Source organism: Saccopteryx leptura, chromosome 5, assembly GCF_036850995.1.
Source record: "Saccopteryx leptura isolate mSacLep1 chromosome 5, mSacLep1_pri_phased_curated, whole genome shotgun sequence".
NCBI classification, from domain to species: Eukaryota; Metazoa; Chordata; class Mammalia; order Chiroptera; family Emballonuridae; genus Saccopteryx; species Saccopteryx leptura.
Genome location: NC_089507.1, coordinates 55242664 through 55386842, shown reverse-complemented (window position 1 = coordinate 55386842; position 144179 = coordinate 55242664). Strand labels below are relative to the sequence as shown.

At 37.9% G+C, this 144179-nt stretch overlaps 1 protein-coding gene, 2 long non-coding RNA genes and 1 pseudogene across 4 annotated transcripts; 2 read left to right on the top strand and 2 right to left on the bottom strand.

Annotated features, from left to right (window-relative positions):
• Nucleotides 1-37380: 37380 nt before the first annotated feature.
• Nucleotides 37381-98932, top strand: RASSF6 (Ras association domain family member 6). 2 transcript variants are annotated; one of them, XM_066385183.1, is made up of 11 exons: nt 37381-37622; nt 49754-49852; nt 69879-69957; nt 74036-74172; nt 81415-81512; nt 82888-83072; nt 87901-88002; nt 88727-88778; nt 94377-94495; nt 94598-94695; nt 94797-98932. In XM_066385183.1, exons 1-11 carry the CDS (start codon nt 37435-37437, stop codon nt 94870-94872), a joined length of 1233 nt encoding a protein of 410 aa, XP_066241280.1. In that variant the 5' UTR covers nt 37381-37434; the 3' UTR covers nt 94873-98932. The 2 variants fall into 2 exon arrangements, with proteins under 2 accessions (XP_066241280.1, XP_066241281.1); XM_066385184.1 differs by having other exon boundaries at nt 37406-37536.
• On the top strand, nt 86412-86488 carry LOC136407235 (small nucleolar RNA U3; annotated as a pseudogene).
• A 13258-nt stretch (nt 98933-112190) lies between the features above and the next one.
• LOC136405709 (uncharacterized) lies at nt 112191-126328 on the bottom strand. The gene is made up of 4 exons (XR_010751560.1): nt 125767-126328; nt 123399-123490; nt 120188-120414; nt 112191-112434 (listed from the first exon to the last, which is right to left on the bottom strand). It is a non-coding gene; the product is annotated as an uncharacterized lncRNA (long non-coding RNA).
• An 806-nt stretch (nt 126329-127134) lies between these two features.
• Nucleotides 127135-135473, bottom strand: LOC136406019 (uncharacterized). Its single transcript, XR_010751609.1, has 3 exons — nt 135363-135473; nt 131837-131967; nt 127135-127896 (listed from the first exon to the last, which is right to left on the bottom strand). It is a non-coding gene; the product is annotated as an uncharacterized lncRNA (long non-coding RNA).
• Between the last annotated feature and the right edge of the window lie 8706 nt (nt 135474-144179).

Sequence of the window (144179 nt, the reverse complement as noted above, 5' to 3'; positions counted from 1 at the left end):
CAGAGCAGCAGGCAGATGCCCAAGCAGATAAAAGTAATGCCTTAGAAAGTCTATTAAATGGCTGCTTTATGCACAAATGTATAGGTCCAAGGGCAGGTGCTTAGAAATTGACAAGCACCATGCTAAGTGCTGCGTCCATTGAATCCTCACAGAAGCTCTACAAAGAAGAGTCCACTGATTTCATTTTACAAATGAAGGCAATGAGGTGTGGAGGGATAAATGACTTGCCTAAACCACACTGCTTATAGTTGGTGGACCTAAGGACTGAATAGCTGCTCAGTCCAGAGCCCATGTTTTTTAGCTCAATACTGCCACTTACAGGTGAAATGAGATATCACTTTCTACAGGGATAAGGTTTAAAATGGCAAGTCCTGCACTGCACCTATTCCCTCTACTCCCCTCATCTGAAAGGTTTCTGATTTTCCTTTAAGAAAATACCTATAGCGGCCCTGGCCAGTTGGCTCAGCAGTAAAGCGTCGGCCTGGCGTGCGGGGGACCCAGGTTCGATTCCCAGCCAGGGCACACAGGAGAAGCGCCCATTTGCTTCTCCACCCCCCCCTCCTTCCTCTCTGTCTCTCTCTTCCCCTCCTGCAGCCAAGGCTCCATTGGAGCAAAGATGGCCCGGGCGCTGGGGATGGCTCCTTGGCCTCTGCCCCAGGCGCTAGAGTGGCTCTGGTCGGCAGAGCATCGCCCCCTGGTGGGCGTGCCGGGTGGACCCCGGTCGGGCGCATGCGGGAGTCTGTCTGACTGTCTCTCCTCGTTTCCAGCTTCAGAAAAATGCAAAAGAAAAAAAAAAAAAAGAAAAAAAAAATACCTATAGCAACCTTGTAGTAGCCATGCCATAGCCATAGGGTTTAGGTGATTTATCCTCTCCCAGCTCTAGGCGATGATGAATCTCAGCATACTCTCACCCCTTACCACAAAGGTCAATGCACCAGCATTCAATCTGTGTAAAGAACTGGAAATGTCATTTGCCATTGTGAAAAGTGCCCCTTTCTACCCTGGAAATGGACAGAGAAGCATGTAGCCCTGGCTGCTGCTGGCTTCCGTCTTTTGATCACATGGCCACATCCGGGCTGAGGAGAAAACCAGAGTGAAGAGGGACAGCCACAACATTGACCAGAACACGTCTGACACTAGATCTTCCCTTGGTTTTATGATCCATGAGCCAATAAGGTGACCAATTGTCCTCCTTTAGGGAGGACTGTCCTTCTTTTGTAAGTTCCATCCTCCCTCGAAAAGTGTCCTCCTACATGTCCTCCTTTTTGATATTGGAAGACTAATCTGTAAATGTCCGTATTCGATCAATGCACAGTCGATCCATTGCGTGTGATGTGACATATTTGTATTTGACATGACGATTTGTCAAGGATCAGTACAGTGAGGCAAGACGCGATTGTGAGAAGCCTGTTCTCCGCATGGGAGACCTTGAGAGAGCGCGCAATATACTGAGCACACAAATGGCTTTGTGTACTTCTTACTGAAACAAGGCATGGCACATACAACATTGTAGACTCATGATTATTTCTTTCTCAGTGAATATTCAAACATAGGTAAGCACAATTCACGTTTTATTAATTCATTATTTACTTAATAATTTCCAAATACATATAATTTTATTTACTAATATTTTCCCGAAATTCAGTTTTAAAGTGGAAATCTAACCTCAAACTATATCTATTAATAATGCATTTTGATTAAATAGTTGCATAAAACAGACTTTTTAAATTAGAAAATGATAAATACACCCGAATCTCACTTCAAATTAGTGGTTTTGTTTGATTATTAGTTTTACTAAATGAGCACTTTTTTCTTACAATTATTATTAAAAAATTAATAGGCATGTAAGTATAATTACAATATAAAATATTACAAATGTTTTTATTATGCATTTATCATATTATATTGTGTTATTGTTGCAATGAATAAAATGTTTCTTTTATTTACAGTATTATTTTTTTCAATTTATTTTTGTCCTTTTCATTGTAAAAAAGTTGGTCACCCTAATATACATTATTGATTAAGTCTCATTGACTCAGATTCTCTCCAACAGAAAGCTCTTAACTCATATATAGATTTCAAAACTGTAAACTTGGGTATATGAAATAAATTTAAATGAGGAATTTACTTTCTACGAAGTAATAAAAGCTTTATTGTGGGCATCTTCCCGAAGACAAAAGAGAATTGTCTCCAGGCAAAAGTAGTGATCAGATCATTGTTATACAGCTCATCTAGATTTTGTAATTTAACATTCACCGTAATAGGTTTATAGGAATAAAGGCATTCACACTGACTGAGTCAATCACACTACTATTCACCAACTTGTGTAACTGTGTGAAACAGGTTTTTGCCAAACTCGAGGACAGCAAGCCTCATTTTCTGAGAATTTGGAGGGAATGATATCAGTCATATGTACCTTTTAGTCTGAGCAGGAAATGATGTTGAGAAATAAAACATGACCAGACTGATTGTGTCTCATTTTGTTCAAAACCATTTCCCCCATGAAGTTTTCCTCAGGAATTCAGAGAATTAAAGTACATATGCAAAGCATGACTCAGGCTCTCTACTGACATCATTTACTGTTACTTACAAAATTTGGGCTCCCTACATTTGGCTACCCTACCATAGCCCTTGCTGTAGTAAGAGACTCCCCTCCAAACTATGTCCCATTTATTCCTCCACATGTTTCCCGCCTGCGTCTCGTCTTTCTACTTACTGGTACTTGGATCAGCAATGATCAAGTTTGGAAGAAGTCTCCATGTTTCAAAATGCCATACAAGTAATGGCAAGAAGCGCAGCAGCCAAACACAAGCTGGATCATCATCTCTCCATAGGCACATATATTTGCATATAAATGCACATATATGCACATGTATGCATATACAGTGTGTCCATAAAGTCATGGTGCACTTTTGACCGGTCACAGGAAAGCAACAAAAGACAATAGAAATGTGAAATCTGCACCAAATAAAAGGAAAACCCTCCCAGTTTCTGTAGGATGATGTGGCAGCATGTACACATGCGCAGATGATGACGTAACACCGTGTATACAGCAAAGCAGCCCACGGCCATGCCAGTCGAGATGTGGATGGTACAGAGGAAAGTTCAGTGTGTTCTGTGGCTCGCTAAATTCGAATCCGTGACCAAAGTGCAACGTGAGTATTGGCGCGTTTATAACGAAGCACCACCACATAGGAATAACATTACTCAGTGGGATAAGCAGTTGAAAGAAACTGGCAGTTTGGTGGAGAAACCCCATTCTGGTAGGCCATCAGTCAGTGACAAGTCTGTAGAGGCTATACGGGATAGCTACCTAAGGAGCCCTAAAAAATCTGTGCATGATCCCACATCGAACTGCACTGAATAGGTATGAAACTGGGAGAGGAGAGTTTTCCTTTTATTAGGTGCAGATTTCACATTTCTATCATCTTTTGTTGCTTTCCTGTGACCGGTCAAAAGTGCACCATGACTTTACGAACACACTGTATATCGTGCCAAGCATTTAATAAAATTTATGTTGACCTATATTTTGGTTGAAATAAAGTATATTGAAAGTTGAAGAAATCAAGATAAAAAAATAATTTGAAAGTTAGGGACATTAACCTGGAAGCTTACAGGAACATAAGTCAACCTTGCCTCCAACATTTCAGCCAAGTTAAGTAGACGTGACTAATAGGGTGAAGATGTTGTCATGCCCTCACCCAAGGCAACACTGTATTGGAACAAGTAGACAGTTTTGCTCATCATGTGAGGGAGAAAGTACACCGTGGGGAGGGGCATCTCACCCAAATGGCATGGGAAAGAAGTTGTTTTAGAATTTGGGCTTGTATGAGGTGATTTGGAGGAGCTATTAGGAAGCAAGGCTGTGCACTAGATTGCATATTGTCAGGAAGTGTGACAACTTTATGGGTGGGTATCTTACTAAATCTTATCTAAGGAAAGACCAAAGAGGCAGTAAGTATTCAGATTAGCCAGGATAGAGAGATGTTTGATTACTGTTGTTGCTTAAACCGTGTTCGTGACTTTGTGTTGAGACGTGACTATGAAGTGGTGTTGTCTAGGTCTTGATTCATCACCAGGTGGCTTGTCTGACATCCTGTTCTGCGAAATTATTTCAAAAGGAAACAGTAAGTTCTCACTGGGAGCGCCAGGCCAACTCCGGAAAGTGTGGGAAAGTTTTTCTCTTTCTCAAAACCATACACATCTTTGGGGATCTAATCATATAAAGCAAATTTTCCAAATAAACAATAAAAGGTCCAAAAAAAACAGCTTAAAAGCATTGTAAAGTTATAAAGTAAGGGATTGTCTTATCAAATTAATAGCAACTTTCATTAGAGCAAGTTGATGAAATTTCTTATCATTTTTATTTAAATAAATAGATATGTTTTAGACTTTGTCAAATTTTATAGAGAAACTTTCAAGAGTAGCTGAACAAATGATCTTTATACCAAGAAAAAATAGGCAAAATTTTAAGAGTTTACAAATACCTGAGCTGGAGGTGTTTAGAAAACATGAACTCTAGGGAAATATGCATTCTGATATATGCCACAGCAAACTTACATGACCCTTTTGAAAAGTAATGAAGCCATAGAAGATGAGAATTACAAAATTATACATGTGGCATGACCAGGCAGTAGTGCAGTGGATAGAGCATCAGCCTGGGATACTGAGGACCCAGATTAAAAATCCCAAGGCTGCTGGCTTGAGTGTGGGATAACTAGCTTGAGCGTTTGGTAACTGGCTTGAGCATGGAATCATAGACATGACCCCATGGTTGCTAGCTTGAGCCCAAAGGTCGCTGGCTTTAGCCTAAGGTCATTGGTTTGAGTAAGGGGTCGCTGGCTCCCCTGGAGACACCCCCCCCCCAGTCAAGGCACATAATGAGAAAGCAATCAATGAACAACTAAGGTGTCACAATTATAAGTTGATGCTTCTCATCTCTCTCCTTTCCTGTCTGTCTCTCCCTTGCAAAAATATTTTTTAAATAAATAATTAATTAATTATACATGTTCTTTGAGTTAGTAATACTGACCATGAGACTTTTATGTAAATATTCTTTTTTTTTTTTTTTTAACAGAGACAGAGAGAGAGTCAGAGAGAGGGATAGACAGGGACAGATAGACAGGAACGGAGAGATGAGAAGCATCAATCATTAGTTTTTCATTGTGCATTGCGACACCTTAGTTGTTCATTGATTGCTTTCTCATATGTGCCTTGACCGCGGGCCTTCAGCAGACTGAGTAACCCCTTGCTTGAGCCCGTGACCTTGGGTCCAAGCTGGTGAGCTTTTGCTCAAACCAGATGAGCCCGCACTCAAGCTGGTGACCTCGGGGTCTCGAACCTGGGTCCTCGAGCATCCCAGTCTGATGCTCTATCCACTGTGCCACTGCCTGGTCAGGCTATGTAAATATTCTTTAAAAATAAAAAAATATATATTTTAAAAATGCTTAAGATGTTATCCTCAAATTACTGGTAGTAATTAATGTTTAAGAGTATCCAAATTTTTAACAATAGCAAATACTTTAGATAAACTTGCACCTAAACCTCTTAGTTCTTTCACTAAGTCATAACCTATGTGGTCATTACGGGAGCTGCCATGGCTCATCACAGTTGTCCTTTATTGAATCAAATAGCTCTTTATACCTCCACCTTATCAGTCACTGGATGTGGACAGGACCCAGCAGAGTATGACCCCAGGTAAGGTGACCGTGCAGCTGAGACAGTCGCTGAAGTGTCGGAGCTGAAGGCCGTCTGCTAGCAGTGCTCCAGGAACTGGGCAATGAGGGAGACTCTGGGCCACAGCTCGTGTCTGCTGGTCTCGCCCAGCACTGCTGGCGCCCACTTCCTCAGATGCATGTCGGGCTCAGAAGTTCTTCCAGGATTCTAGGGGTCTCTTCCTGGGAAAAGTCAAGTGGGAAGAACTATAGTCCCCCTTGCTACAGAATTGTCTGGAATTTCAATGGATACTGTCTCCCTCCTCCATTATCCATTGTAGATTTCCTTTCTCTTCAGCTGGCCTCTGATTGCATTAGAGGCATCCAGGTGACCTGATCCAGAAACTTGCCCTCAAAGAGCCTAAGGTCCTGATCTCTGCGGCCTTCTCTGTCCAGGGTTGCTACACGTGTTTGTTTACCATCAACACTGGGCAAGAGAGTGCCAAGAGGCACCTAAATGGATCACCTGAGTTTGACCCACTGGTACTGGATCCCATATATCATCATGCCCAATCAGAGAACACACTTCCCACAAAGAGATGGAGTCAGCCCATGACTGTGTGCTCCACTGGTACTCACCCCGCCGTCTGGAACCAGAGAACTCTCATCATCCTCAGTAAATGTGTGAGGGTGGGAAAGGAGGTGGCTGTAAGCATGCTTCATTTTAGCAAATAAAAACATAGTAGGTGCTCAGTAAATATGAATTGAATGAACTATAATTGTGCCTTATGTTTTGAAAAATAAGGAATTTTTTATCATTGACATTCTTACTGCTGTTTCCAAATAGCATAGAAGCAGTGGCCCTCAACCTACAGAGAGATGACTGTATATTAGATGATACAGATTTTTTTAAATTTCTATTATATTCAATTATATATTCTATTTTTATATTTATATTATGTTAATTTTTCATAGGGTTTCTAACACTCCTGTACTTTCCACCCCAGTCTCCTGTCTGCTGGCTGGAGAATCAGGTTGATTACTATTCTTCAATGAGTTAGGCACAGTTCTTTCTAGTTCATGTATGCTAGTATCTGAATGAACTTGGGCAATTTATTTACTCATTACAAATCAAAAGAATATGGAAAAAATAGTCAGTATTGTGGACAGCACGATTACTTTATGAACAGCTCAGGTGGGAGCTCAGTTCTAAATCCACAACCTCGGCCGTGTAATGAATCAGATGAACCTCAATCTACTTTCCATTCTAACAGGTCGTTCATGTTAACAGTTCTCATAGTGCAGCCCCAACATACACAAAAAAGCTTCAGTTCTCCCACCAGAGGGCGCTACAGTCTAATCCCTGAGATGTTGGCGTTAACTCCACTGCACTGCGGCTGCAAAGAGATATTGCATTGTATTGTATTGCATTGATTTCTTGCTGTATTGTACTATAATGTATTGTATTGAATTGCATGACACTATGTTGTATAATATGGAATTATATGGTATTTAAGTGGATTGCCTTAGAGAAAATGCATTCTATTTTCTATTGTATTTTTAATTGATGCTCATAATTGTCATTTTCTTAAATAAGGTAGCTAAAATTGAAGCACAATATGCATAGTTCATCTCAGGATTCTTAATCAGACTCATGTAGAAAGAGATGACTCATTTATAGTTGAAAGGACATGAGTGATTCAATCTTTTGAACCATTGTCTATAGCAAGTAGAACATTGCTTGCACACAGTAGGCACTGAGGAACATACTTCAGTGAATTAGATGTAATTCTATTTCATGTACATTATTATCTGGGTGAACTTGGGTAACTCATTAAATCAAAGATTTCTCAAAGTGGGTTCTCTGATTATTTATGTATTCAAATTGTCTGGGTTTTTATTTAAAATGTCATTCCTTAAACTACTTTAGATCTACTTAATATATCAGCACTCCTGTGAGCTGATGGTGACGTAGAGGGGAATCTGCATTTTAATAAGCGTCCCACGTGTGTACTGAAGCTCCAGAAGCACTGGCTTAACCTACTCCTGCTCTCAGTTTTCCCACTCTCTTCATTTGAGGAATTAATGAATTAAGCAAATCAATCCTTTGGTAGTACAGTCATCATCAGCCATAAGGGATAGAAATGTCCATCTTTGTTGTCACAAAAGCAAAGCTCAGCCAGAGAACAGTGAGACTTGAACTTACCTCCCTCCTGTCCATCACTTCTAGCCCCTTTCTCACTCAGCCATCAGCAGGGGCCCCAGATGTGATGCGAGGGTCCAGCAGTGAGAATGAAGGAGGGGTTTGCTCCAAGCCAAAGAGAAGCAGCCAACAGCCGAAGTCTGATCCCTGAGCCAGCAGCGTACATGCCTGGGGACATGCTAGAAATGCAAGCTCTCAGATTTCACCAAGGACTTCCTGACTCAGGAACTCTGGGACTGGGCTCCAGTAGTCTCTGTCCTAAAAACTGCTGGGATGATTCTAACGCACCTGTCTGAGGTGCCCCAGGGGGCCAGCTACCTGGAGAGCTAGAGCCACTGCCCTGAGTCCCCTGGGCCCTGGGGCTTCTGGGTAGACCATGGCCACAAGGTGGAGCCTCTCCCTCCTGCACAAAACAGCATCTTAAGACCCTTTGGGAAAATCTCACAGACCCATAAGTAATTACTAAAAACACTTCTCTAAACATAAGTGCTTATTTATTCTCACAATAAAACTTTGAAGCAGAAAAAGGAGAGTATCATCATTTTGTTAATGAACAACCAAACAATGTGAAAAGGTTCAACTTTAAGTTGAGGGGAAATAGTATTTTTAAAATTCTTTATCAGAGCATACTGTCTGTTAGGCTAAAAGTTTTCCCCCCAAAATATGGTATCAGCTTAAGATGTTCACATAAATAGGTGGGAATAGTACTACTCAGCTTTATGCTTTATGTGTTTGGCAAAATAGTTCATCAGCAGCAAAATCACTCCCTTCTGTAATAGAGAGCTTGCTGCTATAAGGATTCATTAAAGTAGAATGTAGCACGTGTCTTACACCTAATAATGTCGTCTAAAGTAAGTATAATTATTAACAAATTCATTCATTTGTCAATAAACCAACAAATATTTTTTAGTGTCTGCTGCATTTCAGGCACAACCAAAACCACTAAGGTCCCAGCCGTTAGCAAAAAAATAAAAAATAAAAATCCCTGTCCTTGTGGAGTTTATATTTAAGTAAATGGAGATAAATAATATACAAAAAAGAAGCAAATAGTCATACATTTCTTGGAGAAAATAAAGCAGGGAAGGGGACAGGTGGCCTTGGGGTGGGGATGGGTTTGCAATTTTAAGTGAGTTGGTCAGAGGAGGAATCCTTACAAAGGTGATAATTCAGCATAAACCTGGAACAAGCCATAGGTGCTTCTCACCTGGGGAAAAATGTATGTCAGGTAGAGGAAATAGCAACTGCAAATACACCCTAAGTGAGCTTCAGGAGGCCAGTGTGGCTAGAAAAAACCAAGCGGTGTGGAAAGCATTGGGAAAGGTAGTGAGTAATGGAATAAAGGACCACAGTGAGCAAAGTCTTGAGGACCATTTTCAGGGCTTCAGCTTTTACTTGGAGTGAAATAAGGAGCCACTTGAGTTGTTTCAAACATCCTCAGTGGCATGATCTAAGGGCGGGCTGTGTGGGAAGGCAGAATGGAAGTGACGAGTGATTAGGTTTTCCAAAATCCATGGGTGAGGCAATGGTGTCTCCAACCAGGTAGTAATGTCAAACTAATAATTGAAACACCCTAGATATATTCTGAATACACAACCAATTGGCTTTGTTTATGGTTCGGAAGAGGTGAGAGAGAGGAGTTGAGGCTGACTCTGTTTTATGGTCTGAATGACTAAAATGATAGACTTAACATGTACTAAGATGGAAAAATGCAGTTGGGGGGACTGTTGATCAGGAGCTGCTTTCAGACATTAGGTTTCAGATGGCTATTGCCAGCCTTACGATGAAACTCTCAGGCTTACACATCAGCCTCTCCATAAAGAAGCCCTGGCCCTGGTCGGTTGGCTCAGTGGTAGAGCATCAGCCGAGCATGTGGAAGTCCCGGATTCGATTCCCAGTCAGGGCACACAGAAAAAGTAACCATCTGCTTCTCTACCCTCTTCCCCTCCTGCAGCCATGGCTGAATGAGCAAGTTGGCCCTGGGCACTGAGGATGGCTCCATGTCCTTGCCTCAGGCACTAAAATAGTTCTGTTGATGAGCAACAGAGCAGCAGCCCCAGACAGGGGTTGCTGGCTGGATCCCAGTTGGGTCGCATGCAGGAATCTGTCTATTTGCCTCCCTGCCTTTCATTTGATTTAAAAAAAGAAAAAGAAGCCCAGCAGCAGTGGCCTCAGATGGTTGCAAATAGGATTTGGGGAGAACGATATGAGAGGACTGGGTTCAGATCCCCTATGGAAATCTAGAAGCCCTTGGAAAGATTTTGCTGGGGTCAAATTCTAGTGCTGTAGTTAGAAAGCTCATGCAAGTTAAATAGGGGTTACCATTTATGCCATGCTGAGCTACAGTTCACCTGCATGAAGTGTCCACATCTCCTCTCACAGTGCTTTCTGAGTTAAGACAAGAAAAGAAAGGAATGCAGCAACTCCAAAGAAAATGCATTGAAGTCTATACAGTGCAAGGAGCCACGAGCAGGTCAAGCAGTAACAGTGTAGAAAGAAGAAACTGGATATGTGCATTCCTGAACTACAGCTCCAACATCACTGAGCATGGCTGTGGCAGCCGCAAGATCCCCGGTCTCTTAAGAATAGTGAGGAGTGGCCCTGGCCAGTGGCTCAGTGGATAGAGCATGGCCCCCCTGTATGGACGTCCTGGATTCCATCCCCAGGCAGGGCACACATGAGAAGTGACCATCTGCTTCTCTCCCCCTCCTTTCCGCCTTCTCTTTCTCTTCCCCTCCCATAGCTCAGTTAGTCTGAGCATCAGCCTCAGGTGCTGAAAATAGCTCAGTTCTTCAGCATTGCCTGGATAGGGTTGCTGAGTGCATCCCTATTGGGACACATAAGGGAGTCTGCCTCACTATCTCACCTCTTCTCACCTAAAAAAACTATTTTAAATAAAATTTTTTAAAAAATGAATAGTGAAGAGCCTGACTGGTGGTTCCGCAGTGGATAGAGCAGACCCAGGATGCTGAGGGCCCTGGTTCCAAACCCGAGGTCGCCAGCTAGAGCACTGCCCATCAGTTTGAGCACAGTGTCACTGGCTTGAGCCCAAAGGTCCCTGGCTTAAAGCAGAAGGTCGCTAACTTGAAATCCAAGGTCACTGGCTTGGCTTCAGAACCCTAGTTAAGGCACATGTGATAAGCAATCAACGAGTAACTAAAATGAAGCAACTATGAGTTGCTGCTTCTCATCTCTCTCCCCTCTCTCTAAAAAAAGGAGGGGGGGGGAGAAACCAGACTCAATGTGAGAGCAAAGGTGGATTTAACGATTTAACAACAGGCACACTGGGCATGCGCCCAGGGCCCCAACTTCTGTAGGGCCCTGCAAAACCCCAACTTTAGACTTTTTTCTAGTGGAAGGGGGGCCCAATATTTTCTTCTACTCCCAGGGCCTCAACCAACTTTAATCCACCTCTGGGTGAGAGACTAACAGAAATAAGGGAACACAGGAGCTATAGAATAGTAATGAAAATGGGAGTCTTTAAGGTTCAGGTCCTAGGGACCTGAAGTTAAAAAAGCCAACCCAGGTCCTGGCCGGTGGCTCAGTGGGTAGAGTATCAGCCTGGCATATGGACATCCTGGTTCAATTCCCAGTCAGGACACACAGGAGAGGCAACCATCTGCTTTTTTCCCCTCCCTATCCCCTTTCTCTCCCTCTTCCCCTGCTGTAGCCATGGCGTGATTGGTTCAAGCATGGCCCCAGGCACTGAGGATAGCTTGGTTGCTCCAAGCACATCAACCTCAAGTACTAAAAATAGCTTGGTAGCCTGACCAGATGGTGGCACAGTGGGTGGTGGCACAGTGGATAGAGAATTGAACTGGGATGCAGAGAACCCAGGTTTGAAACCCTGAGGTCACAGGCTTGAGCACAGGCTCATCCAGTTTGAGTGCTGGCTTACCAGCTTGAGTGCAGAGTTGGTAGCTTGAGCATAGGATCATAGACATGACCCCATGGTCGCTAGCTTGAGCCCAAGGTTGCTGGTTTGAGCTCAAGGTCGCTGGCTTGAGCAAGGGGTCACTCACTCTGCTGTAGTCCCCCTTCAAGGCACATATGAGAAAGCAATAAATGAATAACTGAGGCGCCACAACAAAGATTGATGTTTCTCATCTCTCTCCCTTTCTTCCTGTCTGTCCCTATCTGTCCCTCTCTCTATCCCTCTGTTTCTATTTAAAAAATAAAAAAGCTTGGTACTCAATTGAGGAGCCACTGAGCCACTTCACCCGCAGGTGTTGTAACCAAAAACTACAGAATTAATATTAATATTTTAAGAGGCTTGGAGAACATTTTATTAATTTGGGTTAAGGTGTGCAGAGAAATTGTGAGAATAGTCTCTGTACTGTGTGATTGGCATAGTCAGGATGGCCCTTGGCATTGTATTGTAAATGCAAAGGGGAGGAAAACATGGATCCCCAGACATTCGACCACACCTGTGGGGAAAGGGGTGAATGGCTAGCCAGGTGCAGGGAGAGAAAAGCCAAAATAAACCTTTTCTTATAACTATGAGCCATTTGCGGGCATTTGTCCCCATGGAAACTACGTCTCCTATGTAAATGTGTGTGGTTAACACGTGTGACTCTGGACAGAGAGATAGCAGATGAACACTAGATAATATAGGAATGCCTTTTAATATGTAAAAAGATATCTTTCTGCCATTGTGTTGACTTGTAAATTTTGTTTTCTCCAAAATGATGTATGGCTTGCAAACTGAATGTGTTCCTATCATGTTAAAGGACATATGACTATAACCAATAGTGGTAAGGGGCTCCTAATTACAATTTTTGCTTCTGTACTTCCCACTTACAAAACTATAAAAACTAGGTAGAACAAAGGGCTGGCGCACTCTCCCTCAGATTTCTGTTTGGAGTTGCTGTCGCTTGGCCAAGCTAGACCATAAAGCTTTGGTGTGTAATCGACAGACCTTGATCGTGTCTTCAATGTTTCGGGTCCCTCCGGATTAGGATTAACATCAATCATTGGCTTCAGATGGCGTTGCCAGGTGGATCCTGGTCAGGGCGTCTGCAATAGTCTGCCTCCCTGTCTCTCCTCTTCTCACCTAAAAAAAAACAAAAAAAAAAAAAAAACAAAAAACTCCAGCTAACCCACTACTTCTGAAACACAGCTGACTTGGAGTTTTGAGGTAAAGTGCTGTTGTGTTAGTTAATCCTTTGTCTACTGGAAAACATATCCTGAATTTCAATCTGGAAAAGTTCTGTCTTCTGCACGTCAAGGTGGTTGCAAGACCATGGTCTGGACACAAGAAGCTAAACTGTCTGCAAAATGATGCAATGAGTTCTCAACGCCCATCATTGCTTTCTGCCTCTTTTTCTCTTCCCCAGGCATTCATTTTTCTGAGGTGGGTGACGAGGGATGGGGCAGGTAAGACTGATGTCAATTGAAGGACATAAAATTGTGAAGAGGGAGAAAAGCTGCCCTCCAAATACCCCACCTGTTGGGCAAATAAGTTTGTAAAATTTGTGTTATTTGATTTTGCTCACTTTTATTGTTAAAAATGGCTGCTGCCCACGTGAATGGTGCTGCCAAGTGATACTGCTAATTACCTTTCTGCTTGGGAAGGGCAATTATTATGCTAACATTGCTGAGGAGGGATTTCGTGCCAAAAAGTTTTAGGAAGAAAGGAGAAGAAGAAGAAAGCCATGTTTTTGCAGAATTTGTGCAGAGAGGACAAGGGAGAAGGTGTGCAGATGGGGAACCAGAGGTGAGGGCTTTTGAGAACTCTGCTGAGACTAGTGGGAGCCTTTGATTCTAGAGGGGAAACCAGAGAAGATTCTCCTGGTTGTGGAACTGGAGAATAAGTGAGTGGGTTTTGGAGCCCTGTGTGTTTGTTTTTACTCGCCTGCCAGTTGTGAGGCCAGAATAAAGGAATGACCCACCAGTTTTTGGCTTTGCCGTTTCTTTACCGTCTGTCCGAATCTAATGAGAACCTGCCCCTGAATGGCCACAGTGGCGGCTGTGGCCCCTGGCCTTACACCATCACTCTCTTTTCTACCTTATGCATTAACTTTTATGAAAAAACAGTCGTCCCTAGAAAACTGCTATAGAAATGAAAACATTCTGCCTTTTGTCTAATGCCCTGAATAGCTAAAGTATTTGAAAACTCATTAAATTCAAAGCCCTTTTAATTGTATACAACACCCTAAGAAAATTATACCCATCTTGATACTAATATCATAAAAACCTTGTGTGTCTGTGTTTGTTTGTAGATGTATATGCGTGTGCGTGTGCATATGTCGGAAAGGGGGAAGAGACAAAACCGCTCACCACTTCAGGCAATAAAATAATAGCTAATACTTAAACACGTATGCCTTGTGTCAGGAACTGATCTAAAGGTTTTGCGCATTCCCTGTGTTTACTTATCTAATCCTCACAACAACCTTATAAAGTAGATGTTACTATTTTCATCATCCCTTTGCTGCAGAGGGGGAAACGGAAATAGAAGTGGAGACAGGATTTAGAGGAGGCTATAGATGCTATAGTCCCTGGGCTACTGGCCTCTATTGCTGGGCCCCGTTTGAACGGCACCCAATGGACAGAGGAGACCACCTAAATCTACATTTCCATTCAGTTTTGCTGCTACTGCTAAAAGAGATTTTCCACAGTAGCTTCCTTGTTCAGACCTTTGCTTGCAGGAACATGCTGGGAGGCTGGAACCCTTGCCTAGAGAGTAGAAAATGACAGATTACAGGAATGGAATGTCACATTTCAGGACATGTCTGGAGAAAAAAATTTAGAACATTGAGTTTTTCTACTCCTGCACTCCTTCCTTGCAACCATGCTTTTCTGACATCCCTCTTCTCACTGACAAGTCTCTACATAGTCCACGACTAAAAAAATTTTTTTAAAAACACCCTACTTTCTTCCTGAACTACAGGTCTGCTGGGCATTGAAGGGACTGTCCTGTATCTGTCTGCCAGGGGTCAGCTGTAAGGGCAACACTACAAAAATGCTAAAGGAGTTTGACCTGACATTACGTAATTCAAGAAATATCTTCATCAGTGCACATGAAAACAACAACGAGAATGGCTATCATCAATAAATCAACAAACAGCAGTGCTGGTGAGGATGTGGAGGAAAGAAACCCCTCGTGCACTGCTGGTGGGGGTGCAGATTGCAGCAGCCCCCGTGGAAAACAACAAAGGGGTTCCTCAAAAAATTAAAAGTAGGACTTCCTGATAATCCAGTAATTCCACTTGGCATACATTCAAAAAAATCCATTTGCGCCCCTATGCTCATTGCAGCGTTATTTACAATAGCCATGATATGGAAGCAACCCAAGTGTCTATCAATAGACAAACGGATAAAGATGTGGCACATATGTGTAACGAAATAATTCTTGGCCATGAAAAATAAAATAAAACCCTACCATTTGCAACAACATGGATGGACCTTGAGGGTGTGGATCTAAGTGACATATGGTAGACAGAGTGTTAGGTTTGGGTCCAGGGCTCCTCTAAATTCTAGACTTCTTTAAACTCAAATTGCCCTCACCCAAACCCCCACTGGGGCAGCTTCCCCATTAAACATCTCCCTCACCCCACCTCCCCTCCCCTTAAGCAACTCCCCCCACCCTGGGAAGGTTCTGGGAAGTGTCCTTGGGACAAGGCCATCAGGAGGGACCTAAGGATTAGGAAAGGGAGACAGTCTGTGACCAAGACCACAAACCAGGATATGCTAATCTGGGCATGTCTAGGTGCACCAGACCTCACCTCAGCAAATGCCTGCAACAATCCCTATATCAGACACCCCTTCCTGTAGCTCTCCGCTGATGCTACTAGGGCCTCAGCCCACTAGGGTCCCAGCCCGTCTGTTTGCAGATGCATAAATACTTCTTATAAAACTCATAAGGCCTCATGAATCCCTCCTTTGGCCGATTACACATACCATATGATTTCACTTGTATGTGTAATCTAATGAACACAATAAAAAAACAAAGCAGAAGCAGATTCATAGATACAGAGAACAAACCGAGGGTCACCAGATGGGAGTGGGGTTGTAGGGCATGGGTGAAAAAAATGTAAAGATTAAGAAGTACAAACTGGTAGTTACAAAACAGTCACGAGGATGCAGAGCACAGCATAAAGATTATAGTCAAGAATAGTGCAATAACTATGTATGGTGCCAGGTGGGTACTAGAATTATCTGGGACTGCTTTGTAAATGATATGATTGCCTAACCACTATGCTACACACCTAAAACTAATATAAAATAATATTGAAAGTCAACTGTAATAGAAAATTATTTAAAAAAAAACAATTAAATTAAAAAAAATATTTTCATCTCTGCAGCAATTATGCAATGATAACAATTTGCAGCCTCCGTTTAATGAGTAGCCACTGTGGGTTGGGCAGTATCATATACTCTCAACAACCCCACAGGAATTATCTCCAGGTCGCAGACCAGGAAATGGAGGCTTCCGCATTCTCCTGCCGTCCTCTCTTTAGCTACACTGCAATTTCCTCAGTCTTTCCATTTCCCCTGCTCTCTCTGCCATCTTTTTTGTTCCTGCTATTCCTTCTATCTATAATGCTCTTCTCCCAATCTACCTAAAAGTATAACACAGTTTAGAAATGATATGTGTGTATTATGCATTTACTGTTGTTTTTAAATAATATAATCTCCCACTTGATACTCTGAGGTCCACAAGAGCAGGGATTATTCGTGCCTTTGCTCACTGTCAAATCATCAGAAATTTGTGCAACACCAGGAACTCAATAAGATAGGTTGCATGAATTAATCTTCCCTAACTGTCAGAGCTACAAATAAGACCACGTTCTGCCAGGCTCCAATTGTACTGTGCTGCCTCCAACATATTCATGACATTTTAGGAAAAGAAATAAACCTTAAATTAATAAACCGCTAAAGAGAGCCAAAGAAATGGAGCTTGGCAAACGACAGAAGCACAGTTGTAAAACTTAAGTCGTAGGCTGAATGACATTACAATGCCTTTCATATTTGGAATTCGTGAAGATACCCTGCCTTTCCACCTGTCTTCTCTCCCAGTTCTCTCTCCATCTATCTATCTAGAAATTGGTGGTTTCAGTTTGCACCACTTTCTCTACTCCTCCTACCCAGACAATTTTACTGTCCTCAGTCTAAGTTTGTCACTTAGATAGATATAGATTTAGATATAGCTATATATCTAGACAGACACGTCTATAATCTTTCTGGAAAAGATTAAAATGGGCACCTGAGTCACAATGGAAAATAAAAACTTCAAAATTTTTTTCTAAAATTTTTTCTTTGTCCACAGTCTGCTTTCATTTTTTTCTTAATTATATCCCTTGGTTATAATTTGAAACGTTAGTCTTGGGAACATCATTCTGTCACTTTTTGAGATCTTCGCCCTTTCCTGCTCACAATAACTGATATTTATTGAGCAACTATTATGTGCAAGGCACATAGCACTTCACTTACATCTCCCTATACAATATGACTGCTAAGGTCTCTATCAAGGTCCTCATTTTACAGATGGGAAAACTAAGGCTCCAAGAAGTTAACTGCCTGCGATGACACATCCAGTATGGAGCAGGACCAGAGAATTCAAATCACATCTGATCCTAATGTCTCTATGTTCTTTCTGACGCACTTTCAGATGGCTAGAATGTTTAAACCCAATTTGAAAGAACTAATAAAACCCCCAGCGGCAGGGGCAGCTTGAACTTCCTGAGTGCAGAAAGGGCAGACGCCAAGCTACACTCACCTTTCCAATCACTGTCTCGGTCAAACTTTCTCTCCCCCCCCCCCCCGGCCCCCCGTCATCCTCCTCTCCTCCCTCTCCTACATAAAGAAACCTAAGAGCACTTGACTAAACAGTCACCTGAAAAATGGCTGTGACACTAATTCTATATTATCTCTCAGAAGAAAGATAAAAACTAAAAGCCGTTTGAGTGCCTCCTCTGTGCCCAGTGCATTCCAAATGCTAACCCGTTTGCAACAATGCACAGATTGTTACTCCCATGTCGTAGATGAGGGAGACTTGGGCAGGTCAGGAAACTAAATCTTGGGATTAGTGATGAGTTTTTTATTTTTTCATCATGAACGTTTTCTGGGTAATTTAATCCACAGGACCTTTAAACCACCAGCTAAAGGCCGATTACTCCCAAATCTAACACTTCAGGTCCTACCCACATATCTCTTTGTTTCCAAACAGCAATTCTCATTTTTTTCAGTGACTGCACCCCCATTACACCTTTCAAAATCATCGAGGACCCCAAAGAACTTTTGCTTAATGTAGATTATATATTTACCATGTTAGAAATTAAAACTAAGAAAAAAATTTCAATTTACTTGTTAATTTATTTTTTAAAAAATCATCTAACTCATTACATGTTAATCATATAACATATTTTTTGAAAAATAACTATATTTTCCAAAATAAAAAATACTGGAAAGCACCATTTCCAAATTTATACTTTGCAAATTTATTTGCTATACAGCTTAATAAAAATCATCTGGATTCTCATATCTGTTTCTGCATTCCATCTATTTAATATTGACAAAACTAGTGCCATACACATAGAAAGTTGGAAAAAGAAGTGTTCTAGCCTGACCAGGTGGTGGTACAGTAGTAGAGTGTCAAACTGGGACATGAAGGACACAGGTTTGAAACCCCAAGGTTGCCAGCTTCAGCACGGGCTCACCAGCTTGAGCACGGGGTGGGTGGCTTGAGCGTGGGCTCGTAGACATGACCCCATGGTCATTGGCTTGAGCCCAAAGGTCACTGGCTTGAGCAAGGGGTCACCTGCTCTGATGAAGCCCCTGGTCAAGGCACATATGAGAAAGTAGTCAATGATCAACTAAGGTGCTGCAACAAAGAATTAATGCTTCTCATCTTTCTCCCTTCCTGTCTGTCTGTTCCTAACTGTCCCTCTCTCTGACTCTCTCTCTGTCTCTGTCAAAAGAAAAATGTTCTAAAAGTTTCTCCTGTTTAAAATTTTTTTGGTAGTTGTAGCTATTCTTTGTTGATATTACCCCAAAACTCAAGTGGTAATTTCTTTTTCTTTTCTTTTCTTTTCTTTTTTTGTATTTTTCTGAAGTGAGAAGTAGGGGGGGGGGTGGAGGCAGACAGACAGACTCCCACAAGTGCCTGACCAGGATCCATCTGGCAAGTCCACCAGGGGGCAATGCTCTGCCTTTCTGAGGCATTGCTCCATTGCAACTGGAGCCATTCTAGCACCTGAGGCAGAAGCCATGGAGCCATCCTCAGTGCCCAGGCCAACTTTGCTCCAATGGAGTCTTGGCTGCAGGAGGGGAAGAGAGAGACAGAGAAAAAGGAGAGGAGGAAGGGTGGAGAAGCAGATGGGCGCTTCTCCTGTGTGCCTTGGCCGAGAATCAAACCCTGGACTTCCACACTCTGGGCTGACGCTCTACCACTGAGTCGACCAGCCAAGGCCTCAAGTGGTAATTTCTTAAAGATTAGTTGCAATGTGAAATCTGAAACTATATCAATGGACTTTTTATACTCTGTTATATCTACTAGTCTATTGTGAATTTTTTTTTTTTTGTACTTTTCTGAAGCTGGAAACAGGGAGAGACAGTCAGACAGACTCCCGCATGCGCCCGACTGGGATCCACCCGGCAAGCCCACCAGGGGGTAACGCTCTGCCCACCAGGGGGCGTCACTCTGTTGCGACCAGAGCCACTCTAGTGCCTGGGGCAGAGGCCAAGGAGCCATCCCCAGCGCCCGGGCCATCTTTGCTCCAATGGAGCCTCAGCTGCAGGAGGGGAAGAGAGAGACAGAGAGGAAGGAGAGGGGGAGGGGTGGAGAAGCAGATGGGTGCTTCTCCTGTGTGCCCTGGCCAGGAATCGAACCCGGGACTTCTGCACGCCAGGCTGACGCTCTACCACTGAGCCAACCGGCCAGGGCCTATTGTGAATTTTGAATGTATCTTTTACTCATGCATGATTTTGTTGAAATTTTGTATTGGTCATTTGGAAAATATTCATTTACTGAGTTATGCAGATCATCTAAATGTTAACACATTTCATTACATAATATTAAAAAATCATGTTTATCACTATCACCACTGGTCTCATCAAAAAACTGTGAAATATAAGAAAATTTCTTCTAAATAATCATAAAAACATACTCAAATAACACATAACACATGCTCAACATCATTAGTCATTAAGGTATTAAAACCACAATAAGATAACAACACACATCTAACACAATGGTTAAAATTAAAAACTTGAAGTCCTGGACAGTTGGTTCAGTGATAGATTGTCGGCCTGGTGTGTGGATGTCTCAGGTTCAATTCCTAGTCAGGGCACACAGGAGAAGAGACCATCCCTCTCCCTCCTCCTCCTTTTCCTCCTCCTCCTCCTTTTCTTCTTCTTCTTCTTCTTCTTCTTCTTCTTCTTCTTCTTCTTCTTCTTCTTCTTCTTCTTCTTCTTTCCCCCCCCTCTCTCTCCCTCCCTCCCTCCCTCCCCTCCTGCAACCATGGCTCAATTGGATCGAGCATATTGACCCCAGGTGCTGAGGATGACTCCATGGAGCCTCCACCTCAGGCACTAAAAATAGCTGACATGGCCCAGATGGTCAGAGAATCGGTCCCAGACAGGGGGTGTGGGGTGGATCCTGGTTGGGGCACATGCAGGGGACTGTCTCTCTGCCTCCCATCCTCTCACTTGGGAATAAGTAAGTAAGTAAGTAAATAAATAAATAAATAAATAAGAAAAAAATCATATTAAGTGTTGACAAAGATGTGGAACAATTACAATTTTCACATGGACAGAATGGGGGGAAGGATCATAAAACTATTTCTAAGGATGATGGACATGTTCATTATCTTGAGTGTGATCATGATTTCATGGGGTATACATATGTCAAAACTTGTTAAATTTTATGCTTTAAATATGTGCAGTTTATTATATATCAATTATGCTTAATAAAAGTCAATATTCAATACAAAATGCAATGGTCCAACCTGGAAATTAAAGAAACATACTCAGGCCTGACTAGGTGGTGGTGCCATAGATAGAACATCAGACTGGGATGCAGAGGACCCAAGTTCAAAACCCCGAGATCACCAGCTTGAGCACGGGCTCATGCAGCTTGAGTGGGGGCTCACCAGCTTGATGATGGGGTTGCTGGCTTAAGCATGGGAACATAGACATGACCCCATGGTCGCTGGCTTAAGCCCAAAGGTTGCTGGCTAAAGCTCAAGGTCACTGGTTTGAGCCCAAGGTCGCTTGTTTGAGCAAGGGGTCATTCGCTCTGCTGTAGCCACTGCCTCCCCCACTCCATCAAGGCACATATGAGAAAGAAATCAATGAACAACAACTAAGGTGCCACAATGAAGAGTTGATGCTTTTCATCTCTAATCCTTCCTTTCTGTCTATCCCTATCTGTCGCTCTCTATGTCTGTCTCTCTCTGTCACACACACACAAAAAGTAACATACTTAGAATATTTCTTTCTCTTATCTTCCATACTGCATATTGACAAGTAATATAAATTATAGCTATGAAATATAGTTATAAATTATCTCCATTAGTACTATCATCACCTGCAAAGACAAGACGATTGGTGAACAATGGCTGGTACCTGATAGAGGATCAATAAATATTTGTTAAATAAAAGAATCAATTTTCATCAGAATCCTTAGCAATTTTAAGTAAATGAATGAACTAAGTAAAATCACTATGGTTACTTAGAGCGTCCTCCTGGTGTGTGGAAGTCCCAAGTTTGATTCCCAGCCAGTACACACAGGTGAAGCATCCATCTGCTTCTCCACCCTTCCCCCTCTTCTCCTTTCTATCTCTCTCTTCCCCTCCTGCAGCCAAGGCTCCATTGGAGTAAAGTTGGTCTGGGTGCTGAGGGTGGCTCCATGGCCTCCACCTCGGGCGCTAGAATGGCTCCTCAAATGCAGCGGAGCAACACCCCAGAGAGGCCGAGCATCTCCCCATGATGGGCATGCTGGGTGGATCCCAGTCAGGAGCATGCGGGAGTCTATCTGCCTCCCCCTGCCTTCTGCTTCTCACTTCGGAAAAATTTTTAAAAATTAAAAGATCACCGTGGTTACTATACAATTGTAGTTTCAAGACAGACAGAATATAGTAAGAAGGAACAGATTAGTAGCTGCCTGTGGGTAGAGTAGGAGTGAGCAAATACAAAGGGGCCTAATGAACAATGTGGGGTGATGGGTATATTCTTCATCTTGGTTGCAGTGTTACAGGGTATACATGTTCATTAAACTCAAAATCATACACTTAAAATGGGTGCATTGTATTATGTATGAATTGTGCCTCAATTTATTTAAACAGAAAAACTAGGTCATAATACAGAAGAAATTTGGGAACAATACTAGGTTTTAAAAATTGTTGCACTAACAAAAAATACCTGCAACAAAACTATAGAATATTAAATATCAAAAGCAAAGACTATCTGTAGAAATTAGAAAAAAAAATTCGTAGCTTAATGAAAGTGGTTCACACAAAAATTAACCCAGGAAGGAGCCCTTAGTCCAAATAAGGTTTGCTCCAGGGGTTGCATGTTGTGGTTGTAACATAAACTCAACTATATCTTGTTTCTAAAATTATATAAGTGCCTATGCTTGGACTGCATAACCCGCATGTAGCTGCAGTTATTAAGGGTGAGGTAGAAAGCAATTGTGGGTTCTTCTAAGAAAAACAATAGTTGACAGTTTATAACATTTTTAAAAGTTTACCATTGTGTATGAGACCTTTTCAATGAAAATATAAATTTAAAAAACACCACTTTGTTACTACTGAGCCAAGTGTATGCTGTAAGCAATAGGATGGTTGGCAAAAACATGAGGGTGGGTGCTGTCAATAAGGTGGTCCTTCAGCAACGGGACAAACATGAAGGGGCGAGTACAGAGCTCATCATCTACAGTCGGCATTCATGGAAATGAAGTTACTTGTTTCACATTCATATGCCCATAATTTCCCAGAAAATTCAAATTTCACATATTCTGTCTAGGAATCCGACCATTTTGCTTTTTTGTTTAGAAACCTTACATCTCTTACCTCTTAAAATCTATTGAAATACCATAAAGTACTGTGTTTCTTTGTCACTGAATTGTGAAAGTACATGTGTTTTTAAATCTCTCTCTCCTGTGGCGGGGACACCTAATAGAGTCCATCTTAAAGCGGAAGGGTTTATCTCCTGGAGGGCAGAGGTTGTCTTACTCCTCTTTGCACGGCCATCTGCACCTACCCGGCACACAGTAACTTTGCATTTTTCTTTTTTTTTCTAAAGAAGGCAGACTGCCACATGTAGTGCCTCATTTCAACGTGTCTGGAGTCTTGGAATTTGCCAAAAATGGACCTTGAGAGTTTATTAGGTAGCTTTAGGAGGAGAGCCCAAAGCCACCTTTATACCCTTGACTGAAGAAAAGTCCTCCTCTATCTCAGAAGGTGGTCCTCTTTGACCAAGAGGAGTGAGTAGCTTTTGGAGGGATGGACATGGAGTGGTGAGGGAGAAAGGAATACCAACAAGCCAGCCAGATTAGCAGGGTCCACCCTGGTGACCAATGCAATGAGAGAGGTCCTCACCCAGATCTCAATCATGTTCCAGAAAATTTTCAGTGACTAAGCTAAATTATTTCCACTGGCCATTACACTATTGAAAAACAATCCATATTTCAGATAAACTGCCTCTTAGAGAAGAAAAAAAAATGCATTAGAAATAGAAATTATTCCATCACATCTCAATCAATATAACTATTTTTCATTGTTCAAGCCTGAAAATTAGTTGTGTGACATCTTTCTCCATCATTAGGACAAAGCATAGCTCTATTTAAAAGCCAGTATAAATACAGAATATACAATAAACACAGAAAGATGAAGCTTTTATTTATTGATTTTAGAGAGAAAAGAGAGAGAGAAAGAGAAGGTGGGGGATACGCAGGAAGCATCAGCGCATAGTAGTTGCATCTCATATGTGCCTTGACCAGACAAGTCTGGGTTTCAAACCAGCAACCTCAGCATTCCAGGTCAACACATTACCCACTGCACCACCACAGGTCAAGTTAAAGGCGAAGCTTTTAAAAAAATTCTGCAACTACCTAAAAGTTTTTTAAATTACCTGTAACAGCATTGTTTTAGTTAAAGTTTTGGGGAAATTTTAAAAAGGAATTTCTCATTCCTTAGTTTATTTTTCTTACAAAGAATCTTTTGTTTTTTTAATCAAAGTTTTAACATCTTTGTTTTTATAGGAAAGAAATTACATGTTCCTTAATTTAAACAGGAAATGACAGTTGATTCTATAAGCTCAAGATAAATGTTGGGACTTTTCCCCAGATAATTAATCTTATAATTGTTGCAATTTATTAAGATTTCTACAGCAAAATTCCCAATTGTAAAATATATATATTTATTTTAAACTTTGCGTATTGGAAAAGTAATTTATCATGTTGCCTGGCTCGCTTCTTAAATCAGTTTCCAGTGATGTTTTCATTGGGAGTCCCCTCAATGTTTAGAGCTACTCTGCTTCCTTCGACTCCACTCAGTACATAGCTTGGCTGCAAGTACAGCCTCAGTGTAAAGTCAGGATAGGCCTTGAAACAAAGCGCTATGCGTGGCCCACAGCAGCTGGGCCACATAGTGCTAGAATCAGGCAATTTCTTTTACTCCATGTTTTTTCTTCAGGTTATAATCATCTCTAAATATTTTTCAGGAGTGATTTAATGATCTGTAGAAATGACCCAATCTCAAGGTAACACAATTTTTTTTTCCTTTTATTTTTTTCTCCTGCTTTTCTATTCCGTTTCTATGCATCATTACCTCCCTGAAGCAGAATTATGTAGAAACACATTGTGATACACATATTTTTCTTTTTCCAATTCACAACATATTGGTATGTACTCACATTTGTGTATGCTCACACGTGTTTGTGAGAAAAACACACTAGCTGTATCAGTTAGCCTGTGCTCTAAGTGTAAAACATACATACCAAAATTTAGTGGCTTAACACAACTAAGGATGCAACTCATAGTTCTGTGGATTGTCACTTTGGACTGGGCTCAGCCGGGCAGTTCTGCTGCTCTCAGATGGACTCATTTAAGGGTCCTCCATCGCTGCAGCTTAGCTTAGTGGCTGTGCTTTTAGGCTGTTAGCTGGAGCAACTGGGCCAAGGCCTCACCCTCCCAAAGGCTAGCCCGGGCTTGTCTGTGCAGTGGTTCAGGGCTGTAAGAGCAACAAGAGGGTAAGCCCAGTGCACAATTGATTTTAAAGCCTCTGTTTATATCACCCATTGACCAAAGCACGTCACGTGGCCAAGCCCAGAAGCAGTGTAGGGAAGTTCTTCCAAGGAATCCAGGGAGACATGAGCAATCAGAGCCTTTACTGCAGTCAATCCAGCACTCACTTCAATGCACTGAAAAAAGTCATGAAACAAGAAAAACATTAATTTTCTTCCCTGGACATGAGGTCATCAATTACTGATGTGGATTCGCCTGCTGGCCTAGGAGAAATCTCTAATGACAATCATGAATGTTGAAAATACCAAATATAAACAAAATCCTTATGATCCTAGAGTGAGCAGCTATCTATGGCATTACAAGGCTAGAATAATCAAGAAAAGTTTATACATGGTACTCGATAAAAGTGTTCTTTCAAATCATCAAAAAGTATGATCTGTATTTATATACTCAACACACATTTATGAAGCCACCATTCATGAGCCAATGTTGCCTAATCCTCTTGCAGGGGCGTGGCGTTGCTAGAGCAGAACCGAGAAGTCAAGGCCCTCTTCTAGTATGTTTTTTTTTCTTTTTTTTCCAAGAGAGAAAAAGGGAGATAGGGAGACAGACTCCAGAAGGAGATGTATAATACATGGATCATCCAAAGCAATAAATATGCATTTAATAACAAATGAAACAGTAAAATAAGTTTAGATAGTGATAATTGCCTAAGTACGAGAAAACAGACGACTATGATAGAGGAAGACTGGAGACCTTATTTGGATCACTCATGGAAAGCCTCTCTGAGGAGGTAATATTTGAGAGAAAAAACCACAGAAAAATGAAAAGAAATCAGCTGAGCCAAGAGCAGAGCTTTCTCAGCAGAGGCAACACAAAGTAGAAAGGCAGTGAAGCAGGGACCAGCTTGGTCTGTTCCAGGAATAGAACTCAATCCGGGGCAGCAGTACTAAACCAGGAGGTAAGGTCAAAGGGGTGGGAAGGGGCAAGGTCACATGGACTTGGAGGCCATGGGGCGGAGTTCAGATTTAGATTTTTATCCCAGCTGGGGTGAGGGGGGTATGGGTGTGATCAATCAGCAGTAAGGTTTTCAGCAAAAGAAATCAGAAATGCTATTGTGGTCTGATGTTTATTTGTAGAGATTACACTGGCTATAGGTGAAGAATGGACTGTTAGTAGGGCAAGAATGGAGGTAGAAGCCAGTTAGGAGGCCATCTGCGATATGTGAGCAAGAAGTGATACTTCTTGATCTAGGGGGTAGTGGAGATGCAGAGGCTAAGGCAGAACATCAGGACTTGCTGGGAATGGAAGGAGGAAGCAAGGGAGCAAAAGGAATCAAGAGTGGCCGACATTTGGCCTGAGACAACAATGGGCCTGCCAGACTTAGTACTTGCAAGTGAAGTTTGTGATTTATAATTACTTAATAAATGCTACTTAGTTAATGGACTAGTAATTTAGTAAAATTAAGTTAGAGTTTGATATCCCAGTTTTTTAACAATATAAAAGTCCAGATAGGTTGAACTGCTAAATTTAATAAATAAATAATAGCTAAATAAATAAATTAGAAGGAAAAAGAAAATGTAAGCATATGTATGTATATATATATATATATACTAAAAATAGGAAAGCTTTTTTAACATTGTGGTGTAAATAATAAAGAAAAATACTAATGAATTCACTATTTAAATGTTTAAACTTTTAAATGTCAAAATCTATGCCATACATTTTGGGTCCTCCCAACCCAAGGTCTCCATTGTAATTAGTCTTCGCTCCACTTAATACAACAGATTTTTACTTATTATTTTTATTTTTTTCTTCTTTATTATTCCTTTTTTTGTCCTTTTTTATGGTTCCCTCTTATCCCTCTCATTATATCTCTTAGTTGACCATCACTCACAAGCAAATCATCTTATGCTTGTCTAAGATTTTCTTCCTTTTTTTTTTTTTTTTTTTTTTGCATTTAGTAGGTCCCTACTCCCCTTTTTTTGCCCCTTGAACTCTTCACCCCAAATCAAGCCCTCCATTATAGGCACGATATTTCCCTGAGGAGGGGAGAGGAGGGAAAGAGAAGAAAGAAAAAAAGGGGGAAATAATAAATTATTACTGTTTTTTTTTGTGGGGTGTTTTACCTTTTTTTTTTATTTTTTTTTTTTACTCTTTATTAATTCTAATTAGTGCTATCAACAAGACCACCCTCAGATGCCAATAAGAAAGAGGAAATCGAATATTATGGATACAAAAGAAAGAGAGGTAACACAAATAGATGTGGAAAAATCCATGGAGAAAAGACTTAACATATTGGAAGCCTTGGAGCTAAATGACAGAGAATTTAAAATAGAAATCTTAAAAATACTCAGAGATATACAAGAAAACACAGAAAGGCAATATAGGGAGATCAGAAAACAACTCAATGAACACAAAGAATATATTACCAAGGAAATTGAAACTATAAAAACAAATCAAACAGAAATGAAAAACTCAATTCACGAGCTGAAAAACGAGGTAACAAGCTTAGCTAGCAGAACAGCCCAGATTGAAGATAGGATTAGTGAAATAGAAGACAAACAACTTGAGGCACAACAGAGAGAAGAAGAAAGAGACTTAAAAATAATAAAAAACGAGAAAGCCCTACAGGAATTGTCTGACTCCATCAGAAAGAATAACATAAGAATAATAGGTATATCAGAGGGAGAAGAGAAAGAAAATGGAATGGAGAATATACTCAAACAAATAATAGATGAGAACTTCCCAAGCCTATGGAAAGAACTAAAGCCTCAAATTCAAGAAGCAAACAGAACACCGAGTTTTCTTAACCCCAACAAACCCACTCCAAGGCACATCATAATAAAGATGACACAAACCAATGACAAAGAAAAAATTCTCAAGGCAGCCAGGGAAAAGAAGAGTACAACATATAAAGGAAGGCCTATTAGATTATCATCAGATTTCTCAGCAGAAACTCTACAAGCTAGAAGAGAGTGGACCCCAATATTTAAAGCCCTGAAAGAGAGGAACTTTCAGCCACGAATACTATACCCATCAAAGCTATCCTTCAAGTATGAAGGAGATATAAAAACATTCACAAATTCAGAAAAGATGAGAGAATTTATCAACAGAAAGCCCCCACTCCAGGAAATACTAAAGGGGGTTTTCCAACCAGATTCAAAGAACAAAAGAAAACAACACCACAAGTAACAGCTCCACCAAGAACACAATAAAACCAAACTTAAACTGTGACAACAAAGGAAAAAACAGGGGGAGAGGATGGAGATTAACAGTAGCAAAGGATGATGAAGTGCAGAAATACTTATAAGATAGGGTACTACAATGAATATGGTAGGTACCCTTTTCATTACTTAATGGTAACCACCCTAGAAAAAACCACCACAAAAACACTTGACTTAAAAAAGGTAGCAACAGAGGAAAGAAGTATGGAACACAAACAAACAAAAACAAATGATAGAAAAACAAAAGAGAAGAATCAAACTAGATACAAAACTAACAGAAAGCAATTTATAAAATGGCAGTAGGGAACACACAAGTGTCAATAATTACACTAAATGTAAATGGATTAAACTTACCAATAAAAAGACACAGAGTAGCAGAATGGATTAAAAAAGAAAATCCAACTATATGCTGCCTACAAGAAACACATCTAAGCAACAAGGATAAAAACAAATTCAAAGTGAAAGGCTGGAAAACAATACTCCAAGCAAACAACACCCCAAAAAAAGCAGATGTAGCAATACTCATATCTGATAATGCTGACTACAAGACAGAAAAAGTACTCAGAGACAAAAATGGTCATTTCATAATGATTAAGGGGACACTGAATCAAGAAGACATAACAATCCTTAATATATATGCACCAAACCAAGGAGCACCAAAATATATAAGACAGCTACTTATTGACCTTAAAACAAAAACTAACAAAAATACAATCATACTTGGAGACCTCAATACTCCGCTGACGGCTCTAGATCGGTCATCCAAACAGAGAATCAATAAAGAGATAGTGGCCTTAAACGAAATACTAGAACACCTAGATATGATAGACATCTACAGGACACTTCATCCCAAAGCGACAGAGTATACATTTTTCTCTAGTGTACATGGAACATTCTCAAGAATTGACCATATGTTGGGCCACAAAGACAATATCAGCAAATTTAGAAAAATTGAAATTGTACCAAGTATATTTTCTGATCATAAAGCCTTGACACTAGAATTCAACTGCAAAAAAGAGGGGGAAAACCCCACAAAAATGTGGAAACTAAACAACATACTTCTAAAAAATGAATGGGTCAAAGAAGAAATAAGCGCAGAGATCAAAAGATATATACAGACAAATGAAAATGAAAATACGACATATCAGAATCTCTGGGATGCAGCAAAAGCAGTGATAAGAGGGAAGTTCATATCACTTCAGGCCTATATGAACAAACAAGAGAGAGCCAAAGTAAACCACTTAACTTCACACCTTAAGGAACTAGAAAAAGAAGAACAAAGACAACCCAAAACCAGCCGAAGAAAGGAGATAATAAAAATCAGAGCAGAAATAAATGAAATAGAGAACAGAAAAACTATAGAAAAAATCAATAAAACAAGGAGCTGCTTCTTTGAAAAGATCAACAAAATTGACAAACCCTTGGCAAGACTCACCAAGGAAAAAAGGCACAGGACTCAAATAAATAAAATCCAAAATGAAAGAGGAGAGATCACCACAGACATCATAGATATACAAAGAATTATTGTAGAATACTATGAAAAATTATATGCCACCAAATACAACAATCTAGAAGAAATGGATAAATTCCTAGAACAATACAACCTTCCTAGACTGAGTCATGAAGAAGCAGAAAGCCTAAACAGACCAATCAGCAGGGAGGAAATAGAAAAAACTATTAAAAACCTCCCCAAAAATAAAAGTCCAGGCCCAGACAGTTATACTAGTGAATTCTATCAAACATTCAAAGAAGACTTGGTTCCTATTCTACTCAAAGTCTTCCAAAAAATTGAAGAAGAAGCAATACTTCCAAACACATTTTATGAGGCCAACATAACCCTCATACCAAAACCTGGCAAGGATGGCACAAAGAAAGAAAACTACAGACCAATATCTCTAATGAATACAGATGCTAAAATTCTAAACAAAATACTGGCAAACCGAATACAACAACATATTAAAAAAATAATACATCATGATCAAGTGGGATTCATCCCAGAATCTCAAGGATGGTTCAACATACGCAAAACGGTTAACGTAATACACCATATCAACAAAACAAAGAACAAAAACCACATGATCTTATCAATAGATACAGAAAAGGCTTTTGATAAAATACAACACAATTTCATGTTTAAGACTCTCAACAAAATGGGTATAGAAGGAAAATATCTCAACATGATAAAGGCCATATATGATAAACCATCAGCCAACATCATTTTAAACGGCATAAAACTGAGGACTTTCTACCTTAAATCAGGAACAAGACAGGGTTGTCCACTCTCTCCACTCTTATTTAACATGGTGCTAGAAGTTCTGGCCAGAGCAATCAGACAAGACAAAGAAATAAAAGGCATCCATATCGGAAAAGAAGAAGTAAAGGTATCACTTTTTGCTGATGATATGATCCTATACATCGAAAACCCGAAGGACTCCACAAAAAGATTATTAGAAACAATAAACCAATACAGTAAGGTCGCAGGATACAAAATTAACATACAGAAGTCCATAGCCTTTCTCTATGCCAACAATGAAATATTAGAAAACGAACTCAAAAAAATAATCCCCTTCACGATTACAACAAAAAAAATAAAATACCTAGGAATAAACATAACAAAGAATGTAAAGGACCTATATAATGAAAATTACAAAGCATTGTTAAGGGAAATTGAAAAAGATACAATGAGATGGAAAAATATTCCTTGTTCTTGGATAGGAAGAATAAATATAATCAAAATGGCCATATTACCCAAAGCAATATACAAATTTAATGCAATTCCCATCAAAATCCCTATGAGATTTTTTAAAGAAATGGAACAAAAAATCATCAGATTTATATGGAACTATAAAAAACCCCGAATAGCCAAAACAATCCTAAGGAAAAAGAATGAAGCTGGGGGCATTACAATACCTGACTTTAAACTATATTATAGGGCCACGATAATCAAAACAGCATGGTATTGGCAGAAAAATAGACACTCAGACCAATGGAACAGAATAGAAAGCCCAGAAATAAAACCACATATATATGGTCAAATAATCTTTGATAAAGGGGCCAACAACACACAATGGAGAAAAGAAAGCCTCTTCAACAAATGGTGTTGGGAAAACTGGAAAGCCACATGCAAAAGAATGAAACTCGACTACAGCCTGTCCCCGTGTACTAAAATTAATTCAAAATGGATCAAAGACCTAAATATAAGACCTGAAACAATAAAGTACATAGAAGAAGACATAGGTACTAAACTCATGGACCTGGGTTTTAAAGAACATTTTATGAACTTGACTCCAATGGCAAGAGAAGTGAAGGCAAAGATAAATGAATGGGACTACATCAGAATAAAAAGTTTTTGCTCAGCAAGAGAAACTGATATAAAAATAAACAGACAGCCAACTAAATGGGAAATGATATTTTCAAACAACAGCTCAGATAAGGGCCTAATATCCAAAATTTACAAAGAACTCATAAAACTCAACAACAAACAAACAAACAATCCAATAAAAAAATGGGAAGAGGATATGAATGGACACTTCTCCCAGGAAGAGATACAAATGGCCAACAGATATATGAAAAGATGCTCAGCTTCATTAGTTATTAGGGAAATGCAAATCAAAACTACAATGAGATACCACCTCACCCCTGTTAGATTAGCTATTATCAACAAGACGGGTAATAGCAAATGTTGGAGAGGCTGTGGAGAAAAAGGAACCCTCATTCACTGTTGGTGGGACTGTAAAGTAGTACAACCATTATGGAGGAAAGTATGGTGGTTCCTCAAAAAACTGAAAATAGAACTACCTTATGACCCAGCAATCCCTCTACTGGGTATATACCCCAAAACCTCAGAAACATTGATACGTGAAGACACATGTAGCCCCATGTTCATTGCAGCACTGTTCACAGTGGCCAAGACATGGAAACAACCAAAAAGCCCTTCAATAGAAGACTGGATAAAGAAGATGTGGCACATATACACTATGGAATACTACTCAGCCATAAGAAATGATGACATCAGATCATTTACAGCAAAATGGTGGGATCTTGATAACATTATAAGGAGTGAAATAAGTAAATCAGAAAAAAACAAGAACTACATGATTCCATACATTGGTGGAACATAAAAATGAGACTAAGAGACATGGACAAGAGTGTGGTGGTTACCAGGGGTGGGGGGAGGGAGGACAGGGGGAGAGTTAGGGGGAGGGGGAGGGGCACAGAGAACTAGATAGAGGGTGGCGAAGGACAATCTGACTTTGGGCGAGGGGTATGCAACATAATTTAATGACAAAATAACCTAGACATGTTTTCTTTGAATATATGTACCCTGATTTATTAATGTCATCCCATTACCATTAATAAAAATTTATTTAAAAAAAGAAAAAAGAAAAAGGAAAAAAGAAATCTATGCCATAAATAAAACTAAAAGACAAACAATACTGGAAAATATAATCACAACATATATGATGAAGAGTTGATGTGCTTAATATATAAAGAGGTCTCATAAATCAATAAAGAAAAAATGAACAAAGAGTATAATAAACAGAAAGTAAAAACACAGGGTAAGTCTAAAGAAAGAGTTTACTATTACAAGTAATCAATGATATACATATTTAAATAGAATATGAGCATTTTTTGACATGCCTATTGGCCATCTGTATGTCCTCTTTGAAGAAGTGTCTATTTAGGTTCTTTGCCCATTTTAAATTGGATTGTATTCCCGGTGTTGAGTTTTATAAATTCTTTAGAAATTTTGGTTATTAACCCCATTTTAAATGTATGATGTATCAGCAAATATGTCTTCCCATTGTATGGGTTGTCTTTTCATTTTGTTGATGGTTCTTTTTTTTTTTTTTTTTTTTTTGCTGTGCTATAGCTTTTTAGTTTGATATATTCCCATTTGTTTATTTATCCTTTATTTAACTTGCCTGAGGAGAATTTATAATTACTTAATAAGTGCTACTTGGTTAATGGACTAGTAATTTAGTAAAATTAAGTTAGAGTTTGATATCCCAGTTTTTTAACAATATAAAAGTCCAGATAGGTTGAACTGCTAAATTTAATAAATAAATAATAGCTAAATAAATAAATTAGAAGGAAAAGGAAAATGTAAGTATATGTATGTATATATATATATATATATCTAAAATTTGTCTTGGCAAAAATATTGTTATGAGAGATGTCTGAGAGTCTCCTGCTTATGTTTTCTTCTAGGATTTTTATGGTTTCATGACTTTCATTTAAGTCTTTTATCCATTTTGAGTTTATTTTTGTGAATAGTATAAGTTGGTGGTCTAGTCTGATTTTTTTGCATGTCCCTGTTCAATTTTTCCAACACCATTTATTAAAGAGACTGTCTTTACTCCATTGTATGTTCTTGTCTCCTGTATCAAATATTAGTTGACCATAAAGGCTCAACATCACTAATCATCAGAGAAATACAAATTAAAACTACAATGAGATATCACCTCACATCTGCCAGATTGGCTTTCATTAAGAAATCAATACACAACAAGTGCTGGCGAGGATGTGGAGAAAAGGGAACCCTCCTGCACTGCTGGTGGGCATGCACACTCATGCAGCCACTGTGGAAGACAGTATGGAGATTCCTCAAAAAATTAAAAATGGAACTACCTTATGATCAAGCTATCCCACATATAGAAATATGTACTAAGAATCCTAAAACATTAATTTAAAAAAAGATATGCACCCCCATGTTCATTGCAGCATTATTTATAATAGCCAAGATCTGGAAAGAGCTCATTAGTGTCCATCAGTGGACAATTGGATAAAATGCTGTGACACATTTTCACAATGGAATACTACTTGACCATAAAAAGAAGAAAATCTTACCCTTAGGGACAGCATGGATGGACTGAGAGATTATTATGCTAAGTGAAATAAGCCAGGCAAAGTAAGACAAGTATCATATGATCTCACATATATGTGGAATCCAATGAACACAATAAACTGAGGAATAAAATAGAAACAGAGGCAGGGTCACAGGGAACAGATGGACAGCTGTCAGAAGGAAGGGAGAAGAGGGAACTGGATCAAACAAGGTGAAGGAATTAGCCAAAAAAACATATAACACATAGATACAGACCACAGGGTAACAATAGCCAGGGGCAGGGGTGGAGGATAGGGGTGGAAAGAGACTTTGCATGGGGTATGGGGGCATGATGAGGTGTGCAGATGCTGTTATATTGAGTGGGACACTTGAAACCATGTCAACACAATGAATTAAAACAATTAAAAATTGGCCCTGGCCAGTTTCCTCAGTGGATAGAGCATCAGACTGCTATGCAGATATTCTGGGTTTTGATAGATATGTGTATTCCAAACTGCCCTCTTGATGTTTTGCTTATCTGTCTGACCTCACCCTACTGGACTATCGCCCTTGAGACAGAGGAATTCCAGAAAGCTGATCAACCTGCCCCAAGAAGGAGCATTCCAGAAAGCTGAAATCCTAAAACCGTAAAAGGGAACATACCAGAACCTTTGACCCAGTATCCCCTCAGGCTTTCCCAAACACTATATAACTCAACCATAGTCTGTAACCAGCGCTTTTCTTCCCCAGAAAAGTGCCGGGGCAGGGTTCCTTTCTTCCTTTCTTCCTTTCAATAAAGCCTGTTACTCTGGTCTTTCAGACTCCCATGGATTCCAACAGGTTTGATCCCCAGTCAGGGCACACATGAAAAGTGGCTATCTGCTTCTTTTCCCCTCCCACTACCCCTTCTTTTCTTCTTCCTCTGCTGTAGCTAGTTGCTCAATAGGTTTGAGTATCAGCCCCAGGCACTGAGGATAGCTTGGTTGATTCAAGTATGGGCCGCAGATGGGGGTTGCCAGGTGGATCCCGGTCGGGGCGCATGTGGAAGTCTGTCTGTCTGCCCTCTTCTTACTTAAAAAATTTTTTTTAAAGAATATGATTTTTTTTTACATTTGTAAATATTTAAAAGAATAACCTTTTATTAGTACCATAAGAGTATAAAATTGACACTTTTTTGAGAGAAATTTTTTAAAACATATTCCCTTTCATCTGCCAACTTTATTTTTTTGAAATGTAGTTAAAAGGCATAATCAGGGTTGTGTGAAGTTACATATAAACATTTATTGGTGTATTGTTTATAGTAATATAAATTTCCACAATAAGGAACTAATTAAATAAATAATGGTATATCCATATGGTATAATATAGTGTAGCTAGTTAAAAATCACACTTCAGAAAAAAATTATGACTGACATATGGTAAATTGTTCATAATATGTTTTATGTGATAAAAGCAGGTCATAAAACAATAAGCCAAATGTAGTAGCAGTTTGGTAAATACCCATAAAAGAACTATGTCAATGAAGACATTCACCAAATTGTTTCTAGCAACTACACTTGAGAAATAAAATTGTAAGTGATAGTTTTTCCTCTACACGTCTGTGTGTTTCAGAATTTCCACTTTGTATAGGTATAATGATGTATTTTTATATTACAAAATAAACATTACATTTACAAAAGGGTTAGTACTCAAAAACAAAAGGAGTCATTGAGACTCTAAGGGAAACCAGTTGCAAATCAGAATAAAGGTTTCCAGGATGTTTGCATAAAAAATGCAAAACAAAGTTTCCCTGATACTGATAGTAAACAAATGACCCCAAAGAGTGCAGACACTGGAAAGGAGCCCGTATTTGAACAATGATGTCCTGGAGCCTACGTGCTGAAGACACTGCGGGTCCTGTTCATCATCATTCAAAGGTCAGCCCACAGCAGCAGTGGTTGTGATGCCAACATAGCAATCAAACCAATACTCACAAGTAACACCAGGTCACACTGTCTTCATAAATGAGGTGGTACAAGTTTTGATTGTGACCCAATAAATCCATTTGCCTGCTTTTACTAAAATTACCCAAAGAATGATAAATCTGATTGTTTCTGATCTCTATGTACCATAAGTTAGCTAGATAAACTGACTGACTTTTTGAAATGCTGTATCTAGAAAACATGTGACCTGAAAATCTTGAGTGACAATCAATCTGTACATTTAACAATTGAACATTCAGGGCACAAGATATCAACTCTGCCTACTAAATTCATTGCAGGAATTATATTTAATTCCTTTTGACGGCTCCAAGGTTTATCCTTAAGAAACAACTTTTTTTAAAGATTTTATTTCTTCATTTGAGAAAGAGAGAAAGAGAGAGAGAGAGGAGAAGGAAGCATCAACTCATAGAAGTTGCTTCTTTTATGTGCCTTTACCAGGCAAGCCCAGAGTTTTGAACTGGTGACCTCAGCATTCCAGGTCGCCACTGTATCCACTGAGCCACCACATGTCAGGCAAAAAAAAAAAAAAAAAAAAAAAAAAAAAAAATATATATATATATATATAATAATATTTTAAAAAAATTATTAAAGTTGCTTTACATAGGAAATGGGTAAAGCACCAATGATATAAAAAGCACTTTGTATTTCCTCAGCCTCTGTCATATGAGTGTCTCTAAGTTTGTGATGCCCTCCTTTTCTCCAGACTGTTCTTATTTAATTTTAAATAAAAATAAAAAGCTTTGGCATTTTGGTAGTTTTCAAAGAGGGAACTCGTTTTTGTTTTTGTTTTTTCCTGTCATTGTCTTTATCTATTTCTTTTTTTAAATTGAGGTGTAATTGACATATAACATTATGTTAATAATGTTGTTAATAATATCAGGTATACAGTCTCATGATTCAATATGTGTATATACTATAAAATCATCACCATAATAAGTCTAGTTAACTAAACCTTGATGAGCCTTCTTGAAATTGAAGATACTGAGGAAAATCCCAAAATCCAATTAAATAGGTAAAGACTAAATTATTATTAATTTCCTCTTTTATACTTTATTACAATGGTTTTCAAATTTTGATGTCTACCTGATTCTTCTGAGAAATTTATAAATTTCCCTATAATCTGGATAGATTTAGAGATTAGAATCAGTTTAATTCGGTGGTTAAAGCGTTCATCAGAATGTCAATTCACTTTTCAAAATATATGACAAGGAGCTAGGAGAGTTTCTAATCAGCTGATCCTAAGGGAAAAAAAGTAAACACTCCCAACATGCACTGAGGCACAGGGAGTGGCTCAGGTTTCTGACACTTCCCTGCGGTGGTGAAAAGAAGTAATAATTAACAAACAGCTTCTTGGGCTTGATGACCTTGTGCGGAGGAGGACTGCTGGGAGCAGAGCCCAAGCTGCGCTCAGGTGAGCGGTGGCGCCCCTCCTCCAGCGCTTGGCACGGACCTCCGGGACAGGTGAGCGAGCTCCGACTGTCCCGCAATCAGTTTGTGAGCGAGCGGAGAAGCAAACTCTCCGAAGCAAGTTCAGCCCAACAACTAAGGTAAAAAGGACTTTCTGCTCACAGCATGAATAACAAGTGAAAATGAGGGTAGGGAAAAGCGGAGTCAATAGGCAGCCACGTTGATGGGTTAGAGCAGCCTGAAATCCGGACATTACTTTTCCTATTGATTTTTTCCGAATGCTCTTTCCTGACCTAAGTGAGGAGGGGGGAAAGGAGGGAGGGTTTGGGGCCAGGCGTGGAGGTCAGTGTGGCCACTGTGCCCCTCCTCCTCTTCTCCAGGGAAATAGTCCAGTGAGCGCTTGACCTGGAATTGTGCTTACTCCCCGGAGGTACTAGACTCCTGCATGACATCCTCCTTTCTCTGAGTGTTCTTAGGGTTACGATATTGTATTGAATCAGCAGGCATGAAAGGTCTTTTTAACTGAGGCTTCAGCTAAACTTTTATTCATTTCCACAAAGCTGCAGAGACGTCTCCCCAAACCCCTCAAAATTTTTTTTGAAAAGAATGTCTCATATAATTTAAGAACGCACCAAACAATGAAAGAATAATTGTAACTAATTCAACGGAAGACCATGAGTTAAGGATAAAATTTTGAGGCAGCACAGCCACAGGATCAGGTCTTCACTTTGCCACTTAGTATTAAATATTTTGCCCCTTAGCAAGTTACTGAACTTATCCAAACCTCCGTTTCTCCTCTATAAACATGAGCATCCTGACAGCATCTACCAATAGGGCTTCAGTGGAAATTAAACACTTAGCAAGTGAAACCATATGATATAGAACCATATGGTATATAGAACCCTATGGTATAGAACACTTACTAAGTGTTCTGTAAGTGGTACCTTCCACTAGCATTAAAAAATTAGCTGCTCTGCTAGAGGGGTCATATCAGGAAGCATGAGCCAAGCAGCGGAGACTAGACGTTGTAAAGGTACTAGAGTTAAACTGGTTTCCAGAGAGCGGGTCCAGGACTTGGGAGCAGATCGCAAGTAGGAAAAACATTACTTTTCTTAGTAGCAATGAAATTATCTGGCTACTTGCCATTGAATAGAGTAGATGGTGGCAAATTCCAATTTATTTGCTACTCAGTCATTTTAACTTTAGAAAAGTCACATTTATATTCACTTGTTGTTTCTAAAAATAAATTATAATTTAAATAAGAGTTACATACAATCCCATATCGTGAACCCATGATGTTTGAGTTTAATATTATTAGAGAGATAGCTGGTTGAGTAGCTTGGAGATAATCAGACCATAGAATCCATGTCCTTACATTGTAGCATACATTGTATTATATTGAAGGGATGTAGATTCTCATTTGTGTTGATGGTCAAGAAATAAAAAATGATACCTGTTTTTTGTTGGTCCTTGCCTCTTAAACTTACATTGTAGGCACCTGACCTTATTTTATGAAATTTCATTTAAAGGGCATTTTTGTTATTACTGCTGTTAATTTTATTAATGTTGATGACTTAGAAGAAGAGACAAGCTTGGTAGCTGTGACTAGCAAAGCGTTTCCATTGATGAAATTTTATCTTTTTATTTTATATAAAACATTTAAGTGATTTGCAGTTAATCCTAGCTTAATAGCATCATTTTTGGAACACTGATACTACCTGATGTTTTTTACTTTATTTTTTATTTTAAAATAGTTGGTATACAATCTTATATTGGTTATATTAATTTCAGATGTACAATATAATGGTTTGACATTTTTATACCTTACAATGTAATCACCCCACTAATTCTAATAATCATCTGTCACCATGTAAACTTATCATAATACTATTGACTGTAGTCTGACCTGTGGTGGCACAGTAGATCAAGTAATGACCTGGAACGCTGAGGTCGCCAGTTCAAAACCCTGAGCTTGCCAGTCAAGGCACATATGGGAGTTGATGCTTCCAGCTCCTCTCCCTTTCTCTCTCTCTCCCTCTCTCTCTCACTCTCTCTTTCTCTTTCTTCTCTAAAATAAATAAATAACTAAAAATAATTAAAGTTAAAGTGTGTTTATAATATTATTGACTGTATTCCCCTTCCCTTTTCACCCATCCTTCCCACCCCTTCCCTTGTAGTAACTTTCTCTTTGGTCTTTGTTTTTATGATTCTGCTTTTGCTTTGTTTCATTCTGGATTCCATATATAAGTGTAACTATACAGTATTTATCTTTCTCTGCCTGACTTATTTCACTCAACATAATACTCTCTAAATCCATTTATGTATCATAATAGGCAAGATTTCATTCTTTTTTTTTTTTTTTTTTTTTGCTGTATAATATTCCATTGCATATACTGCGGTGAGCAAATGTAGGCTTACAGCTGTTTGTATGAAAAAAGACATGCAGGTTATGATGATCACGATAGTAAGTAAACTCTGTTTCGCCTATTCACAACTGTAAACCTACTTTTGCCCATTGCTGCATATACCATATTTTTATCCATTTATCTATCAATGGACATGATTCTTTATTCAAATTATAGAATTAAAATTCTTCAATGCACTTATAATTAGATATTGACTGGGGAATTGTGGATAGAATTCTAAAGCCAGCCAAGCTGAACTTTACTATATTATTGTCCTTTAGAGTCTGATTGCATTTTATGTGGTTTAGCTAAAAACTTATAAAAGAACCAAATTCACTTAAAGTAAATTTTAATACCGGTACTTACTAAACATTTTTCAAAGAGAAAATATGCTTTTATATCAAATAGATATTGTTAGAACTTCTTAAACCAAGTTATTTTATTTATTTTATTTTATTTTATTTTTAGTGAGAGAGACAGACAGACAGACAAGAAGGGAGAGAGATGAGAAGTATCAACTCATAGTTGTGGCACCTTAGTTGTTCACTGATGGCTTTCTCATATATGCCTTGACCTGGGGGTCTTCAATTGAGCCAGTGACCGTTTGCTCAAGCCAGCAACCTTGGGCTGCAAACCAGTGACCATGGGGTCATATCTATGATTCCACACTTAAGCCGGTGGCCTTATGCTCAAGCTAGATGAGGCTGTGCTCGAGCCAGTGACCTCAGGGTTTTGAACCTGGGTCCTCAGCATCCCAGGTTAACACTCTATCCATTGCATCACTGCCTGGTCAGGCTGATTTTATTTCTTAATAGGCATATGTCTCAACAATGTACAGTAGCCTTAATTGAGGTAGATCTACTTAACCATATTAGAGATTAATTTGAAGTTAATTTATTTAACCACATAACTGGGGATAAATCTTCTTAGTTAAAATCTGTTTTAGTATACATAAGTTTTTCTTCTATTTCTAATGCATATAACATTTTGTGATCAACTATTCGATGTTGAGAGAGAGAAAGAGAGAAAGAGAAATGACCAACAGGGATTAAGAAAAAAAATCACTTTCAAATACATTCAAAATAATATAATATGTATATAACATATCTTTTTAACGTATAATTAGAATACTTATAGCTGATATTTGTTTTAACTTTCTAGAATGAGAAGCATACTTTACTTTTAATTGAAATGGAAATCTAATACTAACAGTCAATAACTTGTATAGATTCATTGGTTACAATGCAGATAGAAAATTTAGAATTGTTAGAGATATATGGGCTTCATATAAAAGTTTAGGTTTTTAAAAAATATTCAATTATGGGTAAATTGAAAACAACCTCTGAGAAAGAACATCTTCTGAATGTTCTCTCTTTGTAGTCAAGTCTAGGGTTAGAGAAGGTTAAGTTCTATTACAAACATGAATCTTATGTCTTTCAAAGCTATAAAGTATGGTGATTTCATCAGTTCAAGTACCAAACTTCTCATAGTTGAACATGAAAGTGTGTTATTTTAAGTGATGCGGATGTTATTTTAGTAGTTGAAAGGGTTGAAGGACAACTTCTTTATCATCATTATCCTGACCCTAGTAAATTGAGCTCAAGACAAGAGAATCCCAATTCTTTTGCAGCCAACATATGAACAGGAAAGATGCTTGTGAAGCCAACCTTAGAATCTCTTCTTGGAAACTTAGGTGAAGTAGAAAATCCTTTAGCTGTACCACAGCAGCAATTTCAAAAGATGCATTCGCAAACTGACAGCTCCCTTCCAGACTGTGTGCTGGTGAGATGCTCTGAGTCCTGACATGGCTTAAATCTAGCTTGCTTCTTCTACGGTTCTTGTTTCCCTTGCTTCCCTGAGGGAACTCTGGGGAGAACAAAGCACATGACCTTAGCACCGTGTAAATATGCAATGGAATATTAAAGGCTTGGCACTTCAAATTAGATCCTACTGAAATTGAAAGCAATGGCATGCTCACTTAGAAGTCTGGTTGTTTAATCCACATCCTGTTTAGTCCTGTCTTAAATTCAAGCACTATAATACATTTTTGTTTATTTTTTTTATCTCAAAACAAACATTTCCTAACTGCAATCAATATCACTTAATAAAATGATAGGTTTTATACTCCAACTCTTAACTTTTACCATCTCTGAAAATGAGACACATTCTTTAGAAAAGCTATGGAGCCAAATGTTTTCCCCAAACCATAATTCTCTTGACTCTTTTGGATAATGCATAGAATTATATTTTTTTTTCTCATTTCCTTTAAGCGAAATATATATCTAGATCTTTTCTTCTCAACTTCAAGATTCCAGGTCAGAGCTTAAAGAAAACTTAATTTTTTTAGAGCTCTATTTTGGAGCTGAATACATATTTGTAATTTTCCATTGCTTCTTCAAGCCAAAACATTATTTTTTAAAAAGAACTTCATGTGTTCAGCCCTGAATATAATCTTACTTCATAATTGAAATATGTACTTGCTATTCCAATGTATTACTTTCTTCTTTTTTAGTTACTTTTATGGTGTATATGTTCTTTGTATATGATTTTTAATATACCTTCCCACCCATGTATTGAATATATTCATTATTTTATATGTATTACCTATGTATTATATATATATATATGTATATATATATTCACTCTAGGTAATACAAAATTGAAATAAGCAATAATTCTATTCTAAAGGAATCAGTCAAATTCAGTAAAATATACTAGTTAGAAAGAGAAATCAGTAAGTAATTAGAAAGCTACAGATATTTTCTTATGAAAGTTCAGTGGCAGGAAAAATTCTCTTTGGCTGGAGAACCTAGGGAAGTTAGCAACTGTTTTTTTTTTTTCTTTTAGCTTATTGTAAAATTAGGACCACATTGATACTGTATACACCCCCGGCCTCAGGAACAGTGGTTACAGATAGAGATATAGGCTACACTTCCTGTGGTTAGCATGAGAGTCGGCCCAGAAAAGGAACTCATGAAATATTTGTTGGCTATACAAAGGAGTGAACCAAATTTTCCACTTTTAAATAAGTAACCATTTAATTAATCCATGCTTGGGCCTAGAAAGGTACTTTAAATGACTGGCTCATTTGCATTAATTGCAGCTTGGATTCCCCTTCCATTTTCTGGCTTCCTTCTGGTAACTGGCCAGTGAGGGCAAGCCCACATCTAGACAAGACAGAACAGGGAGAGGTGAACTGCTGATTCTCTCGGACGCTCTCAGGTCTCGCAGTGATACCCACACCCAGGATTCCCATTGTGCCTTCTCAGGCTTCTGCTCTGTCTGCCTGCTCAGCCCTGTTCCACCTGCCTGGTCTCCTTCCTTCCCTGCCGAGCCACCGAGGCCTGTGTGATCCTAGAGCAACCTAGTACTCTCAGAACTGTTTCTTTCTCCAGAACTTAATTGCTGACCTATTTAATTATTATCTCTTGAGCTCCATTCTGTCTGGAAAAAAAATGAAAAAATAAATAACTGCACTTAATTAAATAAGTAATCTTATTTCATACACAATCTAATTCGATAAGCTCTGGCCCCAGGACTGAAGAGCTCTCCCAATAAAGTACATAGATCTGTAACAACTGCCCTCCTCCTCAAGTCATAGTTTATTATAGTCTATCAAAATAATTGTGACTACCCAAAGTAAGAACTCTAGTCTTCTATATCTATAATTTGGGTTCGTAAATCCTTCATCTCTGCTAATTATGACCTCTGTTCTTCTCCTCTTAAGCTTTTTGAGGAAACCAGTTCAGACACTTAAATCCACCAAGTCTTTATAATTTAAAAAATAGGCACAAAGGCCCAACCAGGTTCTAATATGCAGTGAATCAAAGGTTGATGGGAATGGAGAGGGAAAACTATTTGAATTCATAGATTTATTTATCACTTCAGCAATTATTATAAAATGAGACTTTTGCCAAATCACATTTTTTGCTTTTCAGGTATTTAGACTTTTTGCATACTTTGCTTAGCTAATTTTTAGCTCCAGCCACGCTCAACATTATTTTCTATTCAGTTAGGGTATACTGCTTATGAACAAAAATTTTATCCTGTTTTTATATTCTTCCCCAAATTCCATTCAATTGTCTTTCCCCTGAGGTCTAAGAATAATGTCAGAGCTTTGGAAATCCTTTCACCCCAGCTGAAATCTGCTTTGCTTCAGCATAGAACATGAGTTTCCCAAGCTGTTGTCTGTCATCTTTAATGATCTTAGCTCTCTTATGAATACAAATAGGAGGCCAATCAGGAAGCCTCTGCAGTGATTCTCTAGCCCATCACAGTCAGTCTGCCCTTTGTGATGGTAAGAGGCTCCCATTGGTGGTTCTTCAGTTCCAAATACCTTCATCAACCTCTAGCCTCAGCTTAAATATCATTTAAACTAGGAGGTCTAGAAAACTTGTATAAATTATTTTTAATCCTTTGGGGCATATGTGCAACTTTACATTTAGTCAGTCACTCAGCAAATATTAATTGAATTTCTTCTATGTTCCAGGCAAAATTCTAACAGCTGGATGTGCACATATACATTTTTTTAAAAGCCCCTATTGTAAGAAATTAATGTTATAGTTAAGAAAGACGGACAATGTAAATAAATAAGATCCTTTCAGATACTGATATTAACTAGATGAAAATAATGTGAGAGTGACAGGGACTTGCTAGGGAAAGCCTCCGAGAGAAAGGTACGTGGGCTAAGATCTGCATGATGGGAACCAGGAGGTTGAGTGACAACCAGGGGAGGGGCATGGAGGGAGGAGGTGTGTGCTCCATCTAGTACGAGCAGCCAGTGTAAATCCCTGAGACAGGAATGAGTTTAGTGGGGGATTAAGAAAAAGAGGGAAGACCAATGTATATGAAATGGAATCAATGAAGGAAATGATGAAGACAGTGAATAGTGAAGAGATTGACAGAGTCTTGTGAGTCGTCGTAAGGAGGTTGTATTTTATTCTAGTTCATTCTTGGAAGCCTTTGCAAGGTTTTAATCATGGAATGACAAAATTCGATTCAATCTTTAAAATTATCATTCTAGATGCTATGTGAAGAATGGAATGCTGGTCACAGTGTGGATGTAGGGAGACCAGTCAGGAGGCTGATGAAATCATCCAGGAGAAAGATGATTGTGGCTTGGCTCAAAGTGGTAGCTTTAGAAATAACAGCTCTTGAGTTCAAGTTGCATATGGAGCTACAGTCAATAGAACTTACTTCTAGATTGGAATCTGATTATGATGAAAGAAGGAAAAATAAGATTGAGTCTTAGTTTTGGTGCTCAATTGGGCAGACAGAGAAGAATGGTGCAGGTGGGAATCCTGGAGCATGGGAGGGAGAAAGTCAGAGGTCTGGTTCAGCCATGTAAATATTGAGATGGCTGTTAGACATCCAAAGAAATGAAATATGCAGTGATATGAGTCTGGAGCTCAAGAGAGAGGCTGGACTGGAGACGGATTAGATGATCTGGGATGGAGTATTGATAGAGAGGATGGTCAAGGACAGAACAAGACAGCATTTTGTATCTTTTTTAAAATTGATTTTTTTAGAGAGAAACAGGAAGAGAGAGAGAAAGAAACACACACACACAGAGATAGAGAAAGAAATGGGGGAAGGAGCAGGAAGCATCAACTCGTAGAACAGGCAAGCCCAGGGTTTTGAACAGGCAATCTCAGCATTCCAGATCAACGCTTTATCCACTGTGCCATCACAGGTCAGGCAGCATTCTGTGATTGTTAGAGAAGTCTACAAAGGAGACTAAAATGTTGAGGCCTATCAAGGAGCAAGAAAATAAGGCAGGTATTTTCTTATATGGTGACTGCTTTAAACAGCCTTAAGGAAAAGAGTGTTCCAAAAAGAGGAAACAATCAACCTTGTCAAATGTTGCTTAGGGACAGAGGCAATAATGAGAGAAAATGAACTGTTGGAATGTAGGAGGAGAGGTACAAGGATGAGTAAATTTTAAAAATAGATGGTAAATAATCTGGATTCAGGAAGGAGAATGTGATGTTTAGACAGCAAGGTGACCACTGGGGAAATCTTACCAGGTTATCTCTTTTTTGTGGGCAGTTAAAATGACAAATATAGGGGCAAAATTTAGGGTTTAGAAACAAGAGCAAGAGCTGTGTAACCAAACAACCCAGACTAATTCCTGTGAAAGAGTAACTGGGCTTTGCTGGGTTCACAGAGCATGCTGTGTCTCTGTCCCAAGGAGCCTAAACTGCTCATGTAGCTTCTGACATACAGAGTTAATGAGCTCAGTTTGCTGAACATTTGACCCTTCTGGCTTGAGTCCTCTGCATGAGATCCCCTTCCTCCAAATGATGTGCTATGAAAGGAGATGATATTCCCAACCAGAGGAGCACATTCTTTCTTTGAGCAAGGCGATATGAGTAGAAAAGACATAAATCAATAGTAACCATGCGAGGTGGAATGCAGAAGACGGCATCACCACAGTGTAGATAACAGATAGGAGGTTGGATAAGGTCTCCCTTGAGCGGGGATGAGAAGAAGCAGAAATCTGGACCTGCAGTGACAAGGGCCCTCTTGTGCAAGGGACTTGGTGGTTTGAGATGTCATTAGACTAGAAGGTCTGATGTTAAAGATAAGCTTCCATTTTGAGTTTGAAAAGGTAGACTTGGGTGGAATTGCAGAAAACCTTAATGTCAGCTTGAGGGGTGTAATGGTGTATTGCTAAGAATGAGATCCCAAGAAGGGTGTGAACAAGAAGATGAGGTGAGATCACAATGGTAAAAGCATAATGGGAAACTCAAGTATTCAGCTGAGAGAGTATTAGGATATGCCTGGTGAGATGTGCTCATAGCTTCCAACTAGATGACAGCATTCCAAACTTACAATGTGCTATGAGGAAAAATATGCATCATAAATTTTGTGAAAATAGCTTTTCCTTATCCTTTTCTTTATTTTTGATTTTGTTTTATTTCATTATTTTATTTTGTTTTGGACTGCTGTTATCCTGGAGAATAAAGATACTTTACGTCTGTTAACCTTACCCCAACCATAATAATTTGATTCAGAAGGGAGAGGAGGAAATCCCACTCCCCCTTGTTTTAAAAATAAAAAAAATGATCTTTTCTCTCCAGCCTACCTTTTTATTCTGGCTATATCCCTTATGATTCTATAGGCTTGAAGCAATGGTAATTAAATATTTAATTTCTGCAAGATAAAATGACTAGAAATTATTATACTTAAAATCTCTGGTCATACCTTAATGCCATTTATGTGAAGACCTAAAGGAGGATAAGGAGGATATTATTCATGTCTGACCACAGTTTCCAGAGCCTGAAGGAGACTTCAAAGATGTTATACTACACTTAGTCAAGACTGCAAGTCTGAGCTTGATCTTAGCTGCTTGAAAACTGAAAATTGTGTTTGCGGGAATGGGTAGGGCTCAGCCAGTTTGGATTGTTGAATTTCTGTAATAGAAGGAATATGTTTCCATGAACTGACTTTACAAGAGAAAATTCTTTCCAGTTATACTCCAAAAACATTTACCAAATTGGCCTATCCTTCCTTGCGTTGGACCACAGCTGCTGTAGTTTTTCAGTGGATGTAGTATAGCTTTCCCTGGTCTTCACACCTCCAAACACCGCCCTAGAATCTCTTCCCTACTATAGTTATGTGGCATTCTCACTTTGCCACAAAAATTTCAATGATTGCAAAATACCTCTTTGGATCATAGAAGGCTTTGGGATTTAGTATCTTAAAAAAAATAACCCTGAGCTGCTAAGTAAGCAGAAGTTTAAAATTGACTGAATTTTCTACAAGTTTCTGAAATTTTTATTTTACAATACAGTAACAACAAGACATCTTAAGTTTTTTTCCATAAGTTTCTGGAAATTTTACTGCAGAATATAACCTGCAAGGCTTCAGAAACATTATTCCTGCACTGCAGAAGTCTTTGTGTGGCTTCTTTTTAAACTTCTCAATAAAATGTAAGCTCTGTAGCAGCTTTATACCCCCGCCCCAACACACCTATGCATTTACAGACAGACAGAACAGGAGGATAATTTTTTTTTTTTTTTTTTTTTTGCACTTTTCTGCAGCTAGAAACGGGGAGAGACAGTCAGACAGACTCCCGCATGCGCCCAACCGGGATCCACCCGGCACGCCCACCAGGGGCGAAGCTCTGCCCACCAGGGGGCGATGCTCTGCCCCTCAGGGGCGTCGCTCTGCCATGACCAGAGCCACTCTAGCGCCTGGGGCAGAGGCCAAGGAGCCATCCCCAGCGCCCTGGCCATCCTCGCTCCAATGGAGCCTTGGCTGCAGGAGGGGAAGAGAGAGACAGAGAGGAAGGAGGGGGGGGGGGTGGAGAAGCAAATGGGCGCCTCTCCTATGTGCCCTGGCCGGGAATCGAACCAGGGTCCCCCGCATGCCAGGCCGACGCTCTACTGCTGAGCCAACCGGCCAGGGCCAGGAGGATAATTTTTAAATCACTAAAATCTAGTAGTTTCATGGCTGTGGATAAATTGGAAAAAAAAATGAATGACATGTGTAGATGGGGTTATACTGAGTTGTGCACTTGAAACCTGTATGGTTTGGTGAACCATGTCATCCCACTAAATTTAAAATAAATTAATTAATTTAAAAATCCTTAGGGTGCTTTCCAAATCAAACATCGAACTTTCAGAAATGAAATTCATTGTAATAGGAGTAATGCAAAATTTGGACATACTGGGTACACTCGTTACCAGGAGAGTAGCTAATGCAACCATCAACTGTAAAGTGATTATCAGCATAACTTTGATCCAGGATTTCACTTATAATTTTGCAAATCATTAGCATTGATCATGCACTAACACTGTGGTTTGTATGTACTGTCAGGTAAACACTGCTCTGCCCTGTCTGCGTTTCTCTCTGCCTCTCTGTCCCACAGTTGTCAGCCACTCAAATTGATTACCAAGGGAAAGGCCACTTGTGAAGTTATATATTTGTGGCTTACCTAATATTTATTCCTATATCTTCTTTATCATCTTTCATTAGAGATCATCAAAATTAAAGTATAAGTTTCTCTTCCTTTATTACTCTTTTCCCTAAATTATATAAAGAATATAATTTTCAGATTAAATTGAAAAATTTTATCAAAAAAAATAAAATAAATTTTTCTCAAAAGCATATATTGAATAATAAAAACAAAGGGAAATACCTAAGCATCTTAAAACTTAAATGGATTGGGGCTGTGTAGGGAGAGACAGAGGAAACAGCATACTATTACTTCTCCCAAAACAAATGATCTCATGACAATCATGAAAAAGAGGTTTGGAAGATGCCACTTAGAAACTCACTCAAAGTGAGTTGGAGTTAAAACTCTGAACTCTTAAGCCTATTTTCTTACAACTGAAGAGTTTGGAGAACATCTCATTTGCCCTCAATATTTATTCCCTCGGACATAGAAAAACAAACCCTTTAAAAAGAATTTTAGCATGGACTGATTTATAGAAAAATAAAAAAAATTTAAATCTGTATAACCTTTTCCACATTACAAAAAAAACATTGGTGAAAAGGAAGAAAGTAGAGGCCTTCAAGATATTCAAGTCTTGCCTCAAGGACCCGTCCCACTACTTACTAAGTGTTTGAAATGGAGGCAGTAACATCCATCCCTTGCTGGGATGGTCTGAGGGTAAATGAGATGAGGTCCATCAAATGGCTCACATTCGGAGTGTAAGTTCCATAGCGGGCACATGATAAAAATCTTCTTCCTTTACTCCCCCAACCCAACCCTCATGCCTGTACGTGCAAAACTACGTAAACACTCCCCCCGAATACCTTCACACACTAGGGACACAACAGAAAGTTTCAATTTAAGTCAGAAACTAATTTTCAATGCATCACAGGAACATACCATTAATATTATTCTAATGTTTTAGGAACTCTTTACATGACCTCAGAAGAAGGGAAAAGGTGACCAGGATGGCTGACCCGTGCTCCTCTTGGATCTTCGTCAACGAGAGGACGTTCCTTACCGGGTAACTATACCCTGTCTTATATGTTACTCCAGACACCAACCATTCATAGATTATACCCCAGCACTATATCATTCTAAGCTTGATAGATGATCTATAAAATTAATAATATGAATCACCGTTTGAAACATTAAATAAGAAGTTGAGTGAATAGGCTCTTGAAGACTGCTAAGCCATAGCTTTTCATAAAACAGTCACTCATATTTCATAAAGGGTGGTCTAATTTCACTAAGGGCTAAATTTCTATTTTAGCAGTTGGTACAGTTCTGAGGAGCAGCATTGAATAAAGGATCTAAGTCCACTCATAGATGATTTATGCAAAGAATTTGCCCAGGAGCCCAGCACAAACTTTCCTGTCCTCCTCTCTCTCCCTTGTCCTCAGGATACACTTCATTTTTATTGTTTCCCTCTAAACATTAGGTTATGCAATATATGGCCAACATCCAGCAGGTTTCTTATACACAGCAAAGAGCATCTTATGTTGCTTTGGGAATAATAGAGTAGGGATTTAAAAATTACAAGCGAAAAGATGAGAAGTGAACTTTGCTGAGCTAAAGCAGAGCCGAGGAAGGGAAAGATGAGGTGGTGAGAGAAAAAGAGTGGCTCTGGAAGGAAACAAAGCCAGATAAACGAGAGAGACAAGTGATGGCAATGAAGCCGGACTGGGAAATGGGAAAGCAGGGGGAACAACCAGGGTCAGACACGGAATTAAAGCCATGGTTGGAGGAGAGCGCAAAGTATAAGAAGTAGAGAGAAGACGTAGAGTAAAAGACCGTGGATTCATTTATTCACTCATCAAATACTTATTAACTGCTCCCTATGGACAGTTATGCTCTTGATCCTGAGCATTTAGCAGTGAACCAAACAAAGCTTTTACCCTCAAGGGTTTGCCTTCTAAAAGAGAAGTAGAGTGCTCCCTCCTTCCCCACAGTTTCACTTTCTGTAGTTACCTGCAGTCTGAAAATATTAAATGTAAACTTCCATAAATAATTCATAATTTTTAAATTGTGCATCATTCTGAGTAGTGTGATGAAATCTCACCATCCCACTCTACCCTCCCTGAGATAGGACTCATCCCTTTGTCCAGCATATCTAGGCTATAGAGATAGGCTCCCCACCCTTTGATCATTTAGTAGCTGTCTCAGTTATCAGACTGACAGTACCCAGTGCTTGTGTTCAAGTAGACGTTATTTTACTTAATAATGGCCCTCAAATGCTATATTGCGGTTCTGGGAATTCAGATATGCCAAGGAGAAGCTGTATATGCTTCCTTTAAATGTAAATGTTTCCAATAAGAAAACAAAGAAATTTTTATGCTGAGGTTGCTAAGATCTATGGTAAGAATAGATTTCCTATCCATGAAATTACCTAATTTATAAATTAAACTTTACCATACATAGTATATATATATAGAGAGAGAGAGTTTGATACTGTCCACAGTTTCAGGTATCCACTGGGGGTCTTTGGAATGTATACCCTATCAATAAGGGAGACTAATGTACAGTCAATCTGTTAACATAAATGAATAACAATATATATTATCAGATGCTGAAAGGTATGAAGAATAAAAATAAAGCAGGAAAGGGAGTACTGAATGCTGGGAGTGAAGACCAGGCAGGTTGAGATTTTATGTAAGAAAGTCAGGGAGTCTTCAGTAAGGGAGTAACATTAGAATAAAAACCTGAAGGGGTGAATGAGCAAGCTGTGCAGGTGTCTGTCTGTCTGTCTGTCTGGGGTTATACAGGCAAAAGTTCACAGACCTGAGGCAGGCACTGCCTGTAAGGGCAGAGGAAGCCCGTGGAAGAAGAGAAGTAGGAAGGACTGTAGAAATTGACATTAGAGACATAATGGGGCCAGACGTGGAGGGTCTCATAAGCAATTGTGAGACTTCGTCTTTCTTACTTACATGATAGGAAGCCATTGAAGGATCTTGAGTATGTGGGGGACTGGATCAGTCTGGCTGTTAAGTTACAAGAGGAAGAGACAAGAGGAGAAGCAGAGAAACTATCGAGGAGCTGACAGTCCAGAGGAGATGTGGTAGTGCCTTGGACCAGGTAGCAGCACGGGATATAGGGAAATAAAAGGTCAGATTCTGAATATATATATTTTAAAGGAAGAGACAAGGGGATCCCCTGAAGGTTTAAATGTGTGTTGTGAGAGAAAGAGAATAATCAAGAATGATTCCAAGAGTTTTGGTCTGGAAGAATGGAGTTAGAATTTTCTGACGTTATAAAAACTATAGGAGGAGTGGGTTTGGGGTAGAAGACCAGGAGTTTATTCCTGGACATGTTACAATTGAGAACGAGTAAGATCAGTAATGGAATAAGTGTAAACAGAGAAGATGCAAGATCCAAGGCTAGAAAAGAGTGCGATAAAGTAGGAAAAATAGGAAATAAGAAGACAAGGCAGAAGTATGTTGGGTGAAAAGTAAGCAGAGTGACTTTGGAGACTGAACAGAGCGGTGAGCAGTTCTGTGGTGGGAAATATAGTATATATTATATATACCCCACTATATGTCTCATTCATAACATATACATATACACGTATGTATGTGTCTATATGTGTATGTATATGTTTTATATATATATATATGTATATGTTATGAATGACATTACTCTGAGGTGTCAGGGTAACTGAATGAATGAGACCACTTCAGGATATCAAGATAACTAAAGCATTGATGGAGATACAAGAAGAAGAGGGAAGTTGAGGAGTTGGTTAACTGAAATGAAAAACTGAGAAATTTATTTTTTTTAAATATTAGGTACGGATGACTGACAGTGAAGGTCAGAGAAGGTAGTCTCCCCATAAAAAAAGGGACAGAAAGGTCCTAGAGACTGGTATGAGATGGGCGTGGTGACAAGCTGAGCATTGCTGAGAGGACCTCAACATTGTTGACAGGAGAGATGGCAGTTTGGGGAGAGAAAAAGGGAACAGAAAAGATGAGAAAAGAACCGAATGATCTGCAAAAGCAGCAGGAGACAAAGGAAGTTCGAGGTAGATAGATGATGGAGAAGACAGGAGAGCTTGCGAATAAGAAGTAAGAGGCTCCCAAGAGAGTGACAGAGGTGAAGAATGGTGTAGGAGCCCAGGACAACCCCCAAGAAGGTCCCTTACCACATTTGCCTCCTCCCAGAGAAAATTACAGAAGGAAGAGAGGTGTTTCCATGGCGATATCTCGGGTCCACCACAGTGTTCCTATTTGCCTGTATGCTTTCTGTGCAGTGTAAGTTTACCCAACCAGAAAAACAAATTACCACGCCAGGAGGAAAGTTCAGGGAAGGAGAAGTGCAGAGCGTAAGAGAAGAATGTACCAACCTACAGATCTATTCTCCTGTTGTTCAGCTCTGCATGACGCAGCTCAGCTCATGAAATCATGACTCCCATCTGCCCCAGCCAGTAGATTGCTAAACCACCCCTGGGGCCCTGCTTCTCAGATTACAACCTCTGAGGTGACAACCGTTGTCCCTTAGTCTACTTCAGCTGTGACACAGCAGCTCTACCTCTGAATTCCTGAGAAAGCAAGAACCTTTCTCACTCAAACCTTTAGACTTACCATTATGATCAGATTAAAATATACTCTGAACAAAGATCAGGTAACCTCAATCCACAGTCCCCTGTCTGTAGGCCCTGGCATCAACCTCTCCTCCTGACAAGATCTCAAGGCCAATGTCGTAGAGCAGTGGTCCCCAACCTTTTTTGGGTCACGGACCGGTTTACTGTCAGAAAATATTTTCACAGACCAGCCTTTAGGGTGGGATGGATAAATGTATCACGTGACCAAGACAAGCGTCAAGAGTGAGTCTTAGACGGATGTAACAGAGGGAATCTGGTCATTTAAAAAAAATAAAACATCATTCAGACTTAAATATAAATAAAATGGAAATAATGTAAGTTATTTATTCTTTCTCTATGGACCGGTACCAAATGGCCCATGGACCGGTACCGGTCCGCGGCCCGGGGGCTGGGGACCACTGTCGTAGAGAATCTGCTGTGCCCTTCCTCACGCCTGTCTGCTCTTAGGAGTATTACGTTCTGGCTAACTCCCACCGTTTGCATGCGTGCATTTTCTCTTTACTCCCTAGGTGCTTTATTCTCCTGGTCCTTTCTGGAGGACAGTTTCCTTCCACCTTTATAGAGCTCCCAGTTCAGTTCTAAGAACATTTATGTCAGTGTCACTGGAGCCATGCCCAGCCAAGGGTAGCTTCTAGCCGAACTCACCACGTTCTCTTCTTTTGTTCATCTGTGTAATCACAGTATGAAAATCATTAGTGTTCATTCACATAGATGCGTATTCCAAACAATGGTAGTTACCAAGTCAACTTCTGTTTCTTTTGTAATCTTTTATTGTTTCCCAGTCTCAGCTTTTCACTTTATCCATGAAATCACCCCTGAACTGCAGTAAGATTTTTATTAGCCTGTGTTAATTACTTTTTATTTGTTCTTTTAAACTACTTATTTCCTAATAATGAAGTCTGATTATTTTGATAAGTTATTATATTTTGTATATTTTTATTTTATATAATTATAAAAGCTGAGACAATATAGGAATATACAGATTGAAAAAATAAATATCATCCATAATCTCACTACCGAGGAAACATATATACCGTTTAATTTTGTTATATCCTCCATATTATAAGGATTCTATTTGCCATAGTTAAGATCATACTTTATTTTGTTTTGCACACTTGTGTAAAACACACTTATGTTAGAAATATTTTATATACCTTTCCAAAATATTAAAAAACCTTTCCAAAAATGATTTTAATGGCATTGTAGCAATCAATGACACAGAAGTTTCATAATATAATATAATCATTCTTTTCACTTTAACCTTCAAGATGACTCCAGTATTTGGCTGCACAAGGAATAGTTCATAGAAGTGTAATTACTGGATCAAGGAGTACAAATAAATCTAATGTTATTGCTACCAAAATTAGCTTTCTAAAAATGTTTGATGAGTTTTCTCTCTCATCGACAGCTTACGTCTCCTGACTCATCTTGACTGTCTCATAACAGATGCTTGGCTTCCTGAGAGAGGCTGTAGGCCCCTTGAGGGGAAGCACTAAGCATCTTTTGCATCCTTTTTCCCAAGCTTTGAGTCCTGTATGATTTTAGATGAAACACAGATAATTGATTTTTATTTGAACACTTATGGAAAATATTAGAAAAATATAATTAGCACGTGAAAATTTTTATTTCACAAACATTATTGCTCATGAAAATGAAAAATTACTTAAAAGAGGAGTCAATTAGAGAAACATTGACAACAGATGATACTTGGAGTTAGCCAAAATTCATGACAGCAGTACGTGAATAATTAGTCTGAACAGCGGAGCCACAGCTCCAAGCCAGAATGTTTTAAGTCACTTTTCTACAAAATAGCCTTAAAGTCAGTACTCTGTAATATTTTTTACCTTTGAAAATAATTTTTTGTAAATACTGTCTAATAATTCTAATAACCAGGCATATAAGCGGAGAAAGAAAACTAACAAAATTTGAAAATCTATATGCCTTACCATTTTATAATTGACCTGTAGTAATGTATGTCACAATGGAACAATTAGGGGAACAGGAGCAAGGAGACCTTGATTCTTGTATTTTGAGAGAAAGAATTTGATTAGGAGACAAAGTACATCAAGTAAAGGAAGAAATTACTTGCTGTGCAGGAAGAAAGTCAGAGAAAAGGGGAACTTGGAGTGAGGTTCAGGGGGTTAGCCCAGGACGAGCTGCTGCCGCCCACTGCTCCCCTTGTTGTAAGTCTTGTGGGGTCCCTTAGTGCTTCGAAGAAAGAGAGGGGCAAGAAATGTGCCTTGTGGGGAGAAGAGGAAGAGGAGTGGAAAGACTTGGGCGTGCTCCTGGAAGGGAGAGCACCCTGGGCCCTCAGTCCTAAGGGATTTTAAGGATGGGGATTTTAGGGGAGCTCCTAGGGGAGGATCTCAATAGACTATTCAACAGCTTTCCAGGTGTGTCGTTTAGGGTCATGGTCTTCATTGATTGGTAGGTGCCAAGGCAGGGAGGGGGTCAGTAGTCAGTGCAGCTGGTCCTGAGGTCAACCTGGCTTTCCTTTGTCTGGTTTTGCTGTTTCTCTGGGCCTGGAGCTGAATGCTTAATCTGTATTCTCCTGCTTTCTTGTTTATTCTTCCTCTAAGGGGGGTCTAAAACCACATGACTAGTGATATGCCAGGGCAGAAAAGGTCAAGGGAGGATCCAAATCCAATGACCAGTGATATAAATCAGAGGTCTCTGCTGCATGGCCACCTAAGGGGGGAAAGGTCACCCTGGGGGCGAGATCCTTGTTTTCCCAGTTTGGCCCACAGTGCTTGCTAGGCGCCTGGAGGTTTCCACCCTGGTGATCTTCTCTACCTGGCCCACAGTGCTTGCTCTGCTCATGTCTAACTGCCTACCACAAAACTATTGTACATGTTTGGGGGAGGATATTTCCAAAGAAGGATCCGTGATTCTAGTGACCGTTTTTTTATGTGTCATATTTTTAACTGACTGAATTGAGGCCTTATAGTTTTTCTTCTCTAACCCAAAGGCTTTTTCAGGCCTTACAATTCATGTGTTAATTAGAACCCCAGAAGGTAAAATAAAATATTATCGCGTTTATACAAATATACATGGCTTGAAGATAATACCTCTTGAAATATGGTCCATGAATTACCTGCCTCCCAATTAGATTTTTTGTTAAAAAATGAGGATCCTGGGTTCCACCCAAGACTATGTCGGTGATTCTGATGCATAGTGAAGTCCAAGAACCACTGACTAGAGTGGGAAAGGATTAAAGTCTGAGGGTGTCAGACCACCTGAAATAAACAAAATTCCTGGAGCCTGGGGAAATCTTTACAAAGTAATAGCCAGAAATGACAGTGTCACTGACCACCTATGGTATCCGGCGGGTCACAAATCTGGTAAACACCTCCATCCATTTATTCACTTAACAAGTAATTATTCAGCTTCCGTGCTCGACTAGTCACTGTTTTAGCAAACAGGATAGAATTACCAACTTATTAAGGGATTTTTATTTTTCTGCACAGAAATAATGGAAATTAATAGGAAAACAGAATCTGCTTGATAGAAAATTTAGATTTAGCAGATTTCACGAGCTTAACATATGATCAATAAATAAGATGTTTTAATATTAATAGCACAGCAATCAATATGAAATTTATGTCTTCCTACTGGATGAGAATTCCCTGAGTTGAGAAATTTCCCCGGGTGAAAGGTGTTGGCGTTAGTTAGCTTCATGCTTAGATGACTTAAGTTTCCAGTGGCTGTTTCATTGCCTGGGGTCATCACTACTTTGTAGATTCACATTGTAAATATTCTAAGTGAGCTAAGTTAAAAATGGAAAAAAAAAAAAAAAATGGTTCCACATGGTTGCTTTTGAAGTACTTTGATTTCGGGTCTCAGACTGAAATAGGGCAGTTTAGAGGTGAGTAAATGCCAACCCTCTGCTTGAAAAAAGTGCGAATTCAGTTTTAGAATGCAGATCAGATTTCCCTCTCTCGGAACCTCTTAGACTTTTTCTCCTACTTAGGAACCTAATCTAAACCCTTGCGGCTGCAGCTCTTCCAACAGCAGCCCACAAGGCACGTGTACATTCCTGTCCTTAGTAAATAACTTTAATTAGTATGATGTAATAAATTTGAGCAGAAACTGCATTATTCCAAACAGTTTCTTTTTCCAAGCTTGTCGGCCAGCACCCTTTGCTGAAACAAAGGAGCCAGCCTCCTGCGCCTCTAAGCAGCAAGTCGGCACAAAGAAACCAGTGTTCAGAGGCTGCTCCTACCTGGCCGGTAAAGCCGGAGGGCAGTATTTGCCCAAGTTCACGGCCAGGGCCTTCTCTTGAGCAGAAGAACTGGAGCGAACACTGCGTGCCCCAGCATGCCCTGCAGGCAGGCTTATCAAGAGAGGGCACCATTTTCCTGACGTCCACTGGGCTCTCGTCTTTGATACAGGATAAGGGAGCCCATGCTCTCTGACAGATTTTTATAAGGAGTTGGGATTCTAAAATAAGCCAGGGACAAAACATTTGAGGCATGTTTAGGACCATTCTTTTTTTTTTTTTTTTAAGAATGAGAACTTTTTTCTATGTGGAGATTGTTCTTAAAAATTTATTTTAAAATTCTTATTTTTGTTTGGTGAACTAGCGAAAACAGAAGAAAATTTTCATTAGAGTAAATTGCTTATCACATCTGTTACTATGTCACAAAAATGTCAATTATATGTGAAAATGGTCATTTAAAGCTTTACTTATAGCAAGTTGTTTTCAATGAGTATATATTGTGAACAGTCATTAAACATTTCAAGATGTCTATTATTTCCAATAAAATGTATTTACTCCACATTTACCCATTTTATTACTTCAATCCATTAATAAACAATAAGATCATCTATCTGTCCAAAATACAGTGAAAATATATTAATAGAAAATCTGATAAAATAAAAATCCAAATATTCTAGAAATATAGTAATTTATGGAGTTTACTTGAATTTCTGGATATTTTTAGCTATACTGGTGGAAGATTTTTTTTCCCCTCTAAAATAGGTCAGGGATATGGAAAATAAAATTTTCCATATTTTATTTCCTAAACAAGTAAGTACTGAAAGAGTACTTCAAGCCAGAAGCTGTCCTAGAAGCTGGGGTGTGAGATTTTGAGCAACAACAGACAAGGGTCGTTTCAAGCTACAGATCTCCAACTTAAGCCTTCATCAGAATCACTCGGAGAGCTTCTTCAAGACTGATGGACCGCAGTCCCAGAGTTTCTGATTCAGTTGGTCTAGGTTGGAGTGGATCATTTGCATATCTAACAAGTTCCCAGGTGGTAGGGATGCTACTGGTCTGGGAATCATACTCTGAGAACCACATGTCCTAAGGCCTGATAAAAAACTGAGGGTAAGTGTTCATAAGGACAGGAACCCAGTTTTAGGAGAGAATAAGCACCAAGCTTAAACAGGGGTGTTTCAGAGTATGAAGGAAGAGGGAGCTAACAAGTTTAAGAGCGTGAATAGGAGAGCATTCCTGATACTGGGAGTCAGCCCAAATCTTGATGGGCAAGAGGAGCATAGTTCCAGCAAGTGAAAGGTACCCAGTGTGGCTGAGGTGCAGGACACAGGGGAAAGCATCTTTTTGAAAGGAGGCTAAAGAGAGAGACCAAGCAGGACTTTACATATTGTGATAAGGATTAGGGGCTTTATCCCAAGTGAAATGGGAAACATTTAAGGATGTTAAACAAAGCGATACTGTAATGAGATGTGTTCTATATAATCTGTATAGACTAGAGTGTGGAGAATAGTTGAATGATGCCCAGAAGAGAAACAAGGAGTTTGCTTAATGTATTCTTTTCAAATGTAAGAAAGATCAGTGGTCAAAGTCAGGGCAGCATTACAGAAGGGGCGAGTGAGGAAAGCCTCGTCTTTAGCTCACAGTCACAAGGACGACCTGGAACATCACTGACCACCTGTTGTGTTTTGGGCACTCTTGTAACAATCCCAAAAGTCCAAGAGGCTGGAAAGCATTATCAGTAAAACAACCGAGACTTCATTAACAGAATGGATAGATAACATCTCCTTATCCCAAAGGAACAAGTGGCATCAGACTCTGAAGTCCATGCAGGCATCCTAACAAGCACAAACCCCCTAGCTGTTCATAACCAAAGGATGTTATTTTACAGCCAGCCTGCATCTGTTCTAATAATGACAGGTGTTGCATAGCTCAACTGTGTGTAGTTTTCAATTAGCTTGAAAAAAAATCAGTAAGGCATGTATTAGAAAAACCTGAAGTGAAAGTTTAACTCATGGAAAAATGAGAAGCAAGACCCCAAAAGAAGTTAGATACCAATCTCATTGCTCTATTCCCTCATGTCCATATCCAGCCCCACAGCGAGTCCAATCAGCTCCACCTCCACAATCCAACCACTTCTCACCATCTAGTCTGAGCCACCAGGATCTCTTGGCTGGACAACTGGAACAGCCTCATATTTGGTCTCCCTGCATCCATTCCCTCCCAGCAGCTAGATGTTTCCTTTACAGTGTAAGTCACAGCATCTTGCTTGAACCCTTACAGGTTTGTAGTGCAGAATCCTTACCATAAGGAGTTTCTAAGGCTCCACATGAGCTGGTCTGGAGGACCTTTTGACCATCATCTTGAACCACTCTTCCTCTCTTTTTCTCCTTCAAACCTGCCACGCTCAGTCCTGCATATAGGATGTGGCACTGCATCCCTCACTTGGAACACTATCCTTGACTCTTCATGGCTGACTCCATCACTGAAGTTTCCGGTTCATATTTCAGGCCTTCTGGTCAACCTTTCTATAATGTCCTCTTCCATGCACCACATCACATGATGTTGTGTTATTGGTCTCACAGCACTTATAATTATGTAAAATTTGTGGGTGGAGCGCAGAGCGCATTCCTAGCAGCTGCGGCTGATGCAATGCTGTGAGAATACTCCAGCTCCCAGAAGCCTCCTGGGCATACCCAGGAAGGAAGCTCGCCTGCTATAAGGAGGTGACTTAGCGCCAACCACGCAGCTTCCTGATCTTTTCAGCCATTGGCTTTGAGGAACATGCTGTAACACCCTATAGGCTGAACCTGTGTATATAAGCTAGCTTACTTCCTGAATAAAGTGGATCTGCGTCACTGAACCTGGTCCCCGGAGTCGGGTCTTTGCATCTCCGTCATCCTCACACCCGGCAGGACTTGTCCACAAAAATTAGCATATTTCTTTATTTACTCTTCTTTTTTCTTCCATTGCTTCCACCAGCGAGTAAGTCTTATCTCTGCAGGTGCCTCATTGGTTGTATATATCGCAGTCCTCCTAACATCTATTATGTTGTGTGTTCCGTAGTAATTCCTCAATAAATTTTGAGTGGTTATGAATGAGTGTGGGGATAATCTACCTAAAAAAAACTAAATCAAGAAGTTATATTTGGATTTGACATGTGTTACCCTTAAATACTGATTCATATCTAAAAGCAAGGTGATTATCTACATTAGGGCTTCTCTCTATGTTTGTGTACATGCAAATTTCCTTAGGATCTTCATTAAAATACAGACTCTATTTCTAACAAGATGTCTCCCAGGAATTCTGACACTATTTGGATAGGAATCACTCTTAAATCATATGATAAGCAGGACAATGGCCTGTCAAAGATGTTTACATCCTGATCCCCCAACAATGAATATTTTACATGACATGGCAAAAGGGAATTAAGATTGCCAATGAAATTAAGGTTGCTAATCAACTGAGATTAAAATAAGGAAATTATCCGGATGGGACCAGTGTAATAATAAGGGTCCTTAAATGTAGTAGGGGAGCTATCTGAGAAGAGTCGATGTCAGAGTTTTTCTGGTGAGAATGACTCAGTGGCCGTGGCTGGCTGTGAAGGTGGAAAAGGGAGCCGGAGCCAAGGAATTGGGCAGGCCCTGGAAACTGAGCCACTGAGTGTGTAGTCATTTCTAACAGCAATAATAGGAAACTAGAACAAACCTTCTGCCAGGAATGTCTGAAGGAACAGTGTTCTCCCGCCCCTGGCTTCAGAAATATAGGGGGAGGAGCAGAAGTGTTAGTGGGCCGGTTACATGTAACTACCCTAGTTTAAACTGGAATGACCATCCATTTCAACCTGCAATCTGCCAGTAGAAAAAATAATATTACATTGATTGTCAGTACTCTAAGATCTAAAAGAATAGATTTCCAAGTGTGATTCCCTAGCCTGGCAGCATCAGAACTACCCAGGAACATGCTAGAAATGAAAATGATCAGAACCTATCCCAGACTTAATCAAAAACTTTGAGGTGCCACTCACAGCCTGTGTTTCAGCAAGCCCTCAGGTAATTCTGATGCTAGCTCCCGTGGTAGAACCACTGACCTACCGTAAGTGTGTTCACCATGTGTTTCATGTTACCCACATGTACAGGGACACGCACTTTTTTTTTGTAGCTTTCACAAGTTATTATCTTGGGCACGAAATGTTTACCTATTCTCTCCAAAATAATCAGCAACTATAAGAAACAGATTCTGTTGCATCAAAGTGGAGGGAGTTTCAAGTCCCTACTGTGGATTAGAATAGAAACATATAAAAAATAGTACTGATGTGTATATGGTGTTAGGGTTGTGAACCAGAGACCATACTTCTCTGTGTTTCACGCCAGACAAGGAGATTATCAAACACAGGCTTCCCTCATCCTTCTTCCCTGTTTACAGACTTCTTGGCCTGCTCCTAGAAAGGCAGCCGCAGGTCATAACAGAAACCAAGGTCTGATATGGAAGCAGCTCACTGAAGCCACCAACAAGGATAATAGAGTTTTTTTAAATCTCTTTCTTAAAAATCTTTAGAAGCCAGACTATAGAGAGAAAGGGAATCGATAAGTGTCTTCCCTCATCTGAGGTTGCTGGAAACATGCTAGTGTGTTAAAATATCAAATACTGATATTTACCCTGATAAAGAGATTCTCTTAGGAAATCAGATATCAGATCTAAAGCACATTCCTGTGTTCTTCAGAAAACTAGCACTTTAATAAATGATACAATACTCCTTTGCCTCTCCCTTTTCATCCCCCCTTCCATGTCTTATCAACAGCTAATGACATTGTTCTGGGTAGCTAAAGTCTCTCTCTTATACAGTGGAGTTTTCATATTTGGGTGTTTTCTTTCTTTTGTATCTACTGACTAGCCATCACTTCAAGTTTCTTCTTAACTGTAAAATTATTCCTTAATCTTTCATCTTGTTGCTTGTGTCTGGTTCTAGAGGACCTGAGAAAAGCTGACACTTCTGTCCACAGTGGCTACTGGGCCACATTTTACAGGGGTGACCTTGAGAAGGTGAATGGCCACAAGAAGATGAAAGCTACAAAAATCGCCAAAAGCAGCCAGAGGGTGGTTGTGTGGTGGAGGCAAAATATCTCTGGTCATGTTACCTTATTGGTTCGTTTCCTAATGAATTTCATGAAACTCCCAGATCCTTCTCTCTCTCTCTCTCTCTCTCTCTCTCTCTCTCTCTCTCTCTCTCTCTGTTTTCCCTTCTAATTTTAAAATTATTAGTTGTCAGTACTGAAGAGGAAGTTAGAGTCTTAAATAGAACTGCTTGGAAAAACAAAGCAAACAAATGACAGGCGCCCTCACCTCAACCAGCGGCAGCAATTAATGGTACCTTCGCAAAGTTGCTAAAAATGTTAGAACTTCTCCCTTCAGAGGAAGTCAGGAAGATTTAGGCACATTTGGAGCTCCCTGATAATTGAGAGTCTGCGTTTTTACCTCAGTCAAGATAGTCTTCCACTTTCCAGCGTCTCAGTTTTCAAACTGTGGCACCCAACCCCTTCATTTGCAATGGAAATGTGAGTAACCTACTTTGCTAGCTGGGGAAGGGCTCCAAGCAAAGGTTGAAAGGCGTTCCTTCCTCATCATCTGAGCCACGAGTCGAGGCCAAAGGCAAAACTGACCTGGGGTTGTGGCTGCTTCTGGAAGAGGGGCTGCAGAAGTCTGCGCTCTTAATTTCAGGATTCGAGTTGACAGTAATGGAGGATAAAGTGGGTTAAGAGAATTCTGCTCCTGCCTGCAGGCATCAGGAATATGGAATGATGGTTTGACTTGGCAGGTATCAATGATAAGCCTATATTTATTCTGTTACCCTATTTCCTGGTTCCACGCTCCCCAAACATAGAGGCATTTATGCTATGTTTTTATGGAAGTAAAATTATGAAAACATTATTAATGTATTATGCTCTTACAGAGAGTTTGAAAGGTATACAGAACTACAACACATAAAATAAAAAATCAAAACCTTAATTCCCAGCAAATGATCAATTTCTTACTTTTACATGTTCAATTCATAGTTATTTTATAAAAACATACAATAAATTTAAATGAGGTGTTGTGTTTTTTTTTTTGAACCTGACATGAACTTGTTAATCTCATTACTAAAATTTAACGTTATGAACAAAAACATCAGGGGAGACCTTTTTAAGAGTAAAGCAACTGTATAAGAGAGCAAGTTAGCATTTTTATTCTGCCTCAGGTTTTCGTAGCTTTGAAAAGACTCAAATGTTTTAGGTTCTTTCTCTTAAATAAGGCAACACACGCAGTGGACTTTTGTGCTAGTGCTCTGTCACAGTGCAATCCAGTGGCTGCCTGGATTGGAGCGTGATCATTTTTCAGCAGGACTCCAGGAGTCAAGGGAGCAGACCCAGGAAGCCTCGTCCTGGCCAAATATGCCTTTGGTAGCTACTCTGCATTGTAGTTTCCACCAAAGTTTATTTTGTGTCATGTGGCTGTCTCTGAAATTTGTGTTAGAATACAGCATCCAACAGTGTTTCCTGTTTGCCTTCAGTGAATCCAAACTGTCAGAATCACTTAGCAGGGAATGGGGCAGGGTTTTTTGGTTTCCAAGAAAGTAATCTGACATCCACCTAATCGTGCCATAAATCATTAGAAAAACAAGAGAGAGAATTCTTATTACAACTAATATTTGACATTCATTCTATCTACGCAGGGCATAACTCATTTCCGCACATCATGCTGTCCAATGTTCATACATATTACAGTTTTATAAAATAAAATTTGTTTGTCCTGGGCAGCTAAATAGCATGATGAGAGTGAGAAACTCATTTCTTGCTAAGTCTCTTATTCATGACAAACATCAGACTGTGGGTAATTCCCATCTGCCGAGCAGCTGTAATTCAGGCCACAGAGTGCAAAGTGCATCTAAGCATTTTACACTGAACGCTGGGTCCACTATTACTCATGAAAACTGAGCTGGGAGCCTTAAAGGAACAGGAGCCCTGGGTGCTCCTCTGCGCCTCCCTCTATACCTGTCACCTCCATGTTAAGTCTCTCCCTGGCTAGCACTCTTCCAGGAGCTGTGATGACTCATTCTGGGTGTCCATCAGCATCTACCGGTGTTCTCTCTCTGCATTGCCAGTGCACAGTGCTGGTCTCTGTCCTGGGGAAGCTTAGGATTCTGTGTTCATTTAGTCAGATGTCCAGCTTACATGGTAACCTGCCATTCCTTAGTTTTGTAAAAACACTATCCAGATTATATACTGTGTCATGCTTTCTAAAAAACATTCATATCTTAGAAAATCAATTTCTTATGTATCACATGTGACGTGTATAGGCTGTTTGAACCTTGCATGTACATCTGGGGTATCCCAGTGGCTTCTATATCATGAGAAGATTAGATATAGACTCTCTTTTTTTATCAGCCATGTTACAGCTTTGTTAGGGCAACTGAACAGTTGCTAAGCAGTCTGGTTTTGCCTGGGTGAATTCTTTGGGGGCTGAGATGGAAGGGTGCTCTCTTATCTTTTTGGGAGGTCCAATATAACATTTAAGTGTATCCTAAAAGTCTATCACAGTTACCATTGACAAGTCACAGTGTATATTATATCAGTGTCCTCTTTCCTGACTAGGGACTGCCTAGATAACAGTTTGGTGATTACCTTTGGATTTTCTAAACTACATAATCTCTATACTTATTTTAGATCCCTTTCATACTTTAGACCAGTGGTAGTCAATCTGGTTACTACTGCCCACTAGTGGGTGTTCCAGCTTTCATGGTGGGCAGTAGCAGAGCAACCAAAGTATAAATAAAAAGGTAGATTTAATTAGAGTAAGTTGTTTTATGAAGATTTATTCTGCCAAATAGCAAAAATCCGACATAAAGTACTTGGTAAGTAATATTATTATATGCTTTAACTTTGCTGTAACTCTGCTTTATAAATTTTATAAAGTAAAGTTACTTCCCTACTTTATAAATCACCATTACTGTGGAACCGGTGAGTGGTTAGAAAATTTTACTACTAACAGAGATACAAAAGTGGGCGGTAGGTATAAAAAGGTTGACTACCCCTGGTTTAGATCCATCCATACACGTGGGACATCTGATCACCTCTGTGTGAAACAAAGCCTTGCTCCTGCAGCTCTACCCCAATACTGTTGTGAGGGTCCCACTCATCTTGTTGCATCTTGTCCTATCTTGAAATATGTTTCCATAAGTTCCTTAGTCGCCCTTAGCATCATCATGACTTTTTCTCACCAAGTACCTTCTGTAGCTGCCCATTGACGGTGGGGTTAGTTCTAAGCTTCTTAAAATGGTTCACAAGGTTCCTGTCTGCTTCTTCAGCTCATTGTTCACCACTTCCCATTTTACATGTTATACTCTTAGAATCCCGACCTGGAACTTTCTCCACAGCTATAGTAAAAGCTACATGTCCTTGCTAGTATTTAGTTTGCCTGGTAAGCTCTCACACTCTTCTGGTTCAATTCTTACCCTCCGAAGTTTGCTGTAGCTCTAGTCCTCTAAGTTCTAGTCCTCTAACCCACCCTCAGATTATGACTGAGGCCTCTTGATTGTGCTCACACAGTGTATGTATGAATGAATGACTGTTAGCACAGGTCTTCTGATCAAAGGACATAATTTGTATCAGTCAGTGATCAGTTTGATGATAACACTTCAACTTCTTGTGCCCCTAATATCTACAAGTCAAGTTAGAATGTTACAGGCTACATCTTATTTCATGTTGTATTAGACCCATTTTTTCATCGGCTGTATAAACGAATCATCTTCAAAGTTCCTCTGGTCAGGTGCATACAATTAAAATGTGATGATCTTTTAATATTTGGATTGCACTCACCACTGCTAGCATTGTTTACCTAACTTCTGAATTCTCTTTGCTAATTCCTCACTTTATTGCACCCTTAACTTACCTAATTTTATCTCAACATTATTTTACTGAACTCTTCTTCCACATGCCAACATCCTTCAAAGTGCCTTAACAGTCAGAAAGATCCTGCCTGTGGTGAAAGAAATATGGAAGACTTCTGTGGTATTCAGTTACCCTGTGTTACACATGGTTGACAGGTTGGCCGACTTTCTCTGTATAGGGCCAGATGATACAGAATTTAGGCTTTGCGGGCCATCTGGTTTCTGTCACAACAACTCAACTCTGCAGCAATATCAGGAAAGCAGCCATAGACAATAAGCCAACAAATTAGTGGGGCTGTATTCCAATAAAATTTTATTTACAATAAAAACAGATGGCCCGAGACCACAGTTTTGCCAATTCCCTGGTCATTTGGAAGCTTGTTTCTGTGGAGGAAGCTATAATCAGGTTTTGTTCAGACAGAAACATTTTACAAATAGTTTGTTCCCAGAGAATAATCTTTCTAATTACACATAATCCTGAGGTAAATACTTTGAAGGATACTTGTACTATACCTTATTGGGCAGTTTTATCAGAAACAGAAGCTGAGGGGATAAGATTATGTAAAAGTTCATTTGCTCTAATAACAACTCTCCCAGCTCAGCATATCAGGAGTTGCATCCCAAGTGAACTAGAAATTTCTGTATAATGCCCTGGTACTTAATAATGAGAGCTATAAAAATGTTTATGAACTTTATCGGTATTATAATTTTTAGAAAATATCCCACAGCAGTGATTCCAAGGAAACAAAATCAGTGTGCTCAGTGATATTTAGAACAGAAATACGTATTAGCACTAAAATCCTGAGGTAATCCAGTTGGGAAGTAGAGCGATAGCATGCAGGAATTCTGTAGATATTTTTTATGTGGTGATTGTGTGAAGTGTATTGATCATCGGAAATGTGCATATGAAAAATGACAAGGGAGAAAAGTGAAATAGAAAAAGAATGTTTATATAATCTTACACATGTGAAAAATAATATGCATGAATCCTGTCATTCAATATTCAGTATTTATTTATTTTTAAATTTTCCCATTGATTTAAGAGAGAGAGAAGGGAGAGAAAGAAAAGCATCAACTTGTTGTCCATTTAGTTATTCCACTTAGTTGTGTACTCATGATTGCTTCTCCTTTGTGCCCTGACTGGGGATCAAACCCAATATCTCGGTGTTCCAGGACTATGCTTTATCCACTAACTCACCGAGGCCATGTTCAGTATTTATTGAATAGCAACCTACTCTGAGCAAGTCTCTGTTCTAAGCACTGCAAAGACTGCAATGAATAAAACATCAAAATTCCTGCCATCATGGAGCCAAGATTCTTATGGAAGAGAGACAGATTGAGGATCAAAGGGATTTTAGTGATTGATATATTTGGAAATTTAGTATCATGAGATTTCTCCCTTATAAAACATTATATTAAAGAAAAAAGACTTTTCCACTTTCTTTGCTATATTTTGTTTTCTTAGCAATAAGATTTTCTCTGAATACTTCATTTAACCAGCATTTGCTGAGTTCTTACTATGTGCTAGGTTCTTTTCCAGCCACATGAAACATGGTGTGACCAGAACATACAGACATGCCTATTCTCAGGGACCTATAGCCTAGAGAGGGAGACAGACTGCAAGACAATATTATATACATAAGATTATATATGTTTATGTATATTATATTATATTATATTATAATATTTTTGAGAATATATAATTATGTATATTACAAGAATATAATATAAGTAAAATATATACAAGGTTAGATGGTGACTAAGGGGCAAAGCAAGGAGGAAATAAGAGTTTGAATGTTTGAGAAAGCCGACTTCTAGAATGAATGGTCAAGAAGGACTCCTTGAGAAGATGACTTTTTGAGTCAATATTTTTAAAAAGTGGGAATGTGCTAACATTGCGATGGTGCTGGCTAGGGGAAGATCATTCTGTTCGATGGATGGGCAAGGGCGAGGGCCCTGAGGTGACTGTGCCTGCAGTGCTCCAGGTACTTCAAGGAGGCCAGTGCTTGGGGTGTAGTGAGTGGAGGACAGAAAAGTAGGAAATGAGATCAAAGATGTGACTGCAGACCAGATCCCATCTGGTTTTTGAAGGAAGGATATTGGGATTTATTTTATAATGGGAAGTTCTGAGCAAAAGAGAGATGTTGAAACCATAAATATTGGTGTTGGTGCTGCCTGTCACAACTCAGCCAAGTAAGTAGAGACAGGGATTTAATCTTTATGGGTGCTTTATTCAGATGGCTGACAATCTGAGGAGATAGGGTTATGAACCCTAAAAAGCCATCTCACTCTTCTCATCTCAGCCCACCTTTTTTTATAAGGAGAAATAATGATAGGTAAGGGGTTGTGGAAATCAAGGGGAAAATGATTAAATAAAAGTTGCATTCCAGAGATTTGTTAGTAATTTTTTATCTGCCTGTTAGTCCGTGGGCAGGTGTTCAGTTCCTAGAGTACAAAGTCTCTGCTTGCAGGCCCCTGGGGCACAGAGGTGGATTGCTTGCAGTCCTCTGGGGCACAGCTGAGTTCCTGTGGGCCAGTTCAGGTATCCCAATTCCTGGAACAAAGCTTTTATTTGCATTAACCTTTAAGCCGGTTGGTTATAACTAGAGCTACTGTGATTTAGCTAAAATTTTAATTCTTGAGTTCCCCCATCAATAATGATCAAGTGTGCGTTAAAATAACGCCTGCTGTTGAGAGTAGACAACAGATACAAGAGCCTTTAGGAGACTGTTGCAATAATCCAGGTGAGAGACGATAGCTTGGACCAACAGAGTAGGTAAGATAGGCATTTTGAGCTGCAGCGGCACAAAGAAAGGATGGAGGTGTGGCAGGAAAGAGGAGCATCATCCCCCCCCCTCCCCCAGTCAGAGCCCACCTGCACAGAGGAGCAGATACTCCGGAGCAGTGACACCTCCGGAACCGTTGCTCTATCCACCCTGGGAAGCACAATGTCAGGCAATTTACTTCCCTTGGGTTGGTTAAGTGTAGCAAAACAGGAAAGGAATATAAAACCAACTATCTATTTCATTGCTGCCTTCTGCTGTAGCACACTCTCTTCACTACTTTTATCTTCAGTTATTTTCCCTTCTTTGGATATTTATTTACAGATTATCACCTTTAATGTGTATTTCTGTCTTAAGAAGCCTTGAAGTTTCAATGACCTTCAAGTTTATGTTAAAATAATCGATCAGTAAAGATTCCATTGCTCCATTTCCTTTTATCTCATACCTTTATGAGCTGGAAACAGCATTATTGCCTTTCACCATTAAAGAGCCTAAGTCTGATTGTAACTGAACGTACTTTTTTTTTTTTAGGGAACAACTTAATTCTTTATTGAAGACCTATAACACTTTTTATGCAAACCAGGAAAATCTGCACATTTCATATGGACAGGTAAGTCCATCAAAGAAATGAAATACAATTGATTCACGAAAAAAAATTCCATAGAGGTACCGAAGAGTCAGGATGAGTTGGAGTCCATAAAACAGCAGTACAAACGGTCTGTGAAAAACAGTTTAATCTTTAACTTGATCCTAATTTTTTCTGTATCACAAAAATCCCAATCCTGGGACATCTATGATTTCCTAAGCACTTTTGGGAGGATAGGAAAACATTTAAAAATAATTCTAATGAGATATTTTCTTTCTATTATACTTTTAAAAGAGTGTATGAATATATTTTGAACAGCCATTCTACTAGAAATCTATGCTAATACTTTCTTACAAATGCACCAGGATATGTACAGAAGGATGTTCACAGTAATATCATTTGTAAAGGAAAAATTTCGAAGGTATCTTAAGTCTCTATCCATGGAGAATTGCACAAATAAATCATAACATATCTATAAATTTGATTTGGTTGTTAAAATGAATGAGTATTAAAATGAATGTACCATGTCATAATAATACATTTTAAAATGCTAAAGAAACAATTCAGGAAAGTCCTGAAGCTAGAAAGCAATTTTAGGGATGCAGCTGGCAGGCCTCTCTACACACTGACCTTGATCTCCTCCTTCCTTCCTTCCTTCTTTCCTTCCTTCTTTCCTTCCTTCCTTCCTTCCTTCCTTCCTTCCTTCCTTCCTCCCTCCCTCCCTCCCTCCCTCCCTCCCTTCCTTCTTTTATTTTCTTTCTTTCTTTCTTTCTTTCTTTCTTTCTTTCTTTCTTTCTTTCTTTCTTTCTTTCTTTCTTTCTTTCTTTCTTTCTCCTCACTCAATCTGGTATTCTGATGCTGCTTGCTTCCCATCTTTATATTAAATTCCTGGTCCCAGAGAACATTATAGTTTTCTAATATCTGTTTTAAATATTCAAATTTGATGGTAGAGCATTGACTTCAGGCCACCATGATTTGGCTAAAATCTGCAGTTGGCACAGAAAAATATTTACAAACCACTCTGATGTGTACTAGGGAGCTGAAATAATTTAATTCAAGTGAATATTTGAATTACCTTCCCAAATGTAATAAAATACAGAAGAATAACTAATCCTTTAAAAAGAAATAGACCAAAATTTAAATTATTTTAATATTGACCTATATCTTAGATCTCTAATATCTGTAATTATAAAAGTATAAAATTTAGGAATAGATCTAAACTTTAAAGAAAAATGATTTATATTTTAATTCAATAGTTTCCACAAAATCCATGATAATAAGAAGTTTTCTTTAGGAACATGTTTGAATTTTGATGTTATGAACATGAACATATCAGTTGAGACAGGCCCTTTCCAAATTGTAGATCAGGATATAATTTGCAATATAAAAGTTATTTAATTTTTAAGTAAGATCATGTGTCATAAAATTTTTAAAAATTATATGAAGTAAATATACAGTGAGAATATCAGATTCCCATCTTTACCTATACTGGTCAACAAAATTAGAATCCAGTATTTTCTAAATCATCTGCCTTACAATGATGGACACTGTGAAAAGGGGCAGTTAATGGAGGATAACATGTAGCTTTCTTAATCTCCAATCAATTCATTAAACAAATATATTATATATTGTCTACCAGGTGCCTGACACTGTTCCAGAAGCTGGGGATATAGTGATGAAAAAAACTAGACAGAATGTGTTGCCTTCATGCTGTTTATGTTCTAGTGGACAGACAAGAAACCGAAGTAAGATGTAAAGTCTGTCTGATGGTGACAATGGCTGTGGAGAATATCAAAGTGGGGGGAGAAGCAGGCTCTGGAATCTAAGTGGCGTGGGGAGGAGGAGCATTTGACTAAAGACTCTGAAAAGGAACAAACTTTGCAGAAATCTGTGGGACACACATTTCAGCAAAAAGAACAGTCCGAATAAAGGTTCTGAGTCTGGCGAGTGTAATTTAGGTACATCAGGAAGCCAGTGCGGTAGGAACCCTGTAAGAATGGGAATTAGTAGACAGTGAAGTTAGAGAAATAACTGAGAAAGGAAAGGCCCAAGAAGGTGTAGGGTCTTGTAGATCATTGTGAAGACTTTAAATTCTACTTGGAATAAGATGAGAAGCTACTAGTGAGTTATGAGTAGAACAGTTTCATTATCTATAAGGATTCATTTTAAAAGGATCTCTCAGGCTACTGGGAATATATGGAAGAGCAAGACAAGAATGAGGTAGATCAGAAAGAAACTTTAAATAATCTAGGTCATCAATGACAATGGCATGGAAAAGAACCATGCTACCGGATGTGGTGAATGTGGCCATTTTAGGGATACATTTTTCAGGTGGAGTTAATAGGATTTGCATTGTATGTTGAGTATGAATGAAAGATAAACAGTGACTGTAAACCTCTTAGCCTGAGCAACTAGAAGGATGGAAGTGCTATTTACCAAGCTGGGAAAGACTGAGAGAGGAAAATTTATATGGAAGAACTATCAAGAGTTAGTTAGGAACAAATTAATTTTGATGTCAAATGACAACTGAAGTTCAGGGCTGAGGTTTGGGCTGGAGATACAAAGTTAGCAGCTATTTGTTGAGAGAGGGGCATATAAGGGGCCTTGAAATCATCAAGGATATTTGTGTTGATGGAGAAGAGAGAAGTCTAATAATTGGGACAGAAAATTATGTAAGTGTAAATAAGCCTTCAGGGTTATTTAATTAATCTGCAAAGAGATGTTTTCTGTAATTAGAAAATATTCTGATATTCTTTCCATGATAGTTGGAGTATTTCTTCTTAAAAGCAAGAATTATATAACTTCAGAAGAGCAGTTAGTCTTTGAATGTTTGAAGTAAGGGATTAACTGAATTACAATTAGGCAAAGAAAGGATGCTATACATCAATAATTGAAATGTGGTATCTGCATCATGTACTGCCATTTCAAAGAAAAAAAAAATTGTTTGGTTGTGAAAAACAACTGATTGGTAACCTGACCTCTCAGCAATCTGAAATATGACCTCAAAAGTGCAGAAAGGGACAAAACTTTGTTTCAGGAGTGACTCCAAAGTAAGTTTACCAGCCAAAGGAATAATAAGGAATAATATTCATTGATCATTTATTACATATCAGGTCCTATGACTTAAGGACTACTGTGATGTTTATTCTTCCAGAGAAGCAGCCCAGGTTTAAAGGTTTCAGCAACTTGTTCAAAGTCACACAGCTAAGAAGCAGCAGACTCAGTGTTCAAACACAGGTCTGTCTGATTCCAGAGTCTGGAGTGTTCACTACACTTTCAAATAAGAATTGAGTCATTTATGTTTTCTAATAATTTATTTTTCATAATAACAGTAGTTATTGTGATGGTTGGAATATGACTCTTAGTTTCTATATTTTCCAAATTGCCTATAATGCTAACACATTACTTTAATAACACAAAGACGTATATATACAAGAGAAAAATAGATTAATAAGTTCTATGGGAATGCGCTTTGGTATTAATACATATTTATATCCACTAAGTAAGTAAATATTTAATAGATCTTTGCATGGAGTTTCCTTCTTTTGTTATAATATTTCCAACTTAAAATAAATTATTCAAATGCTATTGGTTTTTTTCAAAATGACATTTCTGTCTTATGTTTTACACTGTTTTCATTTACATTATTTTACTCATTTTGCATAATAACTTTGTGAATTAATATTTTCCTATTCAGAAATGAGAAAAGAACCATTAAATCTCTCAACAGTTTTTCTGATTTCCAGATTAGCACAGTTTTTAATTCTACTTAAATGTTAAGTCAAACAGAATTAGAGAATTAAAATTCCACTGAATTGAATAATCGTAGAGTTCAGAAAGCATTTTAACACACTGTGCCTTCTGATGGGTATGTCATTACTATTATGACTTACTTTGCTGGTTATAGCTATTTTCAAATATAAAAGAATGTTTTAAAAAAAGAATTATTTTGTAGACAAAATTAAAAAGCCAAACAAGCCCACTTGAAAATTTATGTTTTAATTTGTTAAGATGTCTTATTTAATTTCTACATCTTCAGTTAAAATATTTACCTTCTACAAATTACAAAAACAATATTTGAGATGATTGGTTTCTTCCCTAGACTGAAGATGGAAAACTAATTGTTGAAGGAATGTTGGACATTTTCTGGGGAGTAAAACGGCCTATACAGCTGAAAATACAAGATGAGAAACAAATCTCTTCTTTTACTGTGAAGTCACCAGATGTTTTTTCCAAAGTGTAAGCTATCATTCATGTTTTTAACTCTTTAGATAATCTTTATATTTACCTTTATTTATGCACTCTTAAGGATGGGAGCTCCACTAAATGCTTGGATACAATCTCGTTTAATCCCTCAGCAATTTTATGAAGTAGGTTCAGAAACCAGAGCTCTGAGAGGTTAGGTAATTATGCAAGATCTTCAATCACTATGTAGCAGAACTGGACTGAACCTCTGGTGTACAGGCTTGAGAGCCTGTGCTCTTGACCTTTCTGTTATATTGCTTCTCTCCTAGAAAACTGAATTTCTTCATTAAAAAATAAAATGTAAAGGCAAGATTTCATTAGCTCTAGTCTGATCTCACACACACACACACACACACACACACAAACACACACACACACACACACAAGAGATGATAAAATTTACATTTCTCTTCTAACAAAACTCATTCTGCTTTCTGGAAAGGAATCTTAATTATACTCCCCCAGTTGTTCTGATTCTGTTCAAGGTACAGCAAAGTGTGTCTGAAGCTAAATAAATGCACAAAACATTTCTCTGTGTGGGCTTATGCAACTGTACTTTGACTAAATTGGGCTGATTTTCTCAATATCTTTTACAATCTTTAGAATAACTCATAGTCTCAGAAGAAATCATATGTATACATTTTTTGCATTTTTTTTCCGTTTTCTTCCTCCCTCTCTTCCTCTCTTCTTTTTAAATTATCTTTTAATTAAAGTATAATTGGTATACAATGTATTAGTCTCAATGTACAACATAGTGATTTGACATTTATATATCCTGCTGTGTGAACATTACACTAAGTCTAGTAACGATCTGTCACTGTGCAAGCTTATAATACTGTTATTGACTGTATTCTCCTTCACCCTTTTCACCTATTCCTCCATCCCCCTCCCTGCCCGGCAACCATCAGTTTTTTCTTTGTTTCCATGAGTCTGTTTTTGTTTTGTTTGTTCATTTCTTTTGATTTTTTTTTAAATTCTATTTCTGACTAGTCTTCCAAACAAGCTGAGGATTGCCAGTGGGCAAAGGATCCAGGATTTAGGAAGAGTAGAAGACGAGACCACAGGTTTAGGCAGCCTGATGAAGCCCTGTATCTTTCCCTTTCAGGGATGACTGATGGGGCTGTTGATTCTGAGTGAGTAGCAGCATTACTGAAAAGGAGAAATTTCCCATGAGTCCTACTTTTAGAAAACCGTAGAAGATATGAATTTGGCAAAATTAGCTATCATTCTTCATATTACCTAAGAACTCACTGCAAAGTTCTCTGAGCAGTCAGTTCCTCTTGATGCATTTTAATGATTTGATTCATAAAAACTTGATAAGAACAGAACATTATGGGAAGATGTCAAGGGAATGCAGTAAGATATTGTGTTATCACATTAAGTCATCATTGTTTTGAATATCCCAAGATATTTTTTAATGTCTCAATTTAAAATATAAGAAACTTGTTCCTAGAAGTTCTGAATTTTGGGATAAGCGTCAAGAGCCCAAGTAGACAAGGTAATAATGATGCCTCTCCATATACTGTGGCAGATTATAAATTAATATCCTCATAATGTATTCCCACGGGCTCCATTTCCATTTTTTATCGTTTATCAGAACATTGCTGTGAATCTAACAGGAATTATCTCCTTTGGTTTAAGATTGAAAAAGAATTCCCTAGAAAACTGTGCTTGATTTTTACTATAGTAATGAGACCTATGGGAGAATGTCTGAGGGCACACTCACCGTGTATCAGATCTTTCTGGTGGATAAGAATTATCAGAAAAAGATCCCACCCCTCTCTTTCACCCACACAAGAGCAAGATTAGATTCAGCTGTGATTAATTAGCCAAGAATCTTTCTTGGGAACCAACTGAACACTCATCAGAAAGGTACAGCATAATTAGGAGTGTCTATTCTCTGGCCTCTAGTTTCCTAGTTGGGTTCATAGCTATCTAAGGTACTAGTCTTTTTTCAGTCCAATCCCAGACACTCTCATTTATTTAAATACTGAGCCTCAAATGAAATTGTGAAAAGAAATGGACTATTCTCAGTCTGTAAAATTTCTCTCATTTTCCCTTCCTCATGCTGGGTTTCTATGAACAGGACTTACATCTCTGCTGTCACAGGATCACAGATTTGATATCTCCAGCAGGTTAATGTGGAGTAAAGAAAGTGGAAGTTGTGTAATCAGCTGCAGGAAGAGCTGCCATCTTGTCTTTCAGTTCACCCTTTGAGAGAATCATCAGTTTGTCATGCTTGTTTGTTTCGATTATGTTTGTAATGAGTCACACTGAGTCAGCGTCATGGGAGTGGTGGAAGCATAAAATAAATCCATTTGATTGCTTGTAATCTTTTATGGAATAAATTCCATGAATAGTACTTTGATCTCTCATATCTGGTCCAAGTATTTTCTTTCAGAAATTTTTATTTAAAAAAGACAGCCTTATTATGTTTGCTTGTATTAGTTTTTATTTCTGCTTTTCTTTTCCAAAGTTAGCTTTGGCACATTTTGGACAAGTCATGGTGGATGAAATAAAGAGCAGAAACTGAACAGGTGTACATTTGAATAATATCAGTAGTGTTTTTTCTTTTTTACAATATGAGTGGGAATTGACTGCATTCTATTTGTTTATCAAATTTCTACCACTTTTTTTATTTTGCAACTCATTAGAAAAGCTCCCACAGTTTAAATTTGCTAATAGCACACATTCTGAAGCCCGTTCAGAGCTATGCAAACAGTCTCATACTGGGGCAAGTTAAACTACAGTATTTGATATTTTGTAAAGCTCTAATCAGTTTTCTTTGGAAAGCTCTGGGGAACTGCCCTCAAACTTAGTCTGCATAGTTAGATATGGTGATACTTCAAATTGCATAACGCAGAGCTAAAATTGGTGTAGTCTCCCAGGATGATAAGAAGGAAAAGAGGTTAAGCACTGCATATATTGAGCTATCTTTGTCTCCCTGTAGTAGTGTGACACCACTAAGCAATAAGAAGTGAGGACAGGTGTCAAGTCAGCCAGGGTTTCCAAGAATTTATACCACATCACTGGGCCCGCATTCTCAGCCATTTTCATCTCCCCCATATGAAATAACATCAGGTTGCTTTGCCTGTTTAGTTTCTGATTTTCTTTGGTATTCTGTTTTTTCAATTACTACCCCTTTTTCTATAATAATTATATCTGAGTCCTTTGTTTATTAATCGTCTATAGATTGGGGAAAATAAATAATCTCATCTAACATAAGAATAACTAGAAGATTCTGACTCGGGACCTAAATACTTCTCCTCTGAGTTAATTTTACTACCTATAGTTCTTGGACATTATAACATTTGCTTTGACTGGCTACATGCTAGATAGTAGAGTTCACTGAGAAATTAATTAACAAATATATTAATATTTTTTCTCTCCTTCATAAGGCTATTTGAGGCTCAAGTAATACAAAAATTGTAAAAAGACTTCAAAAAATTCAAAGATCAAGGGAAAAAAAGAACTACATTTATTCATATTCACCACCACTAGTATTTTTAAACTTTTATTGATTGGGGTGACATTGGTTAATAAACTATATAGGTTTCAGGTGTACACTTCTATAATACATTATCTATATATTATATTACGTGTTCAATACCCAAAGTCAAGTCTCATTTCATCCCCATTTATCCTCCCCTTGACCCTCTTCTACCGTGCCCCAACCCCTGGTAATCACCATATTGTTTTCTGGGTCTATGAGTTTTTGATTTTTGGTGGGGTTTTTGGGGTGGTTTTTATTTTTTTTGCTTAATCTCTTCACCTTTTTCACTCAGCCCTGTAAACCCCTCCTCTCTAACAGCTATCAGTTTGTTTTCTGTTATCTATGAGTCTGTTTCTATTTTGTATGTTAGTTTATTTAGCTCATTAGAGTCTACGTATAAGCGAAATCATATGATGCTTGTTTTTCTCTGACTGGAGTATTTCACTTAGCATAATACTCTCCAGATCCATATATACTGGTACAAATGGTAAGAATTTTTAATTTTTTTATAGCCCAGTAGTATTCCACTATGTAAATGTACCACATCTTATTTATCCACTCATCTCCTGATGGGCACTCGGGCTGCTTCTAAATCTTGGTTATTGTGTACGACGCTGCAGTGAACATAGGGGTGCATGTATTCTCTCAAATTAGTGTTTGTTTTTTTGGATATATTCCCAGAGGTGGAATCACTGGGTCATAAAGCAGTTTCATTTTAAAATTTTTGAGGTAACTCCATACTGCTTTCTACAGTTGCTGCACCAGTCTGCATTCCCACCAACAGAGTATGAGGATTCTCTTTTCTCCACACCCTCACCAGCACTTGTTGTTTGTTGATTTATTGATGATGGCCATTCTGACAGGTGTGAAGTGATATCTCATTGTGGTTTTAATTTGCATTTCTCTGATGATTAGTGACATTGAGACTCTTTTCATATGTCTGTTAGCCATCTGTATGTTCTCTTTGGAGAAATGTTTATTCAGCCCTTTATGAACGTATCATTGGCAAATATGTTCTCCCGTTCAGTGAGTTGTATTTCAATTTTGTTGATGGTTTACTTTGCTGTGCAAGAGCTCTTTAGTTTGATGTAAACCCATCTGTTTAAGTTTTCTTTTGTTTCCCTTGTCCAAGGAGACATAGGAGAAAAAAATATTGTTATGAAAAATGTCTGAGATTTTACTGTTTATGTTTTCTTCTATGATTTTTATGGTTTTGAGTCTAACATTTAAGTCTTTAATCCATTTTGAATTTAACTTGGATATAGTATAAGAAGGTAGTCTGGTTTTATATTTTTGCATGTATATGTTCAATTTTTCTAACACCATTTATTGAATAGACTGTATTTATTTCATTGTATGTTTTTTCCTTCTTTGTCAAGTATTAATTGACCATAAAAACATGGGTATATTTCTGGGATTTCTTTTATTGTTGAGATGTCTATTTTTATGCCAGTACCATGCTGTTTTGATTACTATAGCTTTGTAGTATAGTTTGACATCAGGTAGCATGATTCCTCCAACTTTATTCTCCTTTCTCAAGAACACTGTGGCTATTTGGGGTCTTTTGTGGTTCCATTTAGATTTTTGGAATATTTGTTCTACTAATGTAAAATACACCACTGGTATCTTGATATGAATTGTGTTGAATTTATAGATTCCTTGGGTAGCATGAACATTTTATTGATATTAATTCTTACCCATGAATATGGTCTATTTTTGCACTTATTTGTATCTTCTTCAATTTTTTTCTCCAGTTTCCTATACTTTTCCAAGTACAGGTCAGTCTTTTACATCCTTAGTTAAATTTATTCCAAGGAATTTTATTTATTTTTAATGCAGTTATAAATGGAATTAAATTATTAGTTTTTCTTTTTAAAAATTTATTTATTGATTTTAGAGAGAAAGGAAGGGAGAGAAAAACAAAAACATTGATCTGTCCCTACATAAGCCTTGACCAGGGATTGAACCCACAATGTTTGTGTTCTAGGACAATGTTCTCATCAACTAAGCTATCTGGTCAGGGCTTAGTTTTACTTACTGATAGTTTACTATTGGTGTATAAAGATACAACTGATTTCTGAATATTTATTTTGTATCCTGCTACTTTACTGAATTTATTCATCAGTTCTAGTGGGTCTCTGGTGGAATCATTATGGTTCTCCATATAAAGTACCATGTCATCTGCAAATAATGACAATTTTACTTCTTCCTTTCCAGTTTGGATACCTTTTATATTTTCTTTTTGTTTGATTGCTGTGACTAGGAGTTTCAGTACCATGTTGAATAAGAGTGATGAAAGCCGACATCCTTGCCTTGTGCCTAATCTTAAGGAAAATGTTTTTCTTTTTTCATTGAGTATGATGTTGGATGTTGGTTTGGAATACATTGCCTTTATTATGTTAAGGTATGTTCATTCTATAATCAAGTGAGAGGCAGGGAGGCAGAGAAACAGACTCCTGTATGAGCCCTGACCACATCCACCTGGCAACCCCCATCTGGAGCTGCAGCTCTGTTGCTGGCAATGGGACAACTCTAGTGCCTGAGGTGAGGCCAGGGAGCCATCCTCAGCACCTGGGGCCAACTTGCTCATTTGAGCCATGGCTGCAGAAGAGGAAGAGAGAGAAAAGAGAAAGAGAGAGAGAGAGGAGGGGTGGAGAAGCAGGTGGTTGCTTTTCCTGTATGCCCTGATGGAAATCGAACCTGGGACTTCCACATGGAAATTGAACATTATGACTTCCTTTTGGTCATAAGGAAAACAGACATTATGAAAGAGAATCATAATATGACTAAGACTGGTCTTATCAATAATAGTATATGTTAACCTAGAGTGATCCAGGAATATCTTAGATATGTAATGGTCCCCAGGCCATCATGAAGTAGATATAGTACTTGTGATTATGATGATGATGATAGTGAAGATAGAGATGATTATGATCATTTAACACATATTGAGTGCTTACTATGTGTTGGGCACTGTTTTAAAAATTTCATGCAAATTAACTCAATCTTCTCAACCACCTTATCCTAGCTCATACTGTTATCATCTTCACTTTATAGAAAAGACACAGAGAAAATAGTAACTTGTCTAAAGCCAGATAAACAAAATAAAGATGAGAGTTGGCCCACCTGGAAAAAATAAGCAGTTGCCCAGTTTTATTTATCCTGGACTTTAGAATGCATTGACAATTGTTAGTATCCCTTGTCAATTATAATTTTCTAGAAAAGAAGTTTCTGTACATTTTCCTCCTTTTAAATTGCACTCATCATAGTAAGTAGTCAAGGCCTTAAAGATAGGCACCAAATGTTATTATTTTGGAACCACTTTCCTAATAAAATGCTTTGAAAAAGGAAATATAGGAACTCAGTTCAAGTTGGAAGAATGAACACTTTTATACCTAAACTGTCTTAAGTGCATTATGAGATCTCTGTATCACAATGGATTATGTTGTTTTCTCCTAATTCTATTTGTACATATGTTTTACAGAATCATACTGCCTTGTGTTCCAGCGTGTAACCGATTTATTGTGTCAAAATATGATCAAAATAAGTAAAGTATTTAAAACACATGATGACCACTCTGGTATAATAAATATTATTGCAATAATGTAATATTGTCATAAATCAGGGTGATATATGAACCTACAGAGGCCCGCAGTGCTGACATAAATACTGTAAGTCTGAAAAGCATCATAGAACTCATATGAATGGAATTGATGTCACTTACAAGGTTTATTATTTTTCAGGGGAATGACACGCTGGGGAGAATTTGATGATCTTTATCATATTGGTGACCAGGACAGGACCCAGATTCCAGAGTCAGAAACAATGAATTCCCAGGAAGGTCAGTGTCAAACTGTTATTAATGAGGAGACTTTAAAGTATGAATCACAAATGTTTCTCTGAAATGTAACGTTTTATACACTGCTACTTAATAAACCCATTTTTTGTTTTGTTTTGTTTTGTTTTTAAAGGGTCTTAAGCACACAGTAACTTAAATTACTACAGTTCTGGTATGATGTTTAAGAATGTTACTTGGCTATATAAAAATATGATGATTTAAAAAAATTACATCAAGTAACTTACATTTATTAGGGTAGGAGATCTAATGGTTTGAATAAAATTTGTGTTCATAAAGTTGTTCAATACTTTCCCTAAAAATTAGGATAATTTATTATACTCAGTAGCTTTTTATGTTAAGCAATGCCTCTCAGAGTGAACTCCCCATTTTCTTACAAGTTGAACATTTTAGTTATATTGATAGATATTTACATAGTATTACTTCTCAGAAAAAAAGCAGATACAGTATACTGAGGTCAATATTTATATTGATGTAGTTGTTTCAAGCATTTGTTTTAAAAAGAGAAAAATATACCTGAACATCAAATGAGTTTCTATCAACTACCCAAACCAATGGAAAATGCTAGCTCCTATAACAAGTGATGTCAGTAGTCATAATAATAATTATGTGATAGTAATGATATTAATGGCTATCATTTACCAAGATTCTACCAAGTGTCAGATGTGATATATTTTACATGGATTTTGCGTTTTATATGTAATATATAGAGATCTACAAAAGAGGATGACTGAGGTGTGGGTTATATTGCTGGGTGGTGATAGTACCAAACTGGCTTTAGACTGAACAAGGATTTTTATTGGCTTTACCTTCCTGAGTTGACCAACAACTTCCATGTTGCTTTAAAACAAACAAACAAACAAACAAAAACCTTAAATTCATATTCCTCTGCTGTCACTGTAACAAACCTTATTTTATAATATACATGATATTTCTTCCAGGATTCCCTAATCCTTGTTTTATAGCCTCTGGACATCTTTTAGATAAAAATCTTTTCAATTAGCCCCTTTAAAAAAAATTCTCATCTAAACCCAGGGGAATCTCAATATTTTGACACCAATGATACCATAATGATTTATTTGTATTTGAGGATCAGTACTAAAGAAAGGTGAACTATCTCTGGCTTATTTTATCATACTCTAATTACAATAGAACATTATTTAAAATCTCAAGGTAAAATGGAACAGAAGTGCCACAAGCAGGTCTTATTCTTACACAAAAACATTGCTACTTCCCTGCTATTTAAAAGCATTAGAGTCCATTGCCTCGGTACTTATTAAATATATATATACAAATCCACCTAGGATGCAACGAGGTGGGCAGCTAAATGATATGGGTTTATCATCTTTATTCTTCCCAGATTATTTATCTTATCACAGCAGCACTCTGAAACCTCATGCAGATGAAGAGCCAATATCTCCATTGCTCTATAGAACCATGAGTGAAGCAACCCTGGTGAGAAAAAGGATGAAGCCTCTAGTGATGGACAGAAGAGACAGACAGAAACAAAGAGCCTCTATTAACGGACACTGTTATAACCATGAAGTGAGTTACAATTCTATTGGTGTCATTAAAATAGCATTGTCAGCCTTGACTGGGTGGCTTAGTGGATAAAGCATCCACCCGGCACACCACCAGAGCTATTGATTTGACCCCCCAGTCAAGACATATGAGAAGCAATCAATGAATACACAACTAAATGGAACAACTAAGTGAAACAATTTGTTCATCTCTCTCTCAAATCAATGAAAAATTTAAAATAGTGTTTTCTATTATGCTAACAATACCATTCAATTCTTTTTAAATAGTGATAAAAAGAGTAGTATACTTAACATTTATGGAGTACTCTCAGATATTAAACTGTTTTAAATTGATTTTTGATGAATTATCTTATTAATCATTATGACAGTGATGAATTGCGTACCACTATTTCCCCTACTTTACATAGTTAAAGTTAATTGAGGTTCACGAAGGTTAAACAGTTTCTCTTAGGTCATTCTGCTTCTACGTAGTAACTTTGAACTTTCACCCAGCTCTGTCTGACTTCAGAACCCACATTGTTAGTCACGGTGATAGATGAACCCTAAGTGGCAGGTACTGTGTCTAGCACTGGAAATATAAAAATGAATCAGTTGATACCTGTGCCAGAAAGGAGAGTAGGACAGGTCCAAGAAACCAATACGTTGACAAATGGCATTGGAATAATGTAAGTGCTAGAATAAAGTTTGATTTAAAGTACATTTGAACATTAACATTTAAATAACATTTACTTTTTTTTAGTCCTATTTACAACAATAAATCAAATTTCTCATTGTGTGGGTTCCCTTCCTGGTCTTGTATAAATACACATCATTTTTTATTCAAGTATAGCTGTAGTTTAGATATACAGATATGTTCTGATTTTTCACTGAATATGTTTTAAATTTACATGCGCCTTTTCATACATTTTGTAAGACATTTCACTTTACTGAAGGTAGAAAATGTGTCATTTTTCTAAAATAAGTATTTTTCTGTTCATATATTTTAGCAATTATCCATCTACTTGTTGAATAAATATTTCAAAAGCACTTACTCTGAGCCCAGCACCATTCTAAGCCCTTTAATACAAAATATGAACTCATTTCTCTTAAGCTTTTTCCTATAGGGCTTTTTACCTTATTTCTTCTTCCATCTTTGTGAGGGTATCATTATTGTGCCTTTGGTACTGGTGTGAATAAACCGTTCTTTTGAACTTTTTGTTCAAGTTAGATATTTTGGGGGGTTCAAGAATTACCATTCTGGCCACAAAATAACTTTGACAGTCCCCAACAGATGTGCGACTGTGGATTGCCCTGGTTTCTTCTCCTTGGAATTATGCTGTGTGTGACTGTCCTGTGGGGTGACTTGTGTTATAGAAGGCTAGGAAAGCCACATTGTACAAAATGATTGACTTCCTAGATGGGATCCCCTGTGCTAAGAATAAAATGGCACTAAGTTGGCCATGTAGCATAGTGGTTAAAGGATTCAGTTCTTCTTCTGTGATACAGCTTGATGACCTGAGCTCAAATTCTTGCTGAGCAATATCAAAACTCTTAGCCTTAGTTCTTTCATTCTTCCTACTTTAAAAGTTGTTGATGGGATTAAATAAAATAAGGTGAGTTAAGCACAGGGCCTAACACAAATGAAAGAACTCAATTTACTTTGGCTTTATTGTCGATTAATAGAGATCAAGCTGAAACTATAGATATTTCATACAGATATCATTCACTGCAACTCAATAACTAGAAAAACAAACAAACTAAAACCCTATGCACTGTATAAGTAAGTTGCAATTATGAACATGTATAAACTTAAATTGATACCATCTTTAAATATGTTTTTATACCATGAGATCTCTTAATAATGCCAGTATTGTTAGGCTGTAGATAACACACACATTAGAGGTTTACATTGTGATATATGTAGATAAGTTATGAGTATGACTTGACCTGTGGTATATCTCTGCCCATGCAATTAGAAATGATTTTATAAGAGGGTTACATTATGTGTTTTGGCCAACAAAATTGATATAGTGCCGGATGCACATGTAGTTCTCCAAGGCTTCATTGAACTCATAACTACTGCTTATAAGTGCCACAGTGACTCATTCATGCCTTACAATGTCCACAAACATTGAATTTTCTCATGCTTAACAAAAGTTTATTTCAAACAGCTTCCATATATATTCTCTGAAAACATAGTTCCATTTCCAGATTTTTATTTACACAAATGCCATGCAGATATATACTTTGATGTTTATTAACTCATCTCCCAATATAGCACTCATCTATCTAACACTCCATTAAACCACACCAAAACCCATTCATGTCCATTTCTGTTGAGCATACCCCATTTCTACAGTCTTGGAATACTTTGAAATTGCACATATAAATGAGATATGTGGAAATAAGCCTTTGCTTAGTGTTCCTTTTTATTTTAAAGTATACATTTTATGCCATTCTCCTTACATTCTGTTACCTAATGAGTAAGAAATTTTTTTATTTTTTATTCTGTGGCACACATGGAGTCATATTTCCTTTGGGTGTCATAAGTTATACATATATTATTAATTACCTAATTTGTGAGTTTTTATACACTATATTTTTAAATTTGAACACATATTTGTATAATAGAATTTAAATTTAATTTTGCCTATTTACGGTTGTTATAAAGATTAAATTTGTATTTACAAAAGGCTTAGATTAGATCTTGGAGCATGGTCATGATTATGTTAAATTAATAACTACTTGAGAATTTTATGTCATTCTTTCAAATAATATTCCTTTTAGGGAGTACATATTCTGCCTAATAACCACTAGTTTGCTTACATATTGCCTTACTTACCTAAATAATACATCAGCTCTTGCCTAAGTACAAACACAGCTTAATACCTGTGCACATATGTAACCAGGAAACCTGTACAAGTTAGGGAAGTACTAGCTGAAATTATTCACCAGGATTTCCCAAAGTATATTTCATTGACTATTAAAAAGTATATTTACAAGGGATATTATTTATAATAAAATAGGAATAATAATCAAATCAAGAGTGAACAATCTACTGACCAGGCAGTGGCGCAGTGGATAGAGCATCAGTCTGGGACTCGGAGGACCCAGGTTCGAAACCCCGAGGTTGCCAGCTTGAGTGCCAGCTCATCTGGCTTGAGTGTAAGTTCACCAGCTTGAGTGCAGGGTCACTGGCTTGAGCGTGGGATCATAGACATGACCCCATGGTTGCTGGCTTGAGCCCAAAGGTCACTAGCTTGAAGCCCAAGGTCACTGGCTTGAGCCCAAGGTCTCTGGCTTGAGCAAGAGGTCACTTGCTTTGCTGTAGCCCCCTGGTTAAGGCACATATGAGAAAGCAATCAAGACTATACTTTCAGGGATCATTTCTATAGTTTGTTATTTGAGAAAGCAATCAATGAACAACTAAGGAGACTAAGGAGCCGCAACAAAGAATTGATGATTCTCATCTCTCTCCCTTCCTGTCTGTCCCTATCTGTCCCTCTCTCTCACTCTCTCTGAAAAAAGAAAAAGAGTGAACAATCTGTGGTTATGTTTGTTATAACATGTTTTGTAGCACATTACTAACCCCCAAGAGGTATGTCTCAGACTTATCTGATAGCAGAAACCTTCCACCAAATATCATCTGGAAGGCAGACTCTTGATTAGAGCAATATGTGGGAAATATTGTTCTAAAGTTTCAACTGGTAGCACTTTTACCCCAACCCTCAGTTGAGATATAGGCTGAACCATATTTAATGGCCAATGTTGGATCATTTCTGACCAATCAAAAGGGTTCAAACTAAAAACAATTTAGAAAAATTATTTCTTAGTAGGAGGAAGCTATAGCATGTAAGTTTAAAATGCTTGTTCATGTTATTTTTTGTGTTTAGTTATAATAGTTAATTTATTATTTGTTTTAGTGAGGGAGAAAGAGACAGAGACAGACAGGAAAGGAGAAACATCAGAAGCATCAACTCATAGTTGTGGCACCTTAGTTGTTTATTAATTGCTTTCTCATACATGGCTTGACTGGGGGCTCCAGCTGAGCCAGTGCCCCCTTGCTCAAGCCAGCAACGTTTGGGCTCAAGCCAGCAACCATGGGATCATGTCTATGATACCACGCTCAAGTTGATGAACCCATGCTCAAGCTGGATGAGCCTGTGTTCAAGCCGGCGACCTTGGAGTTTCAAACTTGGGTCCTCAGCATCCCAGGTCAACACTTTATCTGCTGTGCCACCACCTGGTCAGGCAATATAACAGTTAATTTCTTTTAAAATCTTAAATTATACAAAAGAATGGTGTGATTATCCAGTGAAAATATTTTGGACATTTAAAAATTATTTTTACCTAATTTACTCTAGAAACAACAGAACGCATCTTAAAAGGAGACACAATATTCAACAACAGCAAAGAAAGCAGAAAGAAAGAGAAAGGAAGGAAGGAAGGAAGGAAGGAAGGAAGGAAGGAAGGAAGGAAGGAAGGAAGGAACGAAAGGAGAGAGAGAGAGAGAGAAAGAGAGAGAGAGAGAGAGAGGAAGGAAGGAAGGAAGGAAGGAAGGAAGAAAGGAAGGAAGGAAGGAAGGAAGGAAGGAAGGAAGGAAGAAAGAGAAAGGAAGGAAGGAAGGGAGGGAGGGAGGGAGGGAGGGAGGGAGGAAGGAAGGAAGGAAGGAAGGAAGGAAGGAAGGAAGGAAGGAAGGAAGGAAGGAAGGAAGGAAGGAAGGAAGGAAGGAAGGAAGGAAAGTTTTTACCAGGGACCTTGTTTGTTTGTTTTTTCCCAAAAGCCCAGCTTCAAATTGACTTATGTTAATTTTAAAGATTTACATAACAATCTTTTCTTTCTTTTTTTTTTAGACATCAATTTTTACTCCAGCCTTTGGATCAGAAACTAAGGTCAGAATAAACAGTAACATGAATACTGAAGAAGTAATAAAGCAACTTCTTCAAAAATTTAAGGTAATTTTGATCACTGAATTGAAGTTTAAATATTGTCATGGTCCAGCCACAATGAGTCTATTACAGGGTCCTTGAATGGGAAAAGGTATGGAATTAAATAAATAATAGAGAATTAAAGATATATACATAAAGATGGGTTCGGGAGGACAGCACGGCGAACAGTCACTACTGTTCTTAAGCCGATGCAATGGTGGCTCCCAGAAGCACATCCGTATTTATTCAGGGAAAAAACATGGTCCATTAGCAATTCAGTTGTTTCCAAGACAACTCAAAGACAACCCCCACCATACCATTTAGCTCTAACTTTACACCAATAAGAAACTAGCTTCCAGCCTCCTCCGGAGAACATGGGTGGGATGAGTGAGAATCAGGTAACTAGGCAGGTGAGGTGGAGGGTTAGGCCCAGCACCTCTGTCCCCTGGATATCCAGATTGTAAAAACACCCTGTTTATATTTCAGTCCCCAACAAAATATCATGTATATGATTTAACTGCAAATACATAAATGCTCTTTTCTGAAAAAGACCTATGAACAGGGAAATCTAAATCAATGTTCAGGTCTGAAGGATTCTTTTCTACCTATGATACCTTTTATTAATTGTTGACAGCATTATTCCTAGGAAGCAGAGAAGGTTTATGTCTAAACATAATTTGGGTCTAGTTGGCTTAGAAAACATCATATGACAACAAAGAATTCATGTCTGTTCATTTTTTTCCACTGATAGATTGAAAACAGTGCCCAGGATTTTGCACTTTACATTATATTTTCAACAGAAGGTAAGAAAGCATGATCTCTCTTCTTAATGTCTCCATGTGTTACAGGTTTTTTGCTCATAGAGAAGACAGAAGAGCAGCTTACCTCATTGTGGTGAAAAAAGGGAGAAGGGGAAGAAAGGAGGGGAGGGTTTTTTAGAAGAACCAAGACTAAGGTCCCCTAGATGAGTTTTTTTGGGGGTTGTTGTTATTTATTTTATTTATTTATTTGTGTTTTTTTTAACAGAGACAGAGAGAGAGAGAGTCAGAGAGAGGGACAGATAGGGACAGTCAGACAGGAACGGAGAAAGATGAGAAGCATCAATTGTTTGTTGTGGCACCTTAGTTGTTCATTGATTGCGTTCTCATATGTGCTTTACCAGGGGGCTACAGCAGAGCGAGTGACCCCTTGCTCAAGCCAGCAACCTTGGGCTCAAGTCAGCGACCTTGGGCTTCAAGCCAGCAACCTTTGGGCTCAAGCTAGCAACCATGTGGTCATGTCTATGATCTTACGCTCAAGCCAGTGACCCCGCATTCAAGCTGGTGATCCTGCACTCAAGCAGGTGACCTCGGGGTTTTGAACTTGGGTCCTCCATGTCCCAGTTCGACGCTCTATAAACTGTGCCAGGCTCAAGCCCTAGACGAGTTTTAATAAAAAAGAGTTTGCTTGTTGCTCATTCAGTTATCTGAATGGTGATCAGAGCCCTCAAGAATCCATGAAGTTTCCCCAAGAATTGTTAAGCTATATAATAAGTTATTGTTGTTCTCTGTACTCCTTTCTTTTTGTCTTTCCTTTCTCACTGTAACTCTTACTGGAGTCATCATTGCATATCATTTTTCTCCAGTCTTGTTACTATATCTCTTAGCAGAGTGTCTGGCACATTATAGGCATGTTACCTTTCCTCCGTAGAGAATCATGTTCAGAAGTTGGTTGTAGGGGATAAAATGTTAGAACCAGGGCATTAGGAAGGTACTTTTTGTGGGATGCCAGGAGCAGCAAGAGCGATTAGAGAACATCTAAAGTAGCACTTAAATTTTTTAAAACTTCTAAATTGAAAAAATTAAATGGTATTATATAACTATTCCAGATTACAAATTAAGTGCTAGAATGTGTAAGCCAGAAATGAATAAAATAAAATAATTCATTTTGATGTCAGAGTAACTATAACAGAATAACTAAAACAAAAACTAAAGCAAAATTATCTCCAAACATATATAAAATTAAAGCCCTTATAATTTGAAAGCTTAAATATAAAAAATATATAAATTTTTGATTATTTTAAGGATATATATACATATTCTAGTTTAAGAAAAAATGTATAAAGGGGTACAAACATGTAAAAATATAAACAGTATATTATGAAGAATATTAGAAAAAAAAATCAGTACCTAAAATAACAAGGTCTTGCAACCAAAGAAAAGTATGATAAAGCAATTCAAAGAATAAAAAGTTAATTAACTAGTAAATATTTTTAGAAAAAGTCTTAAATTCAAGGAAATACAAGTATTTAAGGAATGGAGTAGTCAAGGAAAGGCAAGTTCAATCCACAATGCAATGTTATCTTGCATTTATAAGATTGGTAAAACATTTTTATTTTGACAGAGACAGAGAGAGAATCAGCTAGGGACAGACAGACAGGAAGGAAGAGAGATGAGAAGCATCTGTTCTTTGGCACCTTAGATGTTCAATGATTGCTTTCTCATATGTGCCTTGACCAGGGGGTTACAGCAGAGTGAGTGACCCCTTGCTCAAGCCAGTGACCTTGGGCTTCAAGCCAGTGATCTTTGGGCTCAAGCCAGTGACCATGGGGTCATGTCTATGATCCCATGCTCAAGCCAGCGACCCCGCACTCAAGCCGGATGAGCCTGTGCTCAAGCCAGCAACCTCAGAGTTTTGAACCTGGGTCCTCCGCGTCCCAATCTGATATTCTATCCACTGCGCCACTGCCTGGTCAGGCTGGTAAAACATTTTTAAATGATTCTACCTCTGGTTAGTGTAGATAAAGGTAAAGGGTACTTTTCAGGCCATTCTGGTGAAAATATGACTGTCTTTGCTTTTTCAGAACTCATTATAGCAATATTTATTAAATTTACAGTATATATATGTATTCTTTATTAAAACAATCCTACTGGTGAGAATTTATTTCACAAAAATAAAAAGACTAGCCTGACCAGGTGGTAGCAGAGTGGATAGAGTGTCGGCCTAGGATGCTAAGGACCTAGGTTTGAAACCTGAGGTCACCAGTTTGACCACAGGCTCATTTAACTTGAGTGCAAGTTCACCAGCTTGAGCACGGAGTCGCTGGCTTGAGCATGGGATCATAGATATGACCCCATGGTTGCTGGCTTAAAGCCCAATGTCATTGCCTTGAGTCCAAGGTCACTGGCTTGACCAAGGGGTCACTGGCTCAGCTGAAGCCTTTCAGTCAAGGCACATATGAGAAAGCAATCAATGAACAACTAGTGTGACGCAACTATGAGTTGTTGCTTCTCATATCTCTCCCTTCCTGTCTGTCTGTCCCTGCTGGTCCCTTCCCCTGCCACTAAAATAAATGAATAATATAAAATAAATAAATAATATAAAAATATTAAAAAGACTAACACCTACAGATTTATGTACAAGGCTGTTTATAATGACAACAAGCTAAAGACAAAGTTACTTATCATAGGGGTATGATTAAATGTGATTATTTTTCCACCATTAAATAGAATGAGTTAGATTTATACCAGTTGAATGAAGGGAATTCTATAATATACATTAAATGAAAAATGCAAGATGCCTAAAAATATATATCTATGACCCCATTTTTGTAAAAGAATTATATATCCCTATTTAAATATGTGGTATTTATGATCATATGATCAGAGAAAAAGGAATGGAATGATGAATACCATGACTTTTAAAAAATATGTCTATAGTAAAAATACAAGTATAGTACCATCTTTATAGAGTGTCTTTGTGTGCATAAAGAGATAAATGAAGGGATGGTCACTCAAATAATGATGCTAAGTGTCTCTAAGGTCTGGAATTCTGGTCATTTTACTTTCTGCCTTATACTGCTACCCATAGTTTCAGTTATGAGTGTGTGTGTATGTGTATGTGTTTTGTGTTTTGATTTTATTAATCCCTAGTTAGGAATAATTGACAAATATAATTGTATTTTGAACTGTACAACACAATGATTTGATATATATATACATATATTGTGGAATGATCACCAATATCAAGGTAATTGACACATCTGTCACTTCATATAAACTCTTTTTTTCTTGTGGAAAGAATGCTCTCAGCAACTTTCAAGCATAAAATGCCATATTACTAACTATAGTCACCATGCTGCACATTAGAGCCTTAAAACTCATTTTCTGATAACTGAAAATTTGTACCATCTTTTCCTTCCTCAATAGCACATGTTAGTTTTATAATGAGGAAAGAAGTATTTTTACCCTAAAGTGTAGGTCTTTAAAATTTTTATCTATGAATAGCATGTTTTCATTTATATTTTGTGTCAAACTTTTTTTATGCATAAAATCAAGAACTGAAGATAATCATTAAGAGAGACCTTTTAGGAACCAGAAACAGAGGAAAGAAAGTAGCATGTAGCACCTGCCTGAATGGAAACTGGAAAATAAAGATAGGTGCATTTTAACACTTTTAACTACTAAGCCCATAATCTATAACAGTATTTCTAAAATTGTAGTGCACTTCAGAATTGCCTGGAGAGTTTATTTAAAATACAGTTTGCCAAGTTCCTCTGATCTGGGGACAGTTGAGAATATGTAGTTCTAATAATTATTACAGGTAACCATGAAGCAAAAGCATGAAGCAAGAACCCTTGCTCTATGGTATCAAGAATTGAACAAATTAAATCGCAAAATTATGTTAACATAAGATATTGAGGTCAAAAGAGGCTTTCTAGTGGGTTATTGAGAGAAGCTAAATTATGAGTGTCCCTTGTTGCTTCAGAAATGGTAGAGGAATTAAAGCAATGAACCCTTACTTTGTGGAAACAGGAATAGAAAACCTCACTTTGAGTGTGGGATTCTGTGACCCTCTCTTGACTTTTTTCCTAGGGTAAGTCCAGCCAAAGGGATGAGAAGAGTTCCAACTATTGAAACTTTTAAAAGCCCAAGAGCATTTATTTTATACAATAGATAGATGATAGTTTAAAAATGACTAACTTGGACTACCTTTTCCCCTTGAGTCTATTTCAACATGCCAGACAGGTTGCTTATTAACAATATAAATCAGACCATGAGATGTGAACCTCTTCTCAAATCTGCCAATGTTCTCTCTTCCCACAGTAAAGCCAGAGTGTTTACAGTGGCCCCATTATTTCTCTTCATCTTTTGCTAACACCCCACCCTTTCATCTTCTCCGTGCCAGCTACCCTGGTCCCTTGCGGGTCTTTGAAGGTGTTAGGCATGCCCTGGCCTCAGGGATGCTTTACTTATTTTCTTTCTCTACCTAGAACACACTTCCTCCAAATAGCTTCATGATTTCACCCCCATCTCTTTTAGGTCTTTATTCAAATGATACTTGTTAACTCAGGACTTCCCCAGCCATCCTATCAATAATTGCAAACTTCTGCTCTGTAAACATATATTTACACCCACACACACACTTTCTATCCCTTCCTGTCCTTGCTTTATCTTTCTTCTGAATATTTATCTTAACATATGACATGTTTTATTTTCCTGATATTTGTCTCTTCCACTAGATGTAAGGTTCATTAGGGAAGTGAATTTATTCTATTTTCTTCTGTAGTGTACCCAGCACTATACAGTAATGCCTGACACATAGTGGGAACTTAAAAATATTTAGAGAAGGAAGGAGGGAGAAAATAGAAGAATATAAGAAGCACTATGTTCTATTCATGCTTCATTCTGATCAAAATGAAATCACAAATGTAAAAGCTACTGTGACAAAAAGCTAGAAGTGCTTCTGTGGCATTTATATAACATTTGGAAATTAGCAGTTCTTATACTAGATTGGAAGTTATTTTCTTTCTTATCTCATTAGCATGGCTGAATGGATGAAGTCCACAAATGAATGAAATAATAAAAAAAAACCCTCGATATCAAAAAAATTCTAAATACATTTTTAAGGAAGAGCCAAAGATTAAATGTGGAGTAAGAGAGGAAGGAAGAATTGAAGATAATTACAAAGTATTGGACCTAAATAACTACAAAGATGAAATTACATTAACTGAAATAAGAAAGACTCAATAAATACTTGTTAAATGAATGAATGAGTGAATGAATGAATGAAAAATTATAAAGAATTTTTTCAGTGTGTTGTTTGTTAAAAGGAATAAATGGAACTGGAGATTTGTCTACCATTCTAACAAAGTCAAGACTGAATTCTCTGAGTCAAACTTTGAGGGATAACAAGAAAAAGAAGTTCATTTAGTTCATTTAAAGATTTTAATTTTATTTTAACTCTTTTGAGTGAGTGCCTCCTATTGTAAATGTTTTTGGGGTTTTTGTTGTTGTTTTTGTATGTTTGTTTGGTCTTCTTTCAAAGTGAGCAAAAGAAAGTAAATAAATGGTCAAATTATCTCCCTTATTTTTCTGTAGTATGGACTCTTAACTGTAGTTGGTTCTTGTTTTCATTTGCAGAAAGGAGACGACTAAAAAAGACAGACATTCCACTATTGCATAGGCTTCTACAGGGACCCTCTAAAAAGAATGCTCGCATTTTCCTCATGGATAAAGACACAGAAGAAATTAGCAGTGATGTATGAATACCATCACCCTGAGTCTGTCTTTGCTTCCTCCTGACTCAGCACCTCTCACATAAATGCTCTGCTTTCTTTTTTGTGTGTGTGTGTTTTTTTCAGGTGGCTCAATACATTAACTTTCATTTCTCTCTCCTGGAATCCATCCTTCAAAGATTAAATGAAGAAGAGAAAAGAGAGATTCAAAGAACTATAACAAAGTAAGTTAAGTGCATACATGCTGAGTGCTTGCTCCTTTAATGGGTTCATTGCACAAAATGTGTCCAAATTTTAATACTCTTTTTCTCCTTTTCATTTTCAGATTCAGAACAGAAAAGGCTATTATACTGAAATATCTTCAAAGTAAACAGGTAGTAAAAACAGAGACAACAGTTTAATGGCTGCTATTGCTAAAACACTTCAACAAAATCAGAATGTTACTATCTGATGAGTACATACCTCCTATAGTTGCATTCATATAGATATATATGAACTTCAATCTGTAGAAAATTGAATATTGAAAAAGCTTGTCGCTCTTTGAGGTGATGAGGTTTAGTAGGGTTCACAGTTGGACTGAAATGAGCTTGAATTTATTAGTTTCAGTAACTGAAAAAAGCTTGGATACTATGTATTCCAAATAGCTTTTATAGTGAAACACTGAATGAACTAGAATTTAAATGGCATCTTCAATATCATACAGTTTAAACATCTTTTAGCTTGAATTGTGGAAAGAGCCAGAATAACAACCAATTCTCAGAAATGATTCAGGAATAAAAGCTACCAGCTCTTGAAATAAAACAGAAGTATATTCTTACTCCCACCAAGAAATCTGTTGGTGACAGTGTCTTATAGCTCCTCGAAAACTCTAGTATTTTCTTAAAATATAAGGCTGTCTTTATATGGGTAGAAAATATATGGATAGATGACTTTTAACTATCTGTAACATAGAGCTATTTATTGTTCCTCTGGGAAGGACAGATTGTGGACTCTGTTAAGAAATCCAAATCATAATTTTTCTCAACCTGAGTGCTTTTTTTCCCCCTTCTTTTTGCTCTGTTTTACTGGTGACTTTCAAAAGGAATTTTAAGGATATTTTTAAGGTCAGTTGAACTAATTTTTTTTCCCGAACATATATATCACAGAGACTTAACATACTTAATCGGCTAGACTTAGCCCACAACAAACTATTGTTACTGAATGAATACAAAGAACAATTCAAAGCTATAGTAGCTGAGAGTGAGGCAAAGAATCTGAAGTGCTGCCTTTTTTCTCCAACACATTTCATTCCAAAAAAGAGTGTTCAAGGTATTTACAAGTTGTCAAACCAATTTGAAAGAAGAAAAAAAAAACCCACTGAGAATGCCCCATGTCTCATCTATGTTTTTATTTATGAACTCTGTATTAAAATGCAGTTGTATGCAGCTTTCCTCCATTCTGTAAGCTACTTCCATTTGCATCGCGCTGCTGGGGGGTAAATTTGTCTGTACTACACCCAGTTGGTCTATAATACATTTTTAAGACAAAAGTAGTACTTCTCAGTGTCACCAGAAGCTAAACTGGATGAAAGGAAAAGTGTGCAATGACCTCTTCAGGCCTAGTCAGTCTCCTTTACAGAGTAAAACAGAGGCTTGCATTTTATCCTTTAATCTATCAATTAATAAGAAAGTAGGTAAAAGTAACAGTTAAAATTCAGTGTACTAAAAAAAATTTAAAGTAGCATCAAGTATCCGCCATAAATATGACAAAAGATTTGTCTTTACTATACTGAACGTCTGCAGAATGCATAAGAAAAATACCAGTTGTTGGATAGGAAAAAAAAAGGCAGATGACACGTGAAGTAAAATCACAGAAGAGGAAATGCAAATGGAGGCTAAGCAGATGAAAAACGTGTATCTCAACAGTGATCAACTGCATTAGTCTGTGTCCAGTCAGGAGACAGAAACAACACAGTCTTTTAAACAGGAGGTGTTTAGTATAAAGAATTATTAAGCTGTGACAAGAGAATAGCTAAAAGATGGAAAGGGAACTCTAACGGGTAGCTTAAAGTGAAGGAAGAGTGCTCCAAAAGGGACAAGCTTGGGCCGAGGGGTCCCGAGTCCACTAGGGAAGGTGTGCTTGCAGCCCCCTTGTAGCCCCCCTGGATAGAGGAGAAGTTGGCTGGGTGCCCAGGCCAGAGCAGGGCCACAGCCACAGGGCAAGAAGAAACCACTGCTGGGAGGCAGGCCAGCTGGGGCAGGTGGGCAGGGGGGCAGGTGTGCAGAGAGACTTAGGACCTCATTCCAGGTGCAAGTCTCAGATGACACAGGGTCTGTGTCTGGAGGTCCCCAGGAAACAGTTTGGAGAACAGTAAGCTGAGGAGGCTGCAGGGTAGGCACGGAGAAAGAGTCAGGTGTGCTGCTAGGTCTGGGAGCGGGAGGAACCTCCTTTGAAGGAACCTAGTACAACTCTGTGTGTAACTTGGTTCTGCGGCATCTTTAAGGTTGCATGTGACAGAGGTTGAGCAAGAGGCTCACTAGATGGCCAGCCTCACAGGGCTCTCTCTGGGAGCATGCACCCAGTTGAGAAGAAGGTACAGAGAACAATGATTTGAGCTAGGACACAGTCCTGCACTGGGGCTCCACACTATGCCACCACAAATCCAATCAAAAATTGGAAAAAGGGTTGGGGGAATAACTGCTAGAGGAAGCTTCACCCTACTAGCAACTAGCAAGCAGAAACCACTCTCTGAGTGGAGCAATGAAGGAAAAGTCAGCTTCCCAGGGGCCTGGCAGCCAGCCGCTAAGAATCAGGAAAGAGCAACTTCATCCTACAATGTTTTTTCAGTGCCCTCTACTGACAAAGCATGGCATGCCAGCCGGGAAGAAAACATTAAAAGGTCTGCAGCTATTTCACAAAGATGAGAGCAAAGAAGGAATCTGGAACAGAGAGGCAATAAAATAACTGGCCTGTTAACAAAACACAAAGTAAAGAAAAGTGAAATACACTTTTTGGTCTATTAAATTAGTAAAGATTAAGAAATGATAATATTAAGTACCCAACAAGTTACAAAGAGATTTGGGCTCTCATACTACTGGTAGATATACAAATATACATAACGTTTTTTTAAAGCAACTGAACAATAAGTTCATATTATAATTCTACTTTTAGAATCTTATATTAATAATCAGACATACAAAGGCATTATGCAAATATACTTACTGTATTCCTATTTATTGTGGTGAAAGGAAGAAAGTAGCCTAATGTCAAAAATAGAAAAGAAAATGAAAAAAAAATATTTACCCAAAAGATATAATGCAGTTATTAAAATTATTTTCAAATAAATTTTAATTATAGAAGTAAATTATGCTTATGTATCTAAATAAAAAATACATATAAATATTCTAAAATATTTACTATCTAAAAAATGTTTACATGTGTGTGTGAACACATATATACACATATAATTCACAAACCAAACAACATGTTAAATGTAATTATGTCTGGATTATAGAAATATGGGTGAGTCCCTTTTTAAAATTTTCTTATGCTTATTAAATATTTTATAAAGAGCATTATTATTTTTTAAATCAGGAAATAGAAAAACAATCATTTAAAAATTACCAACAAAAAGTAGCAAGTACATGCAAAATTCTACTGGATGCAAAATAGTTCAAATAAATTATTTATATGAGACATACATATCACTTCTGTGATAGTTTTACAATATATCTGTAGTGTCTTTGATACCTCTTCTTTCAAGAAGTATAGCTTAATTCTGCTCATCTTGAAAATAGATTAATTTGGTGATTCAATTCTAATGAATAGAAGAAAGCGGAAGTGACAGCACATAACTTTGTAGACTAGGTCATAAAATCACTGCAGCATCCTCTTTGCTCACTCTCATGGATCACTAGCTCTGGGGGAAGGAAGCTGCTGTGTTCAGAGCAGCCCAGGAGAAAGACCTACATGATGAGAACAGAGACCTTTTACCAAAAGCCAACAAGGAATTGAGGTCTTCCATCCAGAGGCATATGAATGGGCCATGTGTTAGCCCTAGTCAAGCCTTCAGATAATTACAGCCCTGTGTAATAGCTATAACCTCATGAGATACCCTGACCCAGAAAACTCAACTAAACTACTCCTGAATTCCTGATCCTCAGATGTGTGAGATAAAGATGTGTGTGTAGTACGCTACTGCTAAATTTCAGAATAATTTGTTAATTCACAATAGATAACTAATACAATTTCTGAGACAAATATCAGTTCACTTCAGAGTTATCCTTGCAAAATAGAAGAATATAAATATTTGTCACAGAACCATTTATCCTTGTTTTAATGGTCCAGATATTTCCCTACCAGTTTTACACAATAGTTCAAATTGAATTCCAGAGAATGTAATACTTATTAATGGTAGAGGGCCTGTCACATTCATCTTTGTATATTGTGCTGTACTTAATGTTGTGATCTTGTGTATGGGGTGTGCTCAATAAAAACCAACTGAATAAAGGACTGAATGAATTAGTGACTGAGTGAATAAATTATCTAAAATAGCTTTTTGTAAATTTCCTGTATGTATGCCTCCTTTTCCACAGATACGATCCAGCTGCTGAAAGACTACATAGAGAATATTTTCTATATAATTTTTTTCTAATATGATGGTATAGTTTATTATCTCTTGGCTGTATGAAATATTCAGATAGGCAGCGTTACTATGGCATTTTGTTTAGTGCTGTTCAGATTGGTTTCAGGAACTTAACAGGAAAGAAGTCCATTTGCAAGGCAGTTGATGAGATGGCAAAGCTGGCAGGTGTACTGTTATGTTGGTGTATCTACATGTGAAAGAAAAAAAAGGAAGAGAGTGCAATTAGAGAGGGCAGAAGACTTCAATGGCACCCATTTGTCTTCTAAAATAATAATAATAGCTGGCATCTATTAGATTGAGCCATTTGAAATTGTTAATATTTGACCTACAAAAAGAGCAATTTCATTTTGTTCAAACTAAGTACATATCATTTGCCAAGCACTATATTAAATCCTTTATATATATACTAGAAAGCCCAGCTGTCATACAAAATGACCATTGTTCTAGATATTATAAATTGTAATTAAAATGATTTGTGCAAAGGTGTCTGCTAATTCAAACTGAATTACCCAGGGCAGGTGGCGAGGACGCCCCTTTGCTTAGTGCCCCATGGGGTTTCCCCCTTCTACTTGCCACGGTCAAATTGATTAGTTTCTAACTTGAAGTTTAAGGACTGACAGTGTTCACATTTAATATTCATGTCACCAGAGGAATGCTCAAAAATTAAAGTTTCTCCATTTGAAACTGTTTTAATCCTTTTTGCGTTTTGGTCAGCATTACTCTGTCATTTTTTTGCATTTCTCTCCTGCCTTTGTTCAAGGGACTTATTTTGTCAAGACAGGCTTTTTTGTCTTGCATCTGAGGCAAGCCTTGTTTCTCTATGCTCATCAGTCTCATTTTGCCAAGAAAGACATATTTGCTCTGCGACTGAAGCAAGCCTTGTCTTTCTCTGCTCAGTGGTTTCTTTTTGTCGAGAAAGCCGTTTTTGTGCAGCTTTAGCTCCTTTTCTCTCCTCTTCAGTGCTGTATTTTCTAGGAGGCATTCTTAAAAGAAATTATGTTAAGATGTAGTTTTTATGTAAAACAGATGATTACCAATGCAAACAAATATTCACCTTCCCCCTGACACGCTCAATTTGCGTTCAGCCTTAAATTGTTTCAAAAGCAGATGATTGCCATTGCAAACAAATGTTCACCTTCCCCCTGACCTGCTCAATTTGCGTTCAGCCATGGCAACTTCACCCCATTGGCTAGTACAGTTACACAAGCAACCAATAAGCTATCGGCGACAAACAGACACTTAAGCCGCATATAATAAAGATATCAACTCATTTAACGTTCATTCCAGTCCTATGAGGAAATTACTCCAACCCAATTTTATAGATGAAGAAAGAAAGCCATGAAGAGTTTAGGAGATTTGTTAAACTCTTTAGTAGAATAGCTAGGTAAGAATTGAATCTATGACTCCAATATCCACCCTTTTAAACCACCATAAACTACAGCTTCACCCTAAATCACACTCCCACAACTGGCATTCTTTATATGTCCTCATTAGTAAAATGGGAATAATAGTATCTCCCTCATGAGATAGTTATAGTAGTTATAAGAATAATACATGTGATAATACAATCAAAATATATGGTTGACACTTTGCACAGAAGTGTGTAATAAATATTAGCTGCTATAATTAAATTATGATCTATCCTCACCCATTATTGTAGTCCTATCTTCCATTAACTCTTATGTCCAAAACAACTTCACTTTTGTCTTAAAACTAGCCAAGCAAACTAACTCGTCATTGCTTTAAACACCTCACACTCTACCACATCTCTCTCTGTTGAAACTATGCCCATTTGCTAGTACTTGACCATGACCTTTCCTGGTTTCAGTGACAATGTGTGATCAAAAACTCCTATGCATCATATTACCAGTTAGCTCTGGTAACTGGTAATATGAAACTTGCCCTTTATTTTACTTCCTAATGTGTTTATATCTTGTATGATGAATTCATTAGTGATCTGGTGTTATCATCTCCATGTTATTCTCAGTAGCACCTAGCACAGCATATTGAACGCAATAGTTACTTAACTAATGTTTATTGGCTTTAACTTGCTTGTATATATAAATGTGGAAATTACTAGAGTAGGGGAAAGTATTTAAAATCAAGTAAAGAGCACTATAATGAGAATTACATTTTCTCTAACAAAAATAATTTATTTATTTAAGTAAGCACTAAAAATTACTGCTTATTTTTTTATTAACACAAAAATATCTGGAAAAGTGAAAAGTCCATGATAAGTTCTTTATGCCATATGTGTCAGAATCTCTGGAAGAAAGACTATTACAAATTATCACTGAAAGCTCAATTTAACTTAAATATATGAAGACCCTTTGGTTCCAGTGTCAGCATTACACACTGCTCACAAAAATTAGGGGATTTTTCAAAATGAATATGAAGCTATAAAATATCCCCTAATTTTTGTAAGCAGTATATATAGGGTAAAGATGAAAGGCAAAATAATTATGATAGTAACTTTATTATAAATCCCATTTCATTCAGTTCTTCAATAATCAATTTTAGAAGTGGTATAGCCCTGGCCAGTTGGCTCAGTGGTAGAGCATTGGCCTGGTGTGTGGAAGTCCTGGGTTCCATTCCCGGCCAGGGCACACAGCAGAAGCGCCCATCTGCTTCTCCACCCCTCCCCCTCTCCTTCCTCTCTGTCTCTCTCTTCCTCTCCCGCAGCCAAGGCTCCATTGGAGCAAAGATGGCCCGGGCGCTGGGGATGGCTCCATGGCCTCTGCCTCAGGCGCTAGAATGGCTCTGGTCGCAACAGAGTGATGCCCCAGATGGGCAGAGCATCGCCCCCTGGTGGGCGTGCTGGGTGGATCCCAGTCGGCCATATGCGGGAGTCTGTCTGACTGCCTCCCTCCCCGTTTCCAGCTTCAGAAAAATACAAAAAAATACAAAAAAAAAAAGAAAAAAAGAAGTGGTATAGACAGAAACTCCAGTTGCATTTGAGAACTTTTTTACTCTAAAAACCCAGAAGTCCATTTCCACTTGATCTGGCAGCCCATGGTATCTACTGATGCTTTTCAAAGACCCTTTGGTTTCATAATTCTGTGGCCATTTCTGTGAAGCAGAAAGCTTATGTGGAGAGGGGAGAATAAAAATAGGTTGTATAGGGGTTACTGTAAGTAGATTTCTTTGCTGAGTAGGAAAGGAGAAATTTAGTGTAGACTGGCTAGTATTCTTGAGTAACATTGCAAGCAGCTGAAAAATAACTTTGCTGATTATTGTGTTTTGGGGGGATATTAGACGTGGGTTTTATTATTCATGAAAAATATAAATGCAGATCTCAGCAAAAATCCTACATTGACACTTTCTGGAATCATTTAGCGTCCCAAGAGAGACTGGCACTTTTCGATCAGTTTGGACTCCTAAGGAAAAACGCAGATAAGCACATCTATGAGAGAAAGAAAACAAACAAAAACACTTCAACAGCTCTGCTTCCACAATAGAACATCTTTCAGACTTCCCAATTGTACGCCTAAGATAGGCTCTGAAGTGCTTGTTTCTCCGTATCTTAGAATTTCTCACAGGCCTAGTCCCTTAGCTTGAAGATTTCATTAACTGCGATGCTTCTCTCACTTTCAGGATCCCAGACTTGGAGTAAATAAAAAATTGCTGCCTCCTCACAAAAAAAAGAAACACTTCACTTCACTACAGGACAGAAATGGACAATCAACATCAGCTTCTCACTGAATTTTAAAACTGCTCTAGGCTAATTTCATGCTAAGTCATCCCATAGTCAAGTACAGGGATTCAAGAGGAACAAACCACGAACGTAGAACAGGGTATCTCTACCCACTTTGCATATATTGCTATCGACTTCTATATAAATCCCAGCCATTTTCCCCAATTTTTACTTGTCTAGTTGTTATTTAAGTAAAAACCATTTGTAGAAGCCCAGGTAGATAGATAAAAGTGAGATCTTGAGGAGAGTGGAATGGACCCCCAGATACTCCACTGCTAAGATATGGACACCCACGTTCTGGAGGATAGGCAGCTTACATTCCAAAGAGCCCCAGGATCCTGTGGAAAATGATTAGAAGTTTATTCATTTCTTCCTCTTGTTCTCAAACAGTACCACCCCTAAGTCATCCAGAGAGCCTGGAATCTATTTAGGCTTTTTAAAAATATCTCTGGAGTGTAAGTATCATCCTTTCTTTGGTAACCTATGACCTTTACAATCAATCTTCATGGGAAACTGTCCCACAAACAACCTCAAGATCTTCATATTTAATCATGTTCATATTCTCTGAACCTAACAATAGAGGGGCAACTCATATGTCTCCATATCAGTGCTTCCTGACATTGTTTATTCCATAGTTTCTTGGTAAATTTCTAATTTGTTATGATTTTTTAAAAATGCTGGGGGGAAAAAGAGTTTTTGGTAAAGCTAGGGTGGCAAAAAGGCATTAGAAAAGACCACCATAATTATAGCTCATGCCCTGAATAAGATAAGAAGTAATCCTAACTCTACCTCTTGAGGTAAGACCCAAGCAAGATTTTGAAATACAAAACACGAACTCATCTGATAGAATGTAGATAACAGAGAAAAGAGAGAAAAAACATCTTCCTTATGCTAAGACCAAATCAGCCACTCTTTGACTTCCCATAGTTCTGGACATACTGGGAGACTGCTAACATGTCACCTAGCCTAAGACGTTGGAATAAACATTACCAGTCTATTTCTCCATATCGTTTCCCTAGAGTAGGTAGCTAATTAGACATGAGCCAGGAAAGGGGAACAGAATGGAGAAGAGAATATCAACCTTAAACATAACCATCAGCTGATAACCAGATGGCTGACCACAGTTCTCAATCCTCTGATACAGCCCAAGGCTCATGGGGAGCATGTGCAATGGAACTGACAAGGCAATGGCCGATATGTGACCTTCCACTGGGGATGCTAGACGTGAAAGAGCAAAATGATATAAACAAACAAGAGCATATGCATGGCCTCAAAATACAAGCAGCACAAGCAAACGACCATCCACTACAGACCAAGATGTGTGCATGCATGTGGTGGGAGGGAATGAACCTGCCCGGGAGGAGGACTCAGGAGATGGGGGCGGTGCCCAGTTGAGCACAAAAACCTGACTATGTTAACCAAGCACGGCATTCAAATAGGTCTGAGTTGCCACTTAGAACTCTCCCAAGTATATTTTCTCTTTGCTAAATAAACAGCTACCTGCTTTGCTATTCACATTTCTCCTCTGAAATCTTTCTCTTAAGAAGGTAAGAGCCAAGAAACTCAAAAAAATACTACAGAACCAGTAACACATTAGGACATGGTTTTTGATTCTTTTTCCATTCTGGATAATTTTTGGACATACTTTGCCAATACCCTTTTAAAATGTGTTGTCTCTCATCTCTTCCAAAATTCCAAATCAATAACAGTAAAAATATACAAAAATAAAGAAGAATAAAGTCCTATAAATGCTTAAAAAAAAAAGAATGCTTACATTGATAAACTTGGTATGACATTAAGCAATGTATCAAAGTACAGAAATAGGAGCTCAGAAGAGTAACATGAAGAGATGTACCAGAACTGAAAGACCAGAAAGTCATTGATTCTGAGCTGCTCTGGTTCTTGTCTGCTGCCTAGCCCACTTTTCAAACTTCCTAAAGATTCCTGAAGCCACTACTCTCCTTTCAATAAACTAATTTTTACTTAGGCTAGCTAGAATTCAGTCCTATTATTTACAACTAGAGAATTTCAACTAACATTGTAGCAAAAATACTGTACAGATATATGGACAAAATATTTAAAAATACAAGGACCAGAAAGTTTATCTTCCATGTGACTATTTGTAAAAATACATATATACATACACACATGACTACAACCCACCAGAACTTAAAAGAATATAAAATAAAAACCATAAATTGGATTTTAGAAATGATCAAATTTACCCAAGATTACACTGAAAAGAAATCCCATGTGGACAGTCACGAATCAGTCTTAGAAATACGAGATTCAAAATGAGAGATTGTCAGAGCACTTTTTGAAATACATCTTTAAGATGATAGAATATTCTATTACAAAAACTGATTAAGAAGCTAAAATTTTTCAGTAGGGTTATGAAAGTAGGTGCTTTGTCAACATAGAAAAAGGAAACCAATTAGAAACTCTCAAGAAAGAAGGATATGCTAATAGAAAACCACAGTCCAAATTTGCAAACTGAATAAATGTAGCATGATTTTCTGCAATTGACAGTAGGTAAGAAAAGAGGATTCATTTAATCTAGACAGCTTTTAGGGCATATAGGATAAATCATTAACCTATTGGTGAATTCATTCACAGTATTGTTGTAAATAATATTTTAAGTAAACACACTACTGAATATACTATTTAATGGTTTTTAGCATTAACCTATTAACAAAATATATAGACCTTATATTTACAGAGCAAGATGTATAAATCCAGACATTGCAGAAGTTATGTCATAGCTTTTAAAAAAAAACTGGCACAGAAATCAAAGGAAATTTAGAGATGTTAATTATGTTTTAGAGAACGATCAGATGCTTACTGAAGTTGAGTGCCGCGGACCAGCATGGCTGGTAATTTTGGGACTTGAGTGAGAACAGTGCAGAATTAAGAAAACAGACTCATTAGGGAAAAAGGATGGGATCAGGAGGTCTTCTCAATGCTAATGGCAATATCCGAGTGCCCCATAGTTCCAGTTTGCTTTATTATATAGCCATATGCAAATCAAGAAAGTCCTTGATGCAAAGTTACACATCTGAGGCAAAAACAGGAACTCTCTGAAGGCAAAAACAGGAATCCCCCCACCATGCATAAGCGAAACCAACCAACATCTGAACAAACAAAGAGGAAGAGGAAGGGCATGTAAATTGCTTCCAGCAACTTAAGAAAGCAAGTGAAGTGGACGCAAATACTCAGCATCATAGCCAATATGGAGATGGAGGGGAAAGAACTTAGCCTTTTGCTAAGCCTCGAATTTACAAAGGCTTTTTGCGACTTGCAGTCTACAACAGTTGAGAAACCAAGAAATAGAATATAACCAATATAAGAACTAAAAATACTTTTTAAAATAACTGAGAAAGAGTCTGCAGGAAGAGTTGTTGAAGAGAGTATAAGTACACTATATTCTTTAAGGATGGTAATAGTTTAAGAAACAAAGTGATGACGGTAATCACTAGGAAAGCTAAAAAATAAAAATTTTACATTGGTTACCTTTTGGGAATGGGAAATGTTCTCTGCTTTTCTGTTTGAACTTTTATCATGTTTGTGTATTACTTACATTGTTTTCAAAACTTGTGCAATATATCATAAGAAACTAAGCATAGTAACACAGCATTCTGTGTCACCTGTGTAAGGTATCTTTCCCCCGCCAGAAGGAAGGAACGGGGCTCAGAGCCATGAAGTGTGGAATAACAAAAGGCTTTATTGAGTACAGAGCACACATCCCGCCCAGCGAGGTTCCCTGGACCCCGAGGAAAGATGAAGGCCATGGAAGTCGCAAGGATTAAACTGCATGGGAGATATTTAAAGGGGTCCCTCTAGAGAAGTCGGGCTAATATGACATGGTGAAATTTCACTAGCTGGCAGGTGGTTGCTTTTTTCCAAAGGGTTCCTGTGAAGCCTCTTTTGGTGCGCTTGGTTGTGGGCGGTCCTAGCCAAAGTTCGCAGGCCTGGGTTCCCCACGTGACCAACCCCCATTATCCACCAACTTTACAACCTGACCATATAAAATGGGATTATCACATTCCTTAATCTGATTCTAGTTTGTTTGTTTGTTTCCAGAAAAACATCACAAAATTGCAGTTGTTTTGATAGTAGCCCTATCAATTTTTAAGTATAGACTATTCAAACCAATAGGTCTTTTCACATGAACTTGTGTTAAGTCACATCTAAAAGCAGAACTTTGTTGTTTTTTTTTATTGTTAAATATCATAAATTATTTTTAAACCATCATTTCAACCGCCCAAACTTCTGCTAATTCATGTTAACTTTCTTCTGTGTTATATTCTCTCATTTGCTAGATAAATATCTCAAGCTATAATTATCACTCTCCCCTGAACTAGAAGAAAGAATTTTCTCTTTGAACCTATTTGTGTCTACAATTCACATTATTATTTCATGAAATGTGACAAGCCTTTTCTTTGGGCCTTCCAAATTCACTCTGTATAGCTGAGTTTCTTACTTTATTCCTTCCTTATGTTTCATTCTTACTCATCAATATTTCAACATGGACTTTATTCTCCTTTTTTTCTCTTTAGAGTTGTCCTTCATTCTGGCTTACTACCCAATATGTGACTTCCATCTTGTTAAAAATGCTTCATCCTGCCAATTGCCATGCCTAAAAAGTCAGATTTCAAACCTGTTACTTTCTCATTTAACAGGCAGAATGGGTTTGTTTACGTATCTGACTACTATAACCTCAGAAGAGAAAACAAATGTCTATAATTCCTTGGAGTAGTCAATCTTTTAACCTAACTTGGAACATCTACAGACTGACAACTGGCTGCACCTCTTAGCTTCTGAGACTATGGTTCCACAAGGACTCCCAAAGCCACTAGGTATTATTCCTTGATACTAGAGTCAAACCTAGACTTCTTCCACAAACAGAAGCCCAAATTCTTGATGATAAGATTCCAAAATATTTTGATCATCTATTCCCACATTTTTCTAAACCTATTTCTTTATTATAAAGTTATTTTTAATATTACAGCCTAATCTTTATATTTAATATACCCAAATTCTTTCATTTTTTCTTTCACAAACCAATTGTTTTATTATCTGTTACTATCCTTAGTTCCAATTTCTCACTAATACAGGGGTCGAGAAACTTTTTGGCGCAGAGAGCCATGAACGCCACATATTTTAAAATGTAATTCCATGAGAGCCATACAATGACCTGTGTACATTATGCATTATCCAATAAAAATTTGGTGTTGTCCCAGAGGACAGCTGTGATTGGCTCCAGCCACCCGCAACCATGAACATGAGCAGTAGAAAATGAATGGATTGTAATACATGAGAATGTTTTATAATTTTAATGTTATTTTTTTTTATTAAAGATCTGTTTGCGAGCCAGATGCAGCCATCAAAAGAGCCACATCTGGCTTACGAGCCATGGGTTCCTGACCCCTGCACTAATAGATCAATATACGAAAATATTGGGAGAAAATGGGAAACTGGTTTTGATGATCTACCTTCACCTTAGAAAAGTGGTTCTTTTTTTATGTGTGTGACAGAGAAAAAGAGAGATAGAGAGAGGGACAGATAAGGACAGACAGTCAGGAAAGGAGAGAGATGAGATGCATCAACTCTTCATTGCTACACCCTAGTTGCTCATTGACTGCTTTCTCATATATGCCTTAACCAGGGGGTGCCAGCCAAGCCTGTGACCCCTTGCTCAAGCCAACGACCTTGGGCTCAAACCAGCAACCTTTGGGCTCAAGCTAGTGACTATGGGGTCATATCTATGATCCCAACCTCAAGCCAGCAACCCCACACTCAAGCTGGTGAACTCGCACTCAAGCCAGCAAGTTCAGGGTTTTCAAACCTGGGTCTGCTGCATCCCAGTCTGATGCTCTATCCCAGGGGTCCCCAAACTGTGGCTCCCTGAGAACATTTATCCGGCACCCGCCGCACTTCCGGAAGGGGCACCTCTTTCATTGGTGGTCAGTGAGAGGAGCACATTGACCATCTCATTAGCCAAAAGCAGGCCCATAGTTCCTATTTCAATGGAAAAAAAGAGAAATACTGGTCAATTTGTTGATTTCAATTTACTTGATCTTTATTTTAAATATTGTATTTGTTCCCGTTTTGTTTTTTTACTTTAAAATAAGATATGTGCAGTATGCATAGGGATTTGTTCATAGTTTTTTTTTATAGTCTGGCCCTCCAACAGTCTGAGGGACAGTGAACTGGCCCCCTGTGTAAAAAGTTTGGGGACCCCTGCTCTATCCCCTGTGCCACTGCCTGGTCAGGCCATAAAAGTGGTTCATAAAGTGGTCTCCAAACAGCTGTATCAGCAGTACCAGAAATTGTTAGAAATCCAGATGATCAGTCCCCATTCTAGATGTACTGGATTTGATACTCCATGGTTGAAAACATTGATTTTGGTTTTTGTTTGTTTGTTTGTTTGTTTGTTTTTTGTATTTTTCTGAAGTTGGAAACGGGGAGGCAGTCAGACAGACTCCCGCATGTGCCTAACCAGGATCCACCCGGCATACCCACCAGGGGGCAATGCTCTGCCCATCTGGGGCATCGTTCTGTTGCAACCAGAGCCATTTTAGCGCCTGAGGCAGAGGCCATAGAGCCACCCCCAGTGCCTGGGCCAACTTTGCTCCAATGGAGCCTTGGCTGTGGGAAGGGAAGAGAGAGACAGAGAGGAAGGAGAGGGGGAAGGATGGAGAAGCAAATGGGCACTTCTCCTGTGTGCCCTGGCTGGGAATAAAACCCAGGACTCCTGCACGCCAGGCCGACACTCTACCACTGAGCCAACCGGCCAGGGCCAACATTGATTTTGTTTTAACAAACCCTACAAGTGATTCTGATGCACATTAAAATTTCAGAATCACTGCCTTAGACTAATCATATAAAAATAAATTGACCAAACTTTTAAGATGATGTATTATTACATATAATAAGCATTTTTATCTGAAAAAGTAATTCTAGCAAACTTTAATTAACATAATATATTTTTCAGATAACTTCTATTATCTTCTTTCATTTGAGAAGAAACCCTAAAAGAAAATAGAAAAGGAAGATGATAAGAAAACTATTTGGGCTCTTCAACCATTAAGTTGTAATTACTATTAGGTAAAAAGTGTGGGAAAATGCACACAGAAATCTTTCTATCATGTTATTGATGAAATACTTCATGCAGCTAGTATTCATACTCAAGAGCAAGAACACTTCAAGAAAACTCCCTGAGGAACTCCCAGACACCTACCCTTCTGCAAAAGTATTTATTTGTGTGGCTATGAGGTTGTTACTCAGGTAAAGACATGTTTTCTGACTGCTTAACAAAAAAAGTAAAAAGGCTCTAAATAAATAAATAAATTCTAGTATACATGATTATTTTCATTTTGTGTATCAGCTAGTCTGAGAGTCAGCAAGTTTTTCTGTAAACATCCAGATAGTTAATATTGCGGGCTTTGCAGTTCATCCAGTCTCCGTCACAACTTCTTCAGTTCTGCAACTATTCTATTCTACTGTTGTAGACAGAAAGCAGCGGTAGACATTATGTAAATAAATGGGCATGCTATGTCCCAATACAATTTATTTACACAAACAGGAAGTAGAACCAATTTAGCCTGAGGGCTATAATTTGCCTACTCTTTACAAGACTGTAGATATATGACTTTTAATATAACGCACATGTACAATCTAGCTGAATAGGTAGAAAAGAGCTACTGAAGGTAATTAAGGCGTTCATGAAAATTGTTACCTGTAAAAACATTTTCCTGGGTCATTGCTAAACTTAGCCCCAACCAAACCAGCCCAAGCCTGTTTTGACTATAAAGGCTGCTTTTCTTTCTTTTTTCTTTTTTTTTTCTTTTCTTTTCTTTTTTTTTTTTTTGTATTATTCTGAAGCTGGAAACGGGAAGAGACAGTCAGACAGACTCCCGCATGCGCCCGACCGGGATCCACCCCGCACGCCCACCAGGGGCAAAGCTCTGCCCCTCCGGGGCGTCGCTCTGCAGCGACCAGAGCCACTCTAGCGCCTGGGGCAGAGACCAAGGAGCCATCCCCAGCGCCCGGGCCATCTTTGCTCCAATGGAGCCTTGGCTGCGGGAGGGGAAGAGAAAGACAGAGAGGAAGGAGGGGGGTGGGTGGAGAAGCAAATGGCGCTTTTCCTATGTGCCCTGGCCAGGAATCGAACCCGGGGGTCCCCTGCACGCCAGGCGGAAGCTCTACCGCTGAGCCAACCGGCCAGGGCTTGCTTTTCTTTTTTTAACTATACCCTTGCATTTCTGTATTTAGATATTGTTACCTACTGTACTTGTTTCTGCTCCCCAAGTCACGTCCCTGGGAAAGCAATCTTCTCAAGTCCTCTCCATTCATTTATAAGGATATTCTGTGCCACCATGACAGTCTTTGAAATTTAAGTCATACAATTTGACCATGTCAGGAGAAATCATTTACCCGTCAACTATATACAATTAGATTAATTACAAAATGCAGTCTCCTGGTCGTGCGGCATGTATGCACAGATACATACTCTTTTCTGGCCATTGTTCTTTCCTCTCTGTTTTCTAACCACTAACCTGGTGATCTTCTGGCTACTGAGATAATAAAAATCTTAGGTTCCCTAGTTAAGCCCCACACTACATTTGATGACTCTTCCTGATTGTGCCCTCAAAAATTTCTAGAACAAAACTAGTGTGCTCAGACAGATCTTTAAACTGTTATTTCTCTACAATTTCTCTATATTTCCAAGGACACCGTTTTTCTACAATTACCCAAGTCTTCACTTCATCCTTCTTCCTTTCACCTCCAATCCTAAACATCCCCAGTCATCTAGGGACATGACTCTTGTATTCATCTCTAGTCATGTATATAACATGCCTAGTTTCCTCAAATAAACATAAATATAAACACATCCTAAATCCTAAATCCAAATATAATCAATTATACCACAATCCATCTAGACCAGTTATTTTCAACCAGTGTACCACAAGAATCTTTTTAAAATGCAATGGCTGACTATTTAGTCCAGGGCACTGTCCTTTTTCCCTTAGATTGTCAAGTAAAAAAATGACAATAACCAATACAACAATAGCCATTTGGTGTAAATGCTCTGTCTTGAACCATAAATACATAAGTTATAAAATATAGTTGCATCTTATTGGTCATGTTGTATAATAAGATTGTGTCTAATTGGTTAATTCTTAGTAACAGAAATCCTTCTATACAAGTATAGGTACCTGACTTTTTAAAAAGTCACTTTGGAGAACAAAGTTTAAGTAATTATTGTTTTTCTTTGTAAATCAATAAAAATTATACCTATTATTTCTGTCACAAAAAAGTAATATATTTTTTGTTGTGCCACAGAATTTTAGTAATTAGTTTACATGTTCCATGAGATGAAAAGGATGAAAATCGCTGATCTAGATTGTGATTTTCTCCTAATCCACTAAAGATTGGAATGGAGAAAACAGTTTTTAAAATTTTAATAAGCCCTAAGAGTGCTAAGAGAATAGACAAGGAAATAGGAGTACCTCTTCTTGGAAACACATTTCAGGTTTTTCTGCTTGGCAGCATACCTTCACCAGGTGAGTGAAATCCACAATAATTGGTTGGAACTGCATCTCTGTTGCATATGGTTTCTGCTTCACAAGGTTCCTGAGATGCCTGAATCAGAAATGAGTAGAAAAAAATAAAAGCAGCCTTGTGTCCTAGAAGGCTAGTTTGCAGAGCTGCCTTACTTTTTTAAAGCTGCACACCACCCATGCCTTTTCATCACTCCTACTTCTAAGTTTAAAGGCCCTCAAAGTGCTCATAGTTTTCACAATGTCCAATTCCACCTTCATGTGTTATCAACACAATTTTCTTCAAGCGTATCTCTTTAATATAATTTTTATATTAAATTTAATTATCTTTATATAATTATTACTAGAGTAAGCATGTTTCTTTTTCATTTTCATTGCATTGGATGATAAATAGGTTATGTAGTAAGTTAATAGTTTTTTTCTATAATATTTATTATGAACAACATTTATTTTAAACAGCTAGCTTCCAAATAAATATTACAAGTATAACACATCTGGAAGTTGAGGACCCCTCAGATGTGGTTAATAATAAAATGATAAAACCAATAAACAAATTTAAAACTTCATGGCTTCACAATCATCACAGATTTTTCTCACAGCATGAGTTTCCCCAACAACTGTATAATAAGTGTTTCAACCACTTTGTATACTTAGAATTGTAATCTACTTTCTGTCTATTTAATAAAATAGTATTTTAAATTTTCCAATGTTATCTTTCTCTATTTTTTACTGTTCTAAACCAATATATATTTAACCACAAAGGAAACAAAGCACAAAGTGTGGGGAAAATGTGCATTAATTAGTACTTTACTGCTTACTAAACATTTATGGCACCCCAAACAATTACAATATTAACATCTAACTGAGAGCACTAAATCTTAACCACTAGGTTGCCTATCAGAAAGAGAAACTAAGAAAAGTCCCATTTACAATTGCATCAAATAATAAAATAAAATAAAATACTGAGTAATAAATCTAACCAGGTTAGTACTCAGAAATTTATAAGACACTGAAAAAAGAAATTGAAGAAAATACAAATAAATAGAAGCATATACTGTGCTCATGGATGGAAAGAATTAGCATCCTTAAAATGTCCGTACTACCCAAAGTAATCTATAGAACAAATGCAATTCTCATCAAAATATCAATGGTGTTTTTCACAGAATTAGAATAAATATTCCAAAAATTTATATGGAATCACAAAAGACCCCAAATAACCACAGCAATATTGAGAAAAAAAAAAGTGGGAGGTATCACACTACCTGATATCAAACTGTACTACAAGGCAATAGTAATCAAAAAAGAATCAAGACAGACATATAGGTCAAAGAAACAGAATAGAGAGACCAGAAATACACCCATGCCTATACGATCAGTTAATATTTAACAAAGGAGGCAAGAACATACAATGGAATAAACAATAAATGGTGTTAGGAAAATTGAACATATACATGCAATATATAAAACTAGATCACCTTCTTACACCATATACAAGAATAAACCCAAAATGGATTAAAGACTTAAGCCTTGAAACTAGAAAACTAGAGAAAAATATCGGTAATAAATATTTTAAATATAATTTTAATTTATTTATTGATTTTAGCCAGAGAGGAAAGGGGAGGAGAAAGAGAGAGAGAGAGAGAGAGAGACAAGAACAACAATCTGTCCCTGCATGTGCCCTGACAGGGGATCAAACCGGCAACCTCTGCGCTTTAGTCTGATGCTAACTAACCGAGCTATCTGGCCAGGGCTGGTAATAAAATTTTTGACATTTCTCTTAACAATATTTTTTCCAACATCTCCTCAGACAAGTGAGATTAAACAAATAAAAAAATTAAGCATATGGGACTACACCAAACTAAAAAGATTTTTCACAGAAAAGGAAACCATCAACAAAATAAAAAGACAACCTACTGATTGGACAAGGACATTTGTTTACACACCAATAAGGGTGTTACTAATCCAATATTTACAAAGAACTCAGAGAATCAACATCAAAATAACAAACAATCCAATTAGAAAGTGAATTTTGAAATATCTTCAAAGGGGACATACAAATAACCAACAGACTTATGAAAAGATGCTCAACATCACTAATCATCAGAGAAATGTAAATTAAAAGTACAATGGGATATTACTTCATACTTATCAGAATGGCTATCATCAATTAATCAACAAACAACAAGTGCTGGTGAGGATGTGGAGAAAAGGGAACCCTCCTGCACTGCTGGTGGGAATGCAGACTGGTGCAGCCACTGTGGAAAACAGTATGGAGTTTCCTCAAAAAATTAAAGACGGAAGTGCCTTATGACCCAGCAATTCCACTTTTGGGTATATTTCTGAAGAAATCCAAAACATTAATTTGGAAAAAAATATATGTACTCTTACATATATTGCAGCATTAGTTACAACAGCCAAGCTATAGAATCAACCCAGGTACCCCGCCACGGACAAGTGGACAATAAAAGAGTAGTATATATGTACTTCTACTTCTGAATACTTCTTAGAACAAATGAAATCTTACCATTTTGCATCAGCATGGACGAACCTAGGGGGTATTATTATAAGTGAAATAAGACACAGAAAGGAAGGCAAATATGATATAATTTTACTTATATGTGGAATCTAAAGAATAAGACAAAATTGAAACACACTCCTAGACAGAGAGCAGACTTGTGGTTGCCAGAGGGGAGGGGTTGGGGGGCTGCGTGAAAGAGGTGAAGGGATTAAGAAGTGCAAATTGGTAGTTACAGAATAGTCATGAGGGTATAAAGTACAGCATAGAGAATATAGTCACTTTTTAAATTATACGATTTTAAAGGGTATCACTTTATAAATTATATGATTGTCTAACCACTATGTTTACACCTGAAACTAATATAAATTAATATTTAATGTAAAGTATAATTGAAATTTAAAATTTAGTTATTTTTTAAAAAGTGATATATACTTATAACTAAAGAATTATGTATAATTTTATAAAATAATAAAGGAATCTATTTACCATAAAAAAATAAAATAATGTCACAAGCCAAAGATATTGAAGAACTCCAATTATCTACGGGCACTAAATAATTAAACTGCCTTATTGTCTTGAAAGAAAAAAAGAAAAGAAGGCAGAAGGTCTAGGAACGAGACGCAGAGCAGGGGTATCAGGGTGTCATGTTAGCTCTCCTCAGCACTTCAGATGTAAAAGCTGCTACTTCTACAACTGGGAACTTTGTCCCAGCTGGAAAGTGGACCTTCTGCCAACAACTATGTCACATACTAGTCACAAGCTTAGCTGGCAGTTAATTTACCTCTCCTGCCCTATTCTTTTCAGTCTCCCCCATGCTGGTCTTTCTACTTACCAATCAGACTGCTTTTATTTAAAAATATTTCCCCTATTACTTTCCATTACTTTGGTTTAATAATTTTAAACTTACCTTTTTAAATCTTAATTTTTTAAAAAATTCTCAATGCTATAATTTGTTCTCAGTTTTTCATTTCTGTGGTATTAATCTTTTATTTTCTTCAAATTTATGCACCATTTTATTTAAAGTACATTATAGTCATTATATATACTGTTTCAAATATTCACATTTCAACTCAGTATTTGTTAAAAGTGGATTCAAAATTCTTTTACTTTGAACTTCTATGCCTTTCTTATTTTTTCTATCTTATTCCATGACTTCAGCTTTTACTTTTTGTTTATTATCCTGTTGAATATATTTTTTTACCCTCCAGGAGCCCCTTTACGTGTGTGTGTGTGTGTGTGTGTGTGTGTGTGTGTGTGTGTGTGTGTATTTCTGCTGTAATGGCCAGACAGAATTATATAGGGATGAATGCCATGGAGAAAGCCCTTGACACTATTATACCAGGAAGTTTTAGGGGCTTTTTCCAGCCTGGCCTTTGACTCCCAGTATGGATACAACCAGAATATTACAGAAACCTCCATAATAACTGTCCTTATACTACTATACAGAAAACACGATGAGTTTTCTAGAACAGGGATGTTTCCTAATATTTCACACTTATTATCTAGCCCCCATATGAAGAGCTCCATGTTTTACAAATAAACCAGTATTATAAACCTCTGGTTAGGGCACACTAACAGCTAGATGTTGGCAGTTAAGCATATGCTGTTTGACCCAGACTGTTTGAGTGCAAATTCCGGCTCAACAACCTGTCTGTCTATCTGTTGCATAATCTCATATCAGGCTTTCTTCCTTTCCTTCACAGCCTCAGTTTCTTCATAATTAAAATGGGGTAACAACATTACCTAGCTCATATTTTTGAGGGTGAGAATTCAGTGAAATACATACATTAAGTGGTGCCTATCTATGCCTAGAAGACTTCCTTAAGAGAGAGCAAAGCCTGCACTCTAGAAGTAAAATAGACTTCTTTCCCTATATTTTTACATCAAGCCTGGGTTAAAGAAAGAATGATTAAATGTTATAATGTTCTTTTTGTGCTTATTGGAAAGTTTTAAAGCCTAGTTTGTGATCAGGTCACCTTGGGAAATAAAGAAAGGATGTCAAGGGTCAGATGGCTAATAAATTGCAAGTGCTGTGATAAAAAAAAAGTGACAATTTTGTATTTGTTGCACAAGAACATGTTGACACGAACACGTTCTTGTGCAACAAATACAAAGTTGTCATTTTGTATGGGCCTCTAGTATCACATCCATTGGCAGCAAAATTCATTCCAAGAGAGAATGCCTGGACCACGGGAATATCTTGGTTCTAGGCTCAGGTGTAGGGTGGGGTAAAGAGATGAGGGGAAAGGAGTCAAGAAAGACAAATATACAGTGACGGAAAATTATTTGACTTTGGGTGATGCACACATAACACATTCAACAGTCCAAATGCTATAGAAATGTTTGCCTGAAACCTATGTACTCTTATTGATCAATGTCACCCCATTAAATTTAATTTTCTAAATTAAATTTAAAAAGAAGTAAAGACTATTTCCACATCCCTTTAATCTGGGCCTTACAGCAGAATTGGCATTGCATTGTTCCAAACCTGGGCCTCATGAAGCCTCCACATGTCCCCTTTTCTCCCAGCTACCATACAGAAAAACCTGAGTTATTTTTCTGGACAAGACCATGTGTAATAGAAACAAGCCATCTGAGCTGAGGCTGCCAGCTCCCAGCTGATGCAGCATCTGACTATACACCGTTGAGAATGGGTGAGGCTGGCCCAGGTCAACAGACACATCCAAACAACCCATAATCACTTGAGCAATAATAACATACATCTTGGTGTGATTTGGTTTGCAACAAAAGTAACTAACATATCATATGAAGAAAGGATGAGGGAAAAGAGATTTGACAATGTGCTGCAATAGCAGGAAAGCAAGAGGGTGAAAAACATAGTGGAATGACTAAATATTCTAATAGATGCTGTGACAGCAAGAGTAGAAAAGAGCACTGATTGAATCCTATGGCTGATTTTATGCAGAAACCCTTTCCACATAGAACACACATTGTAAAAAACCCTGATGAAATTTAAAGACACTGTATTCTGCTGGCAATATTTCTGACCAAGTGTCTTCAGTATCAGTAACAGTCACCAAATTAGAATAGCACTTTGAAAAGTAATAAGGTGAATACTGATCATTTATAAATGTTTTTATATATACGTATATCATATGTAAAATGTACCATACACACACACATGCATTTCCATGGTCATATATAAGTTTAGAAAACATTCATGGCACACCATTATGCTAACCTTTGTCTGGAGGTCCATCTTCAGATTAAGAGTATAACAACCCACCTGACCTGTGGTGGTGCAGTGGATGGAGCGTCCACTTGGAGGTGCTGGGGTTGCCGGTTCGAAGCCCTGGGCTTGCCTGGTCAGGGCACATGTGGGAGTTGATGCTTCCAGCTCCTCCCCTCATCTCTCTCTGTCTCTCCTCTCTCTCTCTCTCTCTCTGTCTCTCCCTCTCCTCTCTAAAATGAACAAATAAAAAATTTAAAAAAAAAGAGTATAATTACCCTACCTCCTCTTTAATGGTAGTCAAATAATATGGATCTATACTTACTCAGCAATATAGAAATTTGTAAAGTATTTCTTTTGTAATTTCAGAAGTAGAAAGTTGGTTGGAAGTGACAAGAAAACAGATTTCTATTTAGTAAAAAAATAATATGAGCTTTTTAGTTAAGCATATCTAAAAATAAATAGGTTGCTTTAGGTAAAAGCTTGTCCCATCACTGGAAATATTTGTGGGGGAACTTCACAATGTGTTCTGGAAGAATTTATTAAACTTGGGGTACAGGCAATGAATTAATATCTAAATTTCCATTCATTTTCAGTATTCTTTGGTGTTGGTCAAATAAGTTTGTAAATATGATGTATATGTTTGCTCTCTTATAGTTTGCATTGGGTGTGGGGGACAGGCTGTAAGCAGGCAGCTTCATTATAGCCTAAGGCTTAGTTTTAAGACTAAGCTTTTCCCCACACCCTTGACTGTTGCATGATAGGGGGTGGTGCATTCTCATGAGGAATCCCATTATGCCTCAGATAAGTGACTTTGTATCAGAGACTTCCTTATTTGTATATTGGATTAAAGGTTTTGATTTCTACACTATAAAATGGGGCAGACGATGAGCTTGCTCTCTTTCCATTCCTGAGATTAGCATTAGAAAGGAGAGCAGTGAAAGGCCATGAGGAGGGAGGAGAGGCAGCCAAGATGGCAGAGTGCTGAAGGAGAAGCCAGTTTGTGCAGAGAGAAGAAGATGGGGAACAGAGGTGAATAAGGCTGGTGAGCTAGAAACATTTGATTCTAGGAAACTCAGATAAGTCAGTAGCTTTGTGAGCACTGAATGAGTGGGTTTTGGAACCCAGTGTTGTTTTTACTTGCCCACCAGATGCGAGCTAGGATTAAAGGTAATGGCCCACCAGTTCTTGGCTTCATTGTTTCATTATCGTCTGTCTGAATCTAAAGCAAACCTGCATGGGCCAGGCAGCTATGATGGTGGCCGTGGCTACTGGCTTTACATTTGGTATTACATGTTCATAGAAAATATATATATGGAATTTAAATATAAAAAATATAAATAGTATTGTGAGATTCTAGTGATATTCTGTTATATTCTGACAGGTTATTACAAAGCCTTATCTAGTGCTAGAAGCTGCATTACAGGGGGTGGGGTAGTGAGAGGAGATGGAAATTAAGGATTCAGGGAGTTGAATTCACAGGCATTATTACATTATCACCAGCTGCCACCCACTAGTAATCATTCAAATACCATTCTTCCAAACATAGACAACAGCCATGCCTCGTAACAGTAGTAGAAATCATAGTAAAAGTAATGACATACTATAAAGTGATACACATCACTCTAATGGAATGTTCCAAAGCACTTTCTCAGCATACTGGTCCTGCAGAACCTTAGTAGTTTTTATGGCCCAAATGACACTAAATTAGAACAAGCTAAAGACGTGTTCTAATTACAGGGCTTCTCCAAACTCCATTGTTAATAGGAGGTATACATTTCTGAAAACAGCAAGAAAATACAGTATTCCCAAAATTATTTAATCATGAAAACCTATTTGTATGAGACCCCTTATAAAACTAATATCCAAACTTCACAATTTAGGACAAATACATTAACATACTTCTATGTCAATATTTTCCAATCAACAGACTTCAATCTCATTAACTGATCAAGTTGCAGTTACACTCATGATAGCCTCAATGGAAAAATTGCATAATATTCTCAATTCTACTTGACCTCCAACATAACATTCAGCTGCTCCATTCATTATGCAGTAGTACTTATATCTGTGCCTATTTTTATGGTTCACTAAACCTGCTACTTTGTTAACAGTAAAGATTCTCACTTTTGTTTTTCAGCTTGGAATTCCTCCTCCTGAGCTTTGCGTAAGTCCTCTTTAAGTCTGATAACTTGGTCACAGGATAAAGGTGGAGAAATGTAACTTTTATTGACTTGCAGATCTTCAAAGCGTTGCTCCTAGAAGGCGTAAGAATCATCACAACAGTAGCCCATGCCAGCACTGATAGGCCATGCCTCATGTCTTCTGCATAAAGCTCCAAGAATTAGCTTAGCCTTTCCCAGAAGAGAATTAAAATAAGAGCTGTTAGCCTTGCAGTTATTTTCTTATTCATAGAAAATAAGATTATTTGTAAGTATTCTCAAATTCTAGTTTCTGCTAGTTCAGCCTGCATTTCACTATCTGGGGGAAAAGAAGCATGTCAGGTACAGCCTGGTTCTGAGACTTGTCCTCCCACTTCCTGTCATCCTCAAGTTGAGTCCACCCTTATATATCTCTTCATCTGGCTGACTATCTGCATCTTTTAGCATGTCCTTTAATCAACTGGTAAACATAGGTATGCGTTTCCCTTAGTTCTGTGAGCCACTCTATAGCAAATTAGTCAAATCCTAGAAAAGAGTTGTAGAAAACTCTGCTGTACAGCTAGAAGCTAGAAGCACAGGTTAACGACCTAGACTTGCTATTGTCATCTGAAAGGGGTAGGAAGTAATCCTGTAGAACTTGGCCCGTAACCTGGTAACCTGTGATATCTGAGGTTATCTCCAAGTAGATAGTGTCAGGACTGATTGAAATTGTAGGACATTAAGCCAGATAGCGCGGTTGGTTGGAACATCATCCCAAGGTGCAGAGGCTGCCAGTTCAACCCCCAATCAGGGCACATACAGGAACAGATCAATGTGCCTGTCTCTCTGTTACTCTCTCTCTGCCTCTCTCAAAAATAAATAAATAATAAGTATTATGATACTTAGGACATAATAATTGTAGGACAACCAGCTGATGTCACAGAGAATTGCTTGTCATGGGGAAAAACCCGCACACCTCTGGTTGTTAGAAGTGTTGTGAATGTGGTAGCAATGTGAGAGTGAAGATAAAACTTAGGAAGAAGAGTCAGTAATTTTTTCCTACACATTTGGTTAGAGTGAGTTAGTCTAAAGTCAGCATTATCTTTCAAGGTGCTGGCAAAATCACTTTTGTTGACCTGAAAATCCAAGAAATAGACCCATGGTTCAGGCAAAGGCTTGTTGAATCTGGCATTCTTGATGTTGGGGAGATGATATCCCTACCCCTGTTGCTAATCAAAGCCAATGGCGTGGGCTGAGCTGAAAGACTTTCTTCCGAGGACAGAATTATTAGGGTCCATTGACAGTTCATAGACATGTCCACTGATGTGAGATTGCTGAGTATTAGAAATGAGAACTTCAAGAACAGGCAAACGTGAAGTCACAGGTGTGCTTACTGCATCCTCCATGCAGACAATCTGTTGCTCATCACTCAGAGGGCAACTTGGTGGCAGCAGCTGTTGTGTCCTTCATGAACATAACCAACTCTTGAGCAGATAGTTTTGGGGCTTTCTTAGTATAAAGGACCAGGAGTCTGAGAGAATAATTTCTTCTTACTCCTGGCAATGATTATGTGACTAAAATGAACAGTTCTAGAGCTTTCCTCAATATCTGACATTGTCTCTGATTTAGGTTTAACAAGGCATTAAATTGAGTTTCACTCTATCCTTTTAGTACTTGTTCCAATGGCCCAATGGCTTATTCAAAATACCTGGCATTCTCTTCCAACCTCTCACATTGTAATGTGAACCACATTGCTTCAAAGAAACACAACAATGAAACTTTGGGTGTTTTCTCTCTTGCTTCCATGTGATCTTATTTACATGAAAGATTAATACTTCCCCTAATTACGCTATTATTTAGTAAAATCCTGTATCTGTTCCTGCTTACTAGGAAGATTCAGCTATATAGATTTTCTTTAGCTTTCAATTGGGAACATTTTGAAGAATATCAATCTCTTTCTTGTACAGTATACAGACATATCACTATTTGTAATGTTACCAGGCCATTTCAGCACACGGTGGGGCAGGGGGAAGCTGGCCCTGTCCCAAAGGGACTTTTCATATGTCAGGAGATCCCCAGATTCTTGAATCATGTGGGAAAAATTTCAAGGAGAAGTCAGAGTGAGAACAAGCAAGATTTATTCAGGTAGAGAAAAAGAAAGAAGCCAAGGCACAGGCATCACTATGAAAGAAACAAAAGCACACGTCTAAGTGGACTGGACCAATTCACAAGTGAGTTGTACACATGGTCAGTTAGTTCTTTGGGTTTTGTGTTTCTAAGGGATGGGGATGGGGGTTTGTCTCCAAGCTCTGTGGCGCCAAAATCTGACTCCACCTTCTGATTGGGAAGGGGTCTTTTCTTAATATGATCTCATTTGGAAGTGTCATGGCTTCATGCTCTAGCACCTCCTTCTACTTGTGGTGTCAATTTTCATTATAATGATGGTATAATAAGCTTTGGGGTCTTCTCTGGTTAGTTTCACCTCTATCTTGGGTTAGTTTGGCTCTAATTGGTTTTTGTTATCTACTTCCCTTACTATGGTGATTTAAGCCACCTGCTCTTCAGCATCTTCAGTTAGGGAGGGTACGGTCTTGTGATTTATTAGCTGGCTGTTAACAGCTCAGCCAATCTGGCTATTTTCAGTCTCAGTTTCCTCACTCCATCTGCCAGGGAATTTTCCTAGTTCCTTACTAACCGGCCTTAATAACAGTTTTCAACTTGTTTCTGTTAAAACTGCCTGTTTAGAAATAATATTTGAATAACTTGGTCTTGTCAGACTTTGAAAACTTTAAAAATGATTGCCTTCAGGGAAAATTAATCTACACAAAATTTGCTCCAACCTGATCCATCTTTCTCTGCTTATAAGCATAATGATGATAGCTAATTTGGATGACTGCAAAATCAGACTTAAAAAGTCTCCTAAATAAATATATACAGAGGCCGTTAAAGCTGTTATTGGCTCCTTACTCTGGATACTGACTGATGCCTGGAATCTGGCCTGGAAAGCAGTGTAATAACACCCAACGTTATGTGGACACCTATCTTATTGAGGCAAAGATAGGTTGATTCTGAACTGATTTTTTTCCTTGGCTTTTGAGATTGTAAGGTTGGGGGTAGACTCTTAGCAACTTTCAGCATTAGAAGTTAACAAAACTCACTAAACAAGTATACATCTGGACAATATCTTACAAGCATACCTGTTATGGAAGTTACTATCTTTTAATTTCCCACATAAATTGCAGTGATTTTTAATAGGCTCCTGGCTTTCACAGAACGCTCTTTGGAACATCTCTTTCTGAAAAAGAAAGATAATCAATGTTTATCTATCATTGCAACAATATATCTTGAGGTAAGATTGCAAAGCTATCTTCTGTAAGAGTTTAAGGTAGCTGTTTTCCTAAACCCAGGGCTTTATTTACTTACTGAGTTAACAAGTCTTGGAAAACACATTATTCTAAAACAGAAATGGCCATGTACTTTGTGGAGAAAAAAGTGGGATAGCAAGATTGATATTCAATTTCCCGTGATAAAACTCATTTGGGATTAAATAGCATATTTTACAAGTATAAAGCAAATCATTCATCAAGCCAAAGAGAGTCATTAAAAGTAGCTTATAGATAAGTGTGATTGGTCATTGTGTATGTATGTATGTTTATTGGTTATTTTTAATAATACTGATATTTATACCAATAGCAAATATAGAGATAAAAATATACTGTATTTCCCCGTGTATAAGATGCACCTTTTCCCAAAAAATTTGGGGTCTAAAAACTGGGTGCGTCTTATACAGTGGTTGTGGCATTTCAAATGCCATAGATGGAACTGAGGATGAGGCAATATATGAAGATAGTGATTCGTCATCAGACACAGATGAGGACAAACAAATGAATGGAAATTTTGACAGTGATGAGGAGTTGTATAAATTTTATGATGAATAAAACTTGAATTCAATAACTTTACATAATACTTTTTTTTTTCAAATTTCAGGCCCCAAAATTAAGGTGCATCTTATTCATGGGAGCATCTTACACATGGGGTAGATATAGAAGTGTAAATGTGTATTAAAAAGTCATGGTGTAGCCTGACTAGGTGGTGGCGCAGTGTATAGAGCGTCCGACTGGGACATGGAGGACCCAGGTTTGAGACCCCGAGGTCGTCAGCTTGAGTGCGGGCTCATCTGGTTTGAGCAAGGCTCACCAGCTTGAGCCCAAGGTCACTGGCTCAAGCAGGGGGTCACTCGGTCTGCTGTAGCCCCCCGGTCAAGGCACATATAAGAAATCAATCAATGAACAACTAAGGAACCGCAACGAAGAATTAATGTTTCTCATCTCTCTCCCTTCCTATCTGTCTGTCCCTATCTGTCCCTCTCTCTGACTCTCTCTGTCTCTGCCACACACACACACAAAAAAAATCATGGTGTAATAAAAATATGTACCAGCCTTGAATCTAGTAAAACACATCACAAATACAAATTGAATGAACCAAATGGAGATCTAAGAGCTAATGCAATTTCAAAGATTTCTAGAACCACACAATTCCAGTGGGAAGATGCAGATGACCTTGCAGGCTTAGCACTATGGTAGGAGCCCCAAACCCATTCCACCTGATCCTAATAAGCAGTATTTGTTATAGCAAAATTTTTACCATGCATGCAAACTATTTACCTGGGTTTAACTCTTAGCCTTGTTCTTACGCCTATGTGAATTGAACTTCTGAAGTCATTTAAACCTTCTGAAGTTCATTGCTCTTATCTGTAAATTGTTGTTAGTAATTCTGGCATTACCTATGTTACCAAGTCATTATGAGGATCAAATAGAATACTGATTGTAAAGTTGCTTTGTTAACTCTAAGAAACATCTATTCTCCTGTAAAGAGCTATTATCATAATGGTTATTGCAGAGGCTGCTGGTGATGCCATGAGAGGGCGCTCACCTACAGGAGACTCAGTCACCTTCATCTCTCCTCTCCGGGAACACCAGAATGCTAGGTGTACCTGCTTGAGCCCAGACAGGTCAAGAGATTCTCTTCACTCTCCACCCCCACCCCACCTCACCTCACCTTCTATAAATATGTAAGCTATTGGTTAAAATAACAAAATCTAGGGCAACCTGGTTCCTGGTAACCCATGAATAACCAATCATTCAGTCAGATTGTAAGGCCACCTGCATTTTTCATGTCGAATGCAAAGTAGTAGCTGCTGCCTCTGAACAGTATGATTTCTAGCCTGAAACATGGGCCATTACCAGGCCTCTTTGGTAGATATAGTCGACCTTCCCATACTCTAATAAGCTGTGCTGTCAACTATCTGCTACTGTGCCGAGCAGACATTCACTTTGAAGAGGAGATTACACAGCGAGGCTTCCATCAAACCCAGACTCTATAATGACCTTTACAGAGATGATGCGGCCTTTGGCTTAGATGGCAGTGATATTTCATGTCTAGTGCTTGCAATTAGCAAGAGCATGCTTAATCATCTTATGAAAGGATGGCACTACTAAGAGCACTGTAATTTTTCTGTTTGTAATCACTTATGAGTAACAGGTTAAAAAATAAAAAAGCACTTACCCCATGGCTGTAGCACTCCAGAGAATTTTCTAATTCACAGCATTTTTCCAGTAAATTTTGATACACTGTCTTCACTCTTAAGATCACTGAAACTGGCAACACTGGATGTCTTCTTGAATATTCATTAAGAAACCTGTATCCATATGAAACATATTGGAAAGTAAACAGTAAATTTCAAAGGCTAAGAGTTTTCTTTAAAATGCCAGTTATAATAAAATTTATTCATTATTTTAACTGATCTTAAGACGTTTGAAGCTGCCAGGGTGGTTTTAGTGACTACATTGTGATTAAGGAAACTAAATCAATAAGAGAATGTGATTTTTCTAGAGTCACACAGGAGCGAGTGGCACGTCCAGAACGTGAACCTGAGGTATCCTGATTAGCTGATGGCTCTCGGCGCAGGATCTACTTACTTTTACCAGAAATCAATTTTAAGTATTTGGGTGAGAACACATTTTTATCAATGATCTTTGAGGTTAGCTTTTATAAGTGTTACAATTTTTTTGAAAGAAAGTGCAGGCTACATATTAAATCACTGTCTCCCTCTCTTTTCTTTTTTTTTTTTTTTCTGAAGTTGGAAACGGGGAGGCAGTCAGACAGACTCCCGCATGTGCCCGACTGGGATCCACCGGTCATGCCCACCAGGGGGCGATGCTCTGCCCATCTGGGGAGTTGCTCTGTTGCAACCAGAGCCATTCTAGCACTGAGGCAGAGGCCATGGAGCCGTCCTCAGCGCCCGGGCCAACTTTGCTCCAATGGAGCCTTGGCTGCGGAAGGGGAAGAGAGAGACAGAGAGGAAGGAGGGGGGAGGGAGGGAGAAGCAGATGGGCGCTTCTTCTGTGTGTCCTGGCCAGGAATCGAACCCAGGACTCCTGCACACCAGGCCGACGCTCCTCCCTCTCTTTTCCATAGAGAGTATACCTTCAAGCATGAGTAGTTTGTGCATAATCTATACATTTTTCTGGGTGACAAGAAAAGAAATTTGGACTTTAGATTATTTTCAAAGGAATCATGGACTAACAGGAGGCATCTTAGAAGTCATTTTATCCAACCACCTTAGTTTACAGTTTGAACACAAAAGCCTGGAGAAATTTAGTGGCTTGGCCTATGTTACAAAACTTATATATGACAAAACTAGACTGGAACTCAAATCTCCCAACTTACAGTCTAACATGAATTCTGCTAGAAAGCTGTGCCTATCAGCTTTTTCAGTACCAAATGCATGTTTAAGAATAAGTAGGTTTAGAAAATGACGTTTACTTTTTAAGCCAGTATCAAATGTAATTTCAGAAAGATAGCTATGATTCCTCTACAAAGACTTTAAATAAAACTCAAATTCTTATACTTAGTTAGAATTTAGTTGCTCCATATAATGACCATAGAATATTTAACAACATAGGGATATTATCTTAATATTATATATTGAAATATTTCCATCTTATACACAAATTAATATACACTTCTGAATAGACATCAGAGATATTAATACTCCACCCATATTTCTAATCTTGAAATGCCATACCATGACTTTGGTAGCATTACATGAATTAAAATAAAAAAGCTGACCAGATATATAATCTGAAGCTCTTTCTTAAGCATGACTCTTTGTTAGAGAAAAGCTTGCAAACATTTGACCTCCACTGAATTTTTTAAAATTCCAACTTCTCTCTAAATGCAGTAGACCCAAACACCCAAAGTCTGCATTCCAATATGGTAACAAGTAACTGGAGCTCTACAGGAGCTCCCAACTTGGGACTCCACGAAACATCTCCTTTTAGCCACAGTTTCCATTTGTCATTTATTTATATCATTGGCTAATCTCTGTCATCTTTTAAGTTTACAACTCAATATAATATTCCAAAGACTCGATAAGTACAATATTCCACAATTAAGATTTTACAAAAGTCTATATCACTCATGTAGGAAACCTTCTTGCTTGTCAGTGGATGGTTTGCGTACAAATTGGTCCTCCATAAACCTGCTGAGTGACAAGGATGAAAGATCAGTTTTATTGTCATTTTCTGAGTTGATGATGCATTCCCCTCGGAATGGCACAGGCAGTGCGCAGCATGGAGTGATCTTGCTGGTTGGCATTACCTGTCTAGAGCAGGTGTAGTTCATAAGCCGGTTCTACAACAGGAAAGGAAGCAGTTATTTTTTATGACTTTATTCTACACTTATTTATTTGTTTGCTATTAGGAGAAAAACAGTAAAAAAAGAGAATTGCATCTTTCATTGCTCTATCCTTGGCAAACTAACAGACCAAAAAAGTTATTTTTAGTAACATATTCTAATAAAAGCTTCTCTATTTGACCTTACTCAAGTATCACAATATTTTAATATCTCTTAAAGAACATAAAGGGAGACAGACCATATTATTGTTTTTATGTTTATCTCAACAAAATACAAAGGAGAGTTTTATTGTCTTGCTATTGTTATTACAGTTTTCAGATATCAATTTAAGAAACATTTGTCTCTGTCATTTATTATATAAATTACAATAATATTACTATTATACTTATGTATTTAACATTTCTCTATCCATAAATATGTACACACAAATAATTGTGTGTTTATGAATAAGGTAGTCTTTCTGCTTGAGGGACTCACAATCTAGATAGAGAGTCAAATAATTAAATAATAATAATGCATTATAACAGAAGTTGTAAGAGAAGTATATATATGATGCTTTTGAGGAAGTTAGTTGGAAACAAATGAAGAGCAAGAGCATTGTAGAATTATTGATTTTCATATGTAAAGAATCTTAGAGGTGAGAGAGAATGACATATTTTGAAAATGATATTAAGATATTTGAAGGTTAGCCTGACCAGGTGCTGGTGCAGTAGATAGAGCATCAAACTAGGATGCAGAGGACCCAGGTGTGAAACCCCAAAGCCACCAGCTTGAGCGCATGGTCGTTGGTTTGAGCATAGGAACATAGATGTGACCTCATGGTCACTGGCTTGAGCCCAAAAGTTGCTGGCTTGAGCCTAAGGTCACTGGCTTCAGCAAGGGGTCGCCCGCTCTGCTGTGGCCCTGGGTCAAGGTACATATGAGAAAGCAATCAATGAACAACTAAGGTGCTGCAGCCTAGAACTGATGCTTATCATCTCTCTCTCCTTTCTGCCTGTCTGTCCCTATCTGTTCCTCTCTCTGTCTCTATCTCTCTCAGTCTCTGTCACAAAAAAATTGAAGATTATCAAAAATTTTAGTTAGTAAATAAAGAGGCTTGACCCAAATGAGTGGTTTTGTAGATTTAAGAGCTACTGAGATTTAGAATTGACATGATTTTTAAAAAGTAATTAGATTAGAGTCAGGGGCTAAGATGAGACAAAGAATCTAGAATGATATAAAACACTGGGTTGATGATAGGACCACTTACTGAAATTGATAATCAGGAGAACAAAAATACAAGTTTGAAGAGGGCAGCTGAAACAGGAAATCAAAGAGTTCAGTGATGAATTAAGACAACTATTAGGGATCCTCATGAAGCTTTTCTCTAAGCAGTTGGCACTAAAGATTAAGGACTTGGGAAAGAAGAAGAATGAACAGAGGATAGAGAGCTCAGTGGTAAGTTGCATCAGGTTGAGACTGGTAAGAAAGAGTGTGTACACTAGTTAAGTACCTAGCAGGTTCTCAGTGGCTTAATAAAGTCTTTCTCAATAAAGTCCTATTGAGAAGGGAAGATTATTGCCTCTAAGCAGTAATTTTAGAAACTAGGCTGACAGAGGCTTTGTCATCTTCAACCTATGGCTTTGAACATTGCCTTTGGACTAGGAGTGCTTTGGCCAGAAGATTTTTATGTGTCAGGCCTAGAAATAGCATAAATCACTTCTGACCAGAACTCTATAAGATGGCCCTACCTAGTTGCAAGAGAGACAAAAAATGTAATTCATGACCCAGCAACTAATCTACAATATGGAAGAGGAGAGTGATTCCTTGCTGGATGGTTAACCAGCTCTAAGAGTATGTGTAAAATAAGAAAGGAAAAGGCCAAGAATAGATTTATTGGGAATATCAATTTTCAAAGAGCAATAAATAAGGAGAAGAAAATTGATGAAAGAAAGTATAAAAATACAGGTATTTCAGGTAGATGAAAAACTTTTCCTACTATTTATTGTCTTCTACACAGCGCCATTGCAATCATCACTGGACGGTATCATACAACGAGCAATTATAAAAGCAGAAAACTTTCTAGGACACACAACTCAAATGTATACAATCTATACACCATTCTTGAAAGCATTAGGAGAATTACTCAAAAGAGAATTAAATCAATATAAAAACAAAGAATGAAATATAGTATATAAAAGAAGTGATAGTTCAAATAAAATAATTATTGTTAAATTTATTTTAAAAGAATGAGTATAAACTAAGAAGTCAACTAAAATAATTTAGATAAAAGCAACTAAACAAACTTGAAAGGATTAATAAAATTAAAAGCAGAAACACAGTAGAATTGATAAATAAGCCCAAGAATTTTGTTTTGGAAAAGACCAATAATAGTCCTTTTCAAAACTAATTAATTAAAGAAGAAAGCACAAATACATGGGGAAAAAGGAAGTATAATTGTATAGCTGATGTTTTTAATTATAAAATAATATTATCATGTAGAATTCTATATTCCTAAATGAGACAGTGCTGATGAAGGAGACTTTTTAAAGAAAAGTGTATGCTTAAAACCTTGACAAAAAATGAGTACATTTTCATTATTCACAGTTGTTATATAAAACTGTGAATACTGCATCATCGGTTCCAGGGGAAACGCAGAGTTCAGCTGCTTCTAGTCTCTGGGCACATTTCTGTCAATAGATCAAGACATAAGCTAGTTTTATGTATCTTTCTGTTTAAAGACACCTTACTTAATATATATGGGTGATTTATTCACATTGAATTCACAGCCACCAGCACTGTCACTCATGCATGAACAAAGTTTATCCAAAAAACGTGTATTCTCCTTAGGGTACATCATAGTCTTCTTATGCTTAGAACACTAGACAGCACTTCAGCACTACCCTTGGGGACATTTCAAACAGCTAATAAATCATCAACAAAAAGTACAAAAATGTGGCGCTAAATAGCCCATAAAATAAGCACTTTTTTTTTTTTACAGCATGAGAACTAACACAAGGCAGAGCTCCACTTGGTTCTACCTCCGCTGGGACCATGCACATCAGGCAGCTCCCATGGCCCCCTGCTCTGAGCATGCCCAAGGCTGAGCATGACCATGGAAGTGCTATGAGTATTGGTTTGAGGGTTAAAAGAACGTTTTAGCAAGTATAGAATTCACGAGTAATGAGAATTGACTGCAAAAATGTTCAAAGAAATCCATGGGAAAACCTGTCACATGTTTCTGTCTTCATCTCTGCTCACTTCACAGACAAGTTCTTTCAAACCTCCACAGAACAGTAAGTGCCAATATTATTCAATATATTTCAGAAAATTTAAAAGGAAAAAAATTCTAATTCATTTTTTAGATGTTAGCATAACTGAATACCAAAACTTGATAAATGATCATTACTTTCTTAGATTCATTATATGCCACAATCACCTTTATTTAAGAATTACAAGATTTTTAAAAATTAAATTTACTGGGGATGATATTGGTTAATAACATTATATAAGTTACAAGTGTATATTTCTATGATACATCATTGCATTGTATGCTCACCACCCAAAGTTCTTTCCTTCCATCACCACATATTTGAGCCCCTTTACTTTCTTTTTCCTTCCCTCATTTTTCTTCCCCCATGGTAAGATCAAGTACTTTAAAGGCTGAGGTGGCCTGACCTGTGGTGGCACAGTGGATAAAGCGTCGACCTGGAAATGCTGAGGTCGCCGGTTCAAAACTCTGGGCTTGCCTGGTCAAGGCACATATGGGAGTTGATGCTTCCAGCTCCTCCCCACCTTCTCCCTCTGTCTCTCTCCTCTCTCTCTCTCTCTCTCTCTCTCTCCCCCCCATCTCTCTCTCTCTCCTTTCCAAAATAAATAAATAAATAAATAAATAAATAAAATAAAAAAATAAAAAAATAAAGGCTGAGGTGGGTTTTAAGGAAACAGAGGCTCTTACCCTGCCCAGCATACATGCTACTTCATTTCCTTCTCAACAGGTCTGATGCCGATTTTTTATGTCAACAGCCAGTTTGGCAAATTTCAGAAAAGTTGGCTTTAGGTTGTTTTTTAGTCAACAGAACCAATTCCCTGAAAAAAAGAAAAAGTAAATTTTAAACAATATTGTGAATTCAGTCTCTTTTTTTTTTAACATTAACTCTAGTTCATTAAGTAACTAAAAGGATAGCAACACACTTGCAAATATAAGGTAAAGAGAATGTATTCTAAATGCTCTCCGTCTCTTCAGTGACAGCACCCAGAACCATACAAGATTTAAGTCACAAAACAAACGTGATTCAATTCATAATCATAGAAAATATAGTTATTTTAACCATTTAAATTATTGCTTAAAGAACTGAGTTGCTTAGTGAGGTAATTTGGATGTTTATTTGACCTGACTTTCCAAGTAAAATTCTTCATCATAAAGACAGTAATTACAGGAGGCTTGGGTCTCCCTTGCCTCTCTCTGTTGAAAACTGAGTAACATCCCCGAAATTCCTCAGATAAATAGGGAATATCGGCCTGCCTTACAAGGAGAGCTCAGTATTGTCCAAAATTGGGGAAGAAGGTGATATAAGGAAGATGCATGTCTTCAGGGGTCAACATGGACAGAAACACAATGGTCCAGGAAGGAGGTAATTTAAATAACATCAAATTCTTCCACTTCATCCTCCTCCATCCCCATTTTCCCAAAACACCCCTGGCTTTCTCTGTGCTGTATAACATTAGAGCCAAAAAACTTTCCTATATTCCCAGGGAAAAGAACAGAATTGTCCTCCAGCCTTTACCATGCAGAACAATTAAGTGTCTGCTTCTGAATGGATGGGATTCATTTGTGCACTGAGAAAGAGACTAAAGGATTTGAGCAGAGGAAGAAATTGAGGCAGGAGATAGTGAGTGGAGATGAGGATTGTGCATTTTCATGTGCAGCCCTATGTATCCAATGGATAGGCAAGTAGCATATGTGTAGAGAAAGGAAGCTGGTTTGTACTGAGAGACATTACTAAATGAAAGACGACAAATGGTTTTTCAAATGAGTTTAATCAACACGGGTGATGCAGCAACAACAAAAAAATTCCACAAATCTAAATAAGTAACTTACACTGCTTTTGCTACTTTGTGGTTGAATTTAATCCCAATTTCACATAAGTGGTGATGCCTCAAAGATATTTCTCTAGTATATTTTCTGATGGGTTCTAGCTATAATTAGAAAAACAGCTCATCAAAGACATATGGTAGTAACAGAAAAAGTTAATTCAGTCATTAGTAAAGAAGAGAGGGAAAAAAAATTGTGTATCTCTTCAAAATTAAAAAGATTTTAGTGTCTTAAAAGAGGCCAAATGCAACAGCATAATTTGCTTTTTTATTCTTTGTTTTTTTTTCTTTTTAAATAACATCTCTCTTCCCCAGAGATCACTTGTTCCAGTGATCAAACATTTGGAATACAAATGAGTACAAGAAACTGAACAAAAGAAAAGTCCAGAGAGTCACTAGAATATATTCAATATATCTGACAGTTATGTTTTGGTTTTATTCAACTTACTGTCATCTTGGACATGTCTCCTAGTGTTATCTACCATATATGTATCAGTTTTGCAATATATATTAATGAAATTTCCTTCTCTAAAAAATAAGTTCATATTTTTTAACTAAGGATATTTGCTTTTGAAACAATTGCAAATAAATTTTCTAAATAATAAACTTAATTATGCAAAAGAAAACATGTATGTTTTGGGAGACAAAGTGTTTGAACAGCAGAGAGGGGTAGTAAGTAAATAATAGTTTTTGAAAAGATGTATGTTTCTAATAAAAAGATGTTTAAATCACTAATCAAAACTCTGTATTCACTGTGATGACAACAATGTGCAAAATAAAATCTGCAAATAGGGCCCTGGCCGGTTGGCTCAGTGGTAGAGCGTCGCCCTGGTGTGCAGGAGTTCTGGGTTCAATTCCCGGCCAGGGCACACAGGAGAGGCACCCATCTACTTCTCCACCCCTCCCCCTCTCCTTCCTCTCTGTCTCTCTCTTCCCCTCCTGCAGCCAAGGCTCAATTGGAGCAAAGATGGCCCGGCGCTGAGGATGGCTCTGTGGCCTCTGCCTCAGGCACTAGAATGGCTCTGGTTGCAACAGAGCAATGGCCCAGATGGGCAGAGCATCGCCTCCTGGTGGGCATGCCAGGTGGATCCCAGTCGGGCGCATGTAGGAGTCTGTCTGATTGCCTCCCCATTTCCAACTTCAGAAAAAATACACACAAAAAAAATCTGCAAATAGAAAAAAGACAATAAAAAGAATGATACCAAAGTTGATATCTTTAGGTAGGGGGAATATAAGTAATATTTTAAAATCTCACAAGAGCTCTATATTTTCACTTAAAAGTTATTGTGACTATATAATATTTTACTTTGGGCAACTGTACCTTCCAGAAACATTTTTAAGAAGTTAGAAAATGTATGAAAAGGGAATATTTAAACCACAAAACTGGCACAATAATCATAAGTATATTTTTATAATCAGTTATAAATATAGGTAATTTTTTTATCCTTATAATATTGTATGGTATTCATTTAAATTAAGTACAAGCAAGTGTATCCATTTTTTCATAGTTTCTGATGGCAACTCAAAGTTGTGTCTGATCATACACACAATTTTTGCACAATTGGTTATGTAATATTTTGAGATTGATTATAAATATCACAAAGTGAAGTAGAGGAGGATAGAGATCTTAGCTAACTTAAAAACATTTACTTATGTTTAACATTACAGAGACATATTATACAGGGAGGAAAATATTCCACTGACAAGGGATTAAGGTTAAGAAAACTTTGTAACTTAAAATAGTAAGCACTAAGTTACCTACAAAACTCTTCTTTATGAAAAAGTTCACTCTTCAGAAATGTCAGGTAATGAGATGTACGTAATTCTGCATGATCATTTACTTTAGTTTTAATTACTATAAAATAAGAAGAAAAAAAATGTCCTGCTAGGAATTCAATACTGCCTTCTGAAAGAATTGAAGTTCACCAAGGGAAAGACTGGAGAAGGAAGTACAAAATATATATGTTATAAATAAATATATATTAATGATAATATATACAATTTTGCTTATTTAGCATGTGCCAGAAACTCTTATAATACATTATTTAATTTCTTGCATAAATTAGACAATGAGAATAGGAGAAATAGGTTTAAAGAAATAGAGAAATAGCCATTTAGAAGAATACAAATAAAATCTCCCTGAAAAGATTGAAGAAAACAGCAAGGAAGAAGTGGCACTGCATTTAGCCTTGAGGAAGTCATAAAAATGATTATCAAACAACTACTCATTTCAGCACAACCTTCGGAAAATATATACTATCTGGTGCTCTGTGGGAGACTGCAAGTGGCAAAGCTCTTGTAAATTTGAGGCTTAGCAAAAGGCTAAGTTCTCCCCCACACTCCTCCATATTGGCTATGAAACAGTATTTGCACTCATCCCAAACCCCCACCTCCTTTGCTTGGTTAAGTTGCTAAAGGCTGTTTTTCTCCACACCTCCATGTTAGCTGTGGTGCAGGATTGTTTGTACTTGTCCAATCCTCCATGTCCCTCAGAGAGACTAGAGGCTGTTTTCTTTTTATCCTTTGTTTTGTGAAGTTAAAATGTTATATATGGTGGGGATTTTCTGCACTTGGGAGAATTCCTGGAAATGTGACTTTGTTTTAATGATCTTTTTGATTTGCTAATGACCTCACTTTGCCCTATAAATAAAGCAGGTAGCGGCATGGAGGCATGCCTTTTGCAAGCTCTGTTCTGCATTGCAAAGGGTTCTCCCGAGCTTACCTTTTTTTCTCTTTAAGCCTATTTTCTTAACTCCACGCTGTCCCCACTCAGGACCTGGAATTACTAGCTGTGCTGGTTCGTGGCAGTGCTCCCTCTAGTAAAAAATGGTTACTTTATGTTGATATTTAGAATCTTTAATGAGCACACATAAAACGTACTTTTATCATGGAACAGATCACTTTTACAACTATTTATTTATTTTTATACTGTTCACAAAAATTAGGGAATATCTTATTGCTTCATGTTCATTTTGAAATATCTCCTCATTTTTGTAAGCAGTATATTTAAAAGAAAAAGAAAAGGCCACATGGTTTAAATTAAATGTGGCAGCCTGTATTTCAGAGATTGCTGCAATGATATCTTCTGTCCTGAGCTTTTTTCGAATGAGACATTGGCAGTTCTTGTATCAAGATGTATAGTCTATATATTGTGCTCTTCAAAATGGTAATGTTTCATGGTGTTTCAACCAGCTGAGTATGGCAGAAGTAACTTCTGAGTCATAAAAGGCCGTACAGTTTCTGCTTTATTCACTAGAATACTCATTCTTGACAACTTTGGCCGTAAACAGTCCAACTGCCTTGAGGCTATTGTAAGGACCAAGAAAAGATCAAATTGTTAGATTCAGGAAAGTGTGCTGGGATTGCCAGAGTGTAGAAGCAGAGACAGGGAGGTAATGATAGGGACCCTGTAAGTCTGAGAACAAAGGAAGACAAACGTTTGCATTCCATTGGTCAGAGACCCTTATCAGAAGTTTATGTTTGAAATTCGCCAATGAGCTAGACCCAGCCCCTGTTGCTATGCTGTGTGTGACCCCCTTAGCTAATAGGTAACTACCACATTTGCTTCTGTATAATGCTTGCTTACTTAGGATATATAAGGACTGAGCTGTAAGCGCTAGGGGCGATTCCCGTTTGTAAATAGCTCCTTGTGGGTGCAGTGTCTCCAGACACCTGGGAATTCGCCCCTGTGCAGGTTAAACTGCCCAATAAAGAAACATCTATACTCCTGAAAGTCTCTGACGTTTGTTCTCGTACCCAGTGCATGCTACATCCATCATGCTGTAAGGAAGTCCAAACTGGTGTAGGCAGTATGGACAAAAAAGGGATGTTGTAATAAATCTAACCAAAAGTAACCTCTCAGAGTGATCTGATCATGAATTCCTAACCGGGTACATTATGGTGAGCAGTCATGCCCCAGGTATATAACTTCTTTAGGAAAAAGTTTATCTTTGTCTTAAGCAAGCCCTGTCCATTGTTCCTGTGCATCTGTGTTAACACCTTTGAAATGCTTCTTTTTTAGGCCTTTCAGAAGTTTCAAGAGACTACATAATATTGTTAACTACCCATAATTCAATACCCACCTTGCTTTCTCCTACTTTCATGTAATCTTCATTATATACTTCCTTAATTTCAAATGCATAAAAGAAACGGCAAAACTGCCTTTTTCCCAAGCATTTGAGATTTTTGTTCTTGGTATCATTATCAATTGGGCTTAAATAAATTCTTTTAAAAGTTCTCAGTTTTGGCTGGTTGACGACTCAGCAGTAGAGAGTCAGCCCTGGCCTGTGGAAGTCCCGGGTTCGATTCCTGGCCAGGGCACACAGGAGAAGAGCCCATCTGCTTCTCCACCCTTTCCCCTCTCCTTTCTCTCTATCTCTCTTTTCTCCTCCTGAAGCCAAGGCTCCTCTGGAGCAAAGTTGGCCTGGGTGCTGAGGACGGCTCCGTGACCTCTGCCTCAAGTGCTACAATGGCTCCGGCCACAACAGAGCAATGCCCTGTTAAGCCTAATCTGGAGGGACTCAAAACATTGAAGACATGAACAAAATCCGTCGATTCCACACCAAAGCTTTATTGTCTAGTTTGGCCAAGCAGCAGCAACTTTGACAGAAACCTGAGGGACAGCGCGCCGGCCCTTTGTTCTACTTAGTTTTTATAGTTTTGTAAGCAGGAAGTATAGAAGCAAAAATTGCAATTAGGTGCCCTTTACCACTATTGGTTATAGTCATAGGCCCTTTAACATGATAGGACCATGTTCAATTTGCAAGCCATACATCATTTTGGAGAAAACAAGATTTACAAGTCAACACAATGATAGAAAGATGTCTCTTTACATATTAAAAGACATTCCTATATTTTCCAATGTTTATCCGCCATCTCTCTGTCCAGAGTCACACACATTAACTATATGCATTTATATGGGAGAGGTAGTTTCCATTGGGGACATATGCCCACAAATGGCTCATCACTATAAGAAAAGGTTTATTTTGGCTTTTCTCTTCCTGCACCTGGCTAGCCATTCACCCCTTTCCCCAAAAGTGTGATGGAATGTCAGGGAATCCATGTTTTCCTTCCCTTTGCATTTACAATACAATGCCAAGGGCCATCCTGGTTTTAGGCCAATCACACAGTATAGAGATTATTCACAAAATTTCTCTGCACACCTTAACCCAAATTAATAAAATGTTCTTTAAGCCTCTTAAAATATTAGTATCGATTCTGTAGCTTTTGGTACTTTACAACACCTGCGGGTGAGGTGGCGCAGTGGCTCCTCAGGGCTCCTCAGCCCCAGATGGGCAGATCATCGCCCCCTGCTGGGCATGCCGGGTGTATCCCAGTCAGGTGCACGCAGGAGTCTATCTGACTGCCTCCCCACTTCTAACTTCAGAAAAATACAAATAAATAAATCATTTTAAAAAATAAAAATTCTCTATGAATTTTTTACATTCTTATGTCAACAGCAGAGAGACTGCTTGGAGAGGCACTGAGGTGGTATGAGAATAAAGAGATGTTGAGTGAGTCCCCTGGTGTTTCAGCCCTTTAGAGTTCCAGATCCGACCATTGTTGGACTATAAACACATGAAGGATCATGAGACAGAACTGCCCAGTTGAGTCCTTCTTAAATTTCTGACCCACAGAAATCATGAGATAATAAAATGATTGTTGTTTTGAGTCACTAAATTTTGGGGTGCTCTGTTGTTTAACAAGAGTAATTGAAATATTAAATATTTATTATGAAGTAATATCTATGCTAAATCATGCTTCTCAAATTTAAATGACTATATAAATGCCTGGATGTCTTGTAAAAATAAAGTCTTGTTTAACAGGTCTGGGAAGGAGCTCCAGATTCTGCATTTCTGACAAGCTGCCAGTTTGTGCTATTCTGCTGGTCCACAGAGCACAGTTGCACAGCAAGGCCCTAAGCATCAGTTGACATGTGAGTATCTTACCTTTATATGGAAGCATTCAATCTTATTTTCTTCTTGGCAACATGACTGAATAGCTGTTTCAAAACAAGCAGACATGATCAGAACAGTGGGTCTGTACAAGAATGAACGCTTTCTAGAAGTTTCATAAGTGTACCTATAATTTGATAAACCCAAAGTTGTATAATTTGGAATTCAAGGATATGTGCTGTATTGTTTCTTAAAAACTTAGGGTTCATTTATTTTGTGGACCTGTAACATGTAGAATATCATGGTGAGAGGGATGAGATAGCACTATATTTAAAGGCATCGAATATTCATGATGGGTAGATTACTGTGACGTTAGTCAGATACTCCAAGTGCCTGTGAAGTGACCAACTATACTGCTGGGCCAGTGGGGAAGGAAAATCAGTAGTCAAAACTTTTCAGTCTTATATAAGTAGGAGAAGTTAGAAAATTTAATAGTGTAAACTGAATTATAGGTGCAGGATTGCACATGAGTGCAAAGGAGTTAATTTTAGAAGGTATTGGTGGGTGTACAAGATCATCCAAAAGTTCTTTCTCAATTAGGAAAGGTGCTATGCTATCTTTTTTGTGTGTGTGTGTGTGACAGAGACAGAGAGAGAGACAGATAGGAATGGACAGACAGAAAGGGAGAGAGATGAGAAGCAGCAATTCTTTGTTGTGGCTCCATAGTTGTTCATTAATTGCTTTCCCATATGTCCCTTGACCCAGGGGACTACAGCAGAGTGAGTGATCTCTTGTTTAAGCCAGTGACCTTGGACTCAAGCCAGTGCCTATGGGGTCATGTCTATGATCCCACACTCAAGCCAGCGACCCTGGGGTTTTGAACCTGGTTCCTCTGCATCCCAGTTCAACGCTCTATCCACTGTGCCATGGGAAAGGTAGTATGCTATCTTTTAAGCTTTTAAGTCTTTTTCTCCAGCTTTGATAAATTATTGTTTCTTTAGTTGAGAATCAAATAAAGTTTTTGGTTTATGATTATGAAGCAAGTAGTTAGAAAATTATTTTTCCCTTCAATATTTTATAATTGGATGAATGTAAGTTATAATTTAGCATGTAAAGTAACTCCATAATTGACTTTATTGTAAATGTTCAAGAAGAGGATAAATTCACCACCTGAGTATTGGTTAGATTTTCAAATCTCTGAATGTTCGACCCAAATCTGATTCTATAATTCTCATCCATAGTGGATAACACTACAGTAAAGAGGTAGCCAAGCTCACATTTCAGTTTCCATTTGGTTGCTCCTAAGGTTAGATAAGTTGAGAACCAGCCCAACTGCTGCCCCTTAGTCCTTTCTCCCTAAGTAGTTGAGGCTGCTTAATATTTCCTTGAAGCTCTGTAATTATGAGGGCAATTCTGTTTGTTTATGGATGAAAGAAAAGAATTTACATTAGTCACCATGGCTGCTCATTCATCTCTCGTCTAAAGCTTCATGATTAAAATCCGAAATCAATTCTTCACCAAGCTCTGCACTCAAGATCCAGCATCAGATCTTTGCCTTATTCCTGGTATCTGAGTCTGTATTGATAAGATATCAAGAACTGGATTCCTTGAGACTGAAGCTTTATATTTCTCTTCTCATTTCTACCTCTCTGGATATTGATTTCTCACCCCTAGACCCCAGCCACTTGCTAGCACCCCACTCTCAACGTATAAACTTCTCCTGCATTAACTAGAAAACCAAAATATGAGCTTGCCTATCCATTTGCTGCAAAGCTTTCCACTCCGGAGAGAATTATAGAATCCAAATTCTTGAGTAGAAAACTCATCTCTGAGATCTACCATTGTTACTCATTCCTAGTTTCCCAATGACAGACTATGTTCACACCTATCAGATACCCTCCCTAATAGCCCTGATGAACACCCAAATGCCATCCTCATGCCTGAGCTATTACCTGCTCTCTGTCTCCAGTGCTCTCTGTTTATTATGCTTTGCTTACTTGACTGTGCATTTCAATGCCATTTACTACTGGTCTAACTAATCTAACCCTGAAGAAGGTGAGTCATTAACATTTCATGGCACTGACATTTCCATACCGTGATGGGTTCACTGAGACCATAATTGTCACTCAGATGGATAAAAAAATATTTTGTAATTCAAATATTCACTTTAATTTCATGTAATAAAGCATTGTGTTCTCAGAGGATGTTTTGTTAGAAAGGCCTGTCTTCAAAATTGGAAAATACTCTTCTTCAAAGACAATGGCAAGGAGAAATGACTTACCTCTTATTCATTGCCACTGGATTCTCTGTATTCTTTGCACAGATCTGCTCAGGATTTGAAATATGGATTATAACATTGTAATCTGCACCATCTTTTTTTGTTTAATATGAAGCACTTGTGTCTTGCTGTGTTATTTATATATATTACAAGAGTCAGAAAATCCATGTTTGTCAGCCATTCCTTGGTTATTACAAATAAGCTCTAAGAACATAGTCCTCTGTAGGAGGAAATAATAACTTAAAGGGAAAGCATGCGTGCTCTGTATTCCTAACAACAAGAAAGATAAGAAATTATTATTTTTTTAAAGGCAACTGAGTGCAGAATGTTCCACTTTGTATTCAATAGTTCCTGGACATGGTTCTTTGTAGCAAAAGCCTTTTAAGATTTTTAAGTCTAAATTCCCACATGTTGGACATACATTTTTCATTCTTCCCTGTCCTATGTGATTGCTTCGGTATCATAAAATTCATAGGTATTAAAATAAACATAAACCAGAATGTCCAGGGCCTAAAGAAATCAAGGTAATTTTAATGAGAATTATCTATCAATAAATAGATAGTTTGTTTTCCTTGCTCCTTAATTGTTTTTAGTTTTGTTTCCATGGTAACTTATTTTAAGAATTGAGCTCTGAAGAAATGTGTATTCAGTGTCAAATATTCAGATGGAAATGTAACAATTCAGCTAGTTTTCAAATATCTTTGGGTGGCAGTAAATGTGTGGGATGCTGTAAACTTAAAATAACATGTTTTCAGATTTGGGAATAAAATTTTTATCTTTTGAAATAGAAATAAGAAAAAATCATTATAAAATGAGACTAACCACTGAAAGAAGTATTTTATTTAAAATCTGTTTATAATAAGACTAATAATTTTCTATATCTACACAGTCTAATAAAAGGTTGGTTTTTCGGCCCTGGCCGGTTTGCTCAGTGGTAGAGCGTCGGCCTGGCGTGCAGAAGTCCCGGGTTCGATTCCCGGCCAGGGCACACAGGAGAAGCGCCCATCTGCTTCTCCACCCCTCCCCCTCTCCTTCCTCTCTGTCTCTCTTCCCCTCCCGCAGCGAGGCTCCATTGGAGCAAAGATGGCTCGGGCGCTGGGGATGGCTCCTTGGCCTCTGCCCCAGGCGCTGGAGTGGCTCTGGTCACAACAGAAGCAACACCCCAGAGGGGCAGAGCATCGCCCCCTGGTGGGCAGAGCGTCACCCCTGGTGGGCGTGCCGGGTGGATCCCGGTCGGGTGCATGCCAGAGTCTGTCTGACTGTCTCTCCCCGTTTCCAGCTTCAGAAAAATACAAAAAAAAAAAAAAAAGGTTGGTTTTAACCCCAAGAAGATGGAGTAAAAATATTATAAATAAAGAAGAAAAACTAACTCATTTGTATTTTAAATTGTTTGGCATGAGAATAATTCATCAAGTAGTTACCTAGATGATAGATAGATAGATGATAGATAGATAGATAGATAGATAGATAGATAGATAGATAGATAGATAGATAGATATAGGTAGATAGAAAGATTATGTTAGTGTTTTTAAAGAATTTGCTAAATCACAAGACAGACATACTTCATAAGACACACTAGTAATTCCCAAAATTATCTACTAACTGGGAAAAGGGCCCATAATAATATTCACTTCTTTCTTCTTTTACACATTCTCTAAGAAACTTTTTAAAATTAGTGCTTTAATTTCTCAGGAACTTTTATAAAAAGATGTCAGACAATAGTATCATAGTGACAAAAGCAGAGCAACCACCTGAAGTTAACAAATTGACTATACCCTGCCCTAGGCTATAAAATTTATTCTCTTGAATGTTTGGTTTGAAAGGCCCCAGAGATGAACTGATAAACTGTAAATTTATAAATGTGTAAAGATTACATATTGAATATGAATCATGTACATATTGCTGCTTTATATTCTCCTACCAATTTATTTAATAACCCATCCTTATAACATCTTTTGTTTGCAATTTAGTTTAAAAGAGAGAGAGAAGATTCACATTCCAACTGGCAAAAGCATTTTGAAGGTGACTCATGTAGCTTGAAGCTCTTGTACTTCTCTGTATAATCCAGTAACTCTTTAACTATGGTTTGTACTTCTTCATAAGTGGTTTTCTGAAGAAACTGAGCAACCATAATGCTAATGCTGAAACATGACACTGTGTTAAAGATAGAATTGAACCCTTATCTTCCATCATTCTTATTGTATCATTGCCCCACTAGCCTCCCCCCAAGTAATTAATGTGATTTTGTTTCAGACAAAAGAATACTGATAATACAATGCTCTCAAATTCTCCTCAAGATAATTCTGACTATGAGAGTGTTGCATGGCTGGACAAAAAAAAAAAGAGAGAGAGAGAGACTTTATATGCATAAGAAGAAATTTTGCAAATTGAAAACCCTTTTACAATCTGAAACCTATATTTATTCACTCATAAATTTCCAGATATATTTTGATTATCATAATAAATTAGAAAAATTACCAGAATACATCTTTACTTATATTTAAACTGTATTCTGTGAATGACTTATTTTTCTATTTAGATATATTGTGTAGTTGGACTCTATCATTGGCCTACAATAATTACACGTACTTATGTTGACACTTCTCAATTAAACTTCATGATTTGGTTATTTAACTCTTTACATTAAAAGAGTTAAGTACCACACTGAAGAAATATTAAGAAAATTAGAGTTTTCTTAACTTGACAAAAAGCAGTATCTCAAACATCTTGGATTTGTTCATTATCTTCATCTTCTTCATTACTTCCACTCACCATATACACAGACACATGTTTTGTATTAAAAAATGTCTTCTTCTTATACTAATAGCTCTTATAATGCTTAGCAGCTATCTATTAAATAAAGCAGCCATTATTATTTGCTATATTAACATAGGAAAGGCTATAGAGACAGTTATTTTGAGTTAACTTCAAGCTCTGTGTTTCATGTGGCCTAGGGCTCTCAGAGTTTCTGTTTCTATGAAATGTAAGTTCTATTACACTGGATGGTTGTTCAAATTAAATTAAATCATATAAAT

Excerpts from the sequence above, each read along its gene's own strand:
- RASSF6 (XM_066385183.1), top strand. The coding sequence starts at position 37,435 with ATGACCTTGTGCGGAGGAGGACTGCTGGGAGCAGAGCCCAAGCTGCGC. Across the intron at positions 83,073-87,900 it reads GACACTGTTATAACCATGAA|ACATCAATTTTTACTCCAGC; the intron begins GTGAGTTACAAT and ends TTTTTTTTTTAG. Across the intron at positions 88,003-88,726 it reads AACTTCTTCAAAAATTTAAG|ATTGAAAACAGTGCCCAGGA; the intron begins GTAATTTTGATC and ends TTCCACTGATAG.